General features: G+C 43.8%; 2 protein-coding genes across 2 annotated transcripts; one reads left to right on the top strand and one right to left on the bottom strand.

Annotated features, from left to right (window-relative positions):
• Positions 1 to 46,048: 46,048 nt before the first annotated feature.
• On the top strand, positions 46,049 to 52,531 carry sgpp2 (sphingosine-1-phosphate phosphatase 2). Its single transcript, XM_070882356.1, has 3 exons — positions 46,049 to 46,228; positions 51,017 to 51,106; positions 51,986 to 52,531. Exons 1-3 carry the CDS (start codon positions 46,055 to 46,057, stop codon positions 52,529 to 52,531), a joined length of 810 nt encoding a protein of 269 aa, XP_070738457.1. The 5' UTR covers positions 46,049 to 46,054.
• Positions 52,532 to 69,418: 16,887 nt separating this feature from the next.
• Positions 69,419 to 141,951, bottom strand: farsb (phenylalanyl-tRNA synthetase subunit beta). Its single transcript, XM_070883598.1, has 17 exons — positions 141,856 to 141,951; positions 132,579 to 132,634; positions 130,314 to 130,468; positions 130,091 to 130,163; positions 129,244 to 129,359; positions 128,838 to 128,988; positions 124,817 to 124,925; positions 124,065 to 124,135; positions 123,897 to 123,958; positions 122,731 to 122,782; positions 115,780 to 115,841; positions 114,913 to 115,120; positions 111,395 to 111,475; positions 108,160 to 108,252; positions 105,929 to 106,046; positions 93,808 to 93,960; positions 69,419 to 69,686 (listed from the first exon to the last, which is right to left on the bottom strand). Exons 1-17 carry the CDS (start codon positions 141,911 to 141,913, stop codon positions 69,535 to 69,537), a joined length of 1,770 nt encoding a protein of 589 aa, XP_070739699.1. The 5' UTR covers positions 141,914 to 141,951; the 3' UTR covers positions 69,419 to 69,534.
• Positions 141,952 to 144,179: the final 2,228 nt, after the last annotated feature.

Raw genomic sequence — 144,179 nt, 5'->3', positions numbered from 1 at the left:
TCTACCAAAGACAGTTGTTGAGGCCAATTCACTAAATATATTCAAAAAGGAGTTAGATGTAGTCCTTACTATTAGGGGGATCAAGGGGTATGGCGAGAAAGCAGGAATGGGGTACTGAAGTTGCATGTTCAGCCATGAACTCATTGAATGGCGGTGTAGGCTCGAAGGGCCGAATGGCCTACTCCTGCACCTATTTTCTATGTTTCTATGTTTCTATGATAGGAGGGGATCCCTATTTGTCCAGATTTTGATCTGGTGGGCTGTGATAGGGGAGCCTGCACTGTCGAAGACATCAACAGCCATGACCATCTCAGCACTTTGCTCAGCTGCCCCCTCGGTGGTGGCCAGTGGAAGCTTGCTGAGCACGATAGTGCATTTTTGAGTGCTGGGCCAGTGCCGGATAGAGTAGTCATAAGCCGCTAGCGTGAGAGCCCATCGCTGTATGTGAACTGATGCATTGGCATTGACAGCCTTGCTGTCTGACAACAGGGATGTGAGTGGCTTATGATCCGTCTCTAATTCAAACTTCCTACCAAAGAGGTACTGATGCATTTTTTTTACACCATAGACACATGCAAGCGCTTCCTTCTCGACCATCCCATAGCCCCGTTCTGCTGGAGAGAGCGACCTGGAGGCATAAGCCACAGGTTGTAGCTGACCCTCAGCATTACCCTGCTGCAACACGCACCCAACCCCAAAGGACGACGTATCACATGTCAGAACTAAACTTTTACAGGGGTCGTACAGGGTCAACAATTTGTTTGAACACAGTAGGTTTCGCGCCCGATCAAAAGCCCATTCCTGACAGTCCCCCCAAAACCAATCGCAACCCTTACATAGGAACACGTGTAGCAGCTCCAACAATGTGCTCAAGTTCGGCAGAAAGTTCCCGAAATAGTTCAACAGTCCCAGGAATGAACGCAACTCCGATGTGTTGCAGGGCCTGGGTGCTCGTCAAATCGCCTCTGCAGCAACCCTCCTGCCCAGAAACTCAACCTCAGGAGCTAAGAACATGCATTTAGACTTCTTGAGTCGCAGGCCTACCCGGTCCAGTCGTTGTAGCACCTCCTTCCAGGTTGTGGAGGTGTTCCTCGGTGCCTCGACCCGTGATGAGGATTTCGTTCTGGAATACGATCATTCCAGGAATGGATTTAAGCAGGCTTTCCATGTTGCGTTGAAAAATCGCGGCCGTTGATCGAATGCCAAACGGACACCTCTTATACGCAAACAGTCCCTTGTGCGTGGTGATGGTGGTCAGCAGTTTAGATTCGTCGGCCAGTTCCTGGGTCATCTCGGCTGAAGTGAGGTCCAACTTGGTGAACAGCTTGCCGCCTGCCAGCGTGGCGAAGAGGTCCTCCACTCTCTGGAGCGGGCATTGGTCTTGTAGGGACACCCGATTGATGGTGGCCTTGTAGTCACCACAGATCCTGACAGAGCCATCTGCCTTTAGAACAGGGATGGTGGGGCTCGCCCAGTCGCTGAATTCAACAGGCGAGATGATGCCCTCTCGCAATAGCCGGTCCAATTCGCTCTCGATTTTCTCCCGCATCACATGCGGTACCGCTTTGTGGTGCACTGGCCTGGCATCCGGGGTGATGTGTATCACGACTTTAGTGCCTTTGAAAGTCCCGACGCCCGGTTGGAATAGTGACTTGAATTGTTGTCGGACTTGTGAGCACGAACTTCGTTCCACCGAGGACATTGCGTGAACATCCCCCCATTTCCAGTTCATCTTGGCTAGCCAGCTCCTCCCCAACAGTGCGGGACCATTGCCCGGGACAATCCAGAGCGGCAGCCAGTTCATTAAGCCATTATGTGTGATAGCCAACATTGCACTACCTAGCACTGGAATGATTTCTTTGGTGTAAGTCCTTAATTTTGTCTCAATACGTTCTAATTTGTGTCTACTGGCTTTGAGTGGCATAGCTTCTCAAATTGCTGAACTCCCATGAGTGACTGGCTGGCCCCAGTGTCCAGCTCCATGCGTACTGGGATACCATTCAATAAAACCCTCATCATCATTGGTGGCGTTTTGGTGTATGAACTGTGAATATTCGCCACATGGACCCGCTGAACCTCGGCGTCCATCGATTTGCCCCAAAAGTCATCCTGCCTCACAGAACCCTCTTCTGGTCCATCTGCCTCATATATTAGTCTGGTTGCAGACTTTCTGCATATACGAGCTAAATGGCCACTGAGGTTGCATTTCTGCAGACAAACTGTTGGAATCTGCAAGATCTGGCTGAGTGTTTTCCCCCACACCTCCAGCATGAGTTAAAGTTTCCATTGTTGGGGACAAAAGAGCTATGGCCAGGAGTTCCACGCTGACTGTCCCTTTGACTGCTCTTAAGTACCCTATTAGTGGGTGTCAATGGCCCCATCCCGGGCCGCATTGTCCACGGTGATGGTGTGAACGTCCGTTCAGCCTGCCATTGTCTCTGTTGAGGTCCTACTCTGGGGTCTATTACTGCCTGATGAATGTTGGGCTGCCCCTGCCTGCCTGCGGGGCTCTGAGTAGCACTGAGGACGTTCACTCCCTGATCCATCGCCGCTTTGGAGGCAGAATTGCGCGCGTAAATCATTTTCGTCTCTTCCTCCCCCGCCATGAAAGTCTGAGCCAACAACGCCGCTGCTTCCAAGCTCAAGTCCTTGGTCTCAATTAAATTGCAAAAAATTCCCGCATGACCGATAACTTTGATAAAGAAGTCCCTTAGCATCTCCCCCCTGCAGGCATCTGTGAACTTAGAGGCTGGCCAAACGCCGGAGGTCCTCTACAAAGTCCGGTATGTTCTGTCCTTCACGACGTCGGTGGGTGTAGAATCTGTATCGAGCCATGTGTGTATGCTGCTCGCCAGCTTGAGGTGCTCCCCAATCAACTTGCTAAGCTCTTCAAAGGTTTTGTCCGACAGCTTTTCGGGTGCCAGTAAGCCCTTCATGAGCACATAAGTCTTTGGCCCGCAGCTGGTCAAAAGATGAGCCCGACGCTGCATCCCCCAGCCAGTCTTTCGTGACAAAGCTCTGCTGAAGCCTCTCAACAAAATCGTCCCAATCTTCCCCAACACAGTACCGTTCATCCGTGCTACCAGTGGCCATTCTCATGGGTCGTGAATTCCCGTTCCTCATCGCCAAAGTAATGTCCTTACTCTACAGCATGAAACCATACGAGGCACATTCCAGGGACAAGGCCACTCTGCGACCTTAACTCTTTATTACAGCACTCCAGAAGTGATGACCCTGCGTGGGACCTCCCTTTATATACCTGAGTGATCAGGTAAGGAGTGTCTCCCACAAGTTCACCCCCTGTGGTCAAGGTGTGTATCTAAGTTGAGTAATACAGTGATGTTACATTGTAGTTACAAGCATGACAGTATGATTTTGCTAAAGTGTATACTAAGTTACTTTGGTTTCACTTAGACTGCGTTGCTCATGACTCATCAAAAATGAGCAATTAGTGCTATGCCACAGTGAGACCTGCCTCTGTAGGCCCCACATTTTCTCTCCCTCATGATCTCTATGTTACATTTTCACTCTAAATTTTACTTTACATGGGGAATCAAGACTAAGGGGACAAAATTGGGCTAAAGTGCACCTGTCGTTTACGCCTCCGGGAGGCGCTAATGTAGCGTAAGTGGGTTTTCACCCGGCCATGGCAAGAACAGCACACCCCGCAAATTGGCGGGAATTTTACAGAGGCGCTAAGAGATAGTACCCCGCTTCTGCCAGGAGCGCCCTGCTCAGCTGCGCCCGGCAATGATGATGTCATTGCCGAGCGCAGCGCCCCGTTACTGCCCCGAAAGAGAAATTCGGCTGCGCCCCCTCACTTACTGCCTGGTGCTAATAGTTGCAGTTGAGAGTCAGTTGGAGGAGCGCTATTTAAAGGCGCATCTTTACAAACAATTTTTTTCGGCCATTACTCTTTGCAGCTTGCCAACACGTATACAGAGTAGCACTTGAACATATTTTAATGATTTTCACTTCAAGGACTGTTCTGCCTCTTAGCTATTCCTTTATTTCATTAAGGGCAGATTTGAAACAACAGCATTTATATAGTTTCATGGAGGCTGTGTTGGCACTCAATCTCTGCTCCGACATCACTGTCGGAGGCTACTTAGGCGGAGACAAATGCAGAGACAAAGGCCAGGGGCAATACAGGGGGCAAGGCAGGGGGCAAGGCAGGGAGCAAGGCAGGGAGCAAGGCAGGGGCAAGGCAGGGGGCAAGACAGGGGGCAAGGCAGGGGGAAAGGCAGGGTGGCAAGGCAGGGTGGCAAGGCAGGGAGCAAGGCAGGGGGCAAGGCGGGGGCAAGGCAGTGAGCAAGGCAGGGGGCAAGACAGGGGGCAAGGCCGGGAGAAGGGCCAGGATCAAAACAAGGAGCAAGACAGGGGGCAAGACAGCAAAATGTGGTCAGAGTTGCAAGGCCCAAGAGGGCTGGCAAAAAGAGACCTTACCCTCCCAGGGTATTCCGGCAGCAGTTCTCCTACATCAGTTTTACTGAGGAGCAATATGTGCAAAGGCTGCGCTTCAGCAAGGACGTGGTCACAGAGCTCTGCCATCTCCTGCAGTCAGACCTCCAGCCTCAGACCAGGGTAAGGATGACTCTCTCAGTGGCAGTCAAGGTCACCATCGCTCTCAATTTCTATACCAGTGGGTCCTTCAATTGTGCAACAGGAGGCATCTCCAACATCTTCCAGTTTTCTGTCCATTGCTCCATCTGCGAGGTCACAGATGCTCTGTACAGGAGGAGAAGAGACTACATATCCTCCCCATGATCAGAAAGAAGCTGCATCAGCGTGCATGTGGCTTCCTCAGGATAGCGGGCTTTCCCAAGGTGCAGGGTGCCATTAACTGCACCCATGTTGCTTTGCGGCCACCACATAAAATCCTGAGATATTCCATAACTGCAATGGCTTCCACTCACTGAACGTGCAGTTGTGTGCGACCACATACACCGAATCCTCACCATCAATGCCCGTTATCTTGGCAGCAGCCACAATGTCTTCATCCTGTGCCAGACCGATGTGCCAGATCTCTTCCAGCTACCGCAGCAAACTCACGGCTGGCTGCTCGGAGACCAGAGCTATCCGCTCTCCATGTGGCTCATGACTCCCCTCCGCAACCCCAACACTCCTGCCCAGCTCTCATACAATGAGAGCCATGCCATCACCAGGAACATTAGAACATCGGTGTGCTCAAGTAACGGTTCCGCTGCCTTGACCACTAGGGAGGAGCCCTCCAGTACTTGCCTGAGTGGGTTTCCCTATTCATCATCGTCTGCTGCATGCTGCACAACCTGGCCATCATGAGGGCACAGCCATTGCCACCAGAAGGAGGAGCAGGAGGAGGAAGAGCAGGAGGAGGAACACCAGCCACTCAATAGTGATTCTGCCAGGGTCTCATTAGACTTCAGTTCCAGTGAATTCCATCCCACTTCCCGGTACCTTTGGACGTCCCCATCACCACATGAATTTGTCCTTCCATACCAAAGCCCCAAAACTGAAACCAGAGACAACAGCAAAGATGAAACATTCCAATAAAAATTTATATAATAGCAATATTATATTACTTAATGATATAACATATCATAATATATTTAAGAATCAACCTTGTGCATTTCCTTATAACCCCTCTTTGCTTTAACGAATCTAGTGCTCTTCTGCAGTGTGCCCCTGTGGCTGCAGCACGGCTGGTAGAAGGCTACTGTGTCAGGGCTACAGGTGGCCCTGCAGGAAGCCCTCGACCAGCTCTGGGCCTGGAAGGCTTGGCTGTAGACTGCACCACCTCAGGCTGGGCGGCGGCAGTCTGGGCTGGCTGGGTGACAGGCAGCGACAAGTGCAATGGTGGAGTGGTAGTGGTGAGATCAGGAATGTTGTCACCCTGAGAGAGGACAGCAGGTTCCTGTTCCACTGATCCAGTGCCACTCCCCCGGGGCAGCATCTCAGCAACCCCACCAATCTGCTAAAGCACAGATTGCTGGCCTACTGCGACACTGTGAGATCCCTGGTGGACTGTGGTGGACCCAGCGATGATGGCAGCAGTCAGAGCACACGTGGTATCCAGCTGGGGCTGCATGAGAGCAGTCTGAGCTTCCATGCTGCCAACCATTGTCTACATTACAACACCAAGATGTTGCGTTGCTTCCACCTGTGCTGCAATGGAAGCTGCCTCATTGCCCATGGCACGCTTCATGAGGTTTGGATCTGCACGGTCTGTCTGGGAGTCCAGCATCATCCGCAGACTGGCAATGGTGGTCTCCATGGTGCGTGCAGAGCTCTGTGCAATGCTGGAGGTGGACTCCTCCAAGCTCCTTACCACTGCCGAGAGGCTCTCGGGCCGCTTGCCATTGCACCTATCATGTCGGAGTGCATGGCCATCACCCTTTGTGTGAATGCCTCCCCATCGGGGACCTCATCTGAGTCCTGTGCAGCAGAACTCACGCGCGAACTCACGCTCTGGGGAAATGGCTCCCGAGGTACACTTTCTCCTTGGCCTTGGTGCATCACCCAGTGCAGACCCCTCTACTAACCTAGCCTCTAATGAACACGTATCTGAGCCGGTGCCTGCGGGTGAGAGATGCAAAGGCGCGGTGCTTGGCTCCTCCTCCTCCTCTTCCTTTCCCTCCTGACTATACTGGAGGGCTCAGGTGCAGACTCCACATCTGCTGGCTGGTTACCTGAAAGCATAATGGCACAAGACTCAAGTTAAGGTGAGGGAAGGGGGGCAGAATGATGCAAGGAAGGCAGACAGCATCAGGAGCTGGAAAGTGATAAAGCCTTCTGGTTTGACGGGGAAGTGGGATGAGAAAAGGAGAGGGAATAAAGGTACCATTGTTGCCCCCAGTGGGGTCGCGTCTCCGTCGGCCATGGCGCCCACCACCTGTGAGCCAATAAGCTGCAGAACTCACTCCTCCAGGTCAGTGAGCTCGCGCAGTTCAGGTTTCGCTCCCCCTCTTCAGTCCTCTGCTGCTCTCTCCTGCTATGTCCCATCTTGGCCTGCAAAAGAAAGGAACTTGTGTGAGTAAAAATCCATCATTGTATGTGGAAGATATGACTACTGTGGTTGAATAGCTGTGAATGTAGGCAAGGCATGAGATGAGGATGTGAGTAGCTGTAGATGTTTGGTGGTTGAGTGGTGGGGAGATGGTGGTTTGCACAGTTTGCACAGACAGAGGTTCAGAGGCTGGTATGTAGGAGGTCTGGAAGCATGTACTCACCTTCACCACTCGACTGAGGTATTTGAATTTCTTATGGCACTGTGTGAGGGTTCTCTCTACCACACTGCTGGCTGACACTTCGCCACATGGCCCTGAATACCTGTGGCAATGGCCTCCTTCCAGATGGAGGGGACAGCGACTCCCTCCTTCTCTCCACTGCCCCGAGTAATGTCTCCAACGCCACATTATTAAAGTGCCTGGCCCTCTCCCTTGAAGCAGGATTCACACCAGCCATCGCACAAAGGTGTCTCAGTTGCTGAGGGATCTGACTCAAATGCAGCAATGCTGAAAATGAGCAGCAGCAGTTTGAAATTACCTCCGCTTTAATAGCTGGCATGAGCTAAAGGCAATGATGGAAGACATTGCTGAATGCAAGTCAGCTGAAATTGGGTAACACTCAAGCAATAGTGCCCCTCCAGCACCCCATTTACTACACCCCTTCACTCCTGGGGCAAAAACGGCCAATTTCCCACAATTTTGTAAGCCATTTCACCGGGTGGTAACTTTTCAATAAGTTAAATGTTAGTGCCCCAAATGAAGCGCTACTGAATTTCACTCCCTCCGTGTAGTCTTCAGGTGAAGTATAGTTAGTGGGAAGGGGATAACTAGAATCAGGCATACAGATGTAATTCACTTCCAAATTTAACATCATAGATTCTGTCCTTATTTTTATAGAATAATTTGATTTTATATTATTCGTGAATCTGCTGTGGCATTGCACGTGGGGAGTTAAGACAAAATGTCAGGGGAGAATTTGGGCAATGTAGCGCCCATATCTGAGCAGGTGCCTGCAAGTGTAAGATTGAGGGTCAGTGTCGCTTCAATTTCACTGTCTTCTTCCTCTTCCATAACTGACTAGGAAGATTCCAGATCTTGAAATGAAAAAGGGACAAGGGTTTAGTTGTGGTGAGGGGAGAGGAGAAAGTAAGAAGTACATGCTTACACCCTCTGCATCCTCTCGATCCGAAGAGATTGAGATATGAGGGTAAATTGGGAAGAGAGAAGGAGGATTAGGTGTGCTGATACCTTCATCAACAATCGCTTCAGCGGCACCGGTGGCCTTAGCCTCAGTGATGCCCTTTCCCATGATGGCCAGCACTCTTCTCCATGGGTGTTAAAACATGCAGGTGTGCTTGTACTCCTCCATCTCTTTCCTGCTGCCTCCTGTTATGTGGCACCTTCTCCTGCAAGAAACAGGGAAGTGTGTTAGTGAGTGTCGTGCCATGTTTGGGTGATGTGGCTGTCATGGTTGAATAGCTGCCAATGTGTGTGTGAGCTGTGAGTTGTGGGTGTGAGGCTTGCAACAATGCTAAGTGTGTGAGGGTGAGATAAAATATATGAATGTTAGGGTTGAGTCCTGATTGATGGAGATTGTTGATAGGTGAGTGATGGGGCTGTAGTGAATTGAGCAGTGGATGAGGCCAGTGGTGCAGTTTGAAGATGAAATCACTCACCTAGACAACTCATATGAGATCATTAAACTTCTTCTTGCACTACACCCATGTTTGAGGAGCAACACTCCTGGCATTGACCGTCACCGCTATTTCTTCCCATTGCCTTCTGAGCATGTGTCTGGAAACCCTCCTGTCCCCTGTGGATACAGAACATTTCTCCTCCTTTCCATCTCTACAACCAGGGCCTCCAGCACATTATCAGAAAATGTTAGTGCATGCTCTCTACCATATTCAACCATTGTTCAATCTTTGGCAGCACAGATTCAAATCACAAAGGACTCCCACCACATATTCCAGCCACAATGCACCTCCCCTTTATGAGGTGCAGGCTGCCTTTAAGTAGCGCTAGGCACTTGCGATATTGGGCTGCTGATGCGTGCAGCCAATGAACAGCGTGGGTTGTGCTAGCTGCATGGAGCAATCATTTAAAATGCAGCTAAAGTAAACAACTGCATGAATTTAACATGCTGCCTGTATCGCAATGAATGGGCGTGGGTTAATCATGTACTGCGATCCCCACATCCCTTTTCATGAGTTAGCCAATTTCTCCCCCTCACAAGTAGCAAGGTTAGAGATAGGTGGATAATTGGACCAGCACACACAAACAATTCAATCACTATTTTAAATTCATACATTCTGTCCTTATTGTTATAAAATACTTTGAGTGATAGATTGTTATTTATAGTTAAATAGTGAAAGGTATAGCAAGTTTGTAAAGTGGCGAAGTAGAAATGGTTGGATCAGAGGAGATTCTCTGCAGTATAGGCTGCAGTGCTGGGGATGCTCTGGCACCACCAGTAGTGGGAGGGTGTAATAACAGTGCACCAAGTTTATGTAGGTAATCTGTGTTATAAACAGAGAGTAACATTTTGTAGGTAGGAAGTGCCATAGATGTCAATTTTTAATATTGCTAGTCGATCTCCAGTTGTGTTCCACATGGGGCAAGACTAAATGCAGTCTTCAAGACAAGGAGGGACAAGATAAGGTGAAAAATAATTGGATCAGGGCTGAGGCAGGACTGAAAAGATAGTGGATGATAAACAGGCAAAGGGAGAAGGTATAGGAAGCAGGAGGGGAAATGTAGAGTGAGTTGGGGCTGTGAGATGTTGGTGATATGGGGAAACGAGAAAGTAGAGCAGAGTTAGAAAGTGGGGAAGGGTAGAACATAGTGACAGGTTCAAGGAAGAGAGTTGGAATCTGTGGCGAGGGGAGATCGTAGGTCATCAGGGGATGTCAGAGCAGGTTGCAGCTAAAGCAAATAACTGAACTGTTGAAACTAGTGACGTAAGTACTTTAAGGAAAAGGGAAGAGGGGAAGGAGAGGGGAGAGGTGATGAGGAGAGGTCAGGAGAGGAGATGTGGGATTGTAGATTAAGTAGAGTATGGGGAGGGGTAAGAAAAGAGAAAGAGAATGGCAGAGATGTTGGAGAGGAGGAAAAACTCATGGGAAGGGCAAAGAGGAGGAAGAAGATGGACAGAGAGGTTAGGAGATCTTACTTATGCAAACACCAGCACAGAGACACCCACAAGCATTGAATTAGGTAATGAGTCATAAGGGTTTTCATCAAGTGAGGTACTGAGCACTAGTGAGAATGAGTACCTAGGGCCACGATTCTGCCTACTGGGTCGGGAGCGAGGTGGGCGATGTCCATAGCAGGGTCCTGGCCCACTGCCGGTTCCATCCCACTCTGTTGAAGTGCTTTTACCTTGATGGGGCTTGTTAAGTTCGCCCAGCAAGGTTCCCTGCCAATTAAAAGGAAGCAGGTTTGATGACGTGTCATCAGCTGGTTTCCCTAAAGGGACCACGTCCACATTAATTTTGACAATTGTGATGTCAGTGCCCTACAGCATTGAGGTGCTGCAAACACTAACAAGCACTGCACAAAGGTTCTCTTCCCTTTCAATGGGCGAAAGAGACCAACCTAGGAGACTAATGCAGCCTGGTTGTACATTGTACAGGAGGGCACAAGCAGGGGTGTCATCAGGATGACCAGGCTGCAGTGGCGCAAACCTTTCAATGATCTCAGTAGATCACGAAACGTTACTGCAAAGCCACACTCAACCTCGTCCTGCTGTGCCACTCATCACATCCCCATCACTCCGCCTTCCCTACTCTACTCACTAGCCATCCCTCACACTCACCCTTGTCCAATCATACCAACTAACAACACACAAGGATAGGGACTTGGGACATTTAGCCAATGTTCATGTAAAGTTTCTGTTAATGTGTTGTGAAACATTGAAATCTTTATTTTTACCATTTTGCCTTCTTGGTCAGATTTGTGTGCATATCTGGAAGTGGCTTAGTGAGTTGCAGTGATTGGTGAGACATAACGGTACCCCCTGCAATGGTGAAGAGTGTGAAAGGAATGGCTTGGGCATTGTAGGGATGCTTTATGGTGTTGGTGTGAGATGGTGCCAACCTGGTGCATCATATGGCAGCCAGGTTGTACAGCATCAACTGAAGTAAATCTGGCCATGATGAGGCCATCCCAGGCCTCCCGGGCATCAATGTGGTCAGGTGCTGATGCCTTGTGCAACATCAGCTGATTGCGGAAAAGGTTGGTGTTGTTGCTGTGCCTGGTGTTGTTGAAGTTGGGGCTGATCGTGGTGGGATTCTGAGAACCAAGGTGAGATTTTTTCAAGGACACCAATGCTGATGTAATAGATGGCAGCTGAAGTTGAGATGACAGAAGTGAGCCATCAATGGTGAGAGAGGTTATTCCAAGGAGTTTACAGTGGATAGAGTTTACTCCAAACACTTCAAACCTGCATAAAGCTCAAATGTGTATTCCAAATCCTGAAGGCTCCAGCTTTTATGATTGGAAAGTGAACAGCTGTGAAATGGTAGCTTTTAGATCACATTAACAGCTGTCAACTATTTAGAAGAATGTATACTCATTGAAAACCTGCTCTACTTACCTGACGCTATCACTGAGCACCGTGAAACTCATCAAAAAGCTGGAAAAATGGTAAGTATATGGTCTAATGCTGGTTAATACCTTTTAACAAGCTGTTAATGTGGTCAATTGCTTCCCCCGTCATTTGCTGTCGAGTCTGTAAAGTGCTGACAGACCTGACACTTGGGAGACTAGTATGGAGGCGGGTTGACTGCGGGCTGCCAACCTGCTGTCAATCTTTTCTATTTTAAAAGCAGACTCGCCGACGAACTCGCCCTCTCAGCACTGGCAAAATTCCAGCCTAGAAGTGGCAGAGAGCGAGAGAGGGGGAGAGTGCCATTCCTCCACATAGGGTAGAGAAATAACTCCATTCAGCTGAGGAGCATAGGGCCAAAGATTTCAAGGAACCCAGCTTCAGAAGAGTTAAGATTAGGAAGCATTGTTCTCATGTGGAGACAGTGGAGATTGTTTTCACTGGCTGAATGTCTTTTTACAAAAACCTTACTGGAGGCCTCAGTCTGGACTACAGGGCTTAGCCCTGATCACCAGTTAACTATCTGGATATCATCTGAGCCATGAGGGATGAGATGATGGTTGACTAGCTGCACATTGGTAAAATGAAAGTCGTTCCCACTCATAAAATCGGGGTGGGGGGGGGGTTCTCAAATGTGGATTTGAGTGCCATCTAAGTTCCATAAATTGCACCTTGCACATGTGGAAATCCTGCCAGTCTGTAGAGCTCTCTCTTTTTCTGCTTCCATTGGCAAGGATATGAATTGTGAAGCCCTCCTGAAAGAGCACCTGTGATCTTCTTGATGTGCAGCTGCCTGGCTAATGTGGCAGTTACTAGATGCTGCCTAGAGGGATACAGTCACAAAAAGTTCAGGGCAGTGGTATCTTTGACTGGTACAGTGGGCAGCAGGTCTTTGGACAGCAGTTGAAATATCTCTCCAGTAGTCTCCAGGGGAAGGCGCAGCCTTCTGTGGCATTTATGATCATAAAAGTCTAAATAATGTCAGCCAGTGGTCAGTTGGTAGTATCCTCGCCTCGGAGTCAGAAGGTTGGGGGTTCAAGCTCCACTCCAGAGGCCTGAGCACAAAAAACTAGACTGACACTCCAGTGCAGTACTGAGGGAGTGCTGCACTATCGGAGGTGCAGTCTTTTAGATGAGACATTAAACCAATGCCCCGTCTACTCTCTCAGGTAGATGTGAAAGATCCCATGGCATTATTTTGAAAAAGAGCAGGGGAGTTATCCCCGGTATCCTGGGCAATATTTATCCTCAATCAACATCACTAAAACAAATTATCTGGTCATTATCACATCGCTGTTTGTGGGAGCTTGCTGTGTACAAATTGGCTGCTGTGCTTCCTACATTACATAAGAAATAGGAACAGGAGTAGGCCATACAGCCCCTCGAGCCTGCTCCACCATTCAATAAGATCATGGCTGACCTGATCATGGACTCAGCTCCACTTCCCCGCCCTCTCCCCATAACCCCTTATCCCCTTATCGTTTAAGAAACTGTCTATTTCTGTCTTAAATTTATTCAATGTCCCAGCTTCCACAGCTCTCTGAGGCAGCGAATTCCACAGATTTACAACCAAGAAATTTCTCCTCATCTCTGTTTTAAATGGACGGCCCCTTATTCTAAGATCATGCCTAGTTCTAGTCTCTCCCATCAGTGGAAACATTCTCTCTGCATCCACCTTGTCAAGCCCCCTCATAATCTTATATGTTTCGATAAGATCACCTCTCATTCTTCTGAATTCCAATGAGTAGAGGCCCAACCTACTCAACCTTTCCTTATAAGTCAATCCCCTCATCCCCGGAATCAACCTAGTGAAACTTCTCTGAACTGCCTCCAAAGCAAGTATATCCTTTTGTAAATCTGGAAACCAAAATTGCATGTATTCCAGGTGTGGCCTCATTAATACCTTATATACCTGTTGCAAGACTGCCCTGCTTTTATACTCCATCCCCTTTACAGTAAAGGCCTTCCTGATCACTTGCTGTACCTGCATCCTAACCTTTTGTGTTTCATGTACAAGTACCCCCAGGTCCCGCTGTACTGCGGCACTTTGCAATCTTTCCCCATTTAAATAATAATTTGCTCTTTGATTTTTTTTCTGCCAAAGTGCATGGCCTCATACTTTCCAACATTATACTCCATCTGCCAAGTTTTTGCCCACTCACTTAGCTTGTCTGTGTCCTTTTGCAGACTTTTTGTGTCCTCCTCACACATTATTTTTCCTCCCATCTTTGTATCGTCAGCAAACTTGGCTACGTTACACTCAGTCTCTTCTTCCAAGTCATTAATATAGATTGTAAATAGTTGGGATCCCAGCACTGATCCCTGCGGCACCCCACACATCTATCCATGCTAATTTATTTAATTAGTTGGCCAAACATCTATCCATGCTAATATATTACCCCCAACCCCGTGAACAATTGTGACTCATTTCAAAAAGTACTTCATTGGCTGTAAAGCACTTTAAGACATCCGGTGGTCGTAACAGGCACTTTATAAATGCAAGGCTTTCTTCTTTCTTGGCTTATAGACCATGGTGAGTGGGTTTGAGCTTGTAGGGATTAGGTGCTTTATTTCATTCCTGAATCTAAGAGTCTGCAATCTAGTCTCTTCCCTGGCCTCATCTTCCTCTTCATAGTGTAAAAATAGATGGTTTTCCTTTTGGGAAATCCACGTTCCCAATGCAAAGCAGGTCTTTTTACAGAGCTGAGTAAAACTAGCAGCAAAAGTCCAGACTGAAACTCCTAAGTACTAAAGAGATGGATGGGCAGGCAAAGTAAAATCAACCTTTAGTAGCAGGACCCAAAATGGCCTCAACATGACTTTCAGAAAGTATTGTATTTAGAACTTACAAAATAGCCTCTTTGATTCGGGAATATATATTTGAGCTCAGTGCACACCTACATCACTACCAATCTCAAGGGAATAAATTCACAAAAAATAATTTAGTTTGGTTAGACAGTAATAAAGTTACGTTTTCCAACGTTGAGTAGTCAAAAATGCCACAGTCAACTCGTAAAACAGAAAGTTCTATCTGATGATGCACTGTATGAAATGCTAAGACAGATGTTTTGATCATTTTGAATAGGAGGACATTCACTCTGGGTCTATGCTGAATAGGTTAATTATTTTTTTTAAAGGCCTACTTTCCTCTCACCCTTCTGATCTCCCATCCTCTTTGCCCCCTCCCCATCCACACTATGCAGCATTCCCAAACTAAGACTGTTGAACATCTTCTCCAGACTTAAAGCCATTTTGCACAGTTAGTCATAGCTGTCGCTAGTGAGCCAACTGGTAGGAAGTACGCATGATCAGCACAGTGCGATTCTCCTGCTTTTTTTAGAATTCCTTTTCCAATGGGAAAGCGCTTTGCCTCCTCTACTTAGTGCCTACTATTGACTGCCTAATGATAGTACAATTGATGTCAGGAATTCAATGTGTGGGGAATCACGGATCCAAATATAGAGCTATCAATATCTGGAAAATGGGATGTAAAAGATTAAAATGAGTGAGACACAAGCTTAACCCCATTTAAACATCTGGAGGTGTGTTTATTTTAAGAGTAGGATTCATCAAAAGAAGTGACCCTTCTAAACCAAGCAGAGTGAAGCTGACTCTAAACGAATGGGACTTGATAAGTCTGCCCAAATTATCATGCAGCACTCTGCAGTGTATTAGCATACTGCCTTGAGGTTAATAAAATCTTTAACTGCCATTGTAAAAAGATTTTGGACAGATGTGCTGACATCAGCCCTTGATCTCCACATGTAAAATGATAGCTTCAGCAGAGTACCACGCAGCTGAATTTAAAAGAGAGACTGCGACAGAAGACAGTGGTGTTTCTTGCTTTTACTGAAACCAGTAATAGTACTTCTGGAACTAAAAGATCAGTTTTCTTCTCTCATATCGAGGTAAAATATTATTAATGAGCTTCACGTGTTCTGTGCCATAGAACTGCAGGCAGGCTGGTACTCACAGGAATTTAATCTTGGATCCATCAGTTTGCATTTAATTCCACAGTGGACTCACTTATCCATGATTGTACTACAGGAATAAACAAAAATTAGAAAAAAATTACTCGCTACTATGTTTTTTCAATATTTGTCTGTACTTTGCGTGATTCTCTTATAAACTCACCAAGTGAATTCCAGTGCTCTTTCTGTTTTTAGTGTCTGCCAAACCAGAGTGCATCTCCTCCTTAAACAATTCAAATAAGCCCACATGAAATTGCCCTAAGGAGTCAGTTTTAAGTTCAGACACAGTACCACACCTGTGAACATTTACATTGTTTGATTTTCACGTCTTCTCAGAACCAGGTAAATTATCGGAATTATCCATAATAAATATGACACTAACATTTTACTGTAATAAACATCATGGGAATACTTCACTCTGGCTTATTATGCAGACTATTTGTTCAGAACATTCAATGTAGGGCATAATTTCTAAAAGTATTAATTAAAAGTTTACCTGTGACACAGGCTTATGACATGCACAAAGTCATCCGAATCACCTAATCTCAGCCAGTCTGTCAAGGTGAAATGCTGAGAGGAAATAAGGCTGGAGAGGGCAAATCAACTCAGGAACAACTCCCAATGGTATATTGTTAAACAATATTAGCAGGGTGACTCCACGAGGAGCTCCTCAGCCACAGGGAGAAGACGGTTCAGGAGGATTCTAGCGATGACCTTCCTAGTGGCTGATAACAGGGAGATTCCTCTGTAGTTGCCGCAGTTGGACTTGTCCCCTTTTTTAAATATAGTCACGATTTCTGCATCTCTGAGATCTCCCGGCATGCTCTCCTCCTTCCAGATGAGAGAGATGAGATCATACATTCGTGCCAATAGTGCCTCTCTGCCATACTTTAGTGCCTCAGCGGGGATTCCATCTGATCTCGATGCCTTGATGTTCTTGAGCTGAAGGATGGCCTTTTCTACCTTGTGCAGGGCTGGGGTTTTGCTGAGATGGTGGTGGGTAGCATGCTGCGGGATGGAGTCGAGGACACTCGAGTCAAAGGCAGAGTCTCGGTTAAGGAGATCTTCGAAGTGCTCCTTCCAGCGTGCCCTAACTGCCTCGGTGTCCTTCGTGAGTGTCTCCCCGTTCTTGACCAGCAGTGGTGTGGGACCTTGGGTGCTTGGGCCGTAGGTGGACTTGACTGCGGTGAAGAATCCTCGCACATCATGTCTGTCAGCCAGTTGCTGAATCTTCTGTGCTTTCTCCACCCACCATCTATGCTTTAGGATTCCGTCCATTAAGGGGTACAACAGATATGATCTTTATGGTGCAACAACTGCAAGAGAAATGCAGGGAACAGCATCAACCCTTGTATATCGCCTTTTTTCACCTTACAAAGGCCTTTGACACTGTTAATCGCGAGGGACTATGGAGCGTCCTCCTCCGTTTCAGCTGCCCCCAAAAGTTTGTCTCCATCCTCTGCCTGCTCCACGACATGCAAGCCGTGATCCTGACCAATGGATCCACCACAGACCCAATCATGTCCGGATCGGGATCAAGCAGGACTGCATCATCGCGCCAACCCTTTTCTCAATCTTCCTCGCTGCAATGCTCCACCTCACACTCAACAAGTGGACCAGTGAGAACCTGTTTAACTTTCGTCATCTCCAGGCCAGATCCAGGAACGTCCCATCCTTTGTTGTCGAACTACAGTAGGCGGACGACGCTTGCATCTGCACACATTCAGAGACTGAACTCCAAGTCATAGTCAACATCTTCACTGAGGCATACGAAAGCATGGGCCTTATGCTAAACATCCGTAAGACAAAGATCCTCCACCAACCTGAGCCCACCACACAGCACTTCCCCTCAGTCATCAAGATTCACGGCATGGCCCTGGACAAGGTGGACCACTTTCCATGCCTCAGGAGCCTATTATCAGCAAGGCAGACATCAACGACGAGGTTCAACACCGACTCCAGTGCGCCAGCCTTCAGCCACCTGAGGGAGAGAGTTCGAAGATCAGGCCCTCAAATCTGGCACCAAGTTCATGGTCTATAGGGCTGCAGTGATACCCGCCTTCCTGTATGGCTCAGAGACATGGACCATATACAATAGACACCTCAAATTGCTGGAGAAATACCACCAACGATGTCACTGCAAGATCCTGCAAATCCCCTGGGAGGACAGATGCACCAACGTTAGTGTCTTGTATGCAAACTTTTTGTATTCACTATGTAACTGTGTACGAAGTACCACCTGAGGGCACTGCTGTTGGAGGCCCCAGGGGTTTCCTACCCTGGTGTGCAGGGGCATATAAAAGGCAGCCAGCCATGCTGCCCCTCACTTTGTAGTTGTGTTAAACAGACTGAAGTCACACAGCTCTTACTCACAGTACAAGGCCTCATGGAGTTATTCGATGGTAATTGCAGACATAATAGTTAGTGTCCTCGATCAGGCTAATATCCCCAGCATCGAAGCACTGACCACACTCGACCAGCTCCATTGGGCGGGCCACATTGTTCGCATGCCTGACACGATTCCCAAAGCAAGCCCCTCTACTCGGAACTCCTACACGGCAAGCGAGCCCCAGAGGAAATGTTTCAAAGCCTCCTTGATAAAATGCAACATCCCCACTGACACCTGGGAGTCCCTGGCCAAAGACCGCCATAAGTGGAGGAAGAGCATCTGGGAGGACGCTGAGCACCTAGAGTCTCATCGCCGAGAACATGCAGAAGCCAAACACAGACAGCGGAATGAGTGTGCGGCAAACCAGACTCCCCACCCACTCTTTCCTTCAACAACTGTCTGCCCCACTTGTGACAGAGACTGTAATTCCTGTATTGGACTGTTCAGTCACCTAAGAACTCACTTTTAGAGTGGAAGTAAGTCTTCCTCGATTTCGAGAGACTGCCTATGATGATATTGATTAGCAGGGTTGTGGGAGTTATTCTTCTGCTTGGTCAGGGATTGATGAATGATATGAGTAGACCTGAAAGATGGGAGAAAATTCCGTAGAATTATTTGGAATATACAGCACAGAAACAGGCCATTCGGCCCAACCAGTCCATGCCGATGTTAATGCTGCACTCGAGCCGCCTCCCATCCTTCCTCACCTAACTCCATCAGCATCTCTCTATTCCCTTCTCCCTCAGATACTTATCTAGCTTCCCCTTAAATGCATCTCTACTATTCACCTCAACTACTCCTTGCGGCAGCGAGTTCCACATTCTCACCACTCTCCAGGTAAAGATGATCCTTCTGAATTCCCTATTTGATTTCTTGGTGACTATCTTATATTGATGGCCTCTTCCCCATAAGTGGAAACACTTTCTTTGTGTCTACTCTATCAAAACTTTTCATAATTTTGAAGACCTCTAATAGGTCACCCCTCTGACTTCTCTTCTTAAGAGATCCAGGCTGTTCATCAAATTCCCTAGATTCTGGAATGGTCCCAGCGGATTGCAAGGTAGCAAATGCAACACCGCTATTCAAGAAAGGAGGAAGAGAGAAATCAGGGAACTACAGACCAGTTAGCCTGACATCAGTCATCAGGAAAATGCTGGAATCCATTGTTAAGGAAGTAGTATCAAGGCACTTAGAAAACCATAACATGATTAGGCAGAGTTAACATGGTTTCATGAAACGGAAATCATATTTGACAAATTTATTAGAGTTTTTTGAGAATGTAACTATCAGGGTAGATAAAGGGAAACCAGTGGATGTAGTATGTTAGGATTTCCAAAAGGCATTCGATAAGGTGCCACATAAAAGGTTATTACACAAGATAAGGGATCATGGGATAGGAGATAATATATTAGCATGGATAGAGGATTGGTTAATGGACAGAAAACAGAGAGTAGGGATAAGCGGGTCTTTTTCAGGTTGGCAGGCTCTAACTAGTGGGGTGCTGCAAGGATCAGTACTGGGGCCTCAACTATTTGCAATCTATATTAATGACCTAGATGAAAGGACCATGTATAATGTATCCAAGTTTGCTGACGTTACAAAGCTAGGTGGGACAGTAAGCTGTGAGGAGAACCTAAAGCATCTGCAAAGGGATATAGATAGACTAAGTGAGTGGTCAGTAAGGTGGCAGATGGAATATAATGTAGGGAAATGTGAGGTTATTCACTTTGGTAGGAAGAATAGAAAAACAGAATATTTTTTAAACGATGAGAAACTTTTAAATGTTGATGTTCAGAGAGATTTGGGTGTCCTTGTGCAAGAAACACAGAAAGCTAGCATGCAGGTACAACAAGCAATAAGGAAGGCAAATGGCATGTTGTCCCTTATTGCAAGGGGTTGGAGTATAAGAGTAAGGAAGTCCTGCTACCATTGTACAGGGCCTTGGTGAGACCACACCTGGAGTACTGTGCACAGTTTTGGTCTCCTTATCTAAGGAAGGATATACTTGCCTTGGAGGCGGTGCAACAAAGTTTCATTAGATTGGTTCCTGGGATGAGAGGGCTGTCTTATATTGAGAGATTGTGTAGAGTGGGCCTACATGCTCCGGAATTTAGAAGAATGAGAGGTGATCTCATAGAAACTTACAAGATTCTGAAGGGGATTGACAGGGTAGATACTGAGAGGTTGGTTCCCCTGGCTGGAGTATTCAGAACTAGGGTGCACAGTCTCAGGATAAGGGGTAGGCCATTTAAAACAGAGATGAGGAGGAATTTCTGCAGTCAGAGGGTTGTGAATCTTTGGAATTCTCTGCCCCAGAGGGCTGTGGATGCTGAGTCTCTGAATATACTCAAGGCTGAGATCGATAGATTTTTGGAGTCCAGGGGAATCAAGGGATATGGAGATCGGGTGGGAAAGTGGAGTTGAGGTCGATGATCAGCCGTGATCTTATTGAATGGTGGAGCAAGCTCGAGGGACCATATGACCTACTCCTGCTCCTATTTCTTAAGTTCTTATGTTCATCCTTTCCTGATCGATATAATCTTGCAGCTCCAGTAATATCCTTGTAAATCTGTTTTGCACCTTCTCCAGTGCCTCTATATCCTTTTTATAATATGACAATTAGAACGCTACACAGCAGTCCAAGTGTGGTATAACCAAGGTTCGATACAAGATTAGCATAACTTCTCTACTTTCCTTTCCCACACTAGAAATTAACCCTAGTGCCTGATTTGCTTTTGTTATGGCCTTATTGACCTGCGTAACAACTTGTACTCCCAGATCTCTCTGCTCTTCTACCCTATTTAGATTCTTATTTTCCAAGTAATATGTGACCTCCTTATTTTACTTACCAAAATCTAATACCTCACATTTATCTATGTTGAAATTCATTTGTCAATTATATGACTATTCTGCAAGTTATTAATGTCTTCTTGTAAGTTGTTGCAGTCTTCCTTAGTGTTGACTATCCCTTCCAATTTATTTCCGTCAGTCAAACTTTGGGAAGACCAAAGCCATTGTTTTCAATCCCCACCACAAACTGCGTACCGTTGCCACTAATTCCGTTCCTCTCCCCATTTAGTGTGTCAGGCTGAACCACAACAGTGACATCCTAGTCGACACTGAACTAAGGTTCTGAATCCATAGCCTCGTCATCACTAAAGCTTCCTGCTTCCACTTCCGTAATATCACTCACCTGCCCCAGGCTTTCCCTTTGTCACCTGCAGACTTGACTATTACAATTTCCTCCTGGTTAGCCGCCCATCCTCCATGCTCTTTAAAAACTTCAGCTACTCCAAAAATTCTGCTGCCTGTATCCTATCCCGCATAACCATTACTCTTGTTCTTGATGGTTTACGGTAATTTCTCATCCCCCAACAATTCCAATTGAAAATTATCATCCTTATGTTTAAATTCCTTCATGGCCTTGCTCCTCCGCCAGCCCTACATCCACCCCTCTCCCTTACTGACCGCTCAATTCCATTGGGCCCAAGTTTCGGCTTGAGTTGCTCCTATTTTTTTGAAGCAACTAGTTTAGTATGGAGTATCTTAGAAATTGCAATTCTCGGCATTTAGTTTGCTCCAGTTCTAGTCAGTTAGAATAGTTTCATTTTAGTATAGTTTTTTTTCAAAGGGGAGGTGTTATCAGCCACTTACGCCTGTTTTGCAAGATTAGGCAGCGAAAAGTTACTCCAAACTAACTTAGAACGGAGTAAGTGTCGATTTTTGTACGCTCAGAAAAACCTTGCCTACACTTTAGAAATTAGACGCAGGGAGCAAGAGATGGGGGTTGGTGGGGGGGAAGGGAAGTTGGGGGATTTTACAAAGCATTAAACACTTCACTTTTACCAATAAAGAGCCATCATCAATAATAAATGATAGATAAATCAATAAATCAACCAATCAAAAGTAAAAAATTAAAAAAGTTAAAAACCAATCAATAAATAAAAAAATTAAAGTTTCTACTCACCTACTGCAGCACTGGGAGCACTCCAACAGCCTGCCGAAGAGCTGGTCGGGCGGGCCCCGCCACCGAGGAGGTGTTTGGCCGGGACCCACCACTGGGGAGTAATTTGGGCAGGGCCCACCACCGAAGAGCTGTTGGTCATGTGGGCCCCGCCGCCGAAGAGGTGCTGGTCAGGCGGGCCCCGCTGCCGAGGAGGTAAGGGCAGTGGCGACGAGGCGAGGCGAGGCGAGGGACAGTGAGGTAGGCAGGCCACTCGGCCCAGGATAGTTGCGGCGAACAGCGCAACGTCCCTTCGGCCAGGGATAGGGTTGCCCGGAGACAGGACGTGCTGGGAGGGCCAGGAGCTACTGCGCACGCGCGCAGCTGCCGGCGTTCTTTTTGATGCAGGACTGCAACTCCGCCCCCAGCTGCTTGTGTTGCGCTGCGTTGACTGTGAAACAGGCCTGCTGGACTCGGAGAATCACGAGGTAAGTTTTAGGCGCTTTTTTTATTCTAAAAAATAGGCGGTCCTCTCAGAGTGCGCCGTTCTGGGAGGACATCCGAAACTTGGGCCCTTTGACACTGGACTTTTGTGTATCCACCTGCTCCCTTCATCACACCACTGGCAGCCGTGCCTTCAGCCATATAAGCACCAGACTCTGGAATTCACTCCCAAAACCCTCTGTTTCTTCACCTCACTCTCCTCCTTTAAGATTTTCCTTAATACCCACCTATTTGATCAAGATTTTGGTCACCCTACCTAACATCCTCTTCTTTGGTTCAGTGTGCACTTTTTTCCTATGCCCCATGAAACGCCTCTGGATGTTTTATCCCTGTTAATCATGCTATATAAATGCAAGTTATTGTTGCTAATAGACACTGAATGAGTTAGTAGACTATTCTTTAACATTTACAACATGGCACAAATTCAGCAATACCAAGGAGATGAAATTCTCTCTTGGCTGTAAGTGTCATTCAAGAAATTAGGCTGGGCATTACTCAAACTCAATCCAATTTGTTGTGGGCCATCATCTAAATCTGCTACAATGTAAGAAATTGAGTCTTATTTCGGATGGATGGTGTGGGTAATGATAAAGTCACAATGGCGCAGCAGTGGAGCTGTCCAGAGATTACAAAATGTACATTATCACGGCAGAGCAGAAGGAGCTATACTTTGCAACTTGACCTGGGAATACCTAACGCTGACATTAGGTAAACAAACTGGTGAAATGTCCCATTCTTATCCTGGCAATCCTCACCTTCTTGATAAACAGCAACATTTATTTAAAAATTTAAGGCCCAGAATTTGCTGTGAAAATAACAGCATTTAATGTGCACGCCATTATTGTGTGTAAATAGGCCGGCAATATGTGGCGAGGAAGAGAAACCCATGAGATGCGAATCACCACAGGTTACTGGATGATTTGTTCCATCGTTAGCCTCGCGAGAACGGGATCTTGCCATCAACCTGCCCATGAGTTTCAAGAAATTGTATAAATACAAAGTTAACTCATGGCAGAAATTTAGGGCTAGTACGTAACAGCGTAAGGACTTTTAATGACTAGATTTGTGTTCCTGCAATGCCAGTCAACCTCTCTGGCCCAGAAAGGGAACATTTGGAACTATGGCGTCTCATTCCTGCAGGTAGTAAATTGTTCTTAGAGATTTATAAATGTAAAATTTAAAATGTTATTTGTTTTCCCTTTCTGTCTCTTTTCTCTCTCTCCCTTAATCCACTCTTTCTTTCCCTTTCTTTATTTCTCTTACTGTACCTAATTTGACTTTAATTCACCCTCTTACAGTGTTGCCATTCCTGTTTTCTTCTTTATCCGTAAATCGCATTGGTTAAGGAGGTAGACTGTTCGTCCCATCGTTCACGAAGGTCCCAGATGCCTCGCTGCCCTCGTATATTTACATTGCACTTCAAGCAATTTGCAGCGTAAACATTTTTCAAGCTGAACAGTGGATAATCAAGGGCTATGGGGGGGGGGGGAGAACGTAACACAATCACAATCACTCAGGAGGTGGTACTCAGTAAGATAATGGGACTAAAGGCAAATAAATCCCCTGGACCTGATGGCTTGCACCTAGTGTCTTAAGAGAAGTAGCAGCAGGGATAGTGGACGCATTGATTGTAATTTACCAAAATTCCCTGGATTCTGGGGAAGTCCCAGCAGATTGGAAAACTCAAATGTAACGCAGCTGTTTAAAAAAAGGAGGTAGCCAAAAAGCAGAAAACTATAAACAAGTTAGCCTAGCATCTGTGGTTGGGAAAATGTTGGAGTCCATTATTAAAGAAGCAGTAGCAGGACATTTGGAAAAACATAATTCAGTCAGACAGAGTCAGCATGGATTTATGAAGGGGAAGTCACATTTGACAAATTTGTTGAAATTTTTTGAGGATGTAACGAACAAGGTGGATAAAGGGGAACCAGTGGATGTGGTGTATTTGGACTTCTAGAAGGCATTTGACAAGGTGCCACATAAAAGGTTACTGCACAAGATAAAAGTTCATGGGGTTGCGGGTAATATATTAACATGGATAGAGGATTGGCTACCTAACAGAAAACAGAGAGTTGGGATAAATGGTTCATTCTCGGGTTGGCAATCAGTAACTAGTGGGGTACCGCAGGGATCAGTGCTGGGACCCCAACTATTTACAATCTATATTAATGACTTGGAGGAAAGGACTGAATGTAACCAAGTTTGCTGATGATACAAAGATGGGAGGAAAAGCAATGTGTGAGGAGGACACAAAAAACCTGCAAAAGGACATACACAGGCTAAGTGAGTGGTAAAAATTTGGCAGATAGAGTATAATGTTGGAAAATGTGAGGTTATGCACTTTGGCAGAAAGAATCAAAGAGCAAGTTATTATTTAAATGGAGAAAGATTGCAAAGTGCTGCAGTACAGCGGAATCTTAGGGTACTTGTGCATGAAACACAAAAGGTTAGTATGCAGATACAGCAAGTGATCAGGAAGGCCAATGGAATCTTGGCCTTTATTGTAAAGGGGATGGAGTATAAAAGCAGGGAAGTCTTGCTACAATTATATAGGGTATTGGTGAAGCCACACCTGGAATACTGCGTGCAGTTTTGGTTTCCATATTTAAGAAAGGATATACTTGCTTTGAACGCAAATCAGAGAAGGTTCACTAGGTTGATTCCAGAGATGAGGGGATTGACTTATGAAGAAAGGTTGAGTAGGTTGGACCTCTACGCATTGGAATTCAGAAGAATGAGAGGTGATCTTATCGAAACATATAAAATTATGAGGGGGCTTGACAAGGTGGATGCAGAGAGGATGTTTCCACTGATAGGGGAGACTACAACTAGGGGCATAATCTTAGAATAAGGGGCCAGCCATTTAAAACTGAGATGAGGAGGAATTTCTTCTCTCAGAGGGTTATAAATCTGTGGAATTCGCTGCCTCAGAGAGCTGTGGAAGCAAGGTCATTGAATAAATTTAAGACAGAGATAGACAGTTTCTTAACCGATAAGGGAATAAGGGGTTATGGGGAATGGGCAGGGAAGTGGACCTGAGTCCATGATCGAATCGTCCATGATCGAATCAGCCATGATCCTATTAAATGGCAGAGCAGGCTCGAGGGGTCGTATGGCCTACTCCTGCTCCTATTTCTTATGTTCTTAAATCTAATTAGCTCTAATGAAAGAAAGTCCAAATTTTTCAAGTGTTTTCTTTATTTGTATTTCCTCATACTAGGCATCTTCCAACTGAATCTGCACTGTACCCTCTCTATTACCTCAATATCATTCACATAATATGGAGCTCAAATCTGCACACAATACTCCAATTGTGGTTTTACTAAGGTTGTTACATCTCAACTTTTATATTCTATAGTGCATGTGATAAAACCCATAATAATCAAATCCCCTCAGGCCAATGACTGAGTAATGAAAAGTATGGTGGAGAGGCACTATTGGCTCAAATGCAAGACCTCATCTCTCTCCTCTGGAAGGAGGAGTGCATGCCTGGAAATCTCCGAGATGCCATAATCGTGACCATCCTTAAAAAATGGGACAAGTCCGACTGCGGCAACTACAGAGGAATCTCCCTGTTGTCGGCCACTGGAAAAGTCAACACTAGAATCCTCCTCAACCGTCTTCTCCCTGTGGCTGAGGAGCTCCTCACAGAGTCACAGTGCAGATTCCGTCCACTACGGGATACAACAGACATGATCTTCACGGCACGACAACTACAAGAAAAATGCAGGGAACAGTATCAATCCTTATACATGGTCTTGTTTGACCTCACAAAGGCCTTTGACACTGTTAACCGCGAGGGACTATGGAGCGTTCTCCTCCGTTTCGGCTGCCCCCAAAAGTTTGTCGCCATCCTCTGCCTGCTCCATGACAACATGCAAGCCGTGATCCTGACCAATGGATCCACCACAGATTCAATCCATGTCCAGACCAGGGTCAAGCAGGGCTGCATCATCGTGCCAACCCTCTTCTCGATCTTCCTTGCTGCAATGCTCCATCTCACACTCAACAAGCTCCCAGCTGGAGTGAAACTAAACTATAGAACCAGTGGGAACCTGTTCAACCTTCGCCATCTCCAGGCCAGATCCAAGACTGTCCCATCCTCTGTCATCGAACTACAGTATGTGGACGACGCTTGCGTCTGTGCACAATCAGAGGCTGAACTCCAAGCCATCGTCAACATCTTCACCGAGGCATACGAAAGCATAGGATTTACATTAAGCATCTTTAAGACAAAGGTCCTCCACCAACCTGACCCCACCACACAGAAATGCACCCCCAGTCATCAAAATCCACTGTGCGGCAACATGGACCACTTTCCATACATCGGGAGCCTATTATCAGCAAGGGCAGACATCGATGACGCGGTACAACATCGCCTTCAGTGTGCCAGCGCAGCCTTCAGTCGCCTGAGGAAGCGAGTGTTTGAGGATTAGGCCCTCAAATCTGCCACCAAGCTCATGGTCTACAGGACTGTAGTGATATCCGCCCTCCTGTATTACTCAGAGACGTGGACCACATACAGCAGACACCTCAAATCGCTGGAGAAATACCACCAACGATGTCTCGGCAAGGTCCTGCAAATCCCCTGGGAGGATAGACGCACCAACATCAGTGTTCTCAATCAGGTCAACATCCCAGCATCAAAGCACTAACCACACTCGACCAGCTCCATTAGGCGTGCCACATTGTCTGCATGCCCAACACAAGTCTCCCAAAGCAAGCACTCTACTCGGAACTCCTACATGGCAAGCGAGCCCCAGGTGGGCAGAGGAAACGCTTCAAGGATACCCTCAAAACCTCAAAACCACTGACATGTGGGAATCCCTGTCCAAAGACAACCCTAAGCGGAGGAATAGCTTCCGGGAGGACGCTGAGCACCTTGAGTCTCGTCGCCGAGAGCATGCAGAAAACAAGCGGAGGCAGCGGAAGGATCGTGCGGCAAACCAGACTCCCCACCCATTCTTTCCTTCAACGACTGTCTGCACCACCTGTGACAGAGACTGTAATTCCCGTATTGGACTGTTCAGTCACTTTTAGAGTGGAAGCAAATCTTCCTCGATTTTGAGGGACTGCCTATGATGATGAATGAATAAAACTGATTCAGACATAGGAAGGGAACATCCTAGAACTCCATGTATAACCTATGATAACCAGTTGACCTCCCTGACTCTGAGAAACTGCCAAGCTGGCTGGCTTAACATTCTTATTTTAGTGCTTGCAAGTCACTTTTTCTATATCCTGCACAGTTTTCCCTAAACAAAGTCATTATTGCTCTGTTTAAAAATTCATGGGGTATTTCAATTTGGAAACATTTCAATATTTTTCTGAACTCTATATAAATATTTTTTGTTGTCACAATTTAGGCAGTAAAAGATCTGTTGAAGGAAAGGTGCTACGATGTCAGTGGTAAAATAAAATCTATAAATCCATCTAAAAGCTATTCTGAAACTAAAGAGTCAGGAATCTCTACCTGCTATTAGGATGCAATTTAAATCAATTTAAAAGCTGAGATAGCAATCTTTTTGAAAAGTTGTGTGGAACTTAATTAGAATGGAGGAACTGTGACAAAGCTGGCTTCTTGTCTATCGTAGAATCATAGAAGTTTACAGCACGGAAAGAGGTCATTTCGGCCCATCGTGTCCGCACCGGCCAACAAGAGGCTAGCCAGCCTAATCCCACTTTCCAGCTCTAGGTCCGTAACCCTGCAGGTTACGGCACGTCAAGTGCACATCCAAATACTTTTTAAAGTGGTGAGGGTTTTTGCCTCTACCACCCTTTCAGGCAGTGAGTTCCAGACCCCCATAACCCTCTGCATGAAGAAATTTCCCTTCAAATCCCCTAAACCTTCTGCCAATTACTTTAAATTTATGCTCCCTGGTTGTTGACCCCTCTACTAAGGGAAATAGGCCCTTTCTATCCACTATATCTAGGTCCCTCAATTTTATACAGCTCAATGAGGTTTCCCCTCAGTCTCCTCTGTTCCAAGGAAAACAAGCCCAACCTATCCAATCTGTCCTCATAGCTAAGATTCTCCACTCCCGGCAATATCCTCGTAAATCTCCTCCCTATCCTCTCCAGTGCAATCATGTCCTTCCTGTAATGCGGTGACCAGAACTGCACGTAGTACTTCAACTGTGGCCTAACCAGTGTTTTATGCAGTTCAAGCATAACCCACCTGCTCATATTCTATGCCTCGGCTAATAAAGGCAAGCATTCTGTATGCCTTCTTAACTACCTTTTCCAACTGGCCTGCTACCTTCAGGGATCTGTGGACATGCACTCCAGGTCCCTTTGTTCCTCTACACTTCTCAATGTCCTACCATTTAATGTGTATTCCCTTTCCTAGTTAGTCCTCCCCAAATGCATTACCTCACATTTCTCTAGATTAAATTCCATTTACCACTGTTCTGCTTACCTGACCAGTTGATTGATATCTTCCTGCAGTCCGCAGCTTTCTTCTTCATTAACAACCACACAGCCGATTTTAGTATCATCGGCAACTTCTTAATCATACCCCCATATTCAAGTCTAGATCATTGATGTATGCCACAAAAAGCAAGGGACCTAGCACTGAGCCCTGCGGAACCCCACTGGAAGCATCCTTCCAGTCACAAAAACATTCATCAACTATCAAGCTTTGCTTCCTGCCTCTGAGCCAGTTTTGGATCCAACTTCCCACTTTGCCCTGGATCCCATGAGTTTTTACTTTCGTGACTAGTCTGCCATATGGGACCTATCGAAAGCTTTGCTAAAATCCATATACACTACATTATATGCACTGTCCTCAATGACCCTCCTGGTTACCTCCTCGAAAAATTCCATCAAGTTAGTCAGACACGACCTTCCTTTAACAAATCCATGCTGACTGTCCCTGATTAACCTGTGTCTTTCTAAATGTAGATTTATCCTGTCCTTCAGGATTTTTTCTAATAATTTTCCCACAACTGAAGTTCGGCTGACTGGTCTGTAATTACTCAGTCTATCCCTTTCTCCCTTCTTAAACAAGAGCACCACATTAGCAGTCTTCCAGTCCTATGGCACCACACCTGAAGGCAGAGAGGTTAGGAAAATGATGGTCGAAGCCTCTGCTATTTCCTCTTTTGCTTTGCTTAACAGCCTGGGATTCATTTCATCCAGGCCTGGGGACTTAACCAGTTTCAAAGCTGCTAAACCCCTTAATACCTCCTCTCTCAAGTATGTTTATTTCATCTAATATTTTACACTCTTCCTCCTCGATTGCAGTGTCTGCATCGCCCCTCTCTTTTGTGAAAACAGAGGCAAAGTATTTATTAAGAACCATACCCACATCTTCCGCCTCCACACACACATTACCCTCGTGATCTCTAATGGGCCCTACCCTTTCTTTAGTTATCCTCTTGCTCTTAATATATTTATAAAACATCTTTAGGTTTTTCTTGATTTTACTTGCCAAGAATTTTTCATACTCTCTGTTTGCTTTCCTAATATCCCTTTTGATCTCACCCCTGAACTTTCTATACTTCGAGAGATTCTACAGCATTTAGCCCTCGGTATCTGTCATAAGCTTCCCTTTTTTTCTTTATCCTATCCTGTATGTCCCTAGACATCCAGGGGGCTCTAGGTTTGTTCAACCCACTCTTTTTCTTTAAGGGTACTAGGGCTAGACTTTCCACTTTTTTTGCATCGATACTGCCCACTTAATGTCCATTTTAACGCTGAGATGAGGTAAAATGCCCAGATATTGCCCATATCACTCACTTATCGCCCAGCGTTAGTTTCAGCATGTAATTAACGCCAAGAAATAATAATACCGCCCGCCCACCTTTTTTTGTCGTAAAGATCAGTATTGCCGAAACTAATGCCCAAAATATCGGCACCTCGCACAGATATCGCTGAAAATATTTATCGCCGTAAAAACCGCTGCGAAAAGGTTGCTCTCACCTGAACTAATCACAGCGGTATGGACATCATTTTAGAAATCGCAGGTCGTTTCATTTAAAAGGCTGCTTCAACTTCTGGGGAGTTTTGATGTAATGTGGAGTTCTTTTAAGGTGATTTGAACATCTGAACAAACATCTTATCATACTGTGGACGATTGGAATTTAGTTTAGGTGTCTTAGCAGGAAAATTTATTGTTTGTGAATAATAGATATAATACTGATAGTTATTGGAATGGGGCCTTTCATTTCTCAGCCTGTCTTGATGACTACACACATGCTGCAGCCTAAAGATGACAGAAGGTATATTCAACAGCATTATGTGCCCAATCTAAGATGTGCCAGACTGCTGAGGAGGACGAGACCTTACACCCCACGCACTTAAAGGGAGAAGCGGTCTTACCTGAACTTGTCCGATAACATGTGCCTTAGGAGACTGCGCTTCCACAAAGAGGTTATCAGTGAGATATGCCTGTGCATCAGGGGAGATGTGCAGCCTGCCAGCACCATCAGGACTGCGCTGTCCTTCGAGGTCAAGGTCAAGGTGGCACTTTCGTTCTTCACGTCGGGTTCCTTTCAGGCCTCAGCTGACGACATTTACACTATATCTCAGCATGCCACACGTTGCTGCATTCAACAGGTCACTGAAGCCCTTTACGCATGCAGGATGGACTTTATCAGCTTCCCTATTACCAGGGATGCTCAGACTGAGAGGGCTCTAGGATTCTACCAAATTGCTAACTTCCCCAAGGTGCAGGGAGCAATAGACTGTACGCACATCGCCATGCGGGCACCTTTTCAGGATGCAGAGGTTTTTTGGAACCGAAAGGGATTCCACTCCCTGAATGTGCAACTTGTTGTTGACCACCAGAAAATTATTATGGCAGTGAATGCAAAATTTCCGGGCAACATCCATGATGTTCACATCCTGCGTGAGAGTGCTATATCTGACATGTTTACCAGTCAGCCACAAGGTCAGTGTTAGAAGCTTGGTGACAAAGGATATGACCTCGTCATCTGGCTGACGACACCCCCTGTGCAACACTCAGACAGAAGCCAAGAAGCAATATAACGAGAGCCACAGAGCCACATGTAATATCGTCAAGAAAACCATTGGAGTGCTTAAGCAGCGCTTTAGATGCCTAGACCACTCAGGAGGTGAGCTACAATACCACCCTGAGCTGGAGGCTCAATTCGTGGTGATGTGCTCCATGCTGCACAACTTGGCTATCAGGAGGGGACAAGAATTGCCAGAAGGGACTGCCGGTCCACCTCAGAAGAGAAAGGAAGAGAAGGACAAGGAGGTGGATGCTGACCTCAGGCCAGACAATCAGGCTGACGCTGAAACCACACCCCTGCCCCCTCTAGACCGCAGGAAAGGGCCCGTGGTGGCTACATAGCTGCAAGACTCTTACGTCAGCAGCTCATAAATGAACGCTTTGCTTGAAATAACGTTGGTAGAATTTACAAAGCTACAACATTGCTATGTCTGCAGCTCATACATCAATGGTGTGCATCACCTTGGTGAGAGTTAAAGTTTAAGTTGACTCAAGAGACGTTGAATTATCCCCTTTCATGTTAAGGAATCACCAGTGTGTAACAGTGCAACTATCTGAGGCAATGCGCAACAAGGTTATGTTAAATAAATATTTAATGAGAACATTTGTATGAAATCATAATTATAACTGTAAAAAACACCCCACCCCCACCCCACAACAAATTTATAACGTTTCGATCAATCAAATGGTCAACATTTCCAACAACATAGAACACAAATGCAAACCAACAAGGTAGCCTCCTCCCCCCTCCCCCAAACCTCCAACAAAATAGCAACAACAACATAACAATATGACCAAGACAGTACCTGCGGCCATGCACCTCATTTCCTTCCCCCCCCCCCACCCTGCCACCCACCCCCCCCCCCCTCCCCCACGTCTACCCCTTCCTCTCCTGATTCCAAGCCGCCTGGTCAAGGAGCTCCTCAGGAGCTGCTTCATTGGGGGAGATGATGGCAGAACCGCTGGTTCGACGGATACGGGAGAGGATGGTCCCAAGGCGGGAATGTGGTCCAAGCCAGAAACAAGATCTTCCTCCTGGCTCTCACGTGTCATTGACAATGGGGGTGCGGCACCTTGGGGTGCAGTGCCATGCTCCGGGACCACTGGGAGGCCTCTGCCACCAGTGTTCCTGGCTATCACCTCCAGGCCTCTGCCATCCGCGGCATGTACTCCATCATGATGGCGGATATGCTGGCCAGCTGTTGGGATATGCCCCCATTGTCTGTAGGATCTGCTGACCTATGTCAACACTCCTCCTGGACAAGTCTACTATGTCGCCACTCAAATCTGCCGCTCGTGGAGCAGACCTGCCACATCTAACCAACCTCCGCTTGGTCGGTGCCATCCTGGAGACACCTCGGGTGCCCTGTGGCAAGGTGCTTGGGCCCGGTGCCTCCACGGTGGAGGTGGGAATGGCTGCAGGAGACCAGATGTCTTTGGTGTGGGCTGCATTATGGAGCTCGATGATGCAGGCTCCTCAAAGTCGCCACTGACATCCGTGGAGAAGGGACCCAGCAGATCCACGGGCGAGAATTGGGGCTCCTCAGCACCAGATGGAGGATCGTCCGGCGAGTCTGGCCCCGCGCCCCCAACTTCTGGGCTCGGTGGTCTTGCATGAGGCCGCGCTGCTGGCTGAGCTGCAAAACATAAATGAGGTTATTAGAGAAGGGGGTGCTAGGGTCACAAGGTGATTCCAGCGCTACACACAGCATATGCACGACAAAAGCATCAGACATCACATTTCATGACCATCACCAAATTCTGCATTGCAATGATTCACATGAGGCCATCATTATTTAGAGAACACTTTTATCATTCATCTATCATATATTATTGGTCGGATATGAGTGAGTGTGGCATCAATTGACTGTACATTACGCAATGGTGTGTACTTTATTCATGTGGCATCACATCAGATTCTGCAGCTGCTTGCGTGGCCGACTGGTGGTAACTCCCCACTAGTGCCAGCACCCGCTCCTCAATTTCGGTGAGGCCTTTGATGATTGGTGACCCGCCACCCGTTCTCCTCTGCTCAGCCCTATTCCTCGAAAGCTTCTTCTGTGAAAGGTAAAACCAGCACGACATGGTATAAGATCATTGCATGAGATCATTGCTAGGTACTGTCACAGAGACTGATACAACACGTAATAATCATGATTACATCTGTCGGTTATGAAAAGGATCATTCTTTACCTAAAGACGTACACCGTGAACGCAGGCTTTGAGTAAAACATTCCCGGTATAAATGCAAGACATCATATCTGATTTTAATCACTCATTACACTTATATATTTATAGAATTTGAATTGTAAGTACATGTAAATAAATGTAATACTTACTCTGACAAAGTCGTTCCATCGCTTGCGGCACTGGTTGCCCTCTCGCACCTCATTGGTCTCTGACGAGACCACCTTGGCTATGTCGGCTCATATCCTCTGGTAGATCTTTGGGGTGGGCTTCCCATGCCCACCCTGGGTCAATTGATCCTAGCGTGACTCGACCTCCTGCAGGAGGGAGGCATTTGCCTCATCCGAGAATCTCCTCGCTCTTTTTCGTCCTCCCAATTGTTCCTCTCCCACCTCAATGCTTTCGCCAGCGTCAGTCTCCACAGCGTGCTGTGTCGCTTCCTCCATCCCTACCATTGTAAAAAAAAAAAAATTTCCACTAAGAACTTGGTGGGAACAACGTTATTTGTGCTCTGAATTCTTTTTGCTGCTGGAAAATCTCCCTCCTACCTCCCAAAACAGCCAAACAAGCACACACCACACCCATACACACTTTCAGTTCTTCTCTGCTCCTTCTCTCCTCTTCTGCGTATGTAATGATGATCCCTGACCTTCTGAAACGCGGGAAATGACCGTTGCCATGCCGTTGCTATGGATGGTGACACTTTAGGGCAGAAGGTCAAAAATTTTAACGCTAATGCCCATTTCAGATCGCTTGCGGTAACGGCCATTTTATAAAATGGAAAGTTGGGATTTTGGAAATGGACGATAATCTCAAAACCCATATTTACCACCAACGCTGAAATAACACCCATTTTTGAGCGACCGCACAAAAGCAGAAAGTCTAGCCCCATGTTCGGCCTGAACCCTGCGGATCTCCTGTAGCTGTTTCCAGTCCACTATGGCTAAATCACCTCTCAGCTTAGTAAAGTTGACTTTCCCCCAATTTAGAACTTTTACTCCTGGTCTAACCTGTCCTTTTGCATAACTATCTTAACTCGAACTGAATTATGGTCACTAGCACCTAAATGCTTTTCCACTGAGGCCCCTTCCACCTGCCCAGCTTCATTCCGAAAACTAAATCCAGAACCGTCCCCTCCAGTGTTGGGCTTGCTACATACTGGCTAAAAAAGTTCTCTTGAATGTATTTTAGGAATTCCGCACCGTCTATACCCTTCACACTAATCTTGTCCCAGTTAATATTAGGGTAGTTGAAATCCCCTACTATTACTGCCCTATAGTTTTTGCACTTCTTAGAGATTTGCCTACATATTTGCTCTTCTATCTCTCTCTCACTGGGGGTCTATCGCACACACCCAGGAGTGTGATCGCCCCTTTTCTGTTTTTCAGTTCTACCCACATGATCTTGTTTGATGATCCCTCTAACGTATCATCCCTCTTCACAGCTGTAATAGTTTCTTTAATCAATACCGCGACCCCCCTTCCCTTTTTACCCTCCTCCCTATCCCGTCTGAAAATCCTGTAACCAGGAATGTTAAGCTGCCATACCTGCCACTCTTTTAGCCATGTCTCTGTAATAGCTGTAATATCATACTCCCAAGTGTCTACCTGTGCTCTCAGCTAATCTGCCTTATTTGCTATACTCCTTGCATTGAAGTAGATTCCATTTATTATGGCCACACCTCCTTGTTGCCTATTTTCTAGCCCTTGTTTCCTCCATCTTTCAAATTCACTTTCTACATTTTTGCTTTCCAATTCCAACTTTACTCCGCTCCCTACTGAATCTATTCTCAGGTTCCCATTACCCTGCCAAGCTAGTTTAAACCCTCCCCAACAGCACTAGCAAACCACCCCCCCCCCGCGAGGGGATTGGTCCTGGTACTGTTGAGGTGCACAGGTTCCACCTCCCCAGAAGCATTCCAAATGCCTCAGGAATCTAAAGCCCACTCTCCTGCACCATTTCTCCAGCCAAGCATTCATCTGCTTTATTCTCCTATTTCTGTACTCACTACCACGTGGCACCAGAAATAATCCAGATATTACTACCTTTGAGATCCTGCTTTTTAATATCTCTCCTAGCTCCCTAAACTCTGCCTGTTGAATTTTAAGCTTTATTTTCTATTACCAGAAATAGCATGTAAGGAGTTAAAAGTCAAGGTCTCACAGGATATTTTGCAAAGGACAGGCATCAACTCAGAGACCAGACAGGTTGGCTGCAGTGGAATGAAGAAACATTGCTGAGGCAAGCACAATAAGATGCCTGAATTGTTTCAATGGCCAGCGATATCACAGGCAATCACAGATTATCTTTGCATTGCTGAGTTCACTACCCTCCTATCCTCCCTTAATCTCTCCCTCCATGTGAACCCCTCCAACCCATATTCACAGCCACCCCCTTGACCTTGCTATTCCTACCGTGTCAGTTGCAGATAAGGCCATCTCTGACCATTTCCTTGTATTGCTCTTCACCCACATCCCCCTTCCCCCACCCAACCCTACTTCCTTCTGCGTCCACCCCTGGGAAAAACTCTCCCAACTCTCTTACAATTACACTTATCAACTCCAAACTGTCCAGCCTTTGGTCCTCCATTCACCATGACATTTCTGCAGCCACCGATCTGCTCAACCACACCCTCACCACCACCTTTGATGCCCTAATCCCTATTAAACCCATTACTCTCTCTTGCCTTGCCCATTTCTCCTGGTATGGCCCTCATCTTCACTCCCTCAAGTCCAAGGGACACAGACTTGAACGGATGTGGTGGACAACTGGTTTAGCCATTCACTGCCAGATCTGGCTGGACCACATAAAGTATTATCGGGTCCTACTTGTCTGCCAAAACTGCTCACTATTCCAGGCTCATTCTGGAATGCAAAGAGTACCCCCAGCTACTATTCTCTACTGCTGACCATCTTCTTAAACTCCTCTCCCCTGTCTCCACTACACTCACCTGCAACAAGTGCGAGGAGCTCATAGACTTCTATCTCAATGATTGAGACCATCCGATCGGCTACCTCTGCCAGTTCCTTTCCTTCCCCTAACCCACCGAGTCAAACTTCCTCTGAGGTTCCCCCCTGTCCTAGCCCTAAACTCTCATCTTTCTCCAGTTTCTCTCTGACCTCCCCTCTTGACCTCTCCATGTTCATCTTGTCCATGAGACCCGCTTCTTGCTTCCTTGACCCTATTCCCACTAAACTGCTGACCACCCAACTTCCTTTTCTGGCTCCCATGTTAGCCAACATTTTAATGGTTCTCTCAGGTACTGTTCCCCTCTCTTTCAAATCTGCCATCATCAACCCTCTCAAAAAAAACAACCCTTGTGCTTGCAAGCTACCGCCCCATCTCCAAACTCCCTTTCCTCTCCAAAGTCCTTGAACATGTTGTCGCCTCCCAAATCCGTGCCCATCTTTCCCAGAACTCCATGTTTGAATCCCTTCAATCTGGTTTCTGCCCCTGCCACAATACCGAAACTGCTCTCATCAAAGTCATAAATGACATCCTTTGTGACTGTGAAAAAGGCAAACTAACCCTCCTCATCCTTCTCGATCGGTCTTCTTTGACACGGTTGACCACTCCATCCTCCTCCAACACCTCTCCACCATTGTCCAGCTGTGTAGGACTGCATTCGCCTGGTTTCATTCTTATCTATCTAATTGTAGCCAGAAAATCACCTGCAATGGCTTCTCTTCCCACTCCCACATCATTACCTCTGGTGTCACCAAAGGATCTATCCTTGACTCCCTCCTATTTCTCATCTATATACTGCCCCGTGGCGACATCATCCGAAAACACGGCATCAGTTTCCACATGTACGCAGACAATGCCTAGCTCTACTTCACCACCACTTCTCTTGACCCCTCCATGGTCTCTAAATTATCAGACTGATTATCCGATATCCAGTACTGGATGAGCAGAAATTTTCTCCAATTAAGTATTGGGAAGACTGAAGCCATTGTCTTTCGTCCCCGCCACAAACTGCGTTCCCTAGCCACTGACTTCATCTCTCTCCCTAGCATCTGTCTGAGGCTGAACCAGACCTAGAACCTAGGTGTCATAATTGATCCTGAAATGAGCATCGGGCCACATAGCCATGGCATTACTAAAACCGCCTATTTTCACCTCTGTATCATTGCCCGTCTCCACCCCTGCCTCAGCTCATCCGCTACTGAAACCCTCATCCATGCCTTTGTTACCTCTAGACTTGACTACTCCATCGTACTCCTGGCTGGCCTCCCACATTCTACCCTACATTAACTTGAGGTCATCCAAAATTCAGCTGCTCGTGTCCTAACTCGCACCAAGTTCTGCCCACCCATCACCCCTGTGCTCATTGAGCTACATTGGCTTCTGGTTAAGCAATGCCTCGATTTCAAAATTCTCATCCTTGTTTAACAAATCCCTCCATGGCCTCACCCCTCCCTATCTCTGTAATCTCCTTCAGCCCCACAATCCCCTCCCTTTCTACCCCCCCCCCCCCCGAATTTGAGGTGTCTGCGCACCTCAAATTCTGCCCTCTTGAGCATCCTTATTATAATCACTCAAGCATCGGTGGCCGTGCCTTCAGCTGCATCGTCTCTAAGCTCTGGAACTCCCTCCCTAAACCTCTCCGCCTCTCTACCTCTCTTTCCTCCTTTAAGGCGCCCCTTAAAACCTACCTCTTTGACCAAGCTTTTGGTCATCTGTGGTAATTTCTTCTTATGTGGGTCGATGTCAAATTTATTTGTTTTGTCTTATAACACTCCTGTGAAGTACCTTGGGATGTTTGGCTACATTAAAGATGCTTTATAAATACAAGTTGTTGTAGTTGTCCAATATTGGTTATCAATTCAATATTAATAAGAGATATGCAGACTTCTGTGAATGGCTTTAGGTAGTATGAGAGAAGCAGTCATGCATTGCCTTCTGTTTCAGTATACTTCAAAGGAGTTGCAATCATATTTCTGTGCTGAGCCTCTGAGAAGACAGTCTACAGTCAGTGTCGGCTTTGCAGCCAGCAGTTGAAGAGCTCAGTGTTGTTAAGTTTGTGTTGACCCGGCTCAGTGAGATTAACCTCTGTTATATTTAGAGAGAAAGCGAGTGTCATCTTCGTTATTTTATGCATTGAGGAGGTTAGTGGAATGTATGATTCATCTGTTTTATTAAAGGAAACCATTTGTTGGTTCAAAGCCTGAATCTCAGTCTGGTAAGAGTGTATATTCAGTCCACTTTTTAAAGAGAAGAGAATTGCATGTTGGTACATAATACATTTCAGTAGCCAATGTACAGAGAAAGGGTTCTCAGTTATGATCCCTGGGTCTCTCTATTGTTTAGTTAGATAATAAACATGAGATATTCTAGTAGCAGAGGTAGGTGAGAACTTGAGCTTACATGCGTGGGGCTCTGCCCCCCTACACAAACAACAGTGATCTAAGTGGCCAATATGAAAACAGCTACCAGCTCATACCTCCACTGATTCCGTACAGTTTGATTTTACCCCAGTTTTTTGTGGATGGCCATTAAGTGGAGGTCACCTATTTCCCCGCAGAGAAGGAGTAAAATTTGAGGCAGACTCAATCAATCCACCTCCTAGTGAGTGCTATAGAGCAGTACTGGCAAATGCCTGGAGTAGATACCCTGGCATCCTTCCTCGCTTTATAGCGACTGGCCATATGGAGTCCATTGGATCACTGGAAACCAATGGGGTTGGAGGCATAGGATTGTGTGAGTGATTTATTTGTTTGGTCACTAAGAATGTAGTGGGGTAAGTTGGAAATGTGGCTTTTGGGTAGCAGGTCACTCGTTCAATCTATACAGAGATTATAACATCATTTAAAAGAGAAAATTGGATAAGTATTTGAAAGGGATGAACATAAAAACAGAATGAGAATAGGCAAGGAAATGAGATTAGAGAAGTTCCGGTTAAAGAGCTAGCACTGCATAGACACAATAGGCTGAATAACCTCTCTACGTACTGTAAATTCTGTAATTAACTGTATCTGCATCATCCCATATCATCTTATTCTAGGCATTTATCCTTGAGGTAGTATGTCCGTCTGGTCTTATTAATTTAATATGGAGAGTGGTACAGAGCCTTTGGCTTGGTTTCCTTGCATTGTATGGGGCAGAGGGTGAAGTCAGCTTTCCATGGAGTTGGCTTTTCTGAGACTAGAATTAGAATGTGCATCTCCTAATTGTGAATTCATACGCTATAGCAGCCACTGGAATTCTTCTTTCATTCACAGCTGAACATCTTTATTCACCCAAATCTATATTTCAGGAAAACAGGAAAACATGCTCCTATATTCAAGTCTGCACTGCCTTTCCAATAGTGGTATGGATGCAATTTGATAAACATTTATCACAATTATTTTAAAGCAAATAAGAAGTAAAAGCACATTTTGATTACAAATTGCAGCTGGAATTTAGGGTAAAATTGGGTAGCACCCCATTTGGGACGTTAACTTTTAAAAGTTTGACAAATTAGCGGCAGACACTAATCATTTCAAACTTATAAAAAATTCAGCGTTTGCGTTCAAAGAAGGAAGTGGAGTGCTAAATCAAGCCCTCCACTTCTTGGAGCATAATCGGCAGCAGGCGGAGTGGTGAGTGGAGCAACGCTTCACACTGGGCCGTGCAGCGCTGCCACATTGAAAGGCTCCTTCCCTCCCTTAAAAGGGAAGGGCCATCGCTGCAGGCTCTGCAAAGGAAAAACAACTTACCTGGACCATGACAACAGCGGCATTCCCACATGATCAGCCCGGCACTCAAGCAGAGTGGCAGGCTGATCCATCGTGGGCAGGAACCCACAAAAAAAGCTGCAATAGAGAAGATAAGTTATTTTACTTACCTCGGCCACCTCGCCTTTAAGCATCACCTAAAAGTGGCCGGCTGCCCGATACACACCTCCTGCAGATGTCGGTGTTTCCGCCCGGCGATGCTGCAGGGGGCGGAATGTAATTTCGGGCCCGGGGCGATGCACATGACGATGATGTCATGATTTTCAGGCAAAGGAAATTGGGGCGCAACACCGTACCGCCGCTGCAAAACTCCCGCTGATCTTGCTGCGCCCGTTCGCAAAACCAGTTGCACCCCTTTAGCGCCCCCAGAGACGCTAACAGGAGGTGCAAAGGAACCCAATTTCACCCCCTAATTCTAAAATGAAATATTTTAATTAAAGGCAATGGGCTTTTGAGCTTAATGTTGCAGAGGATTTTCTGTTTGTGGAAATGATTTAAAAAAAATCACAACACAAAAATTTACCTTAAGTATATTTTTTTCTTTTCTGATAAGAACCGTCAACAAACTCAATAACTACAACCGACCAATTTACAGAAGACTGGGTGCTATTTACTTTCTTTTTTATAATGAAAAAAACAGTGTTGTTGCCAAGGCCAGTCACATGATATTTAGTTAGAAGGAAAAAGTCAATACTCCCTTGGCTGCATGCTTTCTGGTTCCAACTGGTTTTGCTTGCCAACTCCTAAGCTGCAGACACTGCATTCTCAAAGTCACACAAGCATAGTGGGCTTAACCCTTTGAATAACATCATAGTATTTCTCCACTATTTCAAGCACAGTAGATTTTTTTCCTCAGCTGATTCAAATATTACAAGCTGATAGCCAAGCATTGTTCATTTCTGTTCAGTTTCACTCTTCAGAATATCCAACATTGTTTTGCTTTCACTTCCATTGTGATGTATCAGAAACTCTCAAAAACTTAATACTTGGAACAGCAAAAGTGAGAAAAGCTTCAGGTTTCCATCAAACTTATTGGGCCCAAGTTTCCACACGAAAAAAAACGGCGCCTAAAAAAAAAAATTGCGATTCTGGAGCGTTCTGCAGCTCCTTGTCTGCCTGGCGCGGCGTGCAGGGGGGCGGAGCCCACACTCGCGCCGATTTTGTAAGTGGGAGGGGGCGGGTATTATTTAAATGAGTTTTTTTGCTGCCGGCAACGCTGCGCGTGCGCGTTGGAGCGTTCGCGCATGCTCAGTGTGAAAAAAAACATTGGCACTCGGCCATTTTTGTAGTTCTTTGTAGCTGTTTAATTTTTGAACATTTTTTAATAAAACCACATTGCCATCAGCACATCAGCACTGAGGCTTCCCTTCTCACTGTCTCCTTTCCTTCCCCTCCCTCCCCTCCGCGGCAACAAGCCGCTGTCTCCTTCCTCTCCCTGCCCTGCGCGGCAACAAGCCGCTGTCTCCTTCCCCTCCCTCCACTCCACGGCAACAAGCTGCTGTCTCCTTTCCTTCCCCTCCCTCCCCTGCGCGGCAACAAGCCGCTGTCTCCTTCCCCTCCCTCCACTCCACGGCAACAAGCTGCTGTCTCCTTTCCTTCCCCTCCCTCCCCTCCGCGGCAACAAGCCGCTGTCTCCTTCCCCTCCCTCCCCTGCGCGGCAACAAGCCGCTGTCTCCTTCCCCTCCCTCCCCTGCGCGGCAACAAACGGCGGTTTCCTTCGAACGATGGCTGAAGCACTTTCACACAGGTAGGAAGATGGTTTATTTAATCTTTTCTTTGCTTATAAATGTTTATTCAGGTTGGATTTATTTGTATAATATTTGTAGAAGTATAAATAAGGATTTATTGTAAAATTTAATGAGTTCCCTTCCCCCCCCCTCCACCCCCACCTCGTTCTGGACGCCTAATTTGTAACCTGCGCCTGATTTTTTTAATGTGTAGAACAGGTTTTTTCAGTTCTACAAAAATCTTCACTTGCTCCATTCTACTTTAGTTTGGAGTACGTTTTCACTGTGGAAACTTTCAAATCAGGCGTCAGTGGCCGGACACGCCCCCTTTTGAAGAAAAAATTCTGTTCTAAAGTAGAACTGTTCTACCTCACTAGAACTGCAGAAAAAAAAATGTGGAGAATTGCGATTTCTAAGATAGTCCGTTCTCCACCAGTTGCTCCTAAAAATCAGGCGCAAATCATGTGGAAACTTGGGCCCATTAAGTGATGTCTCTGAATTTGTTTTGCATAATTTTAATTCTTCTTGTCGATTTAAAAATCTCTTAACACCTTACACCAAAACATTTAAGTCATAAAATGGTTGCATTTCATAACTAGAATCAATCGCATTGATTGTTATTATTTTCCTTCTTGCATTGATATTTTTCATCAGATTGAGTAGAGACCTATCTTTTTTCTACTTTTCTAAGTGCCTTATTACCTCATACTGATCAAGTATTGAAAATCTGGGAAATAAAATACTTAAAGGGGTTGTGTTTAGCGAAGCACATTAATGTGTAATGAGACCAGCAAAGGACAACTAAAAAAATGAGAGAGAGAGAGAAGATAGTTTATGAGAGTAAACTAGCAAGAAATATACAGGTGTATAAAAAGGAAGAGAGTAGCTAAAGTAAATGTTGGTCCCTTAGAGGATGAGACCGGGGAATTAATAATGGGAAATAGGGAAATGGCAGAGACTCTGAACAAATATTTTGTGTCTGTCCTCACGGTAGAAGACACTAAAAGCATCCCAATAATTGATGGGAGATGGGGAACTTAAAACAATCACTATCACTAGAGTAAAAGTACTAGACAAACTAATGGGGCTAAAGGTGGACAAGTCCCCTGGACTTGATGGCCTGCATCCTAGGGTCTTAAAAGAAGTGGCTGCAGAGATAATGGATGCATTGGTTGTAATCTACCAAAATTCCCTGGATTCTGGAGAGGTCCCAGCGGATTGTAAAACAGCAAATATTTAAGAAAGGAGGGAGACAGAAAGTAGGAAACTATAGACCAGTTAGCCTAACAGCTATCATCAGGAAAATGCTGGAGTCCATTATTAAGGAAGACATTTAGAAAATCATAATACAGTCAAGCAGAGTCAACATGGTTTTATGAAAGGGAAATCATGTTTGACAAATTTGCTGGAGTTCTTTGAGGATGTAACGAGCAGGGTGGATGAAGGGAAACCAATAGATGTCGTGTATTTGGATTTCCAGAAGGCAGTTGATAAGGTGCCACATAAAAGGTTACTGCACAAGATAAGAGCTCACAGGGTTGGCAGTAATATATTAGCATGGATAGAGGATAGGCTAACTAACAGAAAACAGAGAGTCGGAGTAAATGGGTCATTTTCAGGTTTAAAACTATGACTAGTGGGGTGCCACAGGGATCAGTGCTGGGCTTCAACTATTTACAATCTATATTAATGACTTGGATGAAATGACCGAGTGTAATGTAGCCAAATTTGCTGATGATACAAAAAGATAGGTGGGAAAGCACGTTATGAGGAGGACGCAAAAAAATCTGCAAAGGGAGATAGATAGGGTAAGTGAGTGGGCAAAGATTTGGCAGATGGAGTATCTTGTGGGAAAATGTGAGGTAATCCACTTTGGTAGGAAAAATAAAGCAGCAAATTATTATTTCAATGGGGAGAGATTACAAAATGCTGAGGTACAGAGGGATCTGGGGATCCTTGTACATGAAACACAAAAAGTTAGCATGCAGGTACAGCAAGTAATTAGGAAGGCAGATAGAATGTTGGTCTTTATTGCAAAGGGGATGAAGCATGAAAGTAGGGAAGTCTTGCTGCAGCTGTTGGTGAGACCACACCTGGAGTACTGCATACAGTTTTGGTCTCCTTATTTAAGGAAGGATATACTTGCATTGGAGGCAGTTCAGAGAAGGTTCATGAGATTGATTTCTGAGATGAAGGGGTTCTCTAATGAAGAAAGGTTGAGCAGGTTGGAGCTTAGAAGAATGAGTTGTGATTTTATTGAAACGCATAAGATTATGAGGGGGCTTGACAGGGTAAATGCAGAAAGGATGTTTCCCCTCATTGGGGAATCTAGAACTAGGGGTCATGGTTTTAGAATAAAACAAAAATGAGGAGGAATTTCTTCTCTGAGGGCCGTGAATCTTTGGAATTTTCTACTCCAGACAGCTGTGGAGGCTGGGTCATTGAATATATTTAAAGTGGAGATGGACAGATTTTTGAATGATAAGGGAGTCAAAGGTTATAGGGAGCGGGCGGAGAAGTGGAGTTGAGTTCAAGATCAGATCAGCCATGATCTTATTGAATGGTGGAGCAGGCTCGAGTGGCTGTATGGCCAACTCCTGTTCCTATTTCTTATGATCTTGTGTTCTTCCGTAAAGTGCCAGGAAATAGCATGACTTCAGGTGAAAATTTTCATGTTTCTTGAACATAAAATTTCAAATTGATGGTGAAGAATCTTTCCTAATATTAACGTAGCTGATTGAGAGGTCCACCAGGAAAAATGTCTATTGTAAAGATCTTTCTCAGAGGAGATCAATTTGAGGAATACACTGACAAACTGAGCCAGGAGAAATGTAACTTAACAGTGCTTTATAACAACTCCCAAAATGGAGTCCCCAAACCGGCATGAACCAAAATGAATACAGCAACTGTGAATAGCTCCCGCAGGATCCAAATGCCTGTCCTGTGAACTGCAACAAACAAATAGAGTATGAACACAACACCAAGCCCTTCTCCGAGTTCTGGCTTTTTGAGTAGTGGGAAATTAGGTGTCAAGAATAGAGGTCAGTAGCCTGAGTCCACAAACTGCACCTTCCTAAAATTATCTGCTGTAAAATCTTAAACACCTTCAGAACAAATTGGGACGTAATTTTAAAAATAGGTTGTCTTTTTAGCACCTGCTCATATATTAGAAAAAAGAATGTTGTAACAATTATGTGGCATTGGAGACTTAAACGTCTGTAAATAAAGTTTGCACAAATAATTCAGAACTGAAGAAGCAAATGGGAAAAAAGCTGCCGAATAACAACAAACGATAGTTCTGGTGGAGTAGAGAGAGCAATTGCAGTGTGCATTCCCTCGGGTGAAATCGGATCTACTGATGAGTGGGAAAAGAGGCAATGCAATACAGATTTGAAAAGTAGTTATCACTGCAAATGCATTTCTCATCCTCCTTTATTTTATATGAAGCAAGAGAGAAATGCATTTGCACTGTGACCCAAAACAAGCTCTCTACTCGGAGCTCCGACACGGCAAGCGAGTCCCAGGTGGGCAGAGGAAATGCTTCAAGGACACCTTCAAAGCCTCCTTGAACAAGTGCAACATCCCCACCGACACCTGCAAATTCCTGGCCCAAGACCACTGAAAGTGGAGGAGAAGCACCCGGGAAGGCATCGAACACCTCGAGTCTCTTCGCCGGGAGCATGCGAAAGCCAAGCGCAAACAACGAAAGGAGTGCACGATAACGCATGCACCCCAACCACCCGTCCCTTCAACCACCGTCTACCCCACCTGTGACAGAAACTATAGATCCCACATTGGACTCTTTAATCACATGAGAACTCATATTTAGTGTGGAAGCAAGTCATCCTCGACTCCGAGGGACTGCCTAAGAAGAAGAAGAAATTCAAGTTCTTTCTTTCAAATGTTTCTTAATTAACAGTTTTACAGATTTAAAAATTAACCAGTGCTAAAATGAAGCATCAAAGTAGAAAGAAACATGCAGAAAATAATGACGTTGTACAATGTACCTTCATGAACCTTTTTGTAATTGTTTTGACAGATTGTTATGTACTTGGGGCAGGCCTCCAAAGACATCATTAAGTGGCCTCGTCCATTATCCCCACCAGTTGTAAAGTTGGAAACAAGAGTCGATGCAGAGTATGGTATGCCATCAACCCATGCTATGGCAGCCACCGCTATTTCCTTTACATTTCTCATCGCCACAATGTACAGGTACAAGGTAGGAACTCTACATTCTAATCCTGACAGGAACTCATAAATACAAAACCACAAATGATGTATAGTAACATGTAGCTTTAAGGTCAGTTGAAGATTTTGTTTTTTAATAAAAAAAGAAAGACTTGCATTTATATAGCGCCTTTCATGACCACCGGACGTTTTAAAGCGCTTTACAGCCAATGAAGTACTTTTTGAAGTGCAGTCAAGGTTGTAATGTGAGAAATGTGATAATGACCATATAATCTGTTTTTTGTTATGTTGATTGAGGAATAAATACTGGCCAGGACACTGGGGATAACTGCCCTGCTCTTCTTCGAAATAGTGCCATAGGATCTTTTATGTCCACTTGAGAGAGCAACTGGGGCCTCAGTTTAACGTCTCGTTTGAAGGACAGCACCTCCGATAGTGCAGCACTCCCTCAGCACTGCACTGGAGTGTCAGCCTAGATTTATGTGCTCAAGTTCCTGGAATGGGACTTGAATCCACTGAGCCACAGCTGACACTATTAAAAGGGATCCCTGCCCTAGCTTTTAAGACCTATCTATTTCAATAGTTTACTCACAAGAATTGCCCTTGCTCATGTAGAGACAGGCTGCAGTATTACAAGCTGAATTTATCAAAACATCTGCAGCATCTGATTCACAACATTTACTAACAATTATCATTTTTTAGACATAGTGAGATCTTTTAAAAGAAGCCGCTTGTAAGCTTTTGAGGTAATTTCAAAATGGAAGCATCGGAATCTACAGCTGAAATAACATACAAGTATTCTTAAATAATGACAAGAAAAATCAAAATCAACTCAAATTGTTCTGTTCCATTCAGTTTTAAAAAAATCTCTTTTGACATTTAATGTTATAATTTGAAATCCCATTCTCAACTAATATTTTATCTAGCATTCTTTCAAAGGATTTAATTGACATTGCACTGACTTATTCTTGCTTACACCTTCTTCACATATCTACTACACTGTGGTAGCAAAAATATCTTATATTTTCTGTTCTTGTACAAGACTTAAATGTGTACTCACGTTCTCTAGTTCTGTTCTATTAATATCCATATCTCGACCCATCCACTTAAATATGTATTTCTGGTATCCAGGAACAATTTTCAGTTGCTTTTTCCAACTTGTCTTATTTTTTTTCCCTTATAAATATTGCGGTAGAACTTTCTATATTGCTCCTTATTGGGTTTGGTTTCACATTCCGTACTCACCAGGCCACAATTTTCCACTCTTTCACTTTAATGAGTGGAAAGTTGAAGATTGGCAAACAGGAAAACCCTTAACCATAAACAAAGTAAGTCTCTGCTTGCCTCAAATCACCAGCTGTTATGATCCCAGATCTCCGCCTATGATATTCTGAAACGGTCTCTCAGAGACATGTGGGATTAGCTCAGGGAATGAATGCACCCCTGCAACAACCTCGGAGTATGTGTGTCATTTTTGATCCTTTCATGTTAAAGAAGAAGAATAATCTAATTAAATATAATTCCAGAATAATTTTGTTCAGTCTAGTTACTTCTTCAATAAAAAGCTATCTGAAGAAAAAGCTTTTTTTTTGCAAAAGCAAATTGTTACAAGGTGGTTGAATTAAATGCAATTAGGTTATTGGTTACTAAACTATATATAATTAGACTTTGGGCAAAATATGAATCTTTGCATATACAGTTTGTAACTAAAGTCATCTTTAATAAAGAACTAACAAAGCCATTGTCAGCTGAATAAATCAATGCCATCTAAATTGTGATTCAAAAGCAAAGTATTTCTGATTTGTACTATCTCAAAAATCAACACCAGATCTTTGCATTTAAATGAATAGCAACAATTGTAAACAATTTTTCTGGGTCAAATAAAATTGATCACATTTTGAGTGACAGTTACCACAAACAGAAATTCATGGAATTTGGCACCTGGCTTAAACAATGACTTGCAAATCCCGAGGTCATACATTCTTATCATGTCTGCATCAGACTCTGCAGTAAGACTGCTTTGTGGCAGTGTTTACTTGGTGATAAGTCAATATGTCACGATCATATCATAACTTGAAATGATACCTTGAAAACAGCTCTTATTAAAGAATAGTAAATAGAGAATGATTATTTGCTGTGAGTGCATTAGAATATAAAATATGGCTTTACTGCAAAATATTAGGCAGAACACGAATGCATTAAGCTACACAAAAGTCACTTCACATGTTATCTTTTAATTGCATTGCACTAATTTAATGAATAGTTACAAAGGATTCAACATGCACGATAAATCCCTCCAGACCATTTTGTATTTATGGTATCTACTGAATAAACAGTAGAAGAATAAATAACAATTGTACCACAATGTCCCTGTCAGCATAAGATCATTAAAGGGTCTCATAAAACAAAGCTGAAAATTTATGAAGTAACCACTCAATATTATTCTTTGTTCACTTTAAAGCACAAGTCAATCTACTTGAGGCAGATCCAATAAATGTGTACTTAATACCTTTATCAGCCCTTAAGAAACAGCTAAGCAGTTGATTTAATCAACTTATTTTGTTTAACCACATGCATGTTTACTAGCTCAGTATCTGATGGCAGCAGAGTGCCAAGCAAGCTTGCACAGCTATGAGTTTGAATAGAGTTAAATCCATTTTAAATACTTTCCATAAGTTATTCACTATCTGTGCTAGCTCAATTGCCGACAAACATAAGGTCAAACCAACAGTGGGTAGAGCCTCTCTGGCCAAGGAAATAAAAACAAAAGCAACAACTTGACAGTTTGTCAAAAGAAGCAGTGTCATGTATGGGAATTTATTGGTAATCTCATGCTAAGTCTCAGTACAAAACTGGTCCTATGCACCACTCCAGAGACCACAAGCACTATATGAATATTCTTCCCTCCACACAGTGGGCCCAAGTTTCAGCCTCAGTTGCTCCTGATTTTTAGGAGCAACTGGTGTAGAACGGAATATCTTAGAAATTCAAATTCTCGGCATTTAGTTTGCTCCAGTTCTAGTCAGTTAGAACAGTTTCACTTTGGAACAGAATTTTTTTTTCAAAAGGGAGTGTGTCCGGCCACTTACGCCTGTTTTCAAAGTTTCGGTAGTGAAAACTTACTCCAAACTAACTTAGAATGGAGTAAGTGAAGATTTTTGTACGCTCGAAAAAACCTTGTCTACACTTTAGAAAATCAGGCGTAGGTTACAAATTAGGCGTCGGGAACAAGGTGGGGGGGAGGGGGGGGGAAGGGAAGTCATTAAATTCTACAATCAATCCTTAGTTATACTTATACAAATATTATACAAATAAATCCAACCTGAATAAAAATTTATAAGCAAAGAAAAGATTAAATAAACCATGTTCCTACCTGTGTGAAACAGCAGCAGCCTTCGAGCTGCTGTGCTTCAGGCAGGCCTTTCATGTTGGAGACAGGCAGGGGTGTGGCGTCAGTGTCTCGACGGCAGCCCCAACAGCGGCAGCAAGCAGCCTTCGAGCTGAGCTGCTGTGCTGCAGGCAGGCCTTCATTCTGTTAGTGGCTGGCCGGCAGCCGAAGGATCAACACCGGAGGCACGCAGCTTTTCTTAGGGGGATTGAGGCCATTCAGCCATCGGATAGGAGCGGCATCAGTGGCTGGCCGGCAGCCGAAGGATCAACACCAGACACACGCAGCTTTTCAAGGGGGCTGAGGCCATTCAGCCATCGGATAGGAGCGGCATCAGTGGCTGGCCGGCAGCCGAAGGATCAACACCAGACACACGCAGCTTTTCAAGGGGGTTGAGGCCATTCGGCCACGCTTAAGGGGCGGCGTCAGTGGCTCGACGGCAGCCGAGTCCTTTTAAAAATGGCCGAGTGCCAATGTTTGTTTGACACTGCGCATGCACGCACGCTCCAATGCGCACGCGCAGGGTTGCCGGCACCACGTTGGCTCATTTAAATTGGACCCGCCCCCCACTACTTACAGAATCGACGTGAGTGTTTGGCTCCGCCCCCTGCTGTGAAGAGCGCGCCGCGCCAAGCTGAGATCGAGCTCCGAGGAGCCGGAGAATATCGAAGTTTTTTTCTAGCGCACTTTTAAGCGCGAAAAACAGGCGTCCAGCTCGGAGGTGCGCTGTTTTCGGCGCGGGCCGAAACTTGGGGCCAGTGTTTTTACTCCCATTTATGTTCTCCCTAGATGAAGTTCCCAAGCTGTTGCCTATGGAGTTCTTGAACTAGCCATCAGGAAGTTGTGGCAGGGTGACTCACTTAGCTTGACTCACTCATTGAGTTTTCCATGTAATCTTTAGGGAAATGTGTCCTATCTTGGCCGAAGTGAACTCAGAGCTGTGTGTAGCTGTATCCCTGATTCTTGCTAATCTACAACACACTGCCTAATTCCACCATTCACAAAATGATTGTACCCATGACCCTTACCCTAGCAGCAGCAGTCAAAATACTTTAAAGTTACCTATGTGTCATTTTCCATAAATCAACAAACATCTGTCCAGTGTAATTGCAATGATTATGCTCTTGTTCCTTTTAGAGTCAGTTCAAAGCGTACATCATATAAACTAATTTGCTTATCAGATATTTGCCAACCCCTCATGGTGTTACAAATTTGTTACTTTGTCTTTATATGTGTATTTTTGCAGCAATTTTATAGTGCAGTGGATTTTCTTTTTAAAACTTTGATCCATGCATATCGTTATTAATATACTGTACTACCAGAAAGCTGGGAGAGAACGCCTACATTTTAATCAGTCCACTCTGTGAAACTTGCCTGTTCTGAATAATTGATCTATTTCATTAATAGTGATTTGATTTACCTGATTTACAGTACTCATTTGCGTTAGGACTAATGGCCGCTACAGTGCTGTCTACTCTGGTCTCACTCAGCAGGCTCTACACAGGAATGCACACTGTGCTGGTAAGAGATAAATTCCCTGTATTACTAAGTTAGCTCTCACTAGAAGAAAAACAACCAACAGAAGCACAGAAGACCAAAAGATAATATTGTGCGTCAAAGGGCTAAAAATGAGTTGAAAACAAGTCAATTATTACTTATAACTAGTACAGCAATTATAATTTAAGGAACACCTTTTTAACTCTGGACAAAGTCTGTATCAATACATCTTAATGCACTTTTACCGTATTCTCTATTTCAAGGCATTCTGAGTCATAGGTCACAGTTACATCCAAAAAAGGGTTAATTCAGCTCCCCAATAATCTCGTGGGTAAAAGGTAATGCTTGGTATAGCACTAAAACATACAGATTAGGTCGTAGGTTTGATTCCCATTCTGTGCTGAATGAGCTGATCTCAGATAGGATAGCAATTAGCTTCAGTGTTGCTAGTCTAGATGGGGGGAAAAGTTAGCTCAGGTTTCCACTGCTAATTGCTTATCCATTAACATTGTCGGGAATTACACATATGGATGTCAAGCAAGGATAGGATTAGGTTTAGCTGTGATGCCATCCCTTGCCAAATAGTCCACCAACACTTGATGTCTATGCTCACACAAGAGTGGCCAGTTTAGCAGGAGGGCCGCTGGCAATCATAAAGCTGTACTGCAGAAAGAGTCAGCACCTTTAAAAGACAAGAGGGGATAAAATTCTGGAAAAAATACAAACACTCTATCCTGACAATTGCTAACTTTAACTGCCAAGATTTTACTGCACTCTATGCCCAACAACTCAGAAAACTTGTTAATTTTATTATTGGTATTTTTCAAAAATATATCATTGAAGTAGCTTTAATAACAAATTTACGCTGTCAATGTATTCTAATTCTGTTATATCAATTTTCAGGATGTAATCGTTGGAGTCCTTATTACTGCAGTGCTCATGGCTCTTACATGTCCTTTCTGGAACATGCTCGATGATTTGCAGTTAACCAGTCCTCTAACCCCTATCATTGCAGTAGTTATGCCCTTTTTCATGAGTTATACCTATCCAGCATTAGATCATTACAGCCCAACCAGGGGGGACACCACTATTATCCTGGGTGTTGCATCAGGATGTACAGTTGGATTTTGGGTGAACTATCAGTATGGTCAAACATATGAGCCTACGGGATCCATCCCATTTGAAATACCTTCTATAACCCTGGAAGTTGTGTTGTTGGCCAGTGCACGCTTTCTCATTGGAATCATCATTCTTGTTGCCACTCGCCAAGTTGTCAAAACTCTTTCCCTCAAAATGCTGTGTGCTTGGTTTGATGTTCCAGGACATGATAAGGAAGCTAAGAAAAGGCTGGAGATTGAAGTACCATATAAATTTGCAACATATTCATCCATTGGCTTCAATGCAACAGTAGTAGTGCCTTTGCTGCATCAATTACTTGAACTACTCTGAGGACTGTGAGTGGATTGAGTGATTCCTCTGTGAATTCATATGGCGTCTGAGATGCATTTCATGTGTTGATGAAGACATACATTTCCTGCAAACATTAGCAAGACTCAACTTCCTATTTAACTATTTGTTCGGGAGTGTATGAAATCCTTTTTCAATTTAGTTGCTTTCCTAGTCTCCAGGACCTGCCCCATTTCTAGCCAAATTTCTATGATTCTATGAATCTAAGAGCGTGTGTGGGTGATCTATTTCCAGGGCCAAGATGACAATGCGATGAACCAACCATTACGTGTGCAAGAGAGGCCTGCAATGCCTGCTCTTGTTTTCCTTCACATGGTCTCCACTTTCAGCTTCCCAACTGTGATATGTTTGAGTTGATGAACTGCAGGAATGAACCCACATCCCATCACTCCTCAAGGTTACATACTGCTGCTTCAGTATACTACTCGGTACACAGCTTGACAACAGCTATCCTGTTTAATTGTATTACAATTGAGCAGAGTATCTTAATGAAAATGAACCACTTTCTTGGGGACATTGGACCAGGGATACCTTTGCATTGGGAAAAAAAGAACTTTAAGACCAACTTTTTATGTCAATTTGTAATTGAAAGCCAATGCCAGTTGTATTTGATAAGTAATTAACTATATCCTAAAATATCTCTATCTGTTCAAATAGATCTTTTTGCCAATTGGTTGATTCAGATTTGGTGAATAGGTTAGTCTTTCCACTAGAACATAAAGATGCACGTTATTAGCTTGAGGTACATATATGATATTGCACCAGTGGCACCACTAATGCAGTTCTTTCACATGTTATGACAATCTTTCCAAAAAATGTAATGGTATCAAATTATGAGTGACACATTATTCTATTCATTCCACAAATTATTCATTTTAAGTTTTGAATACATTCCGAATGTGTATTGTACTGATCATTCACAATAGTCATAACTACTTGCATTTCTATAGCACCTTTAACATTCAAAAAAAATCCCACAATGCTTCAGAGTCATAAGAAAAAAATGGGCACAGTTGGAGGTGAGGGTGGAGAGACAATGAAAACATCCTTCATTTATGAGTAATCAGTAATAACGAAGCAAAGTTGGAGCAATTAAATTATGAATGGTCAGGAATTTGTGGTGGTAATGACAGCGAAACTGTCAGTGATCGCCATCTTTACCCCTCTGAAATTGACTGTAACTTCTGGATTTAGCACATGCATAGATAAACACGGAAATCCTGATGTTCAAGTCGGTCATTCCCTGCTCCGCCACAGGTTGTGTCGTGTAACTCCCCAGACCGGGCAATCAATTCAAATCAGACAGAAGGACAAAAACTGCCCCTATTATGCTGGAATATCGCTGTTAACACCCTCCCTCTCTGTGCCGCCGCCCCCCCCCCCCCCCAGCACCCCCGAACCCATCCCCGAAAAGTTAAGCCTTGTTGAAAGAGGTGTAACTGGGTTTTTAATGCCGTATTAACTGCTGAACATCCGTTCTGGCCCTGAATAACTAATTTTATTTTTGTCGAAAGTCACAGTTTTCCATTAATATGATTAAGAATTACATGGTTTTTAAATATGATTTTTTTAAAGTTTGTTTATGATATTTCAGCTTCTGCCTTAATCCTATGTGTATGTCCCAATCTTTTTTACACTCGTTAAAATTTATAAAAAGTAAATTGGAATGTGTGCATTTTACTTCCTGGTTTGCTGTCTGTGAGAATTTTTCAATGCAATTGGCTGCTCAACGACATCACTGTTGCTGGACACTGGAGATTCACTTGATTTGGTACCAGATTCAAACAAGGTCAGGAGCACTGAAATCGATGCCACAGAGATCGCTAGATCTTTGTGAGCGGCTTTCTTCAAGATCAACGGTGAGTACCATCGCTTCGCCGCTGTTTGCAAATTCAGGTCAATGGAAAAAGCTACCTAAAACAAATCTATAAATTCGATTCCGGAGGGACATCGTCAGAAACAAAGAAAGTAGGTGCAGGAGTAGGCCATTCGGCCCTTCGAGCCTGCACCACCATTCAATATGATCATGGCTGATCATGCAACTTCCGTACCCCATTCCTGCTCCATACCCCTTGATCCCTTTAGCCATAAGGGCCACATCTAACTCCCTTTTGAATATATCTAACGAACTGGCCTCAACAACTTTCTGTTGCAAAGAATTCCACAGGTTCACAATTCTCTGAGTGAAGAAGTTTCTCCTCATCTCGGTCCTAAATGGCTTACGCCTTATCCTTAGACTGTGACCCCTGGTTCTGGACTACCCCAACATCGGGAACATTCTTCCTGCATCTAACCTGTCCAATCCCGTCAGAATTTTATATGTTTCTATGAGATCCCTTCTCATTCTTCTAAATTCCAGTGAATATAAGCCTAGTTAATCCAGTCTTTCTTCATATGTCAGGCCTGCCATCCCGGGAATCAGTCTGGTGAACCTTCGCTGCACTTCCTCAATAGCAAGAATGTCCTTCCTCAGATTAAGAGACCAAAATTGCACACAATACTCAAGGTGTGGTCTCACCAAGACCCTGTACAACTGCAGTAAGACCTCGCTGCTCCTATACTCAAATCTCCTCGCTATGAAGGCCAGCATGCCATTTGCCTTCTTTACTGCCTGCTGTACCTGCATGCCTACTTTCAATGATTGATGTACCATGACACCCAGGTCTCGTTGCACCTCCCCTTTTACTAATCTGTCACCATTCAGATAACAATCTGCCTTCCTGTTTTTGCAACCAAAGTGGATAAACTCACACTTATCCACATTATACTGCATCTGCCATGCATTTGCCCATTTACCTAACCTTCCAAGTCCCCCCTGCAGCCTCTTAGCATCCTCCTCACAGCTTGCATTGCCGCCCAGCTTAGTGTCATCTGAAAACTTGGAGATATTACATTCGATTCCCTCGCCTAATCATTAATGTATATTGTAAATAGCTGGGGTCCCAGCACTGAACCCTGCGGCACACCACTAGTCACTGCCTGCCATTCTGAAAAGGACCCGTTTATTCTCACTTTTTGCTTCCTGTCTGCCAACCAGTTCTCTATCCACGTCAATACATTACCCCCAATACCATGTGCCTTAATTTTGCACACTAATCTCTTGTGTGGGACCTTAACAAAAGCCTTTTGAAAGTCCAAATACACCACATCCACTGATTCTCCCTTATCCACTCTATTAGTTACATCCTCAAAAAACTCTAGAAGATTTGTCAAGCATGATTTCCCTTTCATAAAGCCATGCTAACTTGGACTGATCCTGTCACTGCTTTCCAAATGCGCTGCTATTACATCTTTAATAATTGATTCCAACATTTTCCCCACTACCGATGTCAGGCTAACGGTCTATAATTCCCTGTTTTCTCTTTCCCTCCTTTTTTAAAAAGTGGGGTTTCATTAGCTACCCTCCAATCCATAGGAACTGAACCAGAGTCTATAGAATGTTGGAAAATGACTACCAATGCATCCACTATTTCTAGGGCACTTCCTTAAGTACTCTGAGATGCAGACTATCAGCCCTGGGGATTTATCGACCTTCAGTCCCTTCAATTTCCCTAACACCATTTCCTCACTAATAAGGATTTCTCTCAGTTCCCCCTTCTCCCTCGACCCTTGGTCCCCTAGTATTTTCGGGAGGTTAATCGTGTCTTCCTTAGTGGAGACAGAACCAAAGTATTTGTTCAATTGGTCTGCCATTTCCTTGTTCCCCATTATGAATTCCCCTGATTCTGACTGCAAGGGACCTACATTAGTCTTCACTAATCTTTTTCTCTTCACATATCTATAGAAGCTTTTGAAGTCAGTTTTTATGTTCCCTGCAAGCTTGCTCACATACTCTATTTTCCCCCTCCTAATTAAACCCTTAGTCCTCCTCTGTTGAATTCTAAATTTCTCCCAGTCCTCAAGTTTGCTGCTTTTTCTGGCCAATTTATCAGCCGCTTCCTTGGATTTAACACTTTCCCTAATTTCCCTTGTTAGCCACGGTTGAGCCACCTTCCCTTTTTTATTCTTACGCCACACAGGGATGTACAATTGTTGTAGTTCATCCATGTGATATTTAAATGTCTGCCATTGCCTATCCACCAGCAACCCTTTAAGTATCATTCTCCAGTCTATCCTAGCTAATTCACGTCTCATACCGTTGAAGTTTCCTTTCTTTAAGTTCAGGACCCTAGTCTCTGAATTAACTGTGTCACTCTCCATCTTAATGAAGAATTCTACCATATTATGGTCACTTTTCCCCAAGGGGCCCCGCACGACCAGATTGCTAATTAATCCTCTCTCGTTACATAAGACCCAGTCTAGGATGGCCTGTTCTCTAGTTGGTTCCTCGACATATTGGTCTAGAAAATCATCCCTTATACACTCCAGGAAATTCTCCTTCATAGAAACATAGAAAATAGGTGCAGGAGTAGGCCATTCGGCCCTTCTAGCCTGCACCGCCATTCAATGAGTTCATGGCTGAACATTCAACTTCAGTACCCCATTCCTGCTTTCTCGCCATACCCCTTGATCCCCCTAGCAGTAAGGACCTCATCTAACTCCTTTTTGAATATATTTAGTGAATTGGCCTCAACAACTTTCTGTGGTAGAGAATTCCACAGGTTCACCACTCTCTGGGTGAAGAAGTTCCTCCGCATCTCGGTCCTAAATGGCTTACCCCTTATCCTTAGACTGTGACCCCTTGCTACCAGTTTGGTTAGCCCAATCATTATGCAGATTAAAGTTACCCATGATAACTGCTGTACCGTAATTGCATGCGTCCCTAATTTCCTATTTGATGCCATCCCCAGCCTCCCTACTATGGTTTGGTGGTCTGTACACAACTCCCACTAATGTTTTCTGCCCTTTGGTGTTTCTCAGCTCTACCCATATAGATTCCACATCATCCATGCTAATGTCCTTCCTTACGATTGCGTTAATCTCCTCTTTAACCAGTAACGCTACCCCACCTCCTTTTCCTTGCTGTCTGTCCTCCCTGAATATTGAATACCCCAGGATGTTGAGTTCCCAGTCTTGGTTACCTTGGAGCCATGTCTCCTAATCCCAATTACATCATATCCGTTAACAGCTATCTGCGCAGTCAATTCATCCGCCTTATTACGAATGCTCCTCGCATTGTGACTCACAGCCTTCAGGCTTGTTTTTTTTAAACACTCTTTGTCCTTTTAGAATTATGTTGTAATGTAGCCCTTTTTGATTTTTGCCCTTGATTTCTCTGCCCTCTACTCTTACTTTTCTCCTTCCTACCTTTTGCTTCTGCCCCCATTTTACTTCCCTCTGTCTACCTGCATTGATTCCCATCCCCCTGCCTTTTTAGTTTAAACCCTCCCCAACAGCACAAGCAAACACTCCACCTAGGACATTGGTTCCGGTCCTGCCTAGGTGCAGACCATCCGGTTTGTACTGGTCCCACCTCCCCCAGAACTGGTTCCAATGTCCCAGGAATTTGAATCCCTCCCCCTTGCAGCATTCCTCAAGCCACATATTCATCTGAGCTATCCTGCAATTCCTACTTTGACTAGCACATGGCAATGGTAGCAATCCTGAGATTACCAGCTTTGAGGTCCTACTTTTTAATTTAACTCCTAGCTCCCTAAATTCAGCTTGTAGGACCTCACCTGGTTGTTTTACCTATATCGTTGGTACCTATATGTACCACGACAGCTGGCTGTTCACCCTCCCCCTCCAGAATGCGCTGCAACCGCTCCAAGAAATCCTTGACCCTTACACCAGGGAGGCAACGTACCATCCTGAGTCTCGTTTGCAGCCGCAGAAGCGCCTATCTATTCTCCTTACAATAGAATCCCCTATCACTAAAGCTCTCCCACTCGTTTTCTTGCCCTTCTGTGCAGCAGAGCCACCCATAGTGCCATGAACGTGGCTGCTGCTGCCTTCCCCTGATGGGTCATCTCCCCCAACAGTAGCCAAGGTGGTGTATCTGTTTTGAAGGCAGATGACCGCAGGGGACTCCTGTACTACCTTCCTTCCACTGCTCTTCCTGATGGTCACCCATTCCCTATCTGACTGTGTAATCTTTACCTGCGGTGTGACCAACTCACTAAATGTGCTATTCACGACATCCTCAGCATCGCAGATGCTCCACAGTGAATCCATCCGCAGCTCCAGTGCTGCAATGCGGTCTGTCAGGAGCTGCAGCTGGACACACTTCCTGCACACAGAGTAGTCAGGGACACTGGAAGCATCCCTGATTTCTCACATAGCACAGGAGCATGACATGGGTCTGGGCTCTCCTGCCATGACTTAACCCTTAAATTAACCTAATTGATAACAACGCCAAAGGTTTCTGATCAGAAAAGAAAAAGATTAAATACTCACCAATCCACCAGCCAATCACTTACCCACTTGGCTGTGATGTCACACTTCGATGTATTTTTATTACTTTGTTTACCTTCTGCCCCTGCCCCAGCTGGCTCCTCCGACTTGGTCACCTTGAAACCACTACTCTGTAATGGATGCTTTCCTGTGATGTCACGCGTTGATTTCTTTTTACTTCCCTCCCCTCACAGGTCTGTTTGCATTGCTCCCAGTTAGCTCCTCTATCTCCTCCTCCGATCTCATGCTGTTTGAATCTCCCGGGTCAGTTCTCGCTCCTTCATCTCCTGCAACCAGACCTCCAGCCTCTGACCATCGCAACCAAAGTGACCATAGCACTCAATTTCTATGCCACTGGTTCTTTCCAAGCTGCTACAGCAGACATATCGAATATTTCTCAGTTTGCCACACATCGCTCCATCCTTCAAGTGACAGATGCTCTCTATAAAAGAAGGATGTTTAAAATGGTCAAGACGTTCGTTAGCGCTCTGAATTCCTGCTGAAGGAGAACACTCTGCACGAAACTGGTTAAAAGAAGGAGCAACTACATTTCCTTCCCGATGAGCAAGGAGAAGCAGTTGGAGCGGCAGACCAGATTTGTGTGAATTGTGGGCTTCCCTAGGGATCCGGGCATCATAGACTGCACCCACGTCGCATTGAGGGTGCCACAAAACAATCCTGAGATATTCAGAAACCGCAAGGGAGTCCACTCCCACAACATGCAGCTGGTGTGCGACCACAACTGCAAAATCATGGCAGCAGCCATGATGCTTTCATCCTCTGCCAGACCGGTGTGCCCGACATGTTTGCTGGCCTAAACCAAGATTGTGGTTGGCTCATTGGAGACAAGGGCTACCCACTGTGCACTTGGCTGCTGACTCCCCTTCACAACCCCAGGACTGCTGCATAACAAGCCTAAAATGATTTTCATTCAGCCACCAGGTGCTTAATTGAGCAGTGCATCGGGATCCTTAAGCAGAGGTTCCGTTGCCTGGATCACTCTGGTGGAGTGTTATAGTACTCGCCTGAGCGGGCCTCCCTATTTGTGGTGGTCTGCTGCATGCTTCACAACCTGGCAATCATGAGGGCACAACCAATGGAGGGAGGACAAGCCACCAGTACCACCTGAGGAGAAGTACCAGGAGGCGCCAGAGGAGGACCAGGATGCGGGTCGCCGGCCACGCAGCAGGCGGTGTCACCATTCAAACCCTGCAAGAGAAGTGCAAAACCGTCTCATTGCTGCTCATTTCCGATGAGTTCCTGCCCACTTCACCCTTCATTTTTGCATTTCCATGGCCATCCCAATGAGCCCTTTCACACATCTTTCCCACAGTGAAATGAGACCTGCACTGACATAGGAACACAAAATAAAGATTTATTACACAAGAAATAAAGGTGCAAAAAACAAACACAATCATTTCTCACCTTGTGCATCTCCTTATAACCCTTCTTACGAAAGCCTATTCTGGAACTACACCGCAGTGTCTCCCCTGTGGCTGCATCATGGGTCTGGGAAGGCTGCTGCGTTTCAGATGTAGAAACTGCAGATATCCTTCAAAGACGCCGTCGACCAGCTCTGGCCCTGGAAGAGCCGGTTGCAGTCTGGGCAGCACCTTCCTCGGTGCGTTCAGTCGGCCTTGGCTCGGGTGAGTCCATGCTTATTGGCAATAGCGGAGTGACAGATCTGGGGTCAGGACTGCTGTGATCCTGAGAGAGCACGTCACCATCCTGGTCCAAGGAGCCTGTGCCACTCCCCGGGGGCCAACACATCACCATTGCCACCAATCTGAGGGAGCATAGGTCAGTGGTGTGGTGCAATACCGGAAGGTCCCGCATGGACAGTGGTGAACCCATCCGCGATGGCAACAGTTAGATCTTGCATGGCATCCAGCTGAGACTGCATGAGAGCAGACACCGTCTTGATGCCACTAGAGACGACAGCAGTAAGACGCTCCGTGGTTGTTGCCAAGAGTGCTAAGGGCATTCTGAGCTTCCAGGAGAGTGGCCATCCTCGCCAATGCAGCACTCAGATGCTGGTTCCCTTGCACTTGTGCTGTAATGGTAGCTGCCACATCGCCAACGAGAGGCGGCATCACAGCTGGATCCGCCCAGTCAATCTGGGAGTCCACCATCGTCTGCACACTGGCAATGATGGGCTCCATGGTGTGCAGAGAGCTGTCGACAATACGGGAGGCAGTCTCCTCTACGCTGCTGACCACTTGCGACTGGCTCTCGGGCCCCCAACATCTAGGAAGGCATGACCTCCACCCTTCTTTCATAAACCCCAACATCTATGGGCTCGTCTGAATCCTCTGCAGCAGAACTCGTGTGCGACCTCGCCCGCCAGAGAGATGGCACCAGAGGTTACCATGGCCCTTCACCATGCTGCAGCACCCTAGGCCCCGGTGCATCACCCACCCAGTACAGACCCCTCTGTTAAGTCTTAGCATTCCAGATTCAGTACTCCCAGTATCTGAGCTGGTGCGTACAAATGTAGGAAGCAATGACGCGGTGCTGCCAGCAGTGTCCCCCTCTTCCTCAACCTCATCAGACATGGTGCCAATATATGGAGTGGCCTCTAGCATGTCGTCATTGCTATGGCTGCCAGTAGCCCCAAGGCTGTCTTCATGGCTTTGACTCCCACTCGCATCAGCAGTCTCTCACTGGCTTTGGTGCCAGTGCCCTCAATGCTGTCGGCCTGGCTTTGGCTCACACTTGGGTACAAGGACTCCCGTGAGGGTGAGGTACAGCATAGCACCATGCAGCCTGAAACTTGTACACTATCATAAGCAAACGCACAGTAGGCGCTGGCACTTTTAGGGAGAGATGGCATTAAAGGCCTTCATTTACCGATGCTGCCCCCAGTAGGATCGACATGACTGGCGGTCACAGGGAAGGCAACATGTGGGCCCATTAGCCTCCGAATCCTTTCTTCCTGGTGAGTGAGCTGTTGTATCTCTGACTCGCCGCCACCATTCTGTTGTTCAAAACGGTTGTGAGAAACATTCGCCTGCAAAGCAAATAAGGCTTGCTCAGTAGCAGTGTAATCAAGTCTCAGCAATGCGTGCACAAGTGTGTGTCCATTACATGCAGCTGCAACTCTGATATGAAAGGGAACCTCCAGTGCAGTAACACACATATATACACAGGCCTGAACAATAAAATGTTGCTTCAATTACTATATAGGGAAGGTTAGAAAAAAAGAGGTGAAGGAGAGGCTCGCAGATGGAAATTAAGTTGGGGGAACATGTACTCACTTTCATCAGGTGAATTATATCGTTGAGCCTTTTGCAGCATTGGGTCGCGGTGCGGTCATGAATGGAGGTCCCCAAGACCTCCACAGCGCTCTCGCTCCACGCATTAAGGAACACAGCGCGAGTCGGTCTGCTTGTGTCAGGGTAGAGAACGCGCCTCCTTCCCTCCACAGCCTCGATGAACGTCTCCAGTTCTGCGCCCAAAAATCTGCTGGTCCTCCTTGCTCCTCCTGGATTCGCTATGCTCTCGATTCAAACTGATTGCCCGCTCAGGGCTCAGCTGCAAACCCTGTCCTTTAATAAAGCCAGGGAGCAGTTAGCAGCAAATCGGCACCAGCTGAATTTTGCGGCCCAATCAGCCACTCCGCACCCACACTGCTGCAAACCGCTGCTTCCTGTCATCAATACCACTCAGCTCCTTTTTTTCAGCAAAAATGCTGAATTTCACTCCATTGCAGTGGTAATGACCGGCAAAAATGTGGTAGGTGCGCCCCGTTTCAGATGGAGGTGAATTTTTACCCCTAAATCTAGGGGCATAGTCTCAGTGTAAGGGGTCAGCCATTTAAGACTGAGGTGAGGAAAAATGTCTTCACTGAGAGGGCTGTGGATCGTTGGAATTCTCTACCCCCAAAGTACTGTGGATGCTGAATAGTTGAGTATATTCACAGCTTAGATAGATTTTTGGACTCTAGAGGAATTAAGGGCTAAGGAGATCAGGTGGGAAGGTGGAGTTCAAGCCCAAGGCCAGCCATGATCTTATTGAATGATGGAGAAAGCTCAAGTGGCCATATGGGCTACTCCTGCTCCTAATTCTTATGTAATCAAACAGGCTATTGGAATGTTAGCCTTTATATCTAGAGTGCTCGAACATAAAGCAGAAGAAGCTTTGCTACAGCTATACAATTCCCTGGTTAGACTACATCTGGAGTACTGGGTACAGTTCTGAGCACCACACCTTAGAAAGGATATATTGGCCTTGGAAGGAATGCAGCACAGATAAACCAGAATGTTACCAGTGCTCCAAGAATTAAATTACGAGCAGAGATTACATAAACTGGAATGTAAAAGATTAAGGGGTAGTTTCATAGAGGTTTTTAGGATTTTGAAAGGAATTGATAGGGAGAAATTGTTTCCGCTGGTGGGGAGACTAGGACAACGGGACATAACCTTAAATTCAGAGTCAGGCAATTCAGGTGAGAAGTTAGGAAACACCTCTTCATGCAAAGGGTGATAGAACTCTCTCCCACAAAAAGCAGTAGATGCTAGCTTAGTTAATAATTTAAAATTTGAGATAGATAGATTTTTGCTAGCCAAGGGTATCAAGGGATATGGAGACAGGGCAGCTGGATGGAGTTAGAATACAGATCAGCCATGATCTCACTGAATGGTGGAACAGGCTCACTGAAGGGGTGTAGTCTATAGGACCCCTAACAGTAGCTACACTGTTGGACAGAGTATAAATCAAGAAATAATGGAGGCTTGTAAAAAAGAAATGGCAATAATCATGGGTGACTTTAATCTTCATAGAAACATAGAAAATACTTGCAGGAGTAGGTCATTCGGCCCTTCGAGCCTGCACCGCCATTCAATGAGTTCATGGCTGAACATGCAACTTCAGTACCCCATTCCTGCTTTCTCACCATAACCCTTGATCCCCATAGTATTAAGGTCTACATCTAACTCCTTTTTGAATATATTTAGTGAATTGGCCTCAACAACTTTCTGTGGTAGGGAATTTCACAGGTTAACAACTCTCTGAGTGAAGAAGTTTCTCCTCATCTCAGTCCTAAATGGCCTACTCCTTAACCTAAGACTGTGTCCCCTGGTTCTGGACTTCCCCAACATTGGGAACATTCTTCCTGCATCTAACCTGTCTAAACCCGTCAGAATTTTAATTGGATTGATTGATTGATTGGACAAAGCAAATTGCCAAGGGTAGCCCTAAGGAAGAGTTCATAGAGTGTATCTGGGATAGTTTCCTTGAACAGTACGTTGCGGAACCAACCAGGGAGCAGGCTATCTTAGATCTGGTACTGTGTAATGAGACAGGATTAATAAACGATCTTCTAGTAAAGGATCCTCTTGGAATGAGTGACCATAACATAGTTCAATTCCAAGTTCAGTTGGAGGGTAAGAAAGTTGGATCTCAAACCAATGTCCTAAGCTTAAACAAAGGAGACTACAAAGGTATGAAGGCAGAGTTGGCTAAAGTGGACTGGGAAAATAGATTAAAATATGGGACGGGTTGATGAGCAGTGGCAGACATTTAAGGAGATATTTCATAAATCTCTCAACAAAAATATATTTCAGTGAGAAGAAAAGACTGGAAGAGAAGGAATAACCATCCATGGCTAATTAAGAAATTAAGGGATGGTATCAAATTGAAAACAAGTGCATACAAAGTGGCCAGAGGATTGGGAAACTTTTAAAAGCCAGCAAAGGACTAAAAAAATAATAAACCGAGGGAAGATAGACTACAAAAGCAAACTAGCACAAAATATAAAAACAGATAGCAAGAGTTTCTCCAGGTACATAAAAAAGGAAAAGAGTGGCTAAAGTAAATGCTGGTCCCTTAGAGGATGAGACTCGGGAGTTAATAATGTGGAACAGGGAAATGGTAAACTTTGAACAAATATTTTGTATTGGTCTTCACGGTAGAAGACACTAAAAACATCCCAATAGCGATAATCAAGGGGCTATAGGGAGGGAAGAACTATCACTAAAGAAGTAGTACTCAGTAAAATAATGGGACTAAAGGCTGACAAGTCCCCTGGACCTGATGGCTTGCATCCTAGGGTCTTAAAAGAAGTGGCTGCAGAGATAGTGGATGCATTGGTTGTAATCTACCAAAATTCCCTGGATTCTGGGGAGGTCCAAGCAGATTGGAAAACCGCAAATGTAACGCTCCTATTTAAAAAAGGAGGCAGACAGAAAGCAGGAAACAATAGACCAGTTAGCCTAACATCTGTCATTGGGAAAATGTTGGAGTCCATTATTAAGGAAGCAGTAGCAGGACATTTGTAAAAGCATGATTCAATCAAGCAGAGTCAACATAGTTTTATGAAAGGGAAATCATGTTTGACAAATTTGCTGGAGTTCTTTAAAGATGTAATGAGTAGAGTGGATAAGGCTGAACCAGTGGATGTGGTGTATTTGGATCAATCACCATCATAGGTGATCCCTCGAACGAGAATGACTTGCTTCCACAAGAGTTCACAAATGTTTCAATGAAGGACCCGATGTTCTAGTCCTGAACTCCAATTGAGGGGGTGGAAGATGCCTGTGCGTGGATTTTTTTAACGTGTGGTGACTGTTGCACATCAGCCACCACACGGGCTTGACAGAGCTAGCCTTTATCCAGTGGCAAGCGTTAACCAGGACTGGACACCTGCTCTGCTACACGGACCTGGTACGCACACATATCGCAGTGTGGGCTGGCCCATGCTGCCCCTGGGCCTTTGGCTCTTCTGGGCCCCGTACCCTCATTTGCCGCACCTTCACCCACGATGTTCCAGGGCCCGGTTTGGATATACTTGCATTGGAGGCTGTTCAGAGAAGGTTCACTAGATTGATTCCGGTGATGAGGGTTTGACTTATGAAGATAGGATGAGTTGGTTGGGCCCATGCTCATTGGAGTTCAGAAGAACGAGAGGTGATCTTATCGAAACATATATGATAATGAGGGGGCTCAAAAAGGTCGATGCAGAAAGGATTTCCACTCATAGGGGAAACTAAAACTAGGGGACATAGTCTCAGAATAAGGAGCCATCCATTTAAAACCGAGATGAGGAGGAATTTGAGGGTCGCAAATCTGTGAAATTCTCTGAACCCCAGACAGCTGTGGAGGCTGGGTCATTGAATATATTTAAGGTGGAAATAAACTGATTTTTGAGTGATAAAGGAATAAAGGGTTATGGGGAGCGGGCAGGGAAGTGGAGCTGAGTCCATGATCTTATTAAATGGCAGAGCAGGCTCGAGGGACCAAATGGCTTACTCCTGCTCCTATTTCTTATGTTCTTATGAAACCTGTTATGGTTAGCAACACTGAAGCACCAGAAGCCCAGTCAAGCCAATCCCTCAAGCCGAGATCAGGAGTAAAATAAATAATAAATCTTTGAAGATGCAACACAAGAATGTTGCCACACGCCCACCATGAGAAGGGGAAGCTTAGTAAGACAAGAATTACAAATAATTAAAAATTGTCATCTATGAGTCGTACTAGCAGAAAGAAACCAGAATGTAACAATCCTGTTACCATATGACAAGGTATAATCAACTGAAATTTGAAGACCCTCTTGAATCAGTATAACACCTCTCCACTTCTTTGGAAACTGTGGGGTCGAAATTCGGTACCGCCATTTTTGAGGCGGTGTCACCGCCTGAGTGCTGATTTTACCGCCAGGAGTTAGGTGCAGACTCCAACTGCCAAATTCAGTTTTTACCCCCAAAGATGAGAGAGCAGTGCTAAAAATGGCATTGCACTCATCCTCAGGCGGAAGCTCAGGAGGCCGACTGAATTTCGCACCGGGAGGCTGCTGCCATGCTAGCTGGAAAACAGGAAGAAAGAAAAATATCTCAAACTTCTTTGACACACACACAAATTTCCCCACTGTTACAACTAATTAAAAATTGAAGAAATAAAGAAAGAAAAAAAACTTACTTTGCTCTCTGGGCGATTCCGCCCGAGTTCCGCTGTTTACTCACCACTTTTTCCAGGTTGTGAGAACGCCTGCCGGGAAGGCCGACATTCAAACAAAATATCATGATGGGCGCCAAGGAGGCGTTGCACATTTACTGACGTTATGATTTCCATGGCATTAGCTGGCGGGACATAACGTTTTAACGCCCTTAAAAAATGACCACTGAATTTCGCGTCAGGTGTGAACAGCACCCAGCGGCATTCCCAACCGCCTCCCAGTTAACACCTAACCTTGGGCGTCATCAGCAGGCATTAGCAACCGAATTTCGACCCGTGTTTTAAAGTAACATTAAAATGGTTACATTTTTAAACCAAGGTGCGATACTTGGCTGATTTGATAATAGATTAGGTGGGAGGGTAGGAAGTATCTTCACATGAAGAATAAAAACTGCGATATCTTAAGTCAAGCAAACCACTTTTCTTTGGCAATGATTATACTCTGCATGTAATGACACCTATAGGAGGCAGATGAATTATTTTTTAAGGGATGGTTATGCTTTCAGTATAACTATCCCCTAAAAAATACCATGATTGGTAACAAGAAGCATATGTCTCACTAAAGTGTGCAAATTATATTTTACACACTCATCTACTGCAGCCTCTTCGTTGATCAAATATCAACTATTAGTGAAATAATGATCTTTAACTGTTTCAAAGTACTATGTATATCAGCCTGTACTGCACAACTCAAAGAAAATCATAGCAAGAAAAATCTGCACTCACGGAAATGCTTTTCAAATTCCAAACATGTGCACTTCTAGTGGGGGTTCTGGATGAAGATCAGGAGAAAGAAATCTGGCCAATTTTCCTTCTTTAACCAAGGAATACTGAAACCAATTGTAGTATCCCTATCACTGGCCCAACTGAGTTGAGCTAACCCAATGTAGACCTCGGATTGAAACTGGGACCTTACTAGTGTGTATACCTGAGCGATTCAGTGGATTCATTTGCTGAATCATCTGGGATGCCAGCAGTAGATTAAGTTAATTTTAAAAAGCAATTTTATGTACAAGTTTCTACATGGAGATTAAGGAAAAATCTCAGTTTCTTCAAAATGTACGAACGTTGGAGAATGGTTAAGACGCACTTTGTAAATCTATGGGCATAGATTAGAGTTTCACTACTCACATGAATCAACAAGTTCAAACTTTGTTTGTTTGCGTGTAACAATTCTGGAAAAATTGTTTTTATGCTTCATATTTACTACCCACACAAAACAAATTCCAAAGCAAGTGAAATGGTTAGTGACTGCCAGGATTTCCTGGCAACAAAAAATGAACTATTTCGACTTCAAAAGTTTAAAAATGCCCATAGGGCATGAGATGGGTTTCATTAGTTCTAAACCAGGCCACCGTGGTGGGCCAAACAACTGCAGGAAAACAAACGGCTGCATCCTGCCAGCCAATCGACAGAACATTAAGTAACTTAAAATGCAATGAGGAAACTGCAAAGGATGATAGTTAAGAGGGAGCTGAGAAGAGAGAATTGAGAATAATATGCAAATAAGTGAATCCTAGACTTAAGCTACTAATCAGCTTTTTTTTAAAAAAGCTTCTAGCGAGTAATAGTACCCTCTTAAAGTCATAAGTCAATAGTTTTTAAATTATGTATATATATCTTCAATATCAATTTTGTAAAATAAAAACTGAAAATCCTAGAATTGTACAACAGGTCAATCTCCATCTGAATGTTGTTCACCACATCCACACTAAACAGTCCCAGTCCATAAAATAATCCAGCATTGAGGTAATACTGCAAATCCTGATTTTTGCTTGACAACTGGTAGGTGCACTTTTCTGGCAGAGATAACCCTTAGTTTCTAATTCCTTTCTACAGACAGCCTAATCAAGACTAATTAAAGCTCATTTTGAAGAGTCAAGAGTGCTACTGACAATCATATAGAATATAAGTTTAAGCACTGTAGTCAGGTAGACAACATTCTAGTGTCCATGCCATTACGCAATATTCTGCTGAATGTAACTTTAAAAAAAATCAGTGGTTTTCATATGTAGTGCAGTTTGTACATTTGAAAAAAATGTGGCAACTGCACCAACTGAGTAAATCCTATTATATCCTTATGGGTAGACAAAACAGAATGGTTGATTCATTGCAGACATGCAAACATTATTTAAACAGTACACGATTTAGACACTCCACCTATTTAGAGCATAACATGTATAATGGTAGCTATTGGCAGTTGCCACATTTTGTACCTGCCGCTGTAACATCCAATAGGGGAACCCTCAAGTTGGCTTTATGCCACTTATTAAACCTATTTTATCAGTTACATATGCATTTATTCTACATCATGTTTGCTGCATATATCAGTGTATATATTAGAAAACGGAGGGGGATTTCCTGAAGTAGAATGGTTTCTATTACAGCAGGTAAGTTAGAGCTCCATGTATCAACATTGTAATTTTAATTTTTTACTACTAATGTTGCACTTATGTCATGATATGTTGCACTGAATTGCAGTATTGTACATTTATAGCTTCGACTAATTTATGTTGAAGAATGTTTCAAGCAAACAGATAAAATTACAGTAATGAGAACATATTTAACCACAAAGCAGACATAGGATCCTTTGCCTTATTAAATATTTATCTTTACAGTCGAATAGTTTCGGTAGCTGCTCTTTGCACAGAATGACTGAAGGACACAAAAGTGTGATAAGAACGAAGAAGCAGTCTCTTCCTTCAAAGAAAAGGCTCAATGTCAATTTCGAGAGCAGAGCAGGGCATGGTCAGTTCAAATTTGGTGATAACATCAGGGTGAAGAACTCCCAGCTTGCCAATGCTCTGACCTTTAGCAAAGATCTCTGCACATCGACCTGGGAAGAAAGTGGAATCTATAAAAGGAAGAAACAGAACAAAACCATCAGTACTTCTCCACCTTCAATAACCAGCAGATGTAATTCACTTCCCTCGCACTGCCCTGCAGCTGGTAACTGATAATGCCTTTAATTAAATCTTCAACAGCTCTAAATGAAAATTTATAATTGTCTTCCGCAGGTCAGAAGTGAGCTACACTTTGATGATGGTGGCCGAATCCCTTTTTGTTTCAGAATCCAAATGACTAACTAGTCTTTATCACATTTTCAAGATAATTAACCATCAAAGGCACAAAATGCCATCAAAGTTTTCGTGACCAAAGGACTAAGCAGTGTTTGCATTTACAAGTAATTAAAAGTGTACAAGAGGTCACCTCATGAATTTTTTTTTAATACAATCGTATCTTTTTGATAGCTATTTTTATTAGTGTTATTTTCTTCTACTTTGCCCCTCTTCTATATCAGCATACACCCTTCCTGTAGGTGATCATGAAGTAGTTAACTCTTTGATCAACATTTGAACTGGTCACATCTCAATCTTTGTCCACTGAAACCCTCCCTTACATTCAGAGTACTCTCAGTGTTCTGTTTCTGCACATTTCTGCAGTCCTGCTTTACTTATGCCTAAGAGAAGAGGAGCTATGTAGAGAATACATTTTTCAGATATTATATGGCACAAAGTTTTCACATTTTGACAGCTGAAAAAAACACTGTATATGGATAAAATTGAAGTACATGTGCAATACAGAAATATCTTGGATTTGAATCCATAGTGAACAGTGCAGCTATCAAATGTATAACAAAAATATTATTTTATGATGACTTACTAACTCTTTATTGTTCAATAAATTAGAATGCCCTAAAGTTTGCAGAATTAAAAATACATTAGAGTCATTTTCTAAAATAACACGTACCCACTGCGTAGTGCAATAATGCACACAGAATTTAAGAAATTAATGCTAATTAATAGAACAATTATCTGATAAATATGAATTGGATAGTTTGCTTTAAAAATAATTTTGAATTGGCCTCTCTGAATTCCTTTCCTACATTACAGAAAGATTTCAAAATGCTTCCTCTTCAAAATTCATTGTGCCAAAAGTGTTGGAATTGCTGGGTCTATACGAAGTGTGCATGGACCCAGCGAGGCCTTGCAAAAGGCAGATTTCGGGGTGCGATGCACATGCGCCGAAAACCGGCTTTTCCAATCTGTCAAGATACCTCTTGACAGATCTTCCGCATCCCCGGGAGAAAGACATTCGCGCGAGAGAGATTGGGCTTTTGCCCAACTCATGCCCAACGAATGTCCTTCAAACTTTTTTATGTTAAAAACCCTGTCCATTAAGATAAGTTTATTTTAAACCTATTAAAACACATTTAAAAAAAAATTCAAAAATAGTTTTTTTTCTAAAACATTAACTTTAATTTCAAGTAATTTTAAATATATGATGTGTTATTTTTATTTATCATGTTGTGTTTCTTGTTTTAAGGGATTATTCTCATTAATAGTAATGGGAACTTGTAAAAACGGAGTTCTCATTATTATCAATGAGAATACTGCAGAGTGATTGGTGGTCCAGGCCCATGTGACTTCAGCGTTTTCGTATGAACGGGGAAGTCATCTCCCTGTACACTGCGCATTGAATAAAGGCCTCCGACCGTGACCACCAGGTACTTTCGCAAAATTTTTTCAGAGGTGTTTGTCCGAAGGAAGCCTCCGACTGGAATTCCCCCTCCCCATTATAAATAATGTAATGACTGTGCAACACATTTTGTTGAAATTGAAATGATTTCCATCAATCTACATAGAATTGTTAAGAAAATAAATTCTTATTTGAATTTTCAGATTTCACAGATAATTGTGAAGCTCTAGTTTTCCCAGCGGTATCACTATACCATTTTAATACGCATACATTTTCTCACAAATATGGTTTTGAAAAATTCAACGGGGACTAGAATCTAAAACAATGGCCCAAAAATAGCTGTGGCAGGTCTGTTAGTTAGACTTGCCCATGCCTATTTGATGTCGACTATATTTTGCCCTGCAAGTTGCTGGAAGTGCGAGTTGGAAACGGCGTGGTGCCTTCTACAGCACATCTAAGTGAACAAGTGAACAAAACTATATCTCCCTAACCAAAGTAAACTCAGCACAAACAGTTAAGTCAAGTCATTTCAAGCCTAAGTACTCTTTTAATGACTTGATAAGTGTTAATTACTGCTAGTCAGCCTCTCTGGCAATAAAGATTAGAAATGTGGAGTCTTTTTCCTTCAAGTTTTAATTGTTGGTGATTTCTTTTTTGAAAATTATAATTTTAAAAAATTATTTTAATTTATTGTTGGAGATTTTTTTATAATGTAACACTTTTTAAACTTTTTCTTTCTGTCTCTGTCAGATTGAAGGATTGTGAAATGAACAGCACAAGGTCTGATCAAGGCAGTGGAAGTTAGAATGGTGAATTCAATGTTAAATCAGGTACAGAAAGAGAAATAAAGAGAAGGAAAGAAAGATTGGATTGAGAGAGAGAGAATAGTTAACCTTCAGTGCCAGAGGCTGACTAGCAATAATTAGCACTTATCACGTCATTAAAAGAGTACTTGGGCTTGAAATGACTTGACTTAACTTTGTGTGGTGAGTTTACTTTGTAGCGACAGTGCAAGTACAGGAACTTCACGCCATTTGAATGGGGAGCCAGTCAGCGAGATGCCATTTTCGCGAAGCTAACGGCAGCGCATCTGACAGCAACTTTTGGATTTCCGTGTTTAAAAGTGCAGCATTTACACATAAATAATGGCAAACACTATTAGCCTCGCCATTATTTTGACAGCAATTTTTGAGCCAATGTTGTATTTCAATATTTACACAAAGTTTAGTCATATGGAAATGTTGACAGAGTGTGATTTAAGCTGCCATTTTTTGTTTCTTGTGCATGGTTTCCTCTAGGGAAAAGGAAAGGTGGAGGAAAAAAAATAGCAATCCACATGAGGAGGTGTTTGGAGGTGATTATTAGAACTGAGCATCCTTGATTATAATCGCTCAACCATTGGTGGCCATGCCTTCTATTGCCTAGGCCCTATGCGCTGGAATTTCCTGCATAAACCTCTCCGTCTCTCTTCTCCTTTAAGACACTCTTTAAAACTTACCTCTTTGACCAAGCTTTTGGTCATCTGCCCTAATTTCTCCTTGTATGGTTCGGTGTCAAATTTACTGTTTATAATACTTCCGGAAAGCACCTTGGGATGTTTTACTATGTTAAAGGTGCTATATAAATACAAGTTGTTGTTATATTTTAGTATGTTTTAATAGATCTATAATAAGATGAAACATTTTTCCCCTCTCCTCTCCAAAGAGAATAAAAATAACTCATGGAGTGAGGGTTGATTTAAGATCTTGTAGTATTTCTAAAACTTCCCAACTGATCTGATGTGCATCAGTTTTCTTGGTTGTTTCCTCATTGTGTTCTGGCATAAAGTAGTCCAGTGTTAGTAGTCTACAGTATAATGCTAATTACCCAGTGAATCATTGATTCTAATAATAAATCATTTTGTATTAGATTAGCTTCTTATGCAGACTTTAGTAAATTCATTCACTTAAAAAAGGATGTTTTTCCTAAAGCTGGAGATCAAGCAGAGAATGAACATTACCAACTTTGTAACCTATGAAACAACACTAGTTATAATGAAGATAGTAAGATGAATCTTTTTGTTTGAAATGGTTTGAGATGGCTTATATGTTTTTTAATTCCTCAAACTAGCTCCACCATCTAGCAGTCTTTGACCAAGAGGATATGAGAGTTTCAGCAGCAGCCATCTCTTTAACCGCTAATAAAATTCCTCTGCAATCAATGAGACATTTTCAGCAAGCCCAGCTGGTTCAGTTCTACCCTCCTCCAGGGAGAAAATCCCACTTAATAGCCAGGCTAAGAATAAAGCGTATCAACTGTGAAACAGAATCAACTATCAGATTGTTGTAAAAACCCATCTGGTTCACTAATGTCCTTTAGAGAAGGAAATCTGCCGTCCTTCTGGCCGATACGTGACTCCAGAACCACAGCAATGTGGTTGACTCTTAACTACCCTCTGAAATGATGGCTTACCACCATCTTCTCAAGGGCGATTAGGGATGAGCAATAAATGCTGGTCTTGCCAGTGACGCCCACATCCCGTGAACAAATTAAAAAAAAAAGACACCCCATCACACCTGGACTTGCAACTATTTGGTTTGGGGCTGGACGAGCTGTCGGTCTATAGACTGGATTTTCTTTTCAAAGCAACATACAGAACTTTTCTTTACCCCCCAGGTTCTCCCCTTTCCCATTTTCACTTAAAACTCACAGTGGGCAGTTTTCACCAGCACTTGGGTGATAAACTGGCAGAACTGATCGCCCGCCCGCTATAGAACCCACCTGATTTTCATTTCCATTGAAATTGATTTCTTTAGCTCTCTCTAATCGAAGGCAGATAAACTGCCCAGAACTTACTGCAGGTTTTCCCCTCTGTGACTCACCCTGCAGCAGGATTGCTTACTACATGGTGAATCCAATGCACATCTTCTCTGTGCACTTGGCAAGCAATGGATACATATTATCACTCAGCAATAGCAGGATCTCACACAAGTCATTGGTGAAATCCAAACCACCAAATAGTCAGGAATTATAGCATTACTCTACACCATCACTGAGTTCAAGCAGCTTTTACCTGTATAGCTTTTTTTTGTAAATGGCAGGAAACAGCATTTCTTTGACAGCCAACAATAGACAGGTTTCAGGCTACACCACATATATGAAATTGTGTAATACCCATTGCAACATACTAAATAAAAAAAATACAGACTGGGTCATTTCAGTTGCCAGATACTTTTCAGGACATTTAGAATTTGATAAAATGGCATCAAGTCACATTGCTCCATTTACTCTTTGTTTTCCTGTTTTGGATGCAGCAAAATGAAATTTTACACTAAATAGCTCCAGCCATAAGCACATAAGTAATAAAATGGAACACTTACATCGTGCTAGAAAACCACACAAAGTTCTATAAAAGGGTATTTTATTTAACATAAAAAACCTGAAAGGAACAAAATACACTTTGTATAAGCTGCTTAAAATTAATAGTCATTTCAACTCTTCATTCTACCCTAAGTATTTATTAAAAGCCTTGTACAGCAAGGCAACCGAAGCTGCTTTAGTGTCTGAACTGCACAGGTGTAAACCTCTCGGGTGGTATGTCTAATCCTTTTAGGTTAAGCACTATCTCTACACTCTACAACATCAAAGAACACAACTAACAAAGGCGCCAATGACAAATCCAGGCGCATAGTCCATCAGCTGAAAACCTGTGTATGCCTGCAGCTACTTCCTCTACTTTTGCCTTACTGAGTTTGGACAGATGGTGGCGTTAACTGTAGGTCTGTGGTTATGAACTATTAAACTATTTTGGCACTAATCAACTTAGCTCCCCCGCCCCCTCATTTTTCGATATCATAGAATTACATAGAATTTACAGCACAGAAACAGGCCATTCGGCCAGCTCTTCTTCTCTCCTGATCTGCTAAAGTGACAACCTATCCCCTGAATTTCTAGGTTTCTAAGGAACTGCCTCATTTTTGTTTTGAGAGACTGGAGACTGACTGTACTATGCAGCAATAAAAGGAGAAAAGTCCATGTTCTAAATTCATGGTAAATGCACCATGAAATGTCTACACTTTACAGCTGGTTTCTATTTATACTTACAGTAAATACACACGATAACACCTGAACTGACATTTCTTTATTCCATCAATTATATTTCTATGGAAAAACTCAGTGTTGTATTTCAATAGCACTCTCAATAAGCTACACTACTCTGCTCTGCTCTCACTTAGCTTTTCAATTGAATACATATTTATTTTTACAAGTTCAGAACTCAGCTATTATATACCATAAGTTTTGATATAATTTCCATGATTTTTTAGTAATGTCACCTTCCAATTATTAGAGCAATTTTTTCTATAGAGAATATTCAAAGTACAAGTATTCTAAACCCAGATCCCATTTTAGTTTAAGTATCACTCATCATCATCATCATTGGCAGTCCCTCGAAACCAAGGAAGACTTGCTTCCACTCTAAAAGTGAGTTCTCAGGTGACTGTACAGTCCAATACGGGAATTACAGTCTCTGTCATAGGTGGGACAGACAGTGGTTGAAGGAAAGGTGGGTAGGTAGTATGGTTTTCCGCACGCTCCTTCCACTGTCTGCGTTTGGTTTCTGCATGCTCTTGGCGACGAGACTCGAGGTGCTCAGCGCCCTCCTGGATGCTCTTCTTCCACTGAGTGCGGTCTTTGGCCAGGGATTCCCAGGTGCCAGTGGGGATGTTGCACTTTATCAAGGAGGTTTTGAGGGTGTCCTTGAAACATTTCCTCTGCCCACCTAGGGCTCACTTGCCAAGTAGAGCGCTTGCTTTGGGAGTCTTGTGTCGGGCATGCGGACGATGTAGCCCGCCCAACAGAGCTGGTCGAGTGTGGTCAGTGCTTCGATGCTGGCGATGTTGGCCTGATCAAGAACACTGACCTTGGTTCGTCTATCCTCCCAGTGGATTTGCAGGATCTTGCGGAGCAATGCTCCATCTCAAGTTTCCCACTGGAGTGGAACTAAACTATAGAACCAATGGGAACCTGTTCAACCTTCGTCACCTCCAGGCTAAATCCAAGGTCATCCCATCCTGTCATCGAACTACAGTACGCGGACGACGCTTGCGTCTGCGTACATTCAGAGGCCGAACTCCAAGCCATAGTCAACATCTTCACCGAGGCATACGAAAGCATGGGCCTTACACTAAACATCCGTAAGACAAAGGTCCTCCACCAACCTGACCCCGCCTCACAGCACTGCCCCCCCCGTCATCAGTAACACTCACACTGCCTACAGCAGCACTAGAAATTAACCACAAAAGAATACACTGCACCATTAAAGACTGTTTAAAACCTCTAATTATCTAATTTACTAGATTCATTTTTTTAACAGATGGTATAAACAGATTATATTCATTTGTGTGTTATCACACTAGAATAATGGGACATATATGTATTGTCTATATACTTGGAGTGAATGGAAAGTGGATTGGTATAATGAATCTTATCCTTCTACCCTTAGAAATGCATTTATTCAGAGTTGGCTATGCTGTGTCGAATTATAAAAATTCTATCGAATTATCTGTGTCGAATTATCCAAAATATTTTGTAAAAAGTGTTTGTGCATATTCTATGTGTATGTGGATTCAATCAGACTACAGCAAGCTGGTTTTCATAATTTTTTGTTGGGATTAGAAAGGGGGAAGGAAAGAAAAGGATTAGAATGAAGATAGTTAAGTCATTATTTATCAATACATCAAAGTATATTAGGATTTGCAAATTTCGATTCCATTGCTCTGAGCGGCTCCTTGGTACAATTTTGCCATGAGAAATTGCTGTGGCAAAGATCAAGCGTCCTGCATTTCCAGGAGCCTGCTCCACTGTTCAATAAGATCATGGCAGATCTTGCACCTCAACTCCACTTTTCCACCCAATTCCCATATCCCTCGATTCCTCTCGAGTCCAAAAATCTCTATCTCAGCCTTGAATATACTCAACAACTTAGCATCTACAGCCCTCTAGGGTAGAGAATTCTAAAGATTCACAAGACTCTGAGTGAAGAAATGTCTCACCTCAGTTGTAAATTGCCGACCACTTATCAGACTATGCCCTCTAGTTCTGGACTCTCCAACCAGGGTAAACAGCATCTCAGCATCTACCCTGTCAAGCTCTCTCAGAATTTATCCGATCAAGCTCTCTCAGAATCTTGTATGTTTCAATTAGATCACCTCTCATTCTTCTAAACACCAGAGAGTATAAGCCCATTCTTCTCAATCTCTCCTCAATGGACAACCCATCAATCTAGTATTTTGAAAAGATATAGAAACATAACAACTACTTGTATTTGTATAGCACCTTTAATGTAATAAAACGTCCCAAGGCGCATGAGTGCCAGAGTGTTTTAAAACTAAATTTGACATCAACAACAACAACTTGTATTTATATAGCACCTTTAACTTGGTGAAACATCCCAATCCACTCCACAGGAGTATTATGTACTAAAAATGACACCGAGCCGCAAAAGTAGAAATTAGCGCAGATGACCAAAAGCTTGGTCAAAGAAGTATGTTTTAAGGAGTGTCTTGAAGGAGGAAAGAAGTAGAGAGGTTTAGGCAGGGAGTTCCAGAGCTTGTGGCCTCGGCAACAGAAGGCACGGCCACCAATGGTTGAACGATTACAATCAGGAATGCTCAGGAGGGCAGAATTAGAGGAGTGCAGACATCGCGGGGGGCAGGGGCGGGGGGCGTTGTGGGGCTGGAGGAGATTACAGAGATAAGGAGGGACGAGGCCATGGAGGGATTTGAAAATAAGGATAAGAATTTTGAAATCGAGGCGTTGCTTAACCAGAAGTCAATGTAGGTCAGCGAGCACAAGGGTGATGGGTGAACGGGACTTGGTGCGAGTTAGGACACAGGCAGCCGAGTTTTGGATCACCTCTAGTTTACGCAGGATAGAATGTGGGAGGCCAGCCAGGAGAGCTTTGGAATAGTCAAGTCTAGAGGTAACAAAGGCATGGTTGAGGGCTTCAGCAGATGATGAGCTGAGGCAAGGACGGAGAGGGGCAATGTTACGGGGGTGGAAATAGGCGGTCTTAGTTATGCTGTGGATATGTGGTAGAAAGCTAATTTCAGGATCAAATATCACACCAAGGTTGCAAATAATCTGGTGCAGCCTCAGACAGGAGTTGGGGATAGGGATGGAGTCAGTGTCTAGGGAACGGAGTTGGTGACAGGGACCGAAAATAATGGCTTCAGTATTCCCAATATTCATTTGGAGAAAATTTCTGCTCATCGGACAAGCAGTCTGACAATTTAGAGACCGTGGATGGGTCGAGGGAAGTGGTAGTGAGCTAGAGCTGGGTGTCATCAGCGTACATGTGGAAAGTGACACCGTTTCCAGATGATGTTGCCAAGGGGCACCATGGAGATGAGAAATAGGAGGGGGCCAAGGATAGATCCTTGGGGGACACCAAAGGTAAGATGCGGAGGAGGGAAAAGAAGCCGTTGCAATTGATTCTCTGGCTACGATTAGATAGATAAGAATGGAACAAGGCAAATGCAGTCCCAACCAGCTGGACGACAGTAACATCAAGCCACATAAGGAGAATAGAGCAGGCAACTAAAAGTTTGGTCAAAGAGGTAGGTTTTAAGAAGCGTCTTAGAGGAGGAAAGAGAGGGAGAGAGGCAAGGAGATTTAGGAAGGGAATTCCGGACCTTCAGTCCTAGGCAGCTGAAGGCACGGTCATCAATGATTGAGCAATTAAAATCAAGGATACTCAAGAGAGCAGAATTAGAGGAGGGCAGATATCTCAGGAGCTTATGGGCTGGAGGAGATTACAGAGATAGGGAGGGGCGAGGCAATAGAGGGATTTGAAAACAAGGATGAGAATTTTAAAATGGAGGCGTTGCTTAACTGGGAGCCAATGTAAGTCAGGAGCACAATGGGTGATGGCACTGGATGTGAGTTCGGACACAGGCAGCCGAGTTTTGGATAACCTCATGTTTTCACGGTAGAACACGGGAGGCCAGCCAGGTGTGCATTGGAACAGTCAAGTCTAGAGGTAACAAAGGCATGGATGAGGGCTTCAGCAGATGATGAGCTGAGGCAGGGGCGGAGTCGGAGTCGGGCGATGTTACGGAGGTTGAAATAGGTGGTCTTAGTTATGGTGCGGATGTGGTCTGAATCTCATTTCGGGGTCAAACATGACACCAAGGTTGCGAACAGTCTAGTTCAGCCTCAGACAGATGCTAGGGAGAGGGATGGGAGTCTGTGGTGGGACCGAAGATTTGATCTTCGCAATATTTTGTTTTTTTAAGAAATTTCTGATCATCCAGCACTGATATCGAACAAGCAGTCTGATAATTTAGAGACAGTGGAGAGAAATGGTGAAGTAAAATCATAGAATGGTTACAGCATGGAAGAAAGCTATTCAGCCCATCGAATCTATACCGGCTCTCTGTAAGAGCATCTCAGCTAGTCCCACTCCCCCGCAGACCTGCAATTGTTTTTCTTTCAGGCAATTATCCAAGTCCCTTTTGAAAGCTGCGATTGAGTCTGCCTCCACCACCCTTTCAGGCAGTGCATTCCAGATCCTAACCACTTGCTGTGTAAATTTTTTTTTTCTTATGTCGCCTTTGGTTCTTTTGCCAATCACCTTAAATCTGTGTCCTCCGGTTCTTGACCCTTCTGCCAATGGGAACAGTTTCTCTCTATCTACTCTGTTCAGACCCCTCATGATTTTGAACACCTCTGTCAAATCTCCTCTCAATCTTCTCTGCTCTAAGCTTCGCCAATCTATCCATGTAACTGAAGTCCCTCATCTCTAGATTCATTCTCATAAATCTTTTCCACACCCTCTATAAGACCTTCACATCCTTCCTAAAGTGCGGTAGCCAGAATTGGGCACAATACTCCAGTAGAGGCCGAATCAGTGTCCATCATAATTTCAGGTTCATCATAATTTCAACTCTTTTGTACTCTATACCTGGTAGAGCTGGGTGTCATCAGCATACATATGGAAACTGACTGTGTGTGTTCGGATGATGTCACCAAGGGGCAGCATGTAGATGAGAAATAGGAGGAGCTTAAGGATAGATCCTTGGGGGACACTTGAGATAACAATGCAGTAGCGGGAAGAGAAGCCATTACAGGTGATTTTCTGGCTACGATTCGATAGAATATATAAGATACAAGCATCTTCAATCTAAGATAATCAATGTAAGTGTGGCCACTATGTATTGGTGATTTTGTCACAAAATATTATCAAGTCTCACAGATTTAGTTAAAGTTAATCCAATATTTAGTTTGATCCCACATCCAAAAATAAAAACCAATTACATACAATGCGTTTTATCTTTGTAAAGTAGGATATATTATTTCCAGGAAAAGCCATCTTTACCCATCAATTACTCCATTATACTCCCTCTTGCTGTTGTATGATGTGGAACTGTGCTGGGAAAGAATCCAGAGGTAAAAAAAATTCTGAATGTAAATCACCAAGGCCAAGAGTTTCCGCTTTGGTCGTAATCTCTGCTCAAAATTTCACTACTTCTGCAAAATGAATTTTTTGCTCAAATTTCCGCTCAATACTTATTTGCATATCGCCAAACATAAAATCATCCATGAAACAGCACAATCAGGCAACGTTCTAGAATGTAATTTAAAAAAAAATGTTTGCCGTAAAAAATATTTGCGATATATTTAAGAGTGGTATCTTGTGCAGTTTCATTAATACAATTGAAAATAGGTTTAATCACAAAAAATATGTACTTTTAGTCAGTGTCTAGTCCAGCATCTGTGTGTAACCTGATTTTAAATAACTGAAGATGACTTTGAAAAACTATACCGAACCATTTGCTAGTCACGTTGGTATACAATAGTCACTTTCTTAGTAAATTAAAAATAAATACTTTAAAGCTTTTAAAACGTGCATAGTGGTTTCCTTGCGCTTAAAAAAAGCTCAATTTTAAGAGCCTTCTCGAAGGCCCGCAAATGGGTGCAATTAGCGGAAACCCGCAATGGCGATTAATTTGATCTGGAGGCGTGGCCAGTTTTGTGGGTGGGGTCGGCTTCTAGCACGATGTTTTTAAACTAGCACAAAAGATCGTGGAGACTCGATTTGTGTTGGACGTAATTTGCGCTTGAAAATCCTCAACCTTTTGTGTGGGATTGGCTGATTTGGGGCAAATTGCGCCCTAGTGAAAACTCCATGCCCAAGTGTCTACTTACAGAAATGTAAATTTTTAAAAATCGGCCCTGAAATTCCAGTCGTAGGCGTTCGTCCAAAAGAATTTTTACGAATTTACCTGGTGGTCCGGGAGGAGCGTGGGATTCCATTGGGGAGGCCTTCTCTTCCCACAGTGAGCAGCGCTCTCCTGTCCTCCAGGTTCCAACGCAGAAGGTGCAGCCACGTGTGACTGTTCAACCAATCAGGTACAGTATTCCACAGCTTTCTCATTAATAGCAATGAGAACTCCGTATCTGAGAGTTCTCATTGTTATTAATGAGAAAATAAAAACAAATACACTAAACACAATAAAAAATAAAAAACACACCTCACATAATTAAAATGAATTGAAATTAAAATTAATAAATGTCTTAGAAAAAAATATATTTTTCCGATTTTTAAAAAAAGTTTTATAATTAGGATTAAAAACAAACTGACCTTAGTGGGCAGGGTTTTTAAACAATAAAATGTGTTTTTTTTTCAATTTAATTTAATTATGTTTTTCTATGTTTAAAAAAAACTCTTGCGTCTGTAAAAGTAGGCTATGCACCTGCTTTTATCAGGCGCAAGAGTTTTGAGGACATTTGCTGGGCAAGATATGGTAAATACCGCAATCTTGCCCTTGCAAATGTCCTCACTCCCGAGATGCGTTGGATCTGACAAGCTCCAGTTTGACAGATCGGAAAAGCCGGTTTTCAGCGCATGCGCATTGTGCGCTGAAAACCGGCTTTTGTGATGCCTTCCCGGGTCTGTGCACACTCCGTATGGACCCGGGGAGGCCGGGAATTCCAGGCCAATGTTACCGTGTATGCTTATAGCTGCAACACACTCAAGGTTCAGATGATGTCAATAAACTGCTTGAGATTTTTTTTCAGTTATCCAAAGCTATGAAGCATGCCAGTCTTGCAACAACCTTTGAGTTGTATCACTATTTTGAATAATTGACAACTAAGTTACCAATGTTTTAAAGAGAAACATCAAGTAGTTAAGTATACATTTCCAAAATGTGTAGGAATGTGTTGAAAGCCAACAGCTCATCTTGGGGTTCAGAGGCTTTTGAAAAACTTTTAATGTTTTGTTCTCAGATTCTGCAGCCATATGAATCCCTTTATGCATTAACTGTGTTATAATACTCTATCTGTAATATAAAATATAATGCACACAAATCTTTGGACTAAGATGACTCCGCAAATATATTCAATAATGCTTCTTCATGTCCACAATAAAAGGAAGGATTGAGTAGTACCTCCAAAGGCAGTTTTCCCTCCTTTGAATCATGACACATTTGAAACCAGTAAGAGCATCCTTTAGATCAGGGGTGTCAAAACTATGGGCCACAGTCTATAACATATATGGCCACAAGCCATCAGGATCACAATGTCCCACTTACATATTTTCTATTTGCACTCATTTTTGAGAAACCTGTACCATTGCTTTTCCTACTTGGGATTCACAAGCCAAGTGATTTGAAAAGGCTTGCAGCTGTCTCACAAGGGGATAATTCCTAAATTATTATATCGGTTTTAGGGTATGAAAAGCTTAGAAATTACCTTGAAAGAGTGCAACATTATGAAAACATAAATATTTCTGTTAATTTATATTAATTGAGTAATGATAGGAGAATATGGAACAACAAATCTTATACGCAAAAAGAGGCAAATTAATACTGAGAAGTTCTTCGAGCAAGCTGATGAGAAAAGACAAAATGCATTAAATAAAATAAATGCTCATTGCAGGCTCAATGTTGCCCAAGCCCTTTTTCTGGCATATTGCCAGAGTTACACCAGTTTTTCTAGGCCAGAAATGCACCAGAAATATTTTGCCAAAGTTTCCCCAATGTATAATTCAAATTTGGCGCAGCTTGTCCAGTCACCTCAGGGGGGTGGAGTCTGCTGTCTGCGCTGAAAAACGACGCCACATCTTCTGTGCATGCACGACAAAAAAAATGTTATTGACGTTATTTCAATGAACGCGCATGCGCAGTACAGCTCCGGGTTGGAAATCAGCCATTTTTAAAGAGCCAGTTGTGTGAGAAGGAGTGCTGTGTGAAAGCATTGGAAAAATCGGATCTGCAGCAATACAAGATGCAACGCGGTGCAAGGACCAAAAATTTCTTATAGGCTGAAGTGGAGGCAATAGTTACTGTGATGAGACCGGATGGCAGGAGCTGGATACCAGCAGAGGTCACATAAAAGTTCCACCCAAAGAAATGAAGACACACTGGAACCAAGTTGCAGAAGATTACTGCGCAGTGGTGACCACCACGAGATCTGGAGGCCAGTGTAAAAAGAGCTGGCAGGACCTTGGTCAAGTAGTTAGTGTAAGTAATATTTTAATTTAGTCAATGGAATTGCAATTGTAAATGTGACCAGCTGTATATGTCGCACACAGCAGAAAGACACCCTCTCTAAAAAGTTGCATTTTCATCTTTGTAGAAGAAGGTGGCACATAATAAAAGGGAAAGAACTCGAACAGCAGGAGGCCCGGCAAATCTGCAGCCACTGACACCCTTGGAAGAGAGGGTCGCTGCTTTAATGGGTCCTGTCTAGAGAAAAGCAACCACCACTGCACAAGCTGGGCCCACACTCGAGGGAGAGGTTAAGTCCTGCAAATTCCAGTCTGGCTTTGCTAAATGTTAAGTACTGCGTGGGTTAGCCATGCTTCGGTTCATGGGGATGACTCCATCAGCTACGCTTCAGTTAATGCAATGTGCTATCATTCATCGTTGTCCTTCAAATCAGCCTGCTGCCTGTGCTATGTGAACCTATTCATGCCACCCACCGTGCCCCCTCCTCTGCTGCTAACTATTTGTCTGTGTTCTGGTATATTTTGCAGCACTTGAGGCCGACCCTGATGATGCAGAAGATTATTCAGTCGAGGACGAGCTTGAAGAGGAGAACATCTTCCAAGAGCCCGGGGGTGAGGGGAAGGGGTTGGAGATGGATGAAACCCCCACTGTTTTACTGACTTTGGTGGAGGTGCAGGTGACGCCCATTGAGGTGCCAGCCCCTTCCGTGACTAGCGGTTTGAATGTTAGGAAACCATGGAATGTCCTACTAACATCCGAGGCAGTGGGTCCCAGTGGTGGGGTGCAGCGAGGCACACCCAGGACCCCACCTTTCGAGGCTGTGGGTCCCAGTGGTGAGGTGCGAGCCACACCCGTGGGAAGGGGCGGAGGGAGAGCTCAACCACGCTCTCCTGAGGTGCAGGATCTAACAGATGTGGTTCAGATGATGGCAATGAGTGGGGAGAGCATTGACCTTATACGATCACTCCTGGACACCATCAAATGGGTGATGAGGTAGCGGGACTGTCGGGAGAAGTAACAGCAATCTCACGAGAAATGGGAACGATGTCCGGGACTATGAGTGAGGGAATATCTCAGTCAGCTGAAACCATGTCAGTGACCATGAGGGAGAGAATGTCACAGGTAGCTGATGCGCTGTCAGTGAACATCAGGGAGGGAATGTCAGAGATGGTGCAAACACTATCACTGAACATGAGGGAGGGAATATCACAGGTAGTTGAGACAGTTTTGCTCAACATGAGGAAGGGAATGTTGCAGGTCGTTGAGAGGGACAGCATGTCGGAGTTAGCTGCTGCAATAATGGAACACGCCCAGACCCCGCGCCCATTGACAGAATCAACTGCCACTCCCACTCCAATCTCCACATCTGCCTCTGAAGAGCCCCAAGCCGGGCCCTCCACATTGACGCCTGGACCCTCCACATTGCCGCCTGCTGCGCACCCACCCCTCCCCAACAGGCGCACACTACCCGAGATCTTAGAAAGAATAAGCTTGGTACCAACTCCAGAAACACTGTGCCACCGCCTGCGGGCAGAGGTGGTGGAGTCACCAAGAACAAGAGTGGCGAGCGGTCTTAGAATAAGGTGGAGAAGAGATGGGTGCAGCCTTTCTTTGCTGCTGCTGTTGTTATTATTATTATTGTTACTGTTGTAACTGTTGTTCTCAAATTAAAAGATTTTTGTAAGTTATGTAAATTTACAAGTTTAAAAGTTAGTAAGTGATATTAAAGTTTTTAAGTGATCTTATAGTTTGTAAGTGATCTTAGGGTTTGCAAGTGATCATAACTGAAAACTTTAAAGTTTGCTAGAAGAATTATTTTATTAAAGTTAACTACAAAGACCTATTTGTTAAACTTTTAAATAAAATATATTTTACATTAAATCTGAACTATTTTTATTATTTGTTCCATTATTAACATAACTTTTGAAGTAAACAAGAGTAATTTCCATCATTTGTTTCATTAACAGTTGTAGCATGAAACAATCCGGAGGCATAGAATGAAAATGCAGCTGTAACCTTCACTTCAACTGATAAAGCAGTTCTCCTGACGCTTCTAGGTTGCAAGTCTGCTTTCACCCACTCACAGATCTCAGTTAGAGCTTCTTTGCGGAAATTCTGACACAGTCTGCATCACTCAGATGCAGGTACGAACGCCTGTCTCGATATACCCGACGTGGGCAAGGCCTCCTGCCCAGCACCCTACGGGCTCTGATGTTCCTCATGCGATGACATTGAATCAATTATAGCACCATCATGTAGAAGGTTTGCACAAGGTATGGCATTGTCAGTATTGCCCCCATAATTCAATTTTACCTTTGCAAGAAGCTCAAAATGGCAGGACAAGCTTCTTTGTTCTGTCTCCCCAAGGTCTGTGTGAATGGACCACACCCAGGTCTTGTGACTTCTCCCTCCCCCCAACTCATTGCAGTCTTGTGACTTCTCCCCTTCTTCCCCCAAACTCATTGCAGTCTTGTGCCTAAGCGCAGCAGCCTTCCGATCACCACCTCCCTCCCCGGGCTCAGTGCAGCAGCCTTCCAATTGCCACCTATCCCCCCATCCCCCGGACTTGTTTTCTAGCCGAGCCCCAAGTTCGTGTCCGGGCGCAGGGTCGATTCTGATGGTCGACGCTACGACCCCCCTCCAGCCCTGCTTGAAGACGTTCGGTGGTGGCAAGTGAGTAAAAAAGAATGGATTTCTGAAAACTTCAGAAATCCAAGAAACTTCCATGTACTCTGTTGAAAGGTAAAAAAAGTTGAACTTTATTATGGATATTTCAAGTGTGAGAGACTCCCTCCAAGAACTTCGATGAAAAACAATGGCATCTTTCAGCTCAATTTTTCAATATGCGCTGCTTTCTGTTAACTCACCAGAAGATTTTTCAGGAGTGCCCAGATACGCCGACCAAGGACAAAAAATTTGGGGGCAAACTGCGACAAATGCTGAAAATTGGCGCTGACATGCGAGTACATCAAAAAAACCTAACGTAGAAAAATCCTAACTGAAGCAGTTACACCGGCGCAGATTCCAGGGGGAAACTTCGAATTAAATAATTACACCAGAAAAAATGGCGCACACCAAAAAAACGGCGCAAATGACCCGGGAAAATTGAGCCCGTAGAGTTTCCTTAAATACATTTTCTAACATCGAAAGTTTTATGTTCTAAACTAAAGTATTCCAAGAGTTTTGTGATTTGTATTGTGAGTGGTTACAGGTGGCCCACGAGGCATCATGATATACAGATAACAGGCCCACGAAGACAAACAGTTTAGACTTTCTGTTCAACTTAAATCACGAATGGGAACGTCAACCAAGGCTACAATCCGAGCTCGGATTTCCTCCTGTACAATCCATGCTCTTCTAGAGACACACCAAATGATACAAAGTTAACTGAAATTCAACTTTGACAAAATGCACAAAGCAAACCGTTCAAATACCAGATTCTGTATTTGCAAAGAGGAAGCACACACTGAAGAAAAATAAGCTGTTGTACATTTGGGTACAATATATTCTTGGAACAGCTTCATACTCTGTAACTCTTTTCCTAAAAGGCATTAGTTTCCATAAGCAAGTCACGAAATATGAAGGAATGATTTTCCTTACAACTGCCTCGTTCTGGCCAAAATAACCTGAGACAATCCAGTTAATCACTTGTAATCATTTAATAACACCCTGTGGTACTAATAACCAAGATTATAAGAGCAAATTCTATACTCTAAAGGAAAATCTCAGTGCTTTTGTGCAGTGAATGCTAATTATATTATAATACTATTACACCTCTCCACTCTACATATAATGGACTAACCTCCTCCCTGGTCCCAGGAGATGGTAACTAGACCAGACGTCTGACTGATGCACTGTCTGCTTTGCTACGCCTGTTTGCTAATGCTGCTGTTCCGTATCCAAGCTTTAACAGGATCACTAAATCTCCTGATGATACGTATTACTCTGAACGGCCACCTACAGCATCTCTGCTCCATTTAGAGTAGCCTGAGCGAGGATCATTTTTCACACACAATCTCCAGAAAGGCAAATGGCACTCAACAATTTCACCCCTATTTCCAGTTATCTACATCCATGCACAGGTGTTTCACAAAAGGCTACAGAAGGTCAGAACTCAGTGGCCTTATGAAAAATTGTATTTTACAAGCGCAGAAAGGGAGAGGTTGCAAACCTTGCTCTACATGTGACATAACAAGTTAAGACATATAAAAGGTTAATTAAAGGATGCAGCATCTTCAGGAGAGCATTCAATTCTATGAATGATTTTACTCAATCGAGAGTGATTTGTACCAAAACCTATTCGCACAATTTCTCATGGTAAAATTTTTAACTATGGTGGAAAATCCACTAAGGCACAATTATATTTCTCCCTTGCATTGGAAATAGATGTATAAAATCTGTTGAGACATTTTATTATGCCACTCATTTGTAAAAGCTGTTCATAGAATCATAGAAACTTACAGCACAGAAGGCGGCCATTCAGACCGCCGTGATGTATTGGTTCTTTGAAAGAGCAGTTGTGCTTAGTCCCATATCCCCGCTTTATGTCCGTAACCCTGTAAGTTCCTCATCCTCAAGTACCTGTCCAACTTCCTTTTAAAATTATTTATGGAATCAGTTTCCACCACCTTTTCAGGTAGAACATTCCGGATCCTGACAACTGTGAAAAAAATTCTCCTCATCTCTCCTCTAAATCTTTTACCAATGATCTTGAATCTATGACCTCTGGTTATTGCCAGAGGGAACAGTTTTTCTCTATCTACTCTATCAAAATCTCTCTTCATCTTGAAAACCTCTATTGGGTCATCTTCTCTGTTCTGAGGATAACAATCCTAACTTTTGCAACCTCTCCTCATAACTGAAGTCTCTCATCCCTGGCACACCTCTTCTGTACTTTTCTAAGGCATTTACATCTTGCCTGAAGTGTGGTGCCCAGAATTGTCTACAATACTCCAGCTGAGGCCTAACCAGTGATTTATAAAGTTCTAGCATGATCACTTTTGCTGGAGTACAATCTTAATCCTGCAATAGTAATTAATCTATTTGGTTTTTAATCTTTACTTCTTTTAGTCTTGTTCAAACTTCGCATCAGTTCTGGTGGCCCTGTGAATTATATAACCACATTATGATGATTTTCAAGATGTAAAAGGTTTGCCACTGTTGTAATTATCCTCAGTAAATGCAAATTAAAATTACACCATGGGTTGGTAACATATAAACACCGAATAAATTGTCTGAAATTCTTCTAAATAGATAAGATAGTTCTCCTGCTCATTCCATCAAAAGGTGAATTAGTACAATGTACAAATGTAAAAGAATGTATATGTAATTAGTTATAGAACAGCCTACACCCCAAAAGCTCAGTTGGTAAATGCACTGATCAGTGCTGAACTGAGCCATACTTACAATTCAGGTCCTAGGTTTGATCTCTGGCTTGTGTGCTGAATGAGCTGATCTCAGCAACAATTAGCCTAAGGACTCCTGGGCTGAGTATGGAGAGAAAACAAAAATTGGCTAGGATCCTGACTCCTGATTGCTATCCAGTAACTCTAATGAGAAAGTGCAACATTGGATGGATGCAGGATAGTGGCCAGCAGTGACGTTATGCACTGCTGCCATGCACTATCCCGACCTACAAAGGAAGATTTGCACTTGAGCAAGATACTGGAAGGCAGCCAGCTTTCAGGAGAGGACGGGCAGAGGAGCACTTAACAGAAAACGTGCTTAACCTCTGTCTTCCCCTTCCTTCCCAAGCAAAGGTTTGATGGGAGGGCATATATAATTATCACAGACTTTATGTCCTTGGCTTTATACCGAGGTAACTGTACACATTCATAGCTGACTCTAAGTAATGAATACTGCACATTTTTAAAATGGGTACACATTTATATACTTACAGAAAGGATCTATGAATCTAAGTGTCATAAACTAACCTATCTTCATTTATAATATTTTAACAAAAAAAGCTCACAATAGTACTTTGGTGAATAAATGCCCCAAAGTGTTAAATAATTTACTGAGTCACTCAGCAGATGTTGATCGATCACCATCCAAAGAGGTAACCTGACAATTCTTCCAACAGTATGTAGACCTATTTTAAGCATTTAGGAATGTCCTTCCAAGACAAAATAAAATGTGATGCATTTCAGTGCCTAGCCCTATAAATGTGGATCAGATTGGCAGAAACCCCAGAGAAATGTCATAAATAGCCAGTTACATAATTTCTCCGGGGTTTCTGCTGAAGTTACGATGGGAGATCGTAATATCTCTGCTTAAATTCTACCCCAATGTTCTTATTGGTTCTATGTCTGCAGATCTGTAGTCTGTCCACTATAGTTCCATAAAGATAGAGAACACAGATATAGAATTAGCAGGGAATTTTCCCCAATGTCCTGGCTAACACTCCTTCCTCAACCAACACCACCGAAAAATGGATTCATTCATTAAATTCTTGTCTGTGAAACCTTCATATGCACAAATTGGCTGCCGTGTTTACCTACCTAACAACTAGTGACTGCACCTCTAAAATAACTCATTGGTTGTAAAAATGCTTTGAGATGTACAGTGGATGTGAAAAGTGCTACATAAATGCAACTTTGCCCATTCTTTCTTCCTACACAAAGTAGTTGGTGCAAGTACCAGCTAAGTTTTTGTATTTTTAGAAAACAAGATCACTTATTTTAAGCACAATTGGGAGTTTTAAGGAATGTAATCTAATTCCTTACATCTGCTGGCTAATGAAAGAAAATTTGAGCGCTTAGTAGATGTAAATGTGTTGGCCTGAAAATCTGTATAACAGAGCACGGCACAGCCAGATTTTCACTTAAAGCTCACTTTCTTAAAATGGGTGCTGCTTGAAAAATTGTGATTTAAAAAAAAATATTGGAAGATAACTTTGTAGTTGGATTAGTAAATTTTTTCAACAACTCAGAATAGCCAGAACAAACAAATCAACTTGCGACATCACGAAATCTCAAAGTGCTTTGCATACAGCAAGTAACTTCTGATCCGCAGTCGCTGTTATATAGGCAAACAAATACAATGGCAGCCTGCTGCAGCTCTGGCTCCCTCTTTCCGGCATTACAACATATTTATACCATCTGTCTTGATCACAAGACAATTTGTTTGGCTTTATTCAATTAGTTATGTGACTACTTTGTGAAAATATGAGAGCTCTTTTTGGTCTATTTCATGAAATTTATGTTTTCCTGCATTAATATAACAATGGCGCACATAGCAGATCATATTTCACAAACAGCAACATATCATTTAACAGACACTGCTGCCCCCAATATTCCTTGCTCATCAGTGTGTTGTCCTACAGTATTCTCTACTACAGCCATTTCTCCATTTTGTGGTTTAGGTTTAATTAAACAGTAGGACTGTACGCTTTAAAAACTCACTAACCGAAATATTTGTTGACAAATTTATATTATTTCAATCAACGTATTGTAGACGGGATGTGTGACAGGAAGTAATGTTTAAAGTAAAATAAACCATCAAAATGCCATCAGTGCATGTAACTAGTCAGGTGCATAGGCAAAAGTCAGTCACCCTGTATCACAAGTGTTTTATTTCCCATGAAATCATCTATTCGTCGAGTGGTATATTATGATTCTGTAATAAGTTTCCATAAATGTAACACTAGCTTTATTTTGTGTGTGTTTTAAAAGAAGTGCAGTATGCACTCCCAGAGGGGGGGTACTTAAAAATTATTTTTGATAATTTGCTCAAGGACTAAAAATTCCGCTACAATACAAGCACTGTAGAAATTAATGCACTATTCCACAAGCAAACTTGTTAACACCAAATTACTTTAAAAACATTAGGCAGGGCACATCTCAGGTACTTTCAGGATTATAAATACACTACACTACAGTTTTCTGGTGGTGGAAAGAAAATCCCTCGGGATTACAGTCTGCTTATGACCCACTTCTTTCAGTCTCCTAACAGCAAACCTAATTTGCCATTGAAAGAATTGATTTCCATTTATACTGGCATACAATAGGAAGTTATTGGATGTGGTTAAGATCAGATGGAAAGATGCCATTTGAAAACTCTGCACAGATTATAAGATGTCTGAATCTAGTTTTCTAAATTGCCTTATTCCATTGTAATATTTTATGGAACCATGATGCAAAAGTGTCTAACTGACACAATATACTATTGATGAATATATTAGAACTTTTACAGCGCGACTCAAAATACCCACTGGATATCATCCATAATGTCTATCTGTTAATAGGAATATGGCAGGAATATTGAAAAATGAAGTTGTCAGATTCCCAATTCAACATGGAAAAAAGGGTAGAGGCTTAAGCAAGTGTCAGCACTACTGCCTCCGAATCAGATTATTGCAGGTTCAAGTCCCAAACCAGGATTTGAGCACATAATCTAGGCAGACACTTCAGTACAGTACTCAGGGAATAAAACATTGTCAGCGATGTTGACTTCCAGATGAGACCTTGGCCTCAATTTTGCAGTAAAAATAACAGCGAGGCAATCAGTGTTCACCGTTGTTAAAGATTAAATCGGACAGCAACTTCCGGTGACCACACACATGCAGTTAAACATGGAAATCAGGAAGTTGTTGTATTTGTTCCCTTACTCCTCCAAAAGCATCGCTATATGGTATCTTGCCAGAAACTCACCATTGAAACACACGAAACTGCACTTACTTACTAAACTTGCCAGAAAAAGTTAGGGCGTGTTCATTCAAGTGTAAGTGGATTTTTGATAGCGTGATAAATCTTGGTTACCGCCAAACAACCCGACTGCCACTTAAACTGAACTTTTACAAGTGTGGAGTCTCATTCCTTCAGATTTTAATTATTGTTGAAGATTTTTTTTTGAAAAAAAAAAATTCTTTTTTACTTTTTCCTTTCTGTCTCTGATCTCTCTCTGGACTCCAAGGGTTAAATTACGAGGAGGGATTAAACGAACTAGGGTTGCATTCTCTGGAATTTAAAAGGTTATGGAGTGATTTGATTGAAGTTTTCAAGATATTAAGGGGAACTGATAGGGTAGATAGAGAGACACTATTTCCACTGGTTGGGGAGTCTAGGACTAGGGGACGCAGCATAAAAGTTAGAGCCAGGCCTTTCAAGAGTGAAGTTAGAAAACACTTCTACACACAAAGGGTGGTAGAAGTTTAGAACTCTCTTCCGCAAACAGCAGTTGATGCTAGGTTAATTGTTAATTTTAAATCTGAGATTGTTGGATTTTTGTTAACCAAAGGTATTAAGGGATATGGGGCAACGGCAGGTATATGGAGTTAGGTCACAGATCAACCATAACTTCATTGAAAGGCAGAACAGGCTTGAGGGGCTAAATGGCCTACTCCAGCTCCTATGTTCTCTTAACCACATCTTTCTCTCCCTTTCTTTATTTTGTTTTCTATACATGATTTGGCATTGAATTAAATATTCTAATGTGCACTTCCTGGTTTAGACTGCACTGCTCATTAAGAAATCTTCAATCTGATTGGTTAAGGAGATACACAATTGCTTTCCCTGTTCACACAGGTCCCAGATCCCCTATAGAGGGCGCTGCACTGAAATGGATTTCTAATCACCAAAAGTTCCAGTGCAAAATCCCATAAAATGTCTGTGGGCAAGTGTAAGTTTGCAGCTGACAGCAAAATCCAGGTCAATGGATTTTGGCACAGTCACCTGTTGAAGTGGAAGTCAAAGATCCCACGGTACTACTCAAAGAAAAGATGGGAGTTCTCCTAGCATGTTGGCCATCATTCATCCCGCAGAAACCACCAGATGAACTGATCCTTTATATTACTACTGTTATATATGCATTCCAGTCAGCTAGCAAAGTGCCAAGGATTCTTTGTTCATTTCCTGGATCTCAATATTCTTTCAGCTTAGATGTTGGGATGGTAATGGCACACTCCAGATTGCAAGGGATGTGAGCAGCACTAAGGGAGATGGCTCGTGATGCTGAATCTAAGTAGAATATCTAGAGTAAAATCTGAAAAAGAACACCGTTCACCTTCTGCAGCCTGTATGTAGTATCCATTCTCTTTTCCTGGTTTCAGTTCAAGAAGCTGCATTACACGGTCCAGCAAGCCATGGATCACCTCAAAGCCAGGATTCTTGTTGTAGTACAGAGCACAGAGGAGTCTGGTGTTCTTTGCACCAACATCTATATTCCAATAAATTTTAAAACATGGATCTCAATTAAAAAAACAATACAATCTATCTTCACAAAAAAACATTTTACACAAGGCAACTGTCAACAAGATTAGAGTAAATGCACTTCCAAACAACGTCTTGGAACTCAGAAAACTGTCAACTACTTAATTAAACAATTTGGATGTTGATAATTAGAAAAAGCTATAATGGATATATAGACAAGGCCGACTGTTTTCTGGAGCTGTGGAGCTAAGGCACTTTTACCATGAGGAAGTAATGCAGTCTGCAGACGACACTCGCAAATATAAATGACTCCACTTCCGGGATCCAAACGGTAGTGTAAATCTGGAATAGATGTCTCCAGCAATGACCTGTTAACGCACAGATCTCCCCTATCTAAAATCGATTGTTTATGCATAACCTTGAATCACTAAATTGATCACCATCTTCTCTATCGATTACATTCTGCTGATTTTGTTTTTCAGCAGTTTCTCTGCAGAGATTCCCTCTATTCAAAGTCAGCTTTGGTTCATGTCATTTTTAAAATCTGTTCTCAAGATGTGACGTTGAAAAGGCTACATTTATTGCCCAATCCTAGTTGTGGTGGTGGTGCTGGGTCTTCTGCTTGTATCATTGCAGTCCTTGTGATGATAGTGCTCCCACAATGGCATTAGGCAGAGATTTCCAGAACTTGGTGACTCAGTGGCAGTATATGCCCATTATGGTATGTGACTTGGAGAGGGAACTTGGAGATTATGGCGTTCTTGTGATCTTGCTACTTGTTTGTGATAGAGGTCTCGAGGTTGCAAGATGTTGCCGAAGTAAACTCGGTGAGTTACTGCGATGCATCCTGCAAACTGTACATACTGCAGCCGCAGTGCGCTTGTGGTGGTTGCGGGTTGAGACTGAGTTCTGTGTAAGTGGCACCAATCAAGCAGAAAGCTCTGCTCTGGATAGTATGGAGCTTTTTGATTATTGTTGTAGCCACACCCAGACAGGCAAATGTTGAGTATTTCATCACATTCCTGACTTGAGCCTTGTAGATGGTGGAGAGGCTTTGAGAGGTCAGGAGATGAGCCATTAGTTGCTCAGTACCCAAACTTTGCCTTGCTTTGGTAGCCAGGCTGTTGATATGGCTGGTTCAAGCTTCTGATCAATGGTGACCAACCCCTCATTCCAATGATGATATTGATGCAGTGGGGGGAGGTCACCAAGCTTAACTGGACCAGCCATATCAATAGCAGAGCAATGGTGGTGCTATTGAATCATCTGGGGAGGTGGTTGGAGATAGTTATTGCGTAGTACTTGTAACACAGATGTTGCCTGCCACTTGTCAGCCCAAGCTTGCTGCAGGCTGCTCTTAGGAACCCCTGCGATTTCCAGGGGTTGTGATAATTGGCTTCCAACAATCACGACTATCTCCTTTTATGTCAATTATGACTCCAACCACTGGATGGGATTTTTCTTGACCACCCACTGACCTCAGTTTTGCAAAGGCTCTTTGGTATGCTACCTTGGTATCAAGGGCAGTTATTCTCACCTCTCCTCGAGCATTCACTTCATGTCCATGACTATGAATTGTTTGAAGATTTATACCCATTCTGATTTATTAATTATATTCTGGTCAGTAAATCAGCCAAAGCTCATTTTTTATCCTGAACAAGACTGCACCCTTGAAATTGTCTTAGTGACTTAGTAGCCAGGGTTCCTGCACTTGATCACTATCCCAGTGACCTTTGCTGGACAATGTGCATGTGTGGACAGGATTAGGCTCAGCTGTGATTCCCATACTCACAGTCCAATAATATGTCAATAGTCCCTCCCTAAGCTAATACACAAAGAATGGGGACTTAGAGGAGGCACAAGTGGACTTGATTAAGCTCGCAAAGCCATAAGCCAAATTTAGAGAATAATTTCTTATGCTTAGAGACATACGACTATGTGTGCGGGAAGTGTATCCGCCTCCAGCTCCTGACGGACCGCGTTGTGGAGTTGGAGCTGAGGGTGGATTCACTCTGGAGCATCCACGATGCTGAGAATGACGTGAGTAGCACGTGTTGCGAGTTGGTCGTACCGCAGGTAAAGGGTCCACAGCCAGATAGGGAATGGAAGACCAGCAGGAAGAGCAGTGCAAGGAAGGTAGTGCAGGGGTCCCCTGTGGTCATCCCCCTGCAAAACAGATACACTGCTTTGAGTACTGTTGAGGGGGATGACTCATCAGGGGAGGGCAGCAGCAGCCAAGTTCATGGCACCGTGGCTGGCTCTGTTGCACAGGAGGGCAGGAAAAAGAGTGGGAGAGCGATAGTAATAGGGGATTCAATTGTAAGGGAAATAGATAGGCGTTTCTGCGGCCGCAACCGAGACTCCAGGATGGTATGTTGCCTCCCTGGTGCAAGGGTCAAGGATGTCTCGGAGCGGGTGCAGGACATTCGAAAAAGGGAGGGAGAACGGCCAGTTGTCGTGGTGCACATTGGTACCAACAACATAGGTAAAAAAAGGGATGAGGTCCTACGAAACGAATTTAAGAAGCTAGGAGCTAAATTAAAAAGTAGGACCTCAAAAATAGTAATCTCGGGATTGCTACCAGTGCCGCGTGCTAGTCAGAGTAGGAATCGCAGGATAGCGCAGATGAATACGTGGCTTGAGCAGTGGTGCAGCAGGGAATTCCTGGGGCATTGGATCCGGTTCTGGGGGAGGTGGGACCAGTACAAACCGGACGGTCTGCACCTGGGCAGGACCGGAACCAATGTCCTCGGGGGAGTGTTTGCTAGTGCTGTTGGGGAGGAGTTAAACTAATATGGCAGGGGGATGGGAACCAATGCAGGGAGACAGAGGGAAACAAAAGCAAAAGACAGAAAGGAGATAAGGAAAAGTGGAGGGCAGAGAAACCCAAGGCAAAGAACAAAAAGGGCCACTGTAGAGCAAAATTCTAAAAGGACAAAGGGTGTTAAAAAAAACAAGCCTGAAGACTTTGTGTCTTAATGCAAGGAGTATCCGTAATAAGGTGGATGAATTAACTGTGCAAATAGATGTTAACAAATATGATATGATTGGGATTACAGAGACGTGGCTCCAGGATGTTCAGGGCTGGGAACTCAACATCCAGGGGTATTCAACATTCAGGAAGAATAGAATAAAAGGAAAAGGAGGTGGGGTAGCATTGCTGGTTAAGGAAGGGATTAATGCAATAGTTAGGAAGGACATTAGCTTGGATGATGTGGAATCTATATGGGTAGAGCTGCAGAACACCAAAGGGCAAAAAACGTTAGTGGGAGTTGTGTACAGACCTCCAAAAAGTAGTAGTGATGTTGGGGAGGGCATCAAACAGGAAATTAGGGGTGCATGCATAAGGGTGCAGCAGTTATAATGGATGACTTTAATATGCACATAGATTGGGCAAACCAAACTGGAAGCAATAAGGTGGAGGAGTGCATAAGGGATGGTTTTCTAGACCAATATATCGAGGAACCAACTCGGGGGGAGGCCATCTTAGACTGGGTGTTGTGTAATGAGAGAGGATTAATTAGCAATCTCGTTGTGCGAGGCCCCTTGGGGAAGAGTGACCATGATATGGTGGAATTCTGCATTAGGATGGAGAATGAAACAGTTAATTCAGAGACCATGGTCCAGAACTTAAAGAAGGGTAACTTTGAAGGTATGAGGCGTGAATTGGCTAGGATAGATTGGCGAATGATACTTAAGGGGTTGACTGTGGATGGGCAATGGCAGACATTTAGAGACCGCATGGATGAACTACAACAATTGTACATTCCTGTCTGGCGTAAAAATAAAAAAGGGAAGGTGGCTCAACCGTGGCTATCAAGGGAAATCAGGGATAGTATTAAAGCCAAGGAAGTGGCATACAAATTGGCCAGAAATAGCAGCGAACCCGGGGACTGGGAGAAATTTAGAACTCAGCAGAGGAGGACAAAGGGTTTGATTAGGGCAGGGAAAATGGAGTATGAGAAGAAGCTTGCAGGGAACATTAAGACGGATTGCAAAAGTTTCTATAGATATGTAAAGAGAAAAAGGTTAGTAAAGACAAACGTAGGTCCCCTGCAGTCAGAATCAGGGGAAGTCATAACGGGGAACAAAGAAATGGTGGACCAATTGAACAAGTACTTTGGTTCGGTATTCACTCAGGAGGACACAAACAACCTTCCGGATATAAAAGGGGTCAGAGGGTCTAGTAAGGAGGAGGAACTGAGGAAAATCCTTATTAGTCGGGAAATTGTGTTGGGGAAATTGATGGGATTGAAGGCCGATAAATCCCCAGGGCCTGATGGACTGCATCCCAGAGTACTTAAGGAGGTGGCCTTGGAAATAGCGGATGCATTGACAGTCATTTTCCAACATTCCATTGACTCTGGATCAGTTCCTATCGAGTGGAGGATAGCCAATGTAACCCCACTTTTTAAAAAAGGAGGGAGAGAGATAACAGGGAATTATAGACCGGTCAGCCTGACATCGGTAGTGGATAAAATGATGGAATCAATTATTAAGGATGTCATAGCAACGCATTTGGAAAGAGGTGACATGATAGGTCCAAGTCAGCATGGATTTGTGAAAGAGAAATCATGCTTGACAAATCTTCTTGAATTTTTTGAGGATGTTTCCAGTAGAGTGGACAAGGGAGAACCAGTTGATGTGGTATATTTGGACTTTCAGAAGGCTTTCGACAAGGTCCCACACAAGAGATTAATGTGCAAAGTTAAAGCACATGGGATTGGGGGTAGTGTGCTGACATGGATTGAGAACTGGTTGTCAGACAGGAAGCAAAGAGTAGGAGTAAATGGGGACTTTTCAGAATAGCAGGCAGTGACTAATGGGGTACCGCATGGTTCTGTGCTGGGGCCCCAGCTGTTTACACTGTACATTAATGATTTAGACGAGGGGATTAAATGTAGTATCTCCAAATTTGCGGATGACACTAAGTTGGGTGGCAGTGTGAGCTGCGAGGAGGATGCTTTGAGGCTGCAGAGCGACTTGGATAGGTTAGGTGAGTGGGCAAATGCATGGCTGATGAAGTATAATGTGGATAAATGTGAGGTTATCCACTTTGGTGGTAAAAACAGAGAGACAGACTATTATCTGAATGGTGACAGATTAGGAAAAGGGGAGGTGCAACGAGACCTGGGTGTCATGGTACATCAGTCATTGAAGGTTGGCATGCAGGTACAGCAGGCGGTTAAGAAAGCAAATGGCATGTTGGCCTTCATAGCGAGGGGATTTGAGTACAGGGGCAGGGAGGTGTTGTTACAGTTGTACAGGGCCTTGGTGAGGCCACACCTGGAGTATTGTGTACAGTTTTGGTCTCCTATCCTGAGGAAGGACATTTTTGCTATTGAGGGAGTGCAGCGAAGGTTCACCAGACTGATTCCCGGGATGGCGGGACTGACCTATCAAGAAAGACTGGATCAACTGGGCTTGTATTCACTGGAGTTCAGAAGAATGAGAGGGGACCTCATAGAAACGTTTAAAATTCTGATGGGTTAAGACAGGTTAGATGCAGGAAGAATGTTCCCAATGTTGGGGAAGTCCAGAACCAGGGGTCACAGTCCAAGGATTAGGGGTAAGCCATTTAGGACCGAGATGAGGAGAAACTTCTTCACCCAGAGAGTGGTGAACCTGTGGAATTCTCTACCACAGAAAGTTGTTAAGGCCAATTCACTAAATATATTCAAAAAGAAGTTAGATGAAGTCCTTACTACTAGGGGGATCAAGAGGTATGGCGAGAAAGCAGGAAGCGGGTACTGAAGTTGCCTGTTCGGCCATGAACTCATTGAATGGCGGTGCAGGCTAGAAGGGCTGAATGGCCTACTCCTGCACCTATTTTCTATGTTTCTATGTCTATGTTTCTATAAGAAATAGATTGCTACTTAGTGCAGAAAATATCAATTTAGTTAAGCATCAAAAGGGAACTAAATCAATTAATGATTCAATAGAGTACAGTTATAGTGTTAGGGTAGTAAATATGAGAACATGTCAGGTTCTGAAACAGGAGCTGGATGGGCTTAATGCTCTTTTTTCATTCCATACGTTCATGTTACTGAAAATATTCTGCACCAACCATTACTTGAAATACAAGTGGTAGAATTTTCCCCAGTGTATCTTAATCTGTACAGTAGAGAAGTTTTCCATGAATTTTTCCAAGAAAAAACAATCCAGCCATCAAAAGCATTAGCCAGAAAAAAATTACTTCATGTTGAACATAATTTGATTCTGCTTTTGTGAAGAATAAAACTATTTTTGCTAATACAAAAGAGCCATGGTTGAGCACAAAATGAATCCTTGGTTACTGTCAATAAAAAGAATGCAACACATCAGATAAAATACTTATGTTATATCCTTGTAGTTTCAAGTAATTAAACAAAAATATTATTGCAATGTCATGAAAGAATTTCTCTGCAGCTTATAATGGGTAAATCATGTTTGCTTAAGATTTTAAGCAGATCTTTGGCTGCACGACTAACTGAATTTCTACCACACAAGTATGCCGTTCCATTTTTGACCTCTGACATATGCAGGATATGAGGCTGTATGTGGCATGCTTTGAATTTGGCATTTGCTCAGTGCTCCTTATTAAGACATTCTAGCTGTTTATCTTGTTTAGCACTAACTGTTGCATTAAGTATATCTATCGATACAACAGGCACTCAATATTATACCTTGTCACAGGAGATTGTCAATTCAAAAATGTTCTACAAATATATATTTTTGCAAAAAGCTGTAAATTTTGGTAAGAAGCGGAATCCAATTTTTCCCTCCTTATCCTGCCAATTTTCTCCCCTCCGGGAACAGTAGACTCCTTGCTGGTATGTCGTTCCCTGTGCACGAGTCCCCCCTCCGGTAACTCACAGAGGAAGCCTTCTAAATGTGTGAGCATAGGCACTAATTGGTATTCACCAGTGGTTCAGAACTCAGCAACTTGTACTTTTCATACCACATTATTTCTCCCCCAGGCTGTCTCTCTCCCCAGTCTATCTCTCCCCCAATGAATTTTACTGTAATAGGGCAATGTAAATTAATTGGAGAGCCCCCTCACAAGCAGCAGAACTGAGCAAAAATCAAGTTCAACGTTTGTATCTAAGAAAATAATGGAAATTAAATCATCAGAAAGAAAGACTTGCATTTATATAGCGCCTTTTATGACCACCAAACATCTCAAAAGCACTAATGAAGTACTTTTGGGGTGTAGTCACTGTTGTAATGTGAGAAACGTGGCAGCCAATTTGCATACATCAAGCTCCCACAAACAACAATGTGATAATGACCAGATAATTTGTTTTTGTTATGTTGATTTGAGGGATAAATATTGGTCAGGATACTGGGGATAACTCCCCTGCTCTTCTTTGAAATAGTGCCATGGGATCATGAGAGAGCAGACGGGGCCTCGGTTTAAAGTCTCATCCGAAAGACGATGCCTCCGAAGTGCAGCACTCCTTCAGCACTGCACTGGAGTGTCAACCTAGATTTATGTGCTCAAGACCCTGGAGTGGGATTTGACCCCACAACCTTCTGACTCAGAGGCAAGAGTGCTACCAATTGGGACACAGGTGACAGTGTTATGATACCAGAGATCTACAGAGCAGGTTTGAGCTTGGATGCATGGATATAAAAAGATCTCAAGGTGGATGGTTGCGAGCGCATTAAATTGATGTTTCATTAAATAAAAGCCAATGCCATGATTAAATATAACTGATTATTTAATGAATTATTCTCTTTCTACAAATTTTTTCTTAATTTCTTTACAATTACTTTTAAGGAGTCGGAGTGACTTTTGTATAAAAAGTTCTGTGATGTTTGAAAGATGATTCATCTGTATGCACAGGTGCTTCTGTTCTTTTAAATCCAGGTGGATTTCAGTTTTATAATATAAACTGTACAGTGAACTTGCAAGCAATTTGCTACAAGTTACAACCTTTCACATATTATAAATGGTCGTGTTTTGGTAGATTAAAAAAAAAATCACAGTAAGTGATTAATATTTTGAGTTGAGCTTCCAGATAGCTCAAAAAATTATTCAATGGGTAGCTAAGCAGTGCAGACCAGGAAGGTTCCAGGCTCGATTCAGAGTCTGTGTTGGGTTTGCTGATCTCAGTCAAGGCAGTACTACAATTAGCCTAATGCCCATGAGTTAGGGAGGGGAAAACCATCCATGGTTCCTTTTCTTGAAGATCATAGTGACCCCTGCTGGAAGTGTGTGAGCACCTACAACTGAACAGCCTGTGAATGCTGCCAGTGGGGCAATGCACCATTTAAAGAAGGGACAAATTAAACTTTATTATTAAAGTATTTCTAATAGGTCAGCAAGATTTTCCTATGAGTAGTTAGACCAGAATGGTTCTGAAATTGATTCCTGATCTGTACTTTTAGTCCTTTTCAGTTGGTGCAGCAGTAAAAGTGGCACAATTGGTCTCAATTGCCCCTGGATTGCAGGGGGGCAGAAACAAAAATATCAGACAGGGTTCATGCTCCTGAACGTCATTATAGAGCCCATGCCAAGGCTATAGCCAAGGTCAGCTAGCTCAGCACAGACTGATGATTGGGTCTGGAACCTTCCTGGTCTTTACGGTTCAGCTCTTTGTTAGAATCATAGAACGGCTTCAGGACGGAAGAAAGCTATTCAGCCCATCGAGCCCCTGCTGACCCTCAGCTAGTCCCACTCCCCTGCCCTTTCCCCGTAACCCTTTTTTTTTCCTTCTGGTGCTTTATCTACTTTAAGTACAGCCAGCCTTTCTAATACCTTTTCTTTATCAATTTTTATCCTATCAAGTGTCACCACTGCCTCCTCCTTCACTATCTCTATGGCAGCATCCTCTTCCTTGGTTAATACCTCTACCATACCCTCTGCCTCTATGCATAGGTCTCCTTTTTGGTCCCTAATCAGCCCCACAACTCCTCTTACAACCCTTTTACTATTTATATGCCTATAGAAGACTTTTGGATTACCTTTTATGTTGGCTGCCATTCTACTCTCAAACCCTCTCTTTGCCCCTCTTATTTTCTTTTTCACTTGTCCTCTGACCTTTCTATATATAGCCTTATTCTCAGATGTATTTGCAACCTGACATTTGTTATACATGCACTTTTTCTGCTTCATCATATTCTCTATCTGTTTCATCATCCAGGGAGCCATGACTTTAGTTGCCCTGCCTTTCCCCCCCGAGTGGGAATGTACTGCGACTGTACCTGAACTATTTCTCTTTAAAGGCAGCCCATTGTTCGATTAGTTTTGCCTGCCAATCTTTGATTTCAGTTTACCCAGGCCAGATCCGTTCCCATCCCACTGAAATTGATCTTTCCCCAGTTGAACATTTTTACTCTAGATTGTTCCCTGTCTTTTTCCATAGCTAATCTAAACCTTATAATACTATGATCACTGTTCCCTAAATGTTCACTTACTGACACTTGCTCCACTTGACCGACCTCATTCCCCAGAACCAGATCCAGCAATGCCTCCTCCCTCGTCGGGACAGAAACATACTGCTCAAGAAAATTCTTCTGAACAAACTTCAGAAATTCTTCCCCTTCACTGTCTTTTACACTATTACTATCCCAGTCTATATTAGGATAGTTGAAGTCCCCCATTATTACTGCTCTATAGTTCTTGCACCTCTCTCTAATTTCTCTACAAATTTGCTCCTCCTATCTTTCCCATTATTTGGTGGTCTGTAGAATATAGGTGCAGCATCGAGAATCCAGAGTTCCAGAATCTGGGACGATCGATGGCAAGGTCGTCCGGAATCTGTAAAATGTTCCGGAATCCGGACCAGACGACCCTGCTGACCTCAGGACCCTGCCGCTGCCCTTACCTCAGGGCCACCTCGCCAGCCCGCCCAACGACCTCCTCAGCGAGGCCCGCCCAACGACCTCCTCAGCGGGGCCCGCCCAACGACCTCCTCAGCGAGGCCCGCCCAACGACCTCCTCAGCGAGGCCCGCCCAACGACCTCCTCAGCGAGGCCCGCCCAACGACCTCCTCAGCGAGGCCCGCCCAACGACCTCCTCAGCGAGGCCCGCCCAACGACCTCCTCAGCGAGGCCCGCCCGGCAACCTCCTCAGCGGGGCCTGCCCAACGACCTCCTCAGCGAGGCCCGCCCAACGACCTCCTCAGCGAGGCCCGCCCAACGACCTCCTCAGCGAGGCCCGCCCGGCAACCTCCTCAGCGGGGCCTGCCCAACGACCTCCTCAGCAAGGCCCGCCCAACGACCTCCTCAGCGAGGCCCGCCCAACGACCTCCTCAGCGAGGCCCGCCCGGCAACCTCCTCAGCGGGGCCTGCCCAACGACGACCTCCTTGGCGGGGCCAGCCCACCCGACATCATCCTCAGCGGGACCAGCTCGACGATCTCCTCGGCGGGCCCCGGATGGCCCGGAGAGCTCCTCGGCAGGTAACCACCCCCGTCGCCCTTTCTGATGTTCCGAAATCCGGAAATACCCAAACCTGGGCTCGGTATTTCCAGATTCGTGATGTCAGAAAAGCCCGGAATCTGGAACAGCCTCGGTCCCGAGGGTTCTGGATTTTAGGCGCTGCACCTGTACACCTAGTAGTGTAATGGCACCTCTATTATTTCTTAACTCTAGCCATATCGATTCTGTCCTTGACCCCCTCCAGGACATCCTCCATCTCTAGCACTGTAACATCACCTTAACCAATACTGCCATTCCACTTCCTATCTTTCCTTCCCTATCTTTCCTGAACACCTTATAACTAGGAATATTTAATTCCCAATCCTGCCCTTTTTTGAGCCAGATCTCAGTTATTTCTACAACATCATATTCCCATGTGGCTATTTGTGCTTGAAGCTCACTTGCCTTGTTTACTACGCTTCGTGCGTTCACATACATACATTGTAAACCCATCTTAAACCATCCTGTATTCTTTCTTAGTTTGAATCCACCTAATACTTTACTATTTCTCACTTTAGTGCGCTCTGCCTCTCCCAATCCTTTGAGCACTTTATTTCCCCTTTCTAATGTTATATCCTGGTGCCCATTCCCCTGTCAAATTAGTTTAAAATCTTCCCAACAGCACTAGCAAACCTCCCTGCGAGAATATTGTTCACGGCCCTGTTGAGGTGCAACCCGTCCAGCCTGTACAGGTCCCAACTCCCCCAGAACCGGTCCCAATGCACCATTATTCTAAAGCCCTCCCTCCTGCACCATTTTTCCAGCCACGCATTCATCTGCTCTATCCTCTTATTTCTATACTCACTAGCCCACGGTACCGGGAGTAATCCAGAGATTACTACCTTTGAGGCCCTGCTTTTTAATCTCCTTCCTAGCTCCCTAAAATCTGCCTGCAGGACCTCATCCCTCTTTCTACCATTGTCATTGGTACCGATATGGACCATGGCCATTTGGCTGATCACCCTCCTCCCCCCCTCAGAATGTTCTGCAGCCACTCAGAGACAACCTTAATCCAGGGAGGCAACATACCATCCTGGAATCACATCTGCGGTCACAGAAACGCCTGTCTGCTCCCCTAACTATCGCATCTTCTACCGCTATTGCTCTCCCACCCTTCCTCCTCGCCCCGCTGTGAAGCTGAGCCACTCTTGGTACCGTGGACTTGGCTCTGGCTGTACTCCCCAGAGGAACCATCGCCCTCACCAGTACTCAGAACAGAATACTGGTTGGAGAGCGAGATGCATGCAGGGGACTCCTGCACTACCTGCCTGGTCCTCCTCTTCTGTCTGGCGGTCACCCATTCCCTCTCTGCCTGCACACTCTTACGCTGCGGGGTGACCACCTCCTGAAACGTGCTATCCACGAAGCTCTCTGCGTTGTTGTGTTCGTCAGCTGAGCCACAGCGGGAAATAATTTGGAGAGAGGATTGTACTTCTATATGATAAACATTTGTGCAAAACTATCTTATTGTCCATCCATGTATGTAAAATATCGTTCTAAAATCACTTTTGTTTTGAATCAGTTACTGTTACTACGGAATAAGCATCATGTTTAATGAAGTATAAATACCTTTAGAAGGGTCTTTCAAAACAACATCAGAAATTTCAAACAATTTCAGAGGCAGTGGCATCTTTCTGTTGGCTGCAACTGTCTTCAGCAGACCAGATAGAAGAGTAGTGCGAGCTACCTAAATCAAATAGAAAGATGGACACTATAAATGAGCTGCTTTCACTTATCAGCATGGCATGTCCTGAACTTGAAATGCCAAAGTACAGAAGATCTATCACATAGAACAAGAGTTTTCATGATTGCCTGCTCACTGCTGACAGGATTGTGTGGCTTAAGCCGCTATAAGAACAGAGACCACCAGCCAAAATGGGTAAAAATATTCAGAGTGACTCCTGCCAACAAACCGGAAGCCACCGGAAGCTGCACAGAAGCACTCAGCGCATAACTGTCAGGTCACATATTTTAAAAATAACGTTCACAACAGACGGAGGGTCTGAGAAGTGCTAAAGCACATCACTAATAAAGTTACATTAATGTTAATCGGTTGGGTTAATGTTACTGGTAATTTTTCCAGTTTAAGAACCGCTGTCTCGAAGGACAAACAACAACTTTTAAAAATAAACTCACAGTTCGAATTTTATTTAAAATTAACAGTTCTAATAGAATAAACAACTTTTAAAAATAAACTCACAGTTCGAATTTTATTTAAAATAAATGGTCTAACAGAATTCTATAAATCTGCTTCTATATTCCTCATTTTGGGAAGTCCGGCAACAACAAACAAAAGAAACACTGGAACTGTGCATGCGCAACTGCTTCCGCTTCGCTGGCAGCCATCACATCCAATAGTATTTCCCATTTGCAAAATAAATGTAGGCAAGGGAACAGTAAAACAGAATAGTATCTCTAGGAACAAGTAAACCATTGTTATTTAAGATACAGAAGTAACCTTTAATTGCAGATATTAATAAAATATATTTTACTACTTGAACAAGTTCTGTCAAATATTACTGCTGCAATGTTCAGTTGAAGCTAATACTTGTAAAAACTACATCAGTACAAACATAGGCATGCATAATATGTAGGAACTTTATCTGGTCAACACTGCTTTTACAGTTAAATGTTCCTTCCTAAATAAAGCATATTAATTACATTGGATAACTAACCCATAGAACTTAATTACACTTTTTCAAGCTTATGAACAGGGCTGGCCAAGCGATGCAACATTTTACAGACTGAATTCTCATCGCACTTGGTGAAACATTTACAAACTGGAACACTGGCACCACCTTGTGGCCTTTCCAATAACACCATCATCAGATGATAGAAGCACATTAAAGAGAAGCTTCATTTTAACACTAAAAATTATCTATATTGGATCCACTAGTCATAAGCTGTTGATCCAAACAATTAGAAACTCATGCAGTGGACTCAAAATGTAAGCAGGTGAAAGTCATAATGGCAGCATTAAAAACAACCGTGTTACTGCTTATATTACGCCTTGCAAAATAGACGTTCCTAAACATCAATATATAAATCTTCTAACCATCGAACAGCATCGTTCAAGTATCACAAATGGAAATCTGATGGGGATACAATAAGCAGTGCACTTAAAAATAGGGCATAAAGGAAATTAAATCACCAGAAGCTAAAGCAAAACATTAAATATGAGGGAGGGGTGGACAGAGAAAGGGGAAAGCAAGAGGCATGGAAGAGGGCGATAGGCCAACAGGGAGAGGAGGGGAGCAGATGGAGAGAAGAGGGCGAAGTGAAGAGGAGAGGGGGGAGGGAGGGGAATGGAAGCAAGGAAGTGGGAGAGGAGGGTGTATGTTTTATTTGTAGCAAAATCAAACATTTTCTTCATAAATTAATTAACAATTTCACTGCAAATACTTCACGATGGAAATCTTCCCCTGGGATTCAAGATATGCATCGAAGACCCATGGAATCAGATTTATATTCCATTTAAAATACAAATCAAGTGAATTCACAAGTGAGTTTGAGGTCAATCCACTCACTAAATAATAAATCACATTACACAACTGTTCAAAATGTATCCTTTATTACCTAGAAATACCTATTAAAATAATTATATTGATATGGTTACCTCATAACCCAAAATAAATTTGTCAGAAAATTCAATAATAATGAAGATGCAAGACAAAACTATATTTTAAATCTTTACAAGTATGTTGTTTGTTTACACACATACAAATCTGTCTTCAAAGCTGGAAGAGGCAAACATGTAAACCTTTGAATAAACTCAACAATTATTCATTCTCAGTTCTTACCTGAAATTCAGCTGTTTTGGGATTGGCTATATGTACTGCTCTTGTTCCTGAAATATCCTTGCCCAGCTTCTCTGCAATATCATCCTGAGAACACTGTGGTAATGAAAGAGAGTACTGTTTATATAGGAGACGATGGATAACTAGATGCCATGTCATCAGACTATTAAATCGAGTTCATACAAAAATAACTATTCTTTCTCTGTTCTTTCTTAAACCAAAAATACAGTACAAGGTGGTCAAACACAATGGCCCAGAATTTCTTGGAGCGGGGCATCTCACGCCGTGCTCTATTAGTTAAGGCTTGTTCCTGCACCTGACTACTCAAAATATTTGCTTCCAAATTTGCTGGAAGTGCGAGCTGATAATGGTGTGGAGGGGGCAACAGGGCATCTGGGACCTTGGTGAACAACGGGACCAACAGGGTATCTCCTTAACCAATGAGATTTAAGGATTAAGAAATAGACAGAGGAAGGACTGAGAAGTGGGGTGATGTAGAATGAGTCAATACAGGTACAAAAAGAGATTAATGAAAGGGAATGGAAGATTAGATTAAGAGAGAAAAAGAGACAGAAAAGTAAGACAAAAAATGTAAAATTTGACATTTTAAAAGCCTCCAACAATTCACTACATGCAGGAATCAGACTCAATGGGGGAGAAATTCAGCTGCTTTGCGCCGCCCGTTAGCACCTGCAGGGGTGGTAACGGGGCACTAAGGGTTACCGACCAGGCACAGCGAATTCACCAACGCCCGCGAACTTCCCTTGTGGTTTTGCGCTGGCGCTAACATTTACCGCCTCGCTCTCTTGTCTCCTGTAGAACGTGACGTCATCCTGTCATTACTACACCGGATGTGATATCCACTCCCGCCCCCTGCTGCATCACCGGGCATCAACAATGGCAGCAAGAGGAGGCGTTGTCGCCTCGGCTGGCGACTTGGGGAGCGATGTTTAAAGGCAATGGTGGTCAGGTAGGGCAAACTTTATTCTTCGCACCAGTTTGGTGCCTGCTAATTGCTTTTAACGGCGCATTGTTGCGCGGTTCCTCAGCGCTCCATTCTCAGAATGCTTGGGCCTGTAATGGAAGTCGCGCAGGTCCCGTGGCCCCACAGAACTAAGAGGAAGAATCTTACAACCCAGCATTGGTCCTTCCCTTTAAGGGAGCGAAGGAGCCTGTGTTGACGGCAGCATTGCCCTGCACATTCTTCAGCGCTCTGCCGCTACCACCCCTCTCACTCTAGCGCTCTAAGAGAAGTGGTAGTGCTCGATTTAGCACTTCACTTCCCTCTTGGAGCGCTAAAGCTGAAGTTCCCGGGATGCAAAAAGGATCATCACTTGGCAATACCTTTCTCACTGCTCGAAAGTTAATGCCACAAACGGGGCGCAACGGAATTTCTAACCCTACACTTGTAATTGTTCACGTTCTAGGCCAGAGAGGTTGATTGGCAGTGATTAACAATTATCACCTCGTTAAAAGGGTACTTACGCCATTAATTATTAGACTTGGCTTTCTGCAGCAAGTTTAATGGGTAATTAAAGTGCAAATGGAGCAACTTCATGAAACTCACAGGAAGGTTTTGGACCCTGATGCCAGCAACTTGTGGCGATTCGTAATTCACAGGGTATCTCTTCTTCGCCACAAGTTGCTGGCCGATTAGCACTTTAATTATGGCGTACATTGTTCAGACGCGTTTTTTTTTTAAGAAAGTTCTGGGCTAATATTTTCTCAAGTGTAATTTAGTAAGATTCTGAGGGTGCGAAATTGCCCCTCACCCCAATTGGGGGTGGTAACCTTCCGGGGTCTGGACTTTTATCGGTCGGCCTGGAAGACCCGCCCCCAACGCGGAATTGGGCCTACCACCCCTCAAAGGAAGCAGACCACTGACTCCGGTGCATCGCTTCCTTTGAGGGGCGCTCCCGGGGTGGTAGCACAGCGCTGAGGCAATAATGGGGCTATCAAAGGGGGCAATTTCATCCCAAGTGTTCAAAAGAAAATCTTGCGGGCGTTTGCTAACATTGAAGAATAAATTCTTATGGACATTCCTGTTTTTACAGATAAATCCTGCAATACAGTTTTAGTGTCAAAAATATATTGTAATAATTAATCAGTTTAAATGCTGCAAATGGCACCAGTAAATTGATGTCCTAACAAAATTTGTCATGGACCGGCGGCATTATGTATTTCCAATGTTGGATGATGCAGCAATAGAAACATTTGCTGGATGAAGGTCACAAACATGACCACATTGCAGGGAAAGCCAGGCCAGTCACACTGGACTTCTCTCACAACTTCCTATTACTGGTTTACCTGGTCCTACAGAACCCTGCAACAGTCCACCTCACTGCCGCCTTGGCTGCAGAGAGTGAGTGTTGTTGACCAGTGTTTCTCTGACATTCCATCCATCACTATGGGCAAGCCTTACAGTCAGTTGATATAAGGAACATCTCTCTTAAAAACATTTATCACCTCCCCTCTTCAGTTGTCAATTGCATAAATTGTATTAAAATAAGGCCATGTGACCAGTTTCCAGCACGCTACCAATGTTGCTTCATAATAATATGGTCTTTTGGAGGTAGAAGAGCACAGGTCAACTCTCACCAACTCTCCATACAATCTTCTCCCAATTCTTTCAAGGAACTGATTCACTTCCATGCCACATTTCCCTAGATGAACAACTTACCATAGGGTGGAGATGGGTAGAGGGGAAAGAGAAAGGAGGAGAAATGATAGATATAAACCTTCATCCCAACACTCCATGAATCACCCTGTTAATGCACCCATGTGTTCTGCCAGCAGGCTGCATCTTTTCTTTTCTGAAATCCAAGATTCTAAAACATGTATCGTTGGCTACTTAAAAGTTGCGAAGTGTTAATTGGGCAGATTATTACAGCTCCACCAAATTGTAGATTCAAGGAAATTCTAAGTCACTCACTACAATGAGTGACATCTGACATAATAAAATATGTTTATCATAATAAGACTGTCATTATTGTTATTCTATCCTTCAAGAGGAAACAGCAATCATTGAAAAATTGGCCAAAAATTGTGTTTTTCTCCCTATTATATTTAAATAAATCATCTTAAAATATACCAGTTACACAGAAGTTGCATATCTAATCACTGTTAAGAGGGATCTTGAATGCATTTAAATTCTTTGCAAAACATTTTAAGCCAAAAAATGGATCTTATTAATGTTCTAATAATAATCATGAACATGAAGAAATGGTAATGGACTCACCAGGGCAAAGGTCAAAGCCTCTGTGAATCCTCCAGCTGCCATGTCCTGCCTCAGCAACTCAGATAATTTGTTCAATGGAAACTAATGAAGACAAAATAAAAGCACTCAGGTGACCAGACTGGAAATAGCATTGGCATGTGTTCACGTCATCAAATAAGCTGTGTTTACGTCGTCAAATAAGCTGTGTTTTCTAACAAATAACATACAGTATAGTACTTACTTCTTACTTAAATGGCACCAGGTGTTTGCAGCTAAATGGTAACTGGCTGACTGCAACTTTCTGAAATGAACTTTAATAGGCAAAGCTTCCTTTCATCTAAGGGACCACTTTTGGAGCACTTTGTTACTTCTGTAAAGTCTTGAGTCCAGTATTGAACAAGTCTTGCAACTAATTATTTCAAACCACACCTGGACTATTCAAGTGCTTCGGATTAACTGATGGACCTTTTCTGCTGGACATCATGCAACACTGAATCATGGAATATCACAGCACAAAAACAGACCATTCAGCCCATCAACGTGTTTTCCGACACGAGCCAGTCCAATTCCATTTTCTGCTCGGTTCGGATTCCCTTTAATAGCCCTCTTTCTCATCAACTATCTCATTGTCTTTCAAAATATTTTATCGACTTTGCATCAACAAGTTTAAGGCAGAGAGCTTCACGTTCTACCCATATCTGTGTAAAAGAATTGTTTCTAATCTCTCTGTAGTCCTTTTTGTGATTACTTTTAAGTCTGTACCTTTTTGTTACCATCTCGCCGACCAATAAAAATAACCCATCACTATTTTCTTTATAACTTTGAGGTCCTCTAACAGGTCATCTGAATCTTCTCAGCTCCAACAAAAAAAAAGCACTATATTTTTAAGTCTTTATTTTTCACATGAGCAATACTGGAAATCTGGAACTCTCTTCCCCAAAAGGCTTTATATTGCATTCCTCACTAAGAGGAGTGGCTTCTCCACTAAAAAAACTCCAAGAAATAGTGGAGAACCAAGGGTCTAGCGAGAATAAGGAACTGAAAGAAATTAGAATTAGTAAAAAACTGTCCTGGAGAAAGTAATGGAACTGAAAGACGATAAATCCCCTGGACCTGATGGCCTACATCCTAGGGTTTTGAAAGAGGGGGCATAGAGATAGTGGACGCATTGACTGTCACCTTCCAAAATACCGTAGATTCTAGAATGATCCCCACTTTTTGGAAGGTAGCAAATGTAACCCCGCTATTTAATAAAGGAGGGAGAGAGAAAATAGGGACCTACAGACCAGTTAGCCTGATATCAGTAGTAGGGAAAATGCTACAATCTATTATTAATGATATAGTAGCAGGGCACTTAGAAAATAATAATAGGACTGGGCAGAGTCAACACAGATTTATGAAAGGGAAATCTGTTTTGAGGTTGTAACTAGCAGAATAGATAAGGGGGAACCAGTGGATGTGTATATTTGGATTTTCAGAAGACATTTGATAAGATGCCAAACATGAGGTTATTAAACAAAATTAGGGCTCATGGGATTGGGGGTAATATACCAACATGGATTGAGGATTGGTTAATGGACAGAAAGCAGAGTAGGAATAAATGGGTCATTTTCGGGTTGGCAGACTATAACTCGTGGGATACCACAAGGATCAGTGCTTGGGCCTCAGCTATTCACAATCTGTATCAATGATTTGGATGAGGGATCGAATGTAATCAAGTTTGCTGACAATACACAGATAGGAGGGAATATAAGTTGTGAGGAGGATGCGAAGAGGCAGCAAGGGGATATAGACAGGCTAAGTGAGTGGTCAAGAACATGGCAAATTGAATATACTGTGGAGAAATGTGAAGTTATCCAGTTTGGTAGGAAAAATAGAAAAGCAGAGTATTTTTTAAATGGTGAGCGATTGGGAAATGTTGGTGTTCAGAGGACCTGGGTGTCCTTGTACACAAATCACTGAACGTTAATTGCTTGCTGTACCTGCATGTTAAGAAAGCAATTGGTATGTTGGCCTTTATTAAAAGAGGATTGGAATACAAGAGTAAAGATGTTACTGCAATTATATAGGGCCCTGGTGAAACCACACACGGAGTGTTGTGCACAGCTTTTGTCTCCTTACCTAAGAAAGAATAGGGAGTGCAATGACGTTTCACCAGACTGATTCCTGGGATAGGGGAATTGTCCTTTGAGGAGAGATTGAGTAGACTAGGCCTATATTCTCACAAGCTTAGAAGAATGAGAGGTGATCTCATTGAAACATTCAAAATTCTTACAGGGCTTGACAAGGTAGATGCAGGGAGGATGATTCCCCTGGCTGGGGAGTCTAGAACCAGGGCTCAGTCTCAGAATGAGGGTCGGCCATTTAGGACTGAGATGAGGAGAAATTTCTTCACTCAGAGGGTGGTGAATCTTTGGAATTCTCTACCTCAGAGGGCCGTGGAGGCTCAGTCCTTTGAGTATATTCAAGACAAAGGTCAATAGATTTTTTGGATATTAAGGGAATCACGGGATATGGGGATAGTGCAAGAAAGTGCAGTTGAGGTAGAAGATCAGCTATGATCTCATTGAATGGCGGACCAGGCTTGAGAGCCAAATGGCCTACTCCTGCTCCTATTTCTTATGTTATGTTAAGAACCATTCGGTGTAAAACAAAGGGTAAAGGTAGACACCGAGAAGGAAGTGTGGAGGGGGGTTGGTGGGGGGGGAAAGAGAGAGGTGAAGGGTGTCAAATACATGGTTGAAGAGACAACTGCATAACTGCACTCCTATTATACACCATTCCAAATATCTGTACACATTTTTTCAGCCTGATTCAACAGTGGCCTCTTACCTCTATCAGAAGGTCGTTGGTTCAATTTCCACTCCAGGAACCCAAGTACACAATTTAGGGTGGCATGACTACTGCATTGTCAAAGGTGCCATCTTTCAGCTTAAAAATTAAATCTTGGCTCGCCAGCCTGCTCAAGTGGATGTAAAAGATCCCATGGCAGTATTTGATGAAGAGAAAGGAACTTTTCCCAGTGCCTTGGCCAACATGTAGCCTTCAACCAACACCACCAAAAACAGATTAAGTGGTCATTTATTCCACTGTTGTTTCTGAAACCTTGTTGTGTACAAAATGGCTGCTATGTTTGTCTACATAGCAATAGTGACTACACTTCAACAATAATTCACTGGCTGTGAAATGCTTTAGGACATCCTGAGGACATAAAATATAAATGCAAGTTCTTTCTTCCAAGCCTTGTGTAAATATTGCACAACTTTTTTGTTATTTGTATTTCATTTCTGTTTCTCAAAGATTAAAACTACATGATGCTTTAGTTATTTGCATTCGTCTTCATTTCTATCCCAAGGGTATTGCTGCACCATATGTGCAAGACCAAAATTGGCAGGGTCTTGATTGTCTGCCAAGTTACAACAGCCACAATGGGTCAACTTTGTTGCAGATGATTACTGACATTCTGCTGTGCAATGTAAATCTCGGAAATGTATCATAACCATTCACCGTAAACAATAACCAAGGCTACTAGCTCGCACCTGATTAGCCACAGTATAGGCTTTTGGAATTGTCATCTTGATATTGTTGTAACCATAGGCTATTGCTGCATCTTCTACAATATCACATGGATGGATGATGTCTGCTCTTGTGGGGGGGATTTCAATTTCTATTTGCGCTCCATTCCCCATAACCTTGGATGTTAAGTACATCCGAGTCAGCAATTTGGCAACAGACTCAGCTGTTTCACTAAAAGTAAAATAAAAATACAATTTTACAATTTCTTAAGTTCAATTCAGTCAATTAAATATATTGGGCCTGAAATTGCAGTCGGAGGCTTCATGCACTTACCTATTGGTTCTGGAAGTTGGGCCTCTCCGGTAGAGGCTCACGTATCCCAGGGGCGCATGCGGTTTACAAGCATTGCGTGGACCGACCCAACCAATGAAAGAAGGGGGATCCCATTCATACTTATGGGGATTCCATATGTACAGAACCCCCATAAGTATGAATGGGAATATCTCCAAAAATGCACGTACACTTAAAATAATTTTTTTTTAAACGTAAGATTTAAAATTAATCAAAATGGCATTTTTGTAAGGGTCTAAAAATAAACTTACCTTATTTCACAGGTTTTTAAATGCATACAGAATTGAAAAAATATATATTTTTCAGTCCTTTAAAAGTCTTACGCTGGTAAAAGCAGGCCTTACGCCTGCTTTTACCAGGCATAAGAATTTCACAGGCATTCATTCGCCAACTCTCCGCTCGTGGAGACTCTTTTCCCGGGTTTGCGTATGTGTTTTGCATGCCTAAAACCGGAACTTGCATGGCCACGACGGGCACATGCGCACCAATATGCACCTGTTGGGGCCACAAATTACGGCCCATTTATTTCAATAACTTACTTGATTCCTACTCGTTTGTTAATAAAGTTTGTACTTAGAATTTCTTTTCTGTACCCCATCTCCTGCAAAAGAAAAGAAAAAGTTGCTATACATTACTAACAAAGCTATTTGAAACAGTCCTTTTTTAATCCCCTCCAATTTTCTTCCCTTGTTGTTGACTTATTCTGGGGTTTATGGTTCCATAAGTTCTGTCAGGCACTTGCCAGTCACAACTGGGTTGGGAAATCTGGTGCTGAGCCCAGACCACACTATCAGTTCATGAAATAGACACCAGCATTGATTTAGATGAATCATATCCAGCAGCAAAAGTCACATTTGTGTAGTTCTGGGACTGACATCCATGCATCAGTGGAACCAAAACTAGCAATATCTTTGATATCTGAGAATTAACAAGTAGCTGTGTGCATCAAAATGCTAGCATATAAAAGTGTAGTATCTTAGTTGAACAATCTGTATAGTTTTCATATTTAAAAGAAAACTTTGCAAAGCCACAGATTCATTCCAAGTGCATTTTGTTTGATTTACATAATCATATCGGTATGCTATTTTAGACATACTGGCTCTGAATTCACGGTCGATATGACGGCATACTCTCAGAGTACGCCATCATCCTGTCTTTGAAATTGACCACAAGTTCGGGATTTCCGCATTCGCTAAATCCCAAAATTGCAATCCATCAAGTTCCGACTCCACATCGGCTTCGCTGTACATTTCACCTACCCATTCAAATCAAGGTGCTGGCGTACTGTTGGGCTAATTTCCCACCTGCTGCACATTCATTACCCTGAAATGTTTTTACCTCTGGTGCAAACAGGTGCAGGAGCCTGTTACACAGGGTAAGGAGAGCGAAGAGCGGGGTGGGGGGAGAATGAGGAAATTGTATCAGTTTATGCTACAGCCCATAACAATGAGGCACTGGTTCATATCTCAGCGGATACAAACTTTGAAAGAAACTTTCATTTGTTCGAGTTTGAAAACAGGACCTTTTTGTACCACTGCCTTTGTTGCCCAAAATCCTTTTGTAGCTTTGGTTTTGTTATGTATGTAAACCTGTAATTACCATGTCTAACCACCAGAGGGCTTATCCCCTGGAGTCCCAAGGGATCCCACAATCCCTTGGGAGCACCTGTATATAAGGAGACCTCACAGGCTGGAGATGTACTCTGAGATCTGAAATAAAGGATGACAGTCACACTTACTTTGAGCTTGCAGTACCTTGTCTGACTCTTTATTCAAGACATAACAGGTTTAATTCCCAACTTCTATTTAGATAGAATTTAATTCACTTTCATGATTTCCTCATGTTATCAGACATTTAAACTCTCAATTTTAAATTATTTAAATTAATCAAAAAAAGTTAGTTCGTCTAATAGAGAAACAAATTCGATAGGACTACAAGACTGTAATTATAGGTTTGTGTATTATAATATTGATTTGTGAATTAAATACTATTGCAATGATCGTAATTTATTAATACAATAGTATTTCTGGCTGCTAAATTATTTAAAATGAGTTGTGGGCACATCAGCAATCACCTCTGTTTCCCGATTGGCTAAGAGTCAGGAAGTGAACAGAGCACCACCCTACATGATCCCAGGTTCACAGACGCAAAATGGTGCGTCCCTGGAACCTGTGGGCCACTGCGCTGAGCACCACTCTGCAGAGCTTGAAAGCAACTTTCCGAAGGGGAGTTCACACGAGAGAATCATGCTTGAGCCAATATACTTTAATATTCTCAGATATATTTATGTGATCCCACCTGCTCCCATCTCAACCACCACTGACAAACTTGTAACCACCACTGATTCATCCTAGTTTATCAAAATGCTTGTTCCAGACGCAACCCAAGTTTGGAACGGGGTAGATGTACTAAAGTGCTGCTGGATATTTTTCATAGTTCAAGTGTACAAAGCACAACTCTTTTGCTCATCGACCATTACATTTTATTTAAATCCTACCGACATTACTGCAGCTGCAGTTCACATAAAAGTGATTACTTTTATTTCTCTTTTTCTGCACAATTTAAGCAGATTTGTTTCTTCAATGATTAGCATAACACACAATGTACATATATTGCCACAATATCAATGACTAATTTTCCAACCCAGCTTGATTATTTTCCACTCAACTGAAAAAGTGCAGCCATCACCTACATATTGTGCAGCAAATTAAGGGGTAGGAATTCACCTCTGTCTGAAATGGGGCACAGCTACTGGTCATTACCGCCGTAATTGAAGCAAAATTCAGCATTTTTGCTGAAAAAGAGTGGAGTGGTATGGGAATCAGCAGTTTGCAACGGTGTGGGTACGGAGTTGCCGATTGGGCCGCGAAATTCAGCTGGTGCCGGTTTGCTGTTAATGGGCCACCTGCTCCCTGGCCTTCTTAAAGGGGCAGGGTGTGCAGCTAGGCCCTGAGTGGGGAAGCAGTTTGAATCGAGAGCATGGCGAATCCAGGAGAAGCAAGGAAAACCAGCAGATTTTTGGACGCGGAACTGGAGACGCTCATCGAGGCTGTGGAGGGAAGGAGGCGCGTTCTCTACCCCGACACAGGCAGACCGACTCGCGCTGTGTTCCTTAATGCGTGGAGAGAGATCGCTGTGGAGGTCTTGAGGACCTCCATTCATGACCGCACCGCGACCCAATGCCGCCAAAGGCTCAACGATATAATTTGCCTGGTGAAAGTACATATTCCCCCAACTCCTCACCTTCCATCTGCAAGCCTCTCCTTCACCTTCTATTTCCAACCTTTACTATATAGTCACTGAAGCCGCATTTGATTGTTCAGGCCTGTATTTATGCGTTCTCGCAATGGAGGCTCCCTTTCATGTCAGAGTTACAGCTGCATGTAATGGACACACACTTGTGCACCCATTGCTCAGGCCGTATGACACTGCTACTCATCAAGCATTATTTGCTTTGCAGGCGAAGGTTTCTCACAACCATATTGAGCAATAGAGTACTGGTGGTGGCAAGCCAGAGATACAGCAGCTCACTCATCAGGAAGAAAGGATTCAGAGGCTAATGGGCCCACATGTTGCCTTCCCTGTGGCCGCCGGTCATGCCGATCCTACTGGGGGCAGCATCGGTAAATGAAGGACTTTAATGCCATCTCACCCTAAAAGTGCCATCGCCTACTGTGCGTTTGCTTGTGATAGTGGGCAAGTTGCAGGCTGCATGGTGCTATGCCTTACCTCACCCTCACGGGAGTCCTTGTACCATTTATGACTGCAGATGAAATCCTGAGTGTGAGCCAAGGCCAGGAAGAGACCGCTGATGCGAGTGTGAGCCAAAGCCATGATGACAGCCTTGAGGGGACTGGCAACCGATGCCAGAGAGAAACCTTTGGTGGGAATGGAAGGCAAGGCCAGGATGAGAACCTTGAGGAGACTGGTAGCCATAGCCATGAAGATACCCTAGAGGCCATTGGGAGCATAAGCAACGACGACACCCTAGATGCAACTCCATATATTGGCGCCATGTCTGATGAGACCGAGGAAGAGGGGGGGCACTGCTGACAGCACTACATCACTGCTTCCGGACTCATAAGCGCTTGCTCAGATTCTGGGAGTACGTGGTCCGGAATGTTAAAACTTAGCAGAGAGATTTGCACTGGGTGATGCACCGGGGCCTAGCTGGCTGCAGCATGGTGAAGGGCCATGGCAACCTCTCTCCGGGGGCGAGGTCGCACACGAGTTCTGCTGAAGAGGATTCAGACGAGTCCATCAATGTTGGGGTTTATGAAAGAAAGGTGGAGGCCATACATTCCCAGATGTTAGGGGCAATGGCAAGGGTGCTGGAGAGCCTATCACAAGTGGTCAGGAGCGTGGAGGAGTCTCGCATTGTGGACAACTCTGCGCACACCATGGAGCCCATCATTGCCAGTGCGCAGATGATGGTGGACTCCCAGATTGACCGTGCGGATTCAGCTGTGATGCCGAGTTTTGATGGAGATGTGGCAGCTGCTATTACAGCACAGGCGCAAGTGAACGAGCGTCTGAGTGCTGCTTTGGATAGGATGACCACAGCACTGGAAGCTCAGAATGCTCTTATGCACTCTGGGCAACAACCACGGAGTGTCTTACTGCTGTCATCTCTGGTGGCATCAAGACTGTGTCTGCTCTCATGCAGTCTCAGCTGGATGCCATGCGAGATCTGACAGTTGCCATCGCGGATGGGTTCACCACTGCCCATGCAGGACCTTCCGGTATCGCACCGCACCACTGACCTGTGCTCTCTCAGATTGGTGGCAATGGTGATGTGCTGCCTCCAGGGAGTGGCACAGGCTCCTCGGACCAGGATGATGACGTGCTCGCTCAGGATCACAGCAGTCCTGACCCCAGACCTGTCACTCCGCTATTGCCAATAAGCATGGACTCGCCTGAGCCAAGGCCGACTGAAGGCAATGAGGAGGGTGCTGCCCAGGCTGCAACCGGCTCTTCCAGGGCCAGAGCTGGTCAACGGCGTCCTAAAAGGACATCAGCAGTTTCTACACCTGAAACGCAGCAGCCTTCCCAGACCCATGATGCAGCCACAGAGAAGACACTGCGGCGTAGTTCGACAATAGGTCTGCATAAGAGGGGTTATAAGGAGATGCACAAGGTGAGAAATGATTGTGTGTATGTTTTTTGCACCTTTATTTCTTGTCTAATAAATCTTTATTTTATGTTCCCATATCAGTGCAGGTCTCTCATTTCACTGTGGGCAATGATGTGTTAAAGGGCTCATTGGGATGGCCATGGAGATGCAAAGATGAAGGGTGAAGTGGGCAGGAACTCATCGGAAACGAGCAGCAATGAAACGGTTTTGCACTTCCCTTGCAGGGTTTAGATGGTGACGCCGCCCTCCTGCGTGGCCGCCCACATCCTGGTCCTCCTCCAGCTCCTCCTCTTTCTCCTCCTCCTCGTGCGCGCCGTGTTCCTGTGGCTCCTCCTCCTCCTGGTCCTCCTTTTCAGGTGGTACTGGTGGCTTGTCCTCCAATGGTTGTGCCCTCATGATTGCCAGGTTGTGAAGCATGCAGCAGACGACCACGAATCGGGCGGCATGCTCAGGCAAGTACTGTAACACTCCACCAGAGCGATCCAGGCTACGGAACCTCTGCTTAAGGATCCCGATGCACTGCTCAATTAAGCACCAGGTGGCTAAATGAGAGGAATTGCAAAGGGGAGTCAGTAGCCAAGTGCACAGTAGGTAGCCCTTGTCTCCAATGAGCCAGCCGCAATCTTGGTTTCGGCCAGCAACACGCCGGGCACACCGGTCTGGCGCAGGATGAAAGCATCAAGGCTACTGTCAGGATACCGGGCATCAACTGCCATGATTTTGCAGTTGTCGTCACACACCAGCTGGACATTGAAGGAGTGGAATCCCTTGCAGTTTCTGAACATCTCAGGATTGTTTTGTTGCACCCTCAATGCAACGTGGGTGCAGTCTATGGCTGCCCTGAACCCTGGGGAAGCCCGCAATGCACACGATTCCGGTCTGCCGCTCCAACTGTGTCACCCTGTTCATCGGGAAGGAAATGTAGTCGCTCTTTCTCTTATAGAGAGCATCTGTCACCTGACAGATGGGGCTGTGTGTGCCGAATTGAGAAATGTTCAATATGTCTGCTGTAGCAGCTTGGAAAGGGTCAGTGGCATAGAAATTGAGTGCTATGGTCACTTTGGTTGCGATGCTCAGAGCTGTCCTCAGCCTTGTCTGAGGCTGAAGGTCTGGCTGCAAGAGATTGCACAGCTCCCTGATGATGTCCTTCCGGAATCAAAGTTTACGGAGACATTGGTCATCCATCAGGTCCATGAATGAGAATTGCTGCCTGTAGACCCTTGCACAATAGGGCCTTCTACCCCCACGTCTATGGTCGGGTCTTCCTATGGCAGCTGCCTCATTGCCTTCTCCCTTATGCTCTTGTTGCTCCTCGCCCGCTACAGCCTGCTGCTGGCAAGCAACTGCCTCCTGTGCATCCTGCCTTCTTTCGATTTCGCCCACTATCTGGTATAGGGGGTCAGCGTACCTGACCCTCCTCCTGACGGCAGGTCCTTCCTGGGCCACCTCTCTGGTTTGAGGTCTGTCGACATTTCCATGGCCTTCTGCATGTTGGGCATCCATGTCTGCTGCGTCCATTGCCCACTGCCTCTGGAGCCATTGTACAGCCAGCACTGCCTACTCCTGTATGCCTTCCTGCTGCGCACAATGTGCAGGAGGCATTCCACTGCTAACACTGAGCCCATTGCCTCCGCAAGTACAACCTCCACAATGAGGCCTCTGTATTGTTGAGATTGAGCACATTAGCCACTAGCGCTCAATGCCGCTCTGAAAAGGGTAACTGACAAATTTGAGAAGTCTGAAAAATTCTCGGCCAAAAAAAATGGAGATGCACACAACACGCCTTTAAAGTCCACTGGCAGTCTTGAGCCAGCACTGTGCACCGACCCAAAAACTGTTGGGGACACCGACAGGCAGCCAGAAGACTTTTTGACCTGAAATTTCCTTCCGGGACAGAGCCACTGCGGTGCACACTCTGATAGAGTCATTAAGGACGCATCTGCAGGAGCGGGGCGGAAGTGGGGGGAGTAGGGCAGATCCTCATACAGCAGCAAAAAGCCCCGAGGTCAATTCCGAGAACGTCGACCAGTCCGCGCCGCCCTGTGGCCATCGCTTTTAGGCGGCAAGAGGCCTTATTGGGAGGCTGAATTTCGGCCCTTAAAAGTTGAATAGTATGAACACAACGCAAAATTCTACTTACTGCAATGAAAGTTAAAACATTAGTAGATTATCCATTTTCATTTCTCTGGTATCAGGAGTTTGAGTGTTAACTTGGTATAAAATTAATTTCTCTACATTTCTAAAATTGTAAAATTATATTGGAGGTTACTTGCAGCCCTAATAATGTTAAGTGATTATGATCAAGGGCATCTAGTACACTACTTACACAATGAAAAGGATAGCTAGTTATACTTACTGGGTAAATACAAGTTTCTTCAGTAGGATAAATTACTTGCGCTGCCTCAACTCTGTAAGTTAGATTCAGATTTTAAATCAAAATTAATTTCCAGCAAGTCAGTTGCACTTGATAATTACAAGCATATAGTGTTAAAAGTACTCTTTTCGGTTCAAATCTAAAAACTATCCCACTCCAATAGTTTTTTTAGGAAGGGGTTACAAATAGCAGTAATTTAATGGCCCAGAATTTGCAGTCGAGAAGACGGCAAACTGGTAGCGCTCACAGTCATTGCGCCTTTGAAACTGACCGCAACTTCGGGATTTGGCACAAGGAAATCCCGAAGTTGCAGTCTGACAGTGATAGCTCCGAAACTTGCTGGGCTGTGCACTGCCAACCCCCACCTACCTCCCGCCTGCTCCCTGCTCCCAACCTCCCCCAACACCCACCCCCTCCCACCTGCCCCCCAGAGCTGGCAATTAGTGAAATCTCGTAAATCATTGAATTTCAGCTTTCCGCAATAATTATGCTATTAAATTCTCCATTAAAAGTTAGACCCAAAGAGATTAGCTGTAACTGCGGTTTTAACAGCATATTGACCGCTAAACAAATGTTAAGGACCTGGAAAACTAATTTTAATTTTGTGCAGTGTGAATTTGGTCCATTTTAATAAAAAAATAAAACTTTTAAGAAACTTTTCAAAAATGATTTTTACATTTTTTTTTAAATTTTCATCTTTATTTCGGGTTTGCCATTTTCCCATGTGACAGTCCTAATCTTTGTTCTGCTCTCTAACTATTTTAAAAAGTTAGAATTTTAAGAGCTTACTCGCTTCCTTGTTTGCTGTCTGTGAGAAATCTGCCTTTTGATTGGCTGCTTAGACAACCTGTTGACATCACAGCAGTTCAAACAAAGGGATCCCCATTAAGTTCCATTGAATTGAATTGTTGGTCGGAAAACCCAAAGTTCTCGACAGAAATCCTTGTGCGGAGCATACTTCAGGTCCAGCAGCTCCGGGCCATTATATATTAGAAGTGTACAAATACACATTAATTGCCTAAAACATAATCTCTTATTTTGTTCAAATATTATTTAATTTCTATAAACTCCAATGAATTTATTTTATCAATAAAGAAACTTTTAATTCAGATGGTAAGGAATATGGTATCATTTTTGGAAGTACTTACGTAAATGGCTTCTCGCAGTATTCACTGAACATTGTGACAATTGTATCCAGCACTACTTTTGCCTGTTATAAAAAAGTCAAAACATTTAATTTAATTCAAATTTGGCAAGCACTGACAAAACACAGATCAGAAAATGTATAAAACTCTAACAAACACTGGTCTACTTACTTTAGTGCGATCAGTTGCTGTGCATTCAATAAAAACATTCTGAGTGTTGAGTGTTATTTTACTGTGATCTCCTGGCAAATCAAATCAGACATTAGAAAGTGTGATCTCTGTAACTATAATTTGCAATCACCATCTGCTATAATGAAAATACAACATTATTCTAATTAAAGATATTGTTTTAAGCTGTTTAATAGCTATTCTTCTGGTACAGTCACCTCCTTTCTTGTTTTCCCACTGGTAACGGAAATATTTCAAATGCTCCCCTAATGACCCAGTGAATTTATCCAGTGAAGAGCAGAGCCATACTGACCAAAGGGTCCCAGTTTGAACCCAGAGTCTATGCTGAGTTACTGAACAGCAGCAAGGGCACTTTGAGTGACCTCAACAACCCTGGGTTAGGGAGGGAAAAATGAGTTACGGGTCCTGTTCATGAAGGTTTTCCAGCAATCCCTCCGGGGAGTGCATGTGCGTGGATCAGATTAGTTGTGATTCCCCAGAGTTAAATTTCCTATCAACACTCAGCATTAACAATGATGCATGAATAATGATTACTAGGACTGACTTAACCTATGGAACCAAACCCGAGCATAGAGACAATGTGTTCAGGGGAGATGAGGATGAGGAGAAAATTGGGGGAGACAGATACAGCAGACACAAGTACTTAATTTCTTTACGTAGAAAAGTTGGCCCAGGAAAAACAGATGTAGATACCAGCTTCAAAATTAATGCCACAGATGGCATACTGTACTTACCATTTATGATAGGGGGCATAGAAAGAACTATGCCATTGCTGTCATAGATAACAGGGTAAACTGGTTTGTCTTCAATGATGTGCAAATAATGGCGAAGGTGGCTGTCTGTCTGAAAATCAAATCAAATGAATATTTTCAGGGCCAGGATTGTTGGGTAAATTATTGATAAGTTAGATATTGAAGTATAGCCCAGTACCACAAAAGCATGACACTGCATAATATATTAGTGAATTAAAGATCAAATGAACAACGGATTAAATGAACAGTTTTATAAAGGCAGATGTTATAGCAGTACTTTAACGAGTTTATATATCAATCAAAATCTGTGGTATGTTCGGTCTATAAAGACACAGCAAGCAGCTCCTCCCACACCATATTTTCAATAGGAGCCAAATGCAGACTGATCTCCATGACGACTCCGTCTATGGTGGGAATGTGCTGTCACTGAAGTACTGCCACACCTCAGAGGATTAAAAGACTGAATAATAATATTTTTAAAAAGCAATGCAAACTTTTCTAAGTCATGTGTTTTACAATTAGAATACATCAGATTATTTCATTCTTTTAAAAAAAAATTATAACTCAGTTTCAACTTCATTACTTGCAAGTTGCAAAGCAGTGAATTTCCACAGGGGGTCCCTAACTCATCTGCAATAACTTCGGCACAAAGTGCAGAAACCCTGGGAAAATAGAGTTTAGCTATTTTTCTGGGGTTTCCCTGGCTTTTCTGAAGTTACTACAGACAAGTGGGAGATGCCCACCTAATTCACCCCAGCTTTTTCATTTGGTTAAATCAAATGGGTATTTCAGCTTTCCCTAATATGTATCCTTTGTAAATCCATCAAGAATTTTACTTCATAAACCAGATTTTCCACTCTGGAGTCAAAAATGAATATTTTAGAGTTTAAATCAGCACACTGTCACTAAGCATATAAATATGACCAGACGTCGGGATAAATGGTACATTCTCTGGTTGGCAACCAGTAACTAGTGGGGTGCCGCAGGGATCAGTACTGGGACCCCAACTATTTACAATCTATATTAATGACTTGGAAGAAGGGACTGAGTGCAATGTAGCCAAGTTTGCTGACGATACAAAGATGGGAGGAAAAGTAATGTGTGAGGAGGACACAAAAAATCTGCAAAAGGACATAGACAGGATAAGTGAGTGGGCAAAAATTTGGCAGATGGAGTATAATGTTGGAAAGTGTAAGGTCATGCATTTTGGCAGAAAAAAATCGAAGAGCAAGTTATTATTTAAATGGAGAAAGATTGCAAAGGGCCGCAGTACAGCGGGACCTGGGGGTACTTGTGCACGGAACACAAAAGGATAGTATGCAGGTACAGCAAGTGATCAGGAAGGCCAATGGTATCTTGGCCTTTATTGCAAAGGGGATGGAGTATAAAAGCAGGGAAGTCTTACTGCAGCTATATAAGGTATTGGTGAGGCCACACCTGGAATACTGCACGCAGTTTTGGTTTCCATATTTACGAAAGGATATACTTGCTTTGGAGGCAGTTCAGAGAAGGTTCACTAGGTTGATTCCAGGGATGAGGGGGTTGACTTATGAGGAAAGGTTGAGTAGGTTGGGCCTCTATCATTGGAATTTAGAAGAATGAGAGGTGATCTTATTGAAATATATAAGATTATAAGGGGGCTTGACAAGGTGGATGCAGAGAGGATGTTTCCACTGATGGGGGAGACTAGAACTAGAAGGCACAATCTTAGAATAATGGGCTGTCCATTTAAAACAGAGATGAGGAGAAATTTCTTCTCTGAGGGTCGTAACTCTGAGGAATTCAATGACTCAGAGAGCCTTGGAAGCTGGGATATTGAATAAATTTAAGACAGAAATAGACAGTTTCTTAAACGATAAGGAGATAAGGGGTTATGGGGAGCAGGCGAGGAAATGGAGCTGACCATGATCAGATCAGCCATGATCTTATTGAATGGCGGAGTAGGCTCGACGGGCCATATGGCCCACTCCTGTTCCTATTTCTTATGTTCTTATATTCTTATGTTTAGTGTAAGGCCCATGCTTTCGTACGCCTCGGTGAAGATTTTGACGATGGCTTGGAGTTCAGCCTCTGAATGTACGCAGACACAAGCGTCGTCCAGCTACTGTAGTTCGATGACAAGAGAATGGGACGACCTTGGATCTAGCCTGGAGGCGACGAAGGATGAACAAGTTCCCATTGGTTCTATAGTTTAGTTCCACTCCAGCGGGCAGCTTGTTGAGAGCGAGATCGAGCATTGCAGTGAGGAAGATTGAGAAGTGCTTTGGCGCGATAACACAGCCCTGCTTGACTGCTGGCCCAAGACCACCCTAAGTGGAGGAAGAGCATCCGGGAGGGCGTTGAACACCTCGAGTCTTGTCGCCGAGAACATGCAAAAACCAAGCGCAGATAGCAGAAGGAGCGTGCAGCAAACCAGACACCCCACCCATCCTTTCCTTCAACGACTGTCTGTATCGCCTGTAACAGAGACTGTAATTCCCATATTGGACTGTACAGTCACCTGAGAACTCACTTTTAGAATGGAAGCAAGTCTGCCTCGATTTTGAGGGACTGCCTATGATGAAATATGACCAGAAATCAAATATTTGGCTTATGTACATTCACTTGGATATTAAAATTATCCAGGTAATCAATCACGTGATTATCTACACTTTTTAATCACAGCAATTAATAAAGTTATGCAGAAGACTAATGATATCTATGGGCAGGGTAGGATTCCTTTTACAATTGATTGTTCAGTGTGTTACTTTTGTTTAAGGCAAGATGTGTTTGGACTCCATTGTGCTGTCTCAACACAGTGACAAAACATGGTTCTGGGATATAATTCTTCCGAGAGTGCTTGGGCATTCAGAGTTAGAAAGAACTTGCATTTATATAGTACCTTAGCATACTCCAAGACTTTACAACCAATTCATTGCTTCTGAAGTGCAGTCACTGCAGTTATGTAGGAATATGTGCAGCCAACTGTCCCACAAACTGCAAATGGGATAAATGGCCTGATAATTTATTTCTTTATCAGTTGTGTTGTTCAAGGATGGAATATTGGCCAGGAAATCAGCAGAATTGTGTGCTCTTTTTCAAATCTGGTTATGGGATCTTTTACATCCACCTGAAAGGGCAGGCAGGTCTCAATTTAATGTCACAGATGAGAGATAGAAGACATTTTCAGGCACCTGAGGAAAATGCACCTAATTCCTCAATACTGTGTGGAACATGGGGTAATAGAGAAAAAATAAACATTAAAGTGACAGAAGTTTATTTGTCCAGTAAATGTCTAAGTATTTAGAAGATGAAGAATGGTAATGCCGAGGAATGAAAAATGTTCTATTTAGTCACACAAGCTCCACTTCAAACACTCACAACTAAGGTATAACATAAATAGATGCAGATTATAGCTCCAATTCTGCTCCAACAATGTGCTTTGGGCCCAACCTCAAAAAGACAATCCCTACGGCACCACCATGTCATTTTTCTAATTCCCCATGTCGCCATCTGGTGGCCTGAAAGTGAAGTTATCCATATAGTTTCAATTAGTGCCAAATTTCAGGTAATTATGCTCACCGGAAATTGGATTGAAACTGTCCAAACACATTTCACAAGGACCCGTACAGTCAGCATATATAGGAGCTTTTTACCCCATCAGTTGGAGCTGGATTTGGAGTTAGTTCGAGATGCAATAGGCCAGTATCTTACCTGCTGCAACACAAGTTGCCCTCAAACCAAGTTTTAAAAAATACACACTTTTGTACTCAATAAGCATTGCTGCACACTGGAATATTTCTTGTTGCAGTAAAATATTTTGCAAGGGTATAATTTCTTAGTTGAAAGAAAAAGCAAGTTGCATTTCCACCCCAGATTAACCTAGAATTGCTAGTTTATAGTTATTAGCTCATCAGCATTAGATCATGTCTCAATTGGATTTCTTTATATTTATTTTAAATTATCAATGCCAGAGTATTCATAATATGTAAATAAAACATTAATGACTGAAAGTGTTTCTTACCCTGTAAAGATCCATAAGTTCTGCAGCAGTGTATTCCTTTGACTGGTTTAAAGGTCGGAACTTAATTTCAGAGGGTGGTTTTGCTGTATAATTAAAGGGTCCTGATACTGTATCCAGATCATGGGTTCCGATAGCAACCAGAGCTCGCTTTCTAGAGAAAAATTTATGTACTAATTATTTTCTCAAAATTTCAGACCCAACCTTTCAGTATTACAACTGCAGAATGCAACAGCAAATTGAGCACCTAAAAATTGAAAATATTGTCATACAGATATTTGAATATGTAATGCCTGAAGTATGGCAGACATGTCTCAAAACTACATTTTAAAAATGAGGAGATACATATTCTCTTTTTTAGTAGTTTTGTGTAGGCTTTGTCAGAAAGTAAGGGACCAGATGATCTTACCTGCAGATATTTTGATGCAGTTTCTCTTGCAGCTCAATGAAACTGTCATAGCGATCCTTGGTAAACTTGATATTACGAAGGACAGCAGCTACAGCATGTGGACGAACCTGCGCGGTCTACAAAAGGAAGAGAATCATCATGAAATTGGCACTTCGACGTAACAACAGTAAGGATATGGACTGAGACTGTTACAGATCTAACAATGTTCTATGGTCATGGTGGCACAACATCAAACAACACTATTGGGTACCACTCCTCCCTTCATGGAAATAATTACCAGTTAAAAACTTTTAAAAGTTCAATCACTGGTCAGTGCTAAGTTAATTGATCGCAAACAGGACAGTGATAGGGTACAATAATTGTCCCCAACCTCACTGGTTTTGGCAAGAGAAAAAGCTGCCAGGTTTCCCATTCCTGATCCCCATCCAGTGACAACTAGTCTGTGTGTGTTTGTGTCTGCGTGTGTGCGTTTGTATTAAATGTTGGGAAAGACAGCATCAGGCTTGGCTGTGATGCCCTGCAGTCGCATAGATGATAGGCTCTCATCACCAGAGTTCACATCAGTAATGCCAGCAGGACAAAGTGCCTGTGGAACTGTACCATAGCAAGAAATTATGCATTTAGAAGAAAAGGGGATTAGAGGAAAAAGACCCAAATAAATCCGGGCCAATGTGCTTTTTTTTCAATAAAATGTGTATATGCTTCAAGGGTTGGATTGAAAATTTGGTAGAAGTGGCAGATGGGATCTTGACAAAAGATTTTTGAGATTTTTTAAAAATTGTACAAAATCCTACCATTCATCTTATATATAATACTTCAGCTTACTATGCCATAAACTTTTTCTTACCTCTTTGGTGATTATTAATTTCTGCATGTCCCCATTAAGTGGTCCCACTCTTGTGTACCTTGGAGCTTCAATTCTATTTGGGCACATGAAAATTAGACTATGACCACCACCGTACTTCAAAATCAATGGGTATTTTAAAATATTAATGACTTCATGATAAACCAAACACAATGAACGCAGCAAATTCTCCAGAGAACAAACAAGATTTGATATTAAAAATTACCTGTCCTTAAAGACCTGCAATCCACGGGTCAATCCTTCCAAGCATAAGAGATCATAGCGGTTAGCAGGAACATCAATTTTATACAGTACCACATCAGATGCACCCTCTGCTTTTCCATCTCCCTGTTCTCTGCTTATAATGTCCTTCTCAGATGTCTGTGGATAAAGAACCAATATTTACTTACATCAGCTTCATAACTGCTGGGTAATTTTCCATCTGAATTTAAAAGAGCATCCTGCAGCATCCACCCCCCATCAGGTGAAGGTGATAAAGGCATTGGGCCAGAATTTGCAGTCCTGATGACGGCAAACTGCCAGCATTCGCCATCATTTCGCCTTTGAAACTGACCGCAACTTCAGGATTTAGCGCATGCGGAAATCCTGAATTGCAGTCTGTCATTCACTGCTCCTCCACAGGCTGCGCTGCCCTCGCCCCACACCACCATCAGAGCCAGCAAGCGGTGAAATCACTCAATTTATGGAAACTGACAAAAACTTCAGCTGTTACACAGTAATTACACTGTTAAATTCCCCATTAAAAGTTAGCCCCAAAGGACTTGGTATTAACTGGGGTTTTAACAATGTATTCACTGTTAAACAAAGATTATGGTCATGAAAAACAAATTTTAATTTTGTGCAGTGTCAAATTTATCCATTTTAATAAAAATTTAAATTTTTAAGAAATTTAAAAAAAAATGGGGGGGAATTGCCCTCTGCCCCGTTTGGGGGGGGGTAATTCGAATTATTCAAATGATCATCCCCCCCGACGGGAGTCAGAGGGAAGAGTTAGGAAATTCGGCTCTTTCTGACACCGCCTTGGGCGGCTGTAGGGGCGGGATCGGTTCGGGAGCGCCATTACCGCCGCAATGACCATGTCAGATGATAACATCAGTGCGACGCACACTTGCTGCATCGCGCTGACGTGTCGCAACTTCCCTCCCCCTCAGGAGAGGGACACTGCGATGTCTACGTGGAGCCCATTGGGCCACCAGGGAGGGGTTCGACTGGGCAACCTGCAACCTGTTGGCGGCCCAGCCGAACTAGTGGCTGCCATTGTCGGGCTGACTCAGGAGTCAGACGACAGTTAACACAAAATGGCGGCCGTGACGGTGCGCCCTCTTCTTTAAGAGCGGCCGCACCACCCGGCCACTGGCAGCTTCCCAACTCGCGAAGCTGTCGGGGGCACCGACCGGCGATGGCTGTGCTCCCGCGGGGCAATTTCCCCCGCAGGGCGGAAAAGGGGTCGGTGCCAGTCAGTAAGGGGTCGGCGCGCTATCAACAAGTGGTCAGAGCGCCGGGTGGGGCGGAAACACGGGGTGCCGGCCCAGATGCAATTGCTGATGGGTCGCACTCTCCACCTGCCCCCGGGCGGACAGGCCACCCTCTAAGAGGCAGTAATGGGCCTTTTTAAAAAAAAAAAGGGGCAATTTCGGCCCCAATATATTTTAAAATTTTATGCTTCTCTATTTCAGGTTTGCCTTTTCCCCACAGCCCCAATCTTTGTTTTACTCTCTCTAACATTCATAAAAAGTTGAATTTTAAGAGTTTACCCACTTCCTGGTTCGCTATCTGTGAGGATTCTGCGTTTTGATTGGCTGTTTAGACAGCTTGTTGACGACACAGCAGCTCGCACTAAGGGATTCCCACTATACATGAATTACACCTTGACAAACCCAAAATCTCGACAAATCTCTTTGTGCGAAGCTTACTTCAGGGCCAGCGGCAAAAGCCTTTGCTTCGCCACTGATCGCAAATTCCGGGCCAATATATAATAGTGACACAGTTCAGCAGAGTCTCAGTTTTGATCCCAGATCTGTGCGATTAGCTGATCTCAGTCAGCATGCAGTCGGAATGCCAAACTAGGCCTCAGCAGCTCTCAGCTACGATTAGGGAAGGTGAGGGGTGAAAACAGCCTGGATTCATCCTCCTGATCATCCTCCTGACATCTGCTGGAAAATGTACATTTGTACATTAGGTTAGGTTCAGTTATGGTGCTCTACATGGATGAATAGCCTACCACCAATAATTATGTAGAATCATACATGAAGAATGGCCATTAAGCAAAGCTATGGAGGGCAGATAGCACCCACAAAACTGTACCCAACAACAGTGAGAACCCCGAGGAGAGAAAATTGGAATGAAAAAATCCTCCTATGCTTTTCTTTTTGTTAGCACACCATACATTTCCTGACCAGAAACTTCTTGGCAATCTTCCACATTTACTAGACATATAATAAGTGGCATTTAGCCAGATATGATACTGTACCACTTCATCCAATTCCAGACCAAACTCAAAACATAGTTCATCAAATTCTTCGTCAGCTGTAAAACAAAATAAACAAGATCGGTGTTATAGAAACCAATTACTGCACAAAACTCCTGAAAGAATTACCATATAATTTTATGCAGTTAAGAGTGAATATTTGCGGAATATATCACTCCTACCCTAAACACCCTATTTTGCCCAATAATGCACTACTTACAAAGGTTAATTTTCTATGTATGTTAATAAAAAAACACATCTGTACCTAACCAGCAACCTAAAAATTGAAATTGAAATGGAAATGTAAAATGTACATCTGACAGCTCTCTGGGAGGACAGTATATCGGGTTCAATTTTCCCCAATGCCATTTTTTGGCGTATTGGAAGAGTTATGCCCATTTTTTGGGGGCCGACTATGCCAAAAAAAACGTTAAAGTTTCCCCGTTCTAATTTTTCAAATTGGCGTCACGCAGCTTTGGGGGGTGGAGCCTAAGGTCTGCGATGCAAAAAGGATGTTGCCATTTCTGCGCAAGCGCGGAAAAAATTTGACATTTTCTACATGACTGGAATGGGCGCACATGCTCAGTACACCTCCCGGTCGACATTCAGCCATTTTTAAAGTCAGTTGCGTGTGAGAACTATTATTCTGAGTGGAAAAAAATCGGAGCTGCAATATGCAACGCAGCTCAAGGACCAAGAATTTCTAACAGGACAAAATGGAGGCCCTGGCTACTGCAATTGAGGCCAGATGGCACGAGCTGGACACCAGCAGAGGTCAAATAAAAGTTTCACCAAAAAAAATGAAGAAACGCTGGAAACTTTCACAAGATCACTGTTAAATGGTGACCACCCCGAGGTTTGGAGGCCAGTGCAAAAAGTGGCAGGACCCTGGTCAAGCAGGTAGTGCAAGTAATATTTTCATTTATTCACTGGAATTGCAATTGTAAGTGTGACCATCTGTATAATCAGATCAGCCATGACCTTATTGAATGGCGGAGCAGGCTCGAGGGGCCAAATGGCCTACTCCTGTTCATGTTCTTATGTCCCACCCAGCAGAAAGACACCCTCTCTAAAAAATTATTTTTTTTTCTTTGCAGAGGAAGGTGGCACACAAGAGAGAGAGATCTCTAACAGAAGGAGGCCCGGCAAATCTGCACCCACTGTCACCCGTGGAAGAGTGGGTCGCTGCTTTGATATATCCTGCCTGGAGAAAAGCAACTGCCACTGTACAAGTTGGGCCCACGCTCGAGGGAGAGGGCAACTCCTGCAAATTCCACAGTCTGGCTTTGCTAAATGTTAAGTACTGCGTAGGCTAGCCATGCTTCAGTTCATGGGGATGTCTCCGTCAGCTACGCTTCGGTTGATGCAATGTGCTATCATTCATTGTGGTCCTTCAAATGAGCCTGCTGCCTGCGCTGTGTGAGCCTACTTATGCCACCCTGCCCCCTCCTCTGCTGCTAACCATTTATCTGTTCTGTTATAGTTTGCAGAACTTGAGGTCAACCCTGACGAGGCTGAAGCCGATGCAGAAGATGATTCAGAGGCGGACGAGCCTGAAAAGGAGAACATCTTCCAGTCCCACCTTCCAGACCAAGAGCATGGGGGTGAGGGAGAGGATGAAGCCCCCACTGTTGTACTCAATCTGGAGGAGGTGCAGGTGCCGCCCATTGAGGTGCCAGCCGCTTTCCTGACTGATGCGAGTGTTGGAACATTTTAGGGTTTCACACAGTCCGAGGCTGCGAGTTCCAGTGGGGTGCAGCAAACCACACCCAGGGTCTCACCTTCGGAGGCTAGGGGTTCCAGTGGGGTGCAGCAAGCCACACCCAGGGTCCCACCGTCCGAGGCAGCGGGTCCCAGTAGGGTGCAGCGAGCCACACCCAGGGTGAGGAGGGGAAGGAGAGTTTGACAGCGCTCTCCTGAGATGCAGGATCTAACAGATGTGGTTCAGATGATGGCAATGAATGGGGAGAGCATTGACCTTATGCGATCACTCCTGGACAGCACGGTGGGGTGGGTGAAGAGGTATCGCGACTGTCGGGAGAAGTAAGAACACTCTCGTGAGAAATGGGAACACTGTCCGTGCGCGAGGGACGCAATGTCGCAGGTAGCTGATACATTGTGGGTGAACATTAGGGAGGAAATGTCAGAGGTAGCTGCTGCAATAAGGGAACACGCCCAGACCCCGCGGCCATGGATGGAATCAACTGCCACTCCCACGCCAATCCCCAGACCATTCTCTGAAGAGGCCGTAGCCGGGCCTTCCACATTACCGCTTGCCCACGCCCCCCCAACAAGAAGCGCACATTACCCAAGATGCTCAAAAAAATAAGTTTGGTACTAACCAGAGAAACACTGCGCCACCGCCTGCGAGCAGAGGTGGCATCAACAAGACCAAGTGCAGCGGGCGGTCTTAGAATATGGTGGAGGAGAGATGGGTGCAGCCTTTCTTTGCGCTGTTGTTGTTGTTAGCTACACTTGTAATGTTCTCAAATTAAAAGTTTTTTGTAAGTGATGTAAATTTACAAGTTTAAAAGTTTGTAAGTGATCTTAAAGTTTGATACAAGAATATTTTTATTAAAGTTAAGTACAAACAAGTGTTACAATTTTGAATAAAATATATATTTTAAATTATAATTGAATCATTTATATTTATTCCATTATTGACACAACTTTTTGAACTAAAGAAGAATCATTTACATTATTTGTTCCATTAACACAACACAACATTACAGAACAGGTCAAAACAGTAAACACGGTCTATTTTGAATAGTTGCCGCTGAGCTTTCAGGCAGCAAAGCGTTCACAGATGAGCTGCTGGCGCAAGGCTCGAGCAATTGTTAAAGGGGCACGATGGCACGCCCTCCTCCACCGTCGTGCTCCGGGTTCAGGTAGTTGCATGGCTTCCTCGTCCTCCTCCTCCTCATCTGCATCTTCCTCCCCATCATCAGCCACTCTCACCTCAGGTGAGTCTTCCATTACCAGCTGCTGTTGCCTCATGATGGCTAAGTTGTGCCGTACGCAGCACACAACAGTGAACTGACCGACAATCTCATGGGTGTATTGCAAGTAGCCTCCGGCATTGGAAACGCTGCTTTAGGATGCCAATGGTCCTCTCTATTATGCTGCGCGTCGCAATGTGCGACATGTTGTATTCCCGCTCAGCTCCGGGTTACGCATAGGGGCGTCATGAGCCAGGTGGCGAGGCCATGCTCTTTGTCCCCCCAGCAGCCAGCTCTGCCCTCCTGGCTGCTGCTGAAACATGGCAGATAAAGCACTCTCGCGTAGGATGAAAGCATCATGGGTGCTTTGTGGAAATGTATTTTTATCTAAGCTGCACCACACTGTAGTTTTGTGCCCTTTTAATATAAAACAAAATGGAGTCCTGTTCCTTCTAGGAATTTCTGCAACAAGCAGTCGGTTTGCATAAACAGCTAAACCTGGCTTGAAATGGCTGATAGCCACCAGACAGCTGGAGGCAAGTCCTGCTGAGACAAGTACCCCTCCATGGTGCTCTCCTATTGTCTATACGACACCAGTTCCACTCCACCCCACTCTTTTCGAAGTACTCAAACCACCAGCCATTATCTCTTGTAGCGACCTCATCCATTTGATGCAAAAAGATAACTGACCAGGAAACTGGACAATCCTGACACAATGCTAGGCAGGTAATAGCTCATTACCACACTCTCATCGAGTAATGGCCGGCTGGCCAACTAAAACCCTGACGAAAGGAAATATCGGGAAACCATGTTAGGACAAGGATGTAGTAATTAACTCTTTATCTGTATTCACTGACTGCGAGACAGAGCCAATACACAGGGAGAGGCCATAACTTGGATTTTACTGTATAAATATCTCATGAAATTGTACCATTTCGAAAGTGTTCACTTAGCCATTGACTGAGTGTGACCTTTCCCTTGCTAGCAAGTAAATTAAAATAAACTTCTGCCGGAGCTGAAGGTGTCTGAGTCGTTTATCGGGAGTTGAGATTTCGACAGCTCCCAGGGTATTTCGCATCAACTGCCATGGGTGCGATGCATGTTGTCACAGATGAGCTGCACGTTCACGGAGTGGAAGTCTTTTCTGTTCCTGTACATCTCGGAATCTTCCAAAGGTGCTCACAAGGCGATGTGGGTACAATCAATACAGCCCTGTACCTTAGGGAAGCCAGAAATCCTGGAGAAGCCCACAGCCCTTTCACGCATTGCCCGGAGAACTTTATGTAGTCATTCCTCCGGGCATATAGTGCAGCAGTCACCTGCCGAATGCAGATATGTGTTGCATGTTGAGAAATGGCACAAACATCCCCAGTTGTGGTCTGGAATGATCCACATGCATAGAATAAAAGTGCAGCTGTAACCTTTACTTCAACTGACAAAGCGGTCCTCCTGATGCTTCTAGGTTGCAGGTCTGCTTTTACTAAATCACAGATCTCGATTACAACTTATTTGCGGAAACGCAGCCTTCTCACACAGTCTGCCTCACTCAGGTGCAGGTATGAACACTCGATATACCCGATATGGGCAAGGCCTCTTGCACATCATCCTATGTGTTCTGAGGTTCCTTAGGTGATGCTGTCTAATCAATCTTCTTCTCCGCAGCACCATCATGCAGAAGGCTTGCACGAGGGATGGCATTGGCAATATTGCCTCCATAATTAAATTGTAGCTTTGCAACAACCTCAAAACAGCAGGACAAAGCACTCACACGTCTTCTTCCATCTCTCTCTCCAAGGTGGATGCCCTAGTATGGACCACACTCTGGTCTGAGCATGCGCAATAGGCTTGCTTAAAACAGGAGCTAGGCATTCAATTAAGACATTTGGGGCAACAAAGTGTAATGCAATTCTTGAATTTTTTCAAAGTACCATCCCACCACTGAACCTCTCCTCACCAGGCTCGAGGGTCAGAGCGTTGGCCGGCAGAATCGTTCCCTCGCCCGGCCACATGGACTCGGGGCTCAGCTTCCACCACAAACCCCCACCCCAGGTTTCTTTTGAAGCTGGTGAGGTGGACAGTATCGAGGATGAAAACAGTGCTTTTAGAAATTGATCATTTATAGCCTAAGGGTTCTCATCCCTTATATGAGAAATATAAGTGGCTGGCAGTTCAGTCAGTTCGGTTTCCACCTGCTTCTTTTGAAGCCAAGCCCCAAGCCCTGTGTCCAGGCAAGGGAGCAATTTGCTGGCCGATGCTCCAACCCTTGAGCCCGGTGAGGAGACGTTTGGTGGTGGAGTGGTACTTTGAAAAAAAAAATTCAAGAATTGCATTAGACTTCCAATTTCTCTCTTTTGACTTTGAAAAAAATAAGATTTATGATGCATATTCTCTGCCTTCTTCACTCCCTCCAAAACTTCAGCTAAAAACAATGGCTGATTTCTGCGCCGATTTTGTAATGTGCACTGATTTTTCTTAAGTGCCCAGAAGGTTTCTTGGGAGTGGTCACATGTGCAGTCTTAGGAAAAATGTAAGTTGGCCAAACTTGCTTAAATCTGAAAAACTGGCGCAGATATCAGGTTACGCCCCCATGACGCAAAAAAATCGTAATCTAAACAAAAATCATACCTAAGTGAATTACCCTGGTGCAGAAACTTTGGGGAAACTTGGAGATTTTTATTTACTCAAAAAGAAATGGTGCACACCAAAAAAACGGCGCAAATAATTGGGGAAAATTGAGCCCTATATACAGCTATAAGATAATGTTTAGTGAATACACAGCTCAGTGCCAACATTCAGAAAATGCTGGTCTCAACACAAAGCAGTTTTCATGTCATTTCAGAGCACTGCAGCTTTGTTATGGGTACAGAAATGGGCTTCAATCAATCAAATCTGTAGAAAAAATCATTCTAGATTATTCAAAAATCTGACCCAAGTAAGTTTACAAGTACTGCACAAATGCATTTTTGAGAGTGTTCTCTGGAGTTTTCCTTTAATGTTGGAATAGCTTACAGTAATTTACAAAGTGGTGATCTGACGACATCTTAACAAAAGATAATATACACAGAACCACAAACTTACATTACTAAATTTATAGGATCAATGTTTCCATGAAAGGTAATTGGTGAAATTTTTGGCTTGTAAACATAATTGTGATGCTGCAAGTCACATTGAGTTGTATTGCCATGTCATTTGTGTGTAATACATCGAACTATAGAAGCACTGACCACACTCGACCATTCCGCTGGGCAAGTCACATCATCCACATGCTTGACACAAGACTCCCAAAGCAAGCGCTCTATTCGGAACTCCTACATGGCAAGCGAGCCCCAGGTGGGCAGAGGAAACGTTTCAAGGACACCATCAAAGCCTCCTTAATAAAGTGCAACATCCCCACTGGCACCTGGGAATCTCTGGCCCAAGACCGCCCTGTTGAGGAAGAGCATTCGGGAGGGCGCTGAGCACCTGGAGTCTCGTCGCCGAGAACATGCAGAAAACAAGCGTAGGCAGTGGAAGGAGCGTGCGGCAAACCAGACTCCCCACCCACACTTTCCTTCAACGACTGTCTGTCCCACCTATGACAGAGACTGCAATTCCCATATTGGATTGTACAGTCACCTAAGAACTCACGTTTAGAGTGGAAGCAAGTCTTCTTCGATTTCAAGGGACTGCCTATGATGATGATGTGTAATGCAACAGAAACCCGACAAGGTTTTTTTCATGTCCAAATAAAAAAGCGTTTTATCCAGCACTGTTTCATTAAGTTTCCCAAGGAAAAAAAAAAGGATAATTTTAAGATTTTTTTTTGTTTCCGTTTTTCTCCCCTCCTGAAGACACAGTGGCTCAGAATTTGCGGTCGGGATGACAGCGAACTAGCAGCAGTCGCTGTCATTCCACTTTGAAACTGACTCCAACTTCGGAAATTGGAAATCTCAAAATTGCAGTCAGTCATTGAGAGCTTCTAAAACAGGCTGCCCTGTGCACACTTCCCCAACCCACCACTGAGCCGACAATCTGTTTAATCAGCTAAATTATTGAAACTGATGACAACTTTGGCTTTTCTGCAGTAATTACTCTGTTAAACTCCCCAATAAAAAGTTAGACCCAAAGGAATTAGGTGTAACTGGGGTTTCAACTGCGTATTGACTGCAAAACAAAGATTAAGGACCTCAAAAACTAATTTTAATTTTGTGCAGTGTGAAACTGGTGCATTTTAATAAAAATTATAAATTTTAAGAAACTTTTCAAAAAAAGTTTATACATTTTTTTTCTAAAGCTAGTCTTTCTTTATTTCAAAATTGTCTTCGCCCCATGTGAGAGCCCCAATCTTTGTTTTGCTCTCTCTAACTATTTTTAAAAGTTAGAATTTTAAGGGCTAACTCACATTCTTGTTCGGAGTCTGTGATAACTGCCTTTTGATTGGCTGCTTAAACAGCCTGTTGCTGTCACAGCAACTCAAACAAGGGGATCGCTACTACAGTCCGTGGAACGGAATTGAAAGTCAGAAAACCTGAAGTTATCGACACAGGGATGGTGAGATCCTTGTGCACAGCATACGCTGCTGACCGCAAATTCCAGGCCAATCATCATCATAGGCAGTCCCTCGTAATCAAGGAAGACTTGCTTCCACTCTTAACATGTGTTCTTAGGTGGCTGTACAGTCCAATATGAAAACCACGGTCTCTGTCACTGGTGGGACAGATAGTCGTTGAGGGAAAGGGTGGGTGGGACTGGTTTGCCGCACGCTCTTTCTGCTGCCTGCACTTAATTTCTGCATGCTCTCGGCGACGAGACTCGAGGAGCTCAGCGTCCTCCCAGATGCACTTCTTCCACTTAGGGCGGTCTTTGGCCCTGTGTCGGTGGGGATGTTGTACTTTATCAGGGAGGCTTTAAAGGTGTCCTTGTAACATTTCCGTTACCCACCTTTAGCTCATTTGCCACGCAGGAGTTCAGAGTAGAGCACTTGCTTTGGGAATTTCATGTCTGGCATGCGAACTATGTGGCCTGCCCAGCGGAGCTGATCAAGTGTGGTCAGTGCTTCAATGCTGGAGATGTTGGCCTGGTCGAGAACGCTAACGTTGGTGCGTCTGTCCTCCCAGGGGATTTGTAGGATCTTGCGGAGACATCGTTGGTGGTATTTCTCCAGTGACTTGAGGTGTCTACTGTACATGGTCCATGTCTCTGAGCCATACAGGAGGGCGGGTATTACGACAGCCCTGTAGACCATGAGCTGGGTGACAATTTTATCTTGTTGGTGTATGGCTCCATGGGTACTGACTGCTCTATGGTACTTCATCCACACTGATAACTCTTCAACTTCAACCCAGACAGCGGGTGTTGTTGGGCTATACGACTGAAAAAGATTTTACAGTCGAGGTCGATCCTGTCCTCACCCAATGTCTACACAAGAACACTTTCCAGCAAGGGTCACTAGCGAGATTGTTGGATGACTTTGCCCTCCCGAACACAAGAGCGGGGAGGGCAACTGCAGCACCCAACCGGTCTGAAATAAGCAGAGACCAGGATTGAACTTTTGGGACCTTTGAATATTTATTACCCCTAGGCCAGCTTTTCTACTTTGAGAGATAATTATATGATGCAGTCCAGAACCTGACTGCATTAGGAATGGTGCAATATAAATAAAAGGGTAAGAAAGATTACATTTTAGAGTTGACGGCATTCAACGTCATGATACTGTGGTAACTACTTCAGCAGATTTTAATTTTTTCGCAGAACGATAGAAATATATTAATATATTGTACAGATTAAATGGATTAAAACATAGATCATATACCTTCTTGCAGCAATATCCCTCCAAAGAACATACATTTACATAGCCTTACTACATGAATAGGTTCTCCACCCTTCCACAGTAATGTGTCAGAATTAAGGAGTTAGCTATTGGAAGCATCTTTGGAAAATAAGCACAGTTCCGCATTTTTTTAACGAGTTTACAATCCTCAGTCTGATTCCTTCACACCTCTCTCCCTGGTGCTGACAGCTCTGCGCTCAGTGCACCGCAAACACGGCTGGGGCTCGGACACTGCATGATGCAATCAGCAGGAACTGCCTCCGCACACGCGGTGTGGGACACAGGGAATGGATCGGAACCTCGGGGGATGGCTCCAGACATTGTGTTCTGAGATCCACATTCTGTGATCCAGGCTCGCCCGCCCCGCTCCAGGTCATCTCCCTGCCCGCGGTCCTCACCCTGCCCCAGCCAATCGGCCAATCTCCCTCACCCCCCAGCTCTTCTGATCCCCGGCACCCTCCGGCCGCCGGCCGCCGGCCGCTCCCGACAGCCAAGACCATGACTAAATGAATGAATGAATGAATGAACTCACTGTACGTGCGGCCCAAAGCCTGGAATAATAAATCCCGCTTCACGCTGACGGTAGGCATGGCACTAACCGGCAGTAACCACCACGGCGAGCATGCGCACAAGGTGGAAACCAAGCCCCCGCTGCAGTTGTCTTTCCCACTCCTGAGCCTATTTCTTTTGCAGTGGATTCACCAGATCACCACCCCTGCCACATAATATGCGTGTTTAATTTCTTAAAACCCTCACGCAGTATTTTATCTATATTTCGTTGGCGGCGTTTGCCTGCGGGCAGATATGCAGGTGCCTCCTGGAGGAACACTGTCAATCCGCAGCTTGTCAGGACCTCAAGGGCAGGGACATTGGTGCTGAGTGGGAGAGGACCTCGAACTAGCAACTCTGCAGGAAAGAACAACCTGTTGGTAGAGGGCTGCAAATACTAAACAGTCTGGACATTAGTAATAAACAGCAACATATCATTTCAGCGCTGCAGATACCATAGTCTATGCATCAGCAGTAAAGAGCAACCTGTCATTACAGGACTGATTAGGGGTGTATATCTCAGTTGTAAAGAGAAACTTGTTAATACAAATCCATAGGGCGATATATGATACATCACTAACATCATGAGACTTGACCACATGATTTTTAGTTATACTCCATCAGTAGTTGCATTACCACAGTAGTCCACTTGTGGAGCTATATTATACTTCTCCCTCCTTAAAGAAGAAGTAATCATAACAAAATAATCATCATACCATCATAATCATCAAAGGCAGTCCCTCGGAATCGAGAAAGACTTGCTTCCACTCTTAGAATGAGTCCTTAGGTGGCTTGCAGGGAACATAAAAATTGACTGCAAAAGCTTCTATAAATATGTGAAGAGAAAAAGATTAGTTAAAACAAATGTAGGTCCCTTGCAGTCGGATTCAGGTGAATTTATAATGGGGAACAAAGAAATGGCCAATTAAACAAATACTTCGGTTCTGTCTTCACGAAGGAAGACACGAATAACCTTCCGAATGTACTAGGGGACCAAGGGTCTAGTGAGAAGGAGGAACTGAAGGATATCCTTATTAGGCAGGAAATTGTGTTAGGGAAATTGAGCGGGTTGAAGGCTGATAAATCCCCGGGGCCTGATAGTCTAGATCCCAGAGTACTTAAGGAAGTGACCCTAGAAATAGTGGATGCATTGGTGATCATTTTCCAACAGTCTATCGACTCTGGGTCGGTTCCTGTGGACTGGAGAGTAGCTAGTGTGACACCACTTTTTAGAAAAGGAAGGAGAGAGAAAATGGGTAATTATGGGCCAGTTGGCCTGACATTGGTGGTGGAGAAAGTGTTGGAATCAATCATTGGGGATGGAGTGGCAGTGCATTTGGGGAGCGGTGGCGGGATCGGTCCAAGTCGGCGTGGATTTGTGAGAGGGCGGTCATTCTAAGAGTGGAAGCAAGTCTTTCTCGATTCCGAGGGACTGCCTTTGATGATTATGATGGTATGATGATTATTTTGTTATGATTACTTCTTCTTTAAGGAGGGAGAAGTATAATATAGCTCCACAAGTGGACTTTCTGGAATTTTTGGGGGATGTAACTAGCAGAGTGGACGGGGGAGAACCAGTGGATGTGGTGTATTTGGACTTTCAAGGGGCTTTTGACGGGGTCCCGCACGGGAGATTGGTGGGCAAAGTCGGGGCGCGTGGTGTTGGGGGTGGTGTGCTGGCGTGAGTAGAGGACTGATTGGCAGACGGGATGGACGGGTCCTTTTCAGGGTGGCGGGCGATGGCTGATGGGGTGCCGCAGGGCTCAGTGCTGGGACCCTAGCTCCTTACAATATACATTCACGATTTGGATGAGGGAATTGAGTGTAATGTCTCCAGGTTTACAGGTGACACTGGACTGGGTGACGGTGTGAGCTGTGGGGGGGACACTGGGAGGCTGCGGGGTGGCTTGGACGGGTTGGGTGGGTGGGCAGATGCGTGGCAGGTGCAGTGCAGTGTGGATGAATGTGAGGTTATCCATTTTGGGGGCAGAGACACGAAGGCAGAATATTATCTGAATGGCGGCAGATTAGGAGGGGGGATGGAGTGGTGTGGCGAGACCTGAGTGTCATGGTTCATCAGTCATTGAGGGTTGGCGTGCGGGTGCAGCGGGTGGTGAGGAAGGCAGATGGTGTGTTGGCCTTCATAGCTAGGGGATTTGAGTATAGGAACAGGGAGGTCTTACTGCAGTTGTACAGGGCCTTAGTAAGGCCTCACCTGGAATATTGTGTTCAGTTTTGGTCTCCTAGTCTGGGGAAGGACGTTCTTGCTGTTGGGGGGGTGCAGCGAAGGTTCACCAGACTAATTCC

Source organism: Pristiophorus japonicus, chromosome 6 (assembly GCF_044704955.1).
Source record: "Pristiophorus japonicus isolate sPriJap1 chromosome 6, sPriJap1.hap1, whole genome shotgun sequence".
NCBI lineage: Eukaryota > Metazoa > Chordata > Chondrichthyes > Pristiophoridae > Pristiophorus > Pristiophorus japonicus.
This window is presented reverse-complemented; position numbering and strand designations above follow the sequence as displayed.

What these genes read in the sequence shown, in the direction of transcription:
- farsb (XM_070883598.1), bottom strand. Translation starts at nt 141,913, where the DNA reads ATGCCTACCGTCAGCGTGAAGCGGGATTTATTATTCCAGGCTTTGGGC. An exon ending in AATTAATAATCACCAAAGAG is followed by an intron (nt 129,360 to 130,090) that starts GTAAGAAAAAGT and finishes TTCCTTTTGTAG; the next exon opens with ACCGCGCAGGTTCGTCCACA. An exon ending in TATGCCCCCTATCATAAATG is followed by an intron (nt 124,136 to 124,816) that starts GTAAGTACAGTA and finishes TTGATTTGCCAG; the next exon opens with GAGATCACAGTAAAATAACA.
- sgpp2 (XM_070882356.1), top strand. Translation starts at nt 46,055, where the DNA reads ATGTACTTGGGGCAGGCCTCCAAAGACATCATTAAGTGGCCTCGTCCA. An exon ending in CCACAATGTACAGGTACAAG is followed by an intron (nt 46,229 to 51,016) that starts GTAGGAACTCTA and finishes CCTGATTTACAG; the next exon opens with TACTCATTTGCGTTAGGACT. An exon ending in CAGGAATGCACACTGTGCTG is followed by an intron (nt 51,107 to 51,985) that starts GTAAGAGATAAA and finishes ATCAATTTTCAG; the next exon opens with GATGTAATCGTTGGAGTCCT.